This window comes from Larimichthys crocea, chromosome III, assembly GCF_000972845.2.
Source record: "Larimichthys crocea isolate SSNF chromosome III, L_crocea_2.0, whole genome shotgun sequence".
NCBI classification, from domain to species: domain Eukaryota; kingdom Metazoa; phylum Chordata; class Actinopteri; family Sciaenidae; genus Larimichthys; species Larimichthys crocea.
The window spans coordinates 11166042-11295533 of record NC_040013.1 but is presented as its reverse complement, the minus strand read 5'-3'; the positions used below and the strand labels follow the sequence as shown (position 1 = coordinate 11295533).

The 129492-nt window shown below is 40.7% G+C and overlaps 7 protein-coding genes across 13 annotated transcripts; 5 read left to right on the top strand and 2 right to left on the bottom strand.

The window, feature by feature from the left end:
- Nucleotides 1-12725: 12725 nt before the first annotated feature.
- Nucleotides 12726-18553, top strand: opn6a (opsin 6, group member a). The gene is made up of 6 exons (XM_010729875.3): nucleotides 12726-12892; nucleotides 14145-14350; nucleotides 16394-16493; nucleotides 17454-17558; nucleotides 17648-17871; nucleotides 18024-18553. Exons 1-6 carry the CDS (start codon nucleotides 12754-12756, stop codon nucleotides 18486-18488), a joined length of 1239 nt encoding a protein of 412 aa, XP_010728177.2. The 5' UTR covers nucleotides 12726-12753; the 3' UTR covers nucleotides 18489-18553.
- Nucleotides 18554-19835: 1282 nt separating this feature from the next.
- vit (vitrin) lies at nucleotides 19836-40736 on the top strand. Of its 5 annotated transcripts, XM_019266234.2 has the most exons (23): nucleotides 19836-20104; nucleotides 25039-25121; nucleotides 25323-25388; nucleotides 25997-26153; nucleotides 26235-26368; nucleotides 26452-26529; nucleotides 27100-27297; nucleotides 27960-27998; nucleotides 28381-28419; nucleotides 28515-28565; nucleotides 29907-29969; nucleotides 30496-30558; nucleotides 32608-32682; nucleotides 33828-33893; nucleotides 34353-34415; nucleotides 35342-35404; nucleotides 35662-35709; nucleotides 36281-36346; nucleotides 36520-36667; nucleotides 36753-36856; nucleotides 38367-38593; nucleotides 38672-39185; nucleotides 39405-40736. In XM_019266234.2, the coding sequence occupies exons 2-23, from the start codon at nucleotides 25088-25090 to the stop codon at nucleotides 39581-39583; spliced, it is 2475 nt and encodes an 824-aa protein (XP_019121779.1). In that variant the 5' UTR covers nucleotides 19836-20104; nucleotides 25039-25087; the 3' UTR covers nucleotides 39584-40736. The 5 variants fall into 5 exon arrangements, with proteins under 5 accessions (XP_019121779.1, XP_019121780.1, XP_019121781.1 ...); XM_019266235.2 differs by lacking the exon at nucleotides 30496-30558; XM_019266236.2 differs by lacking the exon at nucleotides 34353-34415.
- Nucleotides 40737-41185: 449 nt separating this feature from the next.
- LOC104918207 (striatin) lies at nucleotides 41186-66992 on the bottom strand. 2 transcript variants are annotated; one of them, XM_010729870.3, is made up of 17 exons: nucleotides 66644-66991; nucleotides 55288-55391; nucleotides 52373-52446; nucleotides 50291-50369; nucleotides 49298-49468; nucleotides 48479-48614; nucleotides 48215-48377; nucleotides 47234-47344; nucleotides 45745-45888; nucleotides 45480-45616; nucleotides 44912-45087; nucleotides 44265-44312; nucleotides 44049-44170; nucleotides 43802-43969; nucleotides 43560-43700; nucleotides 42974-43162; nucleotides 41186-42751 (listed from the first exon to the last, which is right to left on the bottom strand). In XM_010729870.3, the coding sequence occupies exons 1-17, from the start codon at nucleotides 66854-66856 to the stop codon at nucleotides 42582-42584; spliced, it is 2346 nt and encodes a 781-aa protein (XP_010728172.1). In that variant the 5' UTR covers nucleotides 66857-66991; the 3' UTR covers nucleotides 41186-42581. The 2 variants fall into 2 exon arrangements, with proteins under 2 accessions (XP_010728172.1, XP_010728173.1); XM_010729871.3 differs by lacking the exon at nucleotides 47234-47344 and having other exon boundaries at nucleotides 66644-66992.
- Nucleotides 66993-67196: 204 nt separating this feature from the next.
- heatr5b (HEAT repeat containing 5B) lies at nucleotides 67197-85001 on the bottom strand. Of its 2 annotated transcripts, none has more exons than XM_010729867.3 (36): nucleotides 84898-85001; nucleotides 84280-84426; nucleotides 83977-84188; nucleotides 83317-83425; nucleotides 82997-83146; nucleotides 82270-82441; nucleotides 82013-82170; nucleotides 81628-81922; nucleotides 79956-80111; nucleotides 79453-79703; nucleotides 79207-79318; nucleotides 78936-79088; nucleotides 78744-78843; nucleotides 78507-78616; nucleotides 78256-78419; nucleotides 77896-78071; nucleotides 77680-77785; nucleotides 77381-77571; nucleotides 77021-77180; nucleotides 76615-76804; nucleotides 76228-76397; nucleotides 75992-76136; nucleotides 75720-75899; nucleotides 75257-75508; nucleotides 74380-74561; nucleotides 74198-74266; nucleotides 73097-73276; nucleotides 72777-73017; nucleotides 72216-72452; nucleotides 71883-72010; nucleotides 70872-71016; nucleotides 70446-70718; nucleotides 69980-70204; nucleotides 69714-69865; nucleotides 68931-69144; nucleotides 67197-68407 (listed from the first exon to the last, which is right to left on the bottom strand). In XM_010729867.3, exons 2-36 carry the CDS (start codon nucleotides 84403-84405, stop codon nucleotides 68100-68102), a joined length of 6192 nt encoding a protein of 2063 aa, XP_010728169.2. In that variant the 5' UTR covers nucleotides 84406-84426; nucleotides 84898-85001; the 3' UTR covers nucleotides 67197-68099. The 2 variants fall into 2 exon arrangements, with proteins under 2 accessions (XP_010728169.2, XP_010728170.2); XM_010729868.3 differs by having other exon boundaries at nucleotides 68100-68407; nucleotides 81673-81922.
- Nucleotides 85002-85139: 138 nt separating this feature from the next.
- On the top strand, nucleotides 85140-87203 carry gpatch11 (G patch domain containing 11). Its single transcript, XM_010729866.3, has 8 exons — nucleotides 85140-85314; nucleotides 85478-85704; nucleotides 85805-85846; nucleotides 85953-86073; nucleotides 86161-86251; nucleotides 86443-86568; nucleotides 86697-86778; nucleotides 86866-87203. Exons 1-8 carry the CDS (start codon nucleotides 85265-85267, stop codon nucleotides 86919-86921), a joined length of 795 nt encoding a protein of 264 aa, XP_010728168.2. The 5' UTR covers nucleotides 85140-85264; the 3' UTR covers nucleotides 86922-87203.
- A 1324-nt stretch (nucleotides 87204-88527) lies between these two features.
- Nucleotides 88528-105216, top strand: LOC104918202 (uncharacterized). Its single transcript, XM_027278481.1, has 36 exons — nucleotides 88528-88797; nucleotides 89216-89342; nucleotides 89432-89592; nucleotides 89692-89815; nucleotides 90463-90533; nucleotides 90618-90767; nucleotides 90882-91014; nucleotides 91669-91733; nucleotides 91827-91917; nucleotides 92077-92108; nucleotides 92202-92253; nucleotides 92336-92415; nucleotides 92548-92667; nucleotides 92759-92887; nucleotides 92974-93190; nucleotides 93281-93424; nucleotides 93555-93656; nucleotides 93935-93997; nucleotides 94169-94304; nucleotides 97212-97362; nucleotides 97593-97731; nucleotides 97881-97912; nucleotides 97995-98156; nucleotides 98317-98449; nucleotides 98777-98841; nucleotides 98934-98991; nucleotides 99181-99236; nucleotides 99325-99412; nucleotides 99662-99723; nucleotides 99852-99971; nucleotides 100061-100192; nucleotides 100273-100474; nucleotides 101448-101591; nucleotides 101925-102023; nucleotides 102317-102379; nucleotides 104373-105216. The coding sequence occupies exons 1-36, from the start codon at nucleotides 88691-88693 to the stop codon at nucleotides 104463-104465; spliced, it is 3903 nt and encodes a 1300-aa protein (XP_027134282.1). The 5' UTR covers nucleotides 88528-88690; the 3' UTR covers nucleotides 104466-105216.
- A 667-nt stretch (nucleotides 105217-105883) lies between these two features.
- Nucleotides 105884-120558, top strand: LOC104918223 (uncharacterized). The gene is given in 28 exon segments (XM_027278480.1): nucleotides 105884-106121; nucleotides 107111-107515; nucleotides 107597-107720; nucleotides 107829-107902; nucleotides 107979-108125; nucleotides 108275-108395; nucleotides 109086-109150; nucleotides 109243-109330; nucleotides 109541-109599; nucleotides 109797-109916; nucleotides 110012-110149; nucleotides 110222-110426; nucleotides 110737-110874; nucleotides 111174-111272; nucleotides 111594-111656; nucleotides 111949-112067; nucleotides 114383-114529; nucleotides 116215-116347; nucleotides 116844-116992; nucleotides 117077-117194; nucleotides 117419-117504; nucleotides 117604-117726; nucleotides 117847-117981; nucleotides 118060-118279; nucleotides 118367-118510; nucleotides 118813-118914; nucleotides 119530-119592; nucleotides 120157-120558. Coding segments are annotated over 28 exon segments (3627 nt in total). The 5' UTR covers nucleotides 105884-106017; the 3' UTR covers nucleotides 120295-120558.
- Nucleotides 120559-129492: the final 8934 nt, after the last annotated feature.

Genomic DNA, 129492 nt, shown 5'->3' with positions numbered 1-129492 from the left:
AAGAGCTGCAACCACACCTAAGACTACTCTCTTTTCCTCCGGGGAGAGATGTTGGATTTTTAAACTTGTCATGACTGAAGAGTTTCTTTCATGAAGCCAGACAGGAATGGAGTTAGGGGTTACAGTTTAGTCATCACCTTTTTTCTGTTTGCCCTTCTTCACTTTATATCCTGCACAGTATACAAATGGTCTGTATGACTGGTTGCTAGAGCATGTAGTCATTTTATTTTTACATTTTTGAAGATAAAATAAATTCACACAGGTTGAAGAATCACCTCATATCAACGTTTTACAAGTAATTACTTTTAAGATAACTTGTAATTACAGTAGAGAGCAATTATAGGTAAATGGTGTGCTTTAAATTTTCAAGCTGACAGCAGACAGAGCATTACTGAGGTGGTTTAAACCTTGTAGATGATTGACAGCTTCCCTTTTTGGTTGCGTGTCAGAGCCCTGCACCTCCACAGTGGCTCATTGATGCTTTAACCACTACATCCACTCAAGGGAAAACAGAATAGGTGATCATTTGATACCTCCAGTCAAATAGCCCACCCTGTAGAGAGTAGAATAATAGTCAACACAGTGAGGACCTCTGACTGACTGAGCAAACAGTCTGTGAGTGTTTCTTCAAGTGGCCCATTATGAAAACAGTATGTGGATGGGAGGGTTTTGTCATAGTGAGTGCAGGCTTTTTATTCTTCGTGTTTGTGGAGGTATTATTTATAAATATGACATATTTAATCCCCTCACCCCGCCTTATAGTCAGTCATTAGATGCTAAAAGACAACAAAACAGTGTATTCACTGAGTGCAGCACCATGTTGGAGAGTGACTGTAAGCTCTGCTATTTTTAAGAAAAGCCTGATTGTAAATTGTTGAGCTGGTGGAAAGGGATTTCCTTCAAAATTTGGGATTTGGCCATTTTATCACCCCTGGTTTAAAGATGTGTTCAGGGCTTACACAGTGGAAAGCCTTCAGGGCTAAGTGTGTCCACTTTCCAGCACTGGCTGCTACTGTTCCACTGGCCTGCACACCCAATACATAACTTAATTTAACATGTTATCTTTCTCTCTCAGGGGAGGCTACAAGCCAAGTCTAATCTTGTATCCAATGGCAACAACTCTCTTTTATGAGCAAATTTATTTTTCTTGGTCAGTTTATTTATGGTGTGTGTATCTGTGGGTGTGTGAGATTGGAAGAAATGGGGTGTTATATATGTACGTATATAAATATGAACATATGTGAACATGAGCTTATTTATGTCAGGCCCACCTTAGCTCGGAGCAATAAGGAAAACTTGACTATCAAGATCATGTTGAGTTTTGACTTTCAAGATGTTTAAAGAAGTATTTTAACATTTTGGGAAACACACTTTTGATGATTTATGATGATTGATATCATTATTATTATAGACAACCAGAAACTAGAGCAGCAACATAAATAGCAACATAAAATTCATTCACTTTTAAGAGTTAGATGAGAACATTGATACTTTCTGTGTAGTAAATATGGAGTTACTTGCAGCCGGTTAGTTTATCTTAGCAAAAAGACAAGGAGAAACTGTTATCCTGATGTTGTCCAAAGGGAATAAAAATGGTAACCAGCACTTCTCAAACTCACAAATTAACGAGCTAGATAATGTTTAATCTCATTTGTTAAGTGTAAAAATGATCTCAAGGGTGGTCAGACACGAATATTATGTTTTTGATTCATTAGAAGGCCAAAGATGTTTCTTTTACTGCCTGATTTGTATTCGAGGAAAGAGTTCACAGTAACAGACTGTATGTCTTAGATTTTCACTCTAGCAGAGCGATAGGTCTACTGTGAGGTCTGTAATAGCTAGTCTTACAATCTCACTATCTAATTTGGGAGGCGAGAACCTTTTTACAAGGCGTAAAAAGCAAACAGCTTGTGGAAAAGCACCGTTTTCATTGAGCAGCAAAAGGAGGGGATTAATTTAAGCCACACTGGATTTTGGATAAGTGTTTTTGAAAAATGCAGCCTGCAGCTACAAAACTATAAAAGACAGAGGTGGACACAGGGGAGCGGACTCTCTGTCATGCCTGCACATGACCTGCAAAACCATTAATCTCAGTAACCTCTGTGAGGTGATCCGGAGCCAAACTCTTCACTCTGACTTTATAGACACTGTGCAGATGTATTAAACTTGACATCAATCAGTGCAGCTTGTCAGCACATCCCTAAAAAGGTCTGTTTACAGTCTGACATCCGGATGAAAACATCAAATAAAAGTGAAATATTTCTCCATACATCTGCTCAATAGAGGATACTAGTGTGGACAAATGATACCCGAATGATGTTATTATCATATCATATTATCAGTGGACTGAGGTGGACATGTTGAGACGTGGATTTAATGCAGGTGAGGGGAGGGAGATGTTGATGAGGGGAACAGTGCACTGTCAAGGTGAGCTGCAGGCTGCCCCGCGGTGCATTCCTTCAGCTCGTGTGAATCCAAAACACTTGATGAAAAGTGAAAGTGCAGCGAGGACTTTCACAGGAATATTGTTTTGTCTCTCACTCTGTTTTTCCCACTCCCCTTGTCCTCCCCTTTTTATCTCTTTGTTGCCCTTCCTCCCGGTCATTCATGTGAAGACACGAATGATGGTTCAGGTCCACCTCTGACCCCGGTCAGGCTCGCTATGCAGCAATTAGACAACCAATCCATTGCCATCCCACTCTACAGTATTTGCTTAGCATGAACCCTATGCTGAGAGTCTGGATTTTAAAATCAAATCGAATCAAATCAATTTTATTTGTATAGCCCAAAGTTACAAAACACATTTAGCCTCAGAGGGCTTTACAATCTGTACAGGGAGTGACACCCTCTGTCCTTAGATCCTCGGTTCGAGTGAGGAAAAACTTGCCCACAAAAAACATTTAACAGGGAAAAAAGGAGGAAGAAACCTCAGAAAGAGCCACAGAGGAGGGATCCCTCTCCCAGGACGGACAGACGTGCAATGGATGTCACGTGTAGAAGAAGAAGAAGAAGATATACTTTATTAATCCCTCAATGGGGAAATTCTTTTTTCACTCTATTTTTTATTTACATACATTTTTTTAACCCAGACACACAGTACAACGGCATAGACATGCAAATGTGGAGAGAGATGGTGGAGTGATGGGCAGCCAGCCAGACCAGCGCCCAGTGAGCAGGTCGGTGCCTTGCTCAAGGGCACCTCGGCAGTGCCCAGGAGGTGAACTGGCACCTCTCCAGCTACCAGTCCACCTTCCATATTTTTTGGTCCATGTGGGACTTGAACCAGCCACCCTCCGGTTCCCAAGCCAAGTCCCTATGGACTGAGCTACTGCCGCCCCAATACACAATACACAATACAGGACACAATGAATGATAAGATGACCACAGTAGCAGATATGGTAGCAATAATGACAGTAATAGTATGAGTAGTGGGCGTCGTGCAGGATCACAGCAGCAGCCACGATCCACGAGAACCTGCTGGACGACTCCGGAGAAGTTTGGTTAGTAACGTGTTTGGTTAGTAACTGTTGATGGTGCTTGTAGTAATATGTTGTAGTCATTTTGGAAATGTTTTTAATTGATAGTGATGGCGATCTTCAGCTTTTCACTTTTAGTGAACTCACACAGGACAGTGCTAAGAGTCCTTAATTATCACCTTTTTACAGCTATGTCCACTATCCACCAGCCACAGCAGAGATCTTCTCTCTGTTGGTGCCAAATCAGCAGTCTGGTTTCACCAGTTAAGTTAATCTATGACAACTTAACAAAAAGTTAAATATATCTGAATAGTAGGAAGCGTATACCATTTCATATTGCTTGCACAATATGCTAGTGCAATGCCAACGTAAGCATTCTAATATGATGATTTATGGTTTAGCAGGTACAGGTGCATGTACTTGTACAGATGCTTACCACACTCACCTTCTTAGTTTGGTTTTTTAGCATGCTAAAATTTGTCAATTGAAGCACAAAGTGCAGCTGAGGCCTATGGATGTCGTTTTCTCATCAAAATACTGGACAAATTTGACTCGAGATGAAAAGTCTATCCATTAATTGTCAATCTTGATTGAAGATTCATCATCTATGGACTTGAGACTACAAAATATAATCAGATATTACCATCTTAGAGCTAAGCTGTTGGCATGAATAGAATCTAAACCCAATCACAGCAGATAGACTATTATAGAGAGTTTCATCAGTGTTGACTCAGAGAAGGACAATCAATCAGCAAATGTTCAATAAAATAATATCTTAAGCGACTTGTGAATGTCTTTCTAAATCTTTAAAACTAGCATCACAAAGCACACACAGCTGCTCTTATCCAAACACTCCTTTGAGTGTGGTGGAGTAGGTATGTGCAAAGATTAAAGCAATTAAATAGAGGCATTTTGAATATGATTTGCTTTGGCAGGCATTGGGAGTGTCAAACAAAGCACACAATCATGCCTTGGCATTAGCAGTAGACCTGAAAAGACTGAAGCAGTTTGCAGAGTCACAGGTTCGCAGATCTGAACACGTTGGCATGCACACTCTAAGCCTCCTTCCACAATTTGTTTTAAAGGGTTATTTATAGATGTCAAGTAAGACATCTAATAGGGCCCCAGTCAAACAAAACAAACAAACAGAAAGCGCAAAAAAACATTATAAGCTCAAAGTTTTTTTTACATTTGGCATTCCCTCATAGTAGAAGCCAATTTTATTGTGATCACCAGTGGATGTTATGTGCGCCTGTTTATCGTGATTCCAGTGACATGCTGCGTTCTCAAGCATTTGATCACCCATTAGTGTCCATTTGTGCAGGACATCAAAATCTATCAAAGACGTCCTGCTGAAACGAGCCTACGGAGAGGTTTAGTTTCATAAGGATGTTTCAAAGCAGACTGTCCTGGCCACATGCCCAGGCACAGGCATGGAGCTCTTTCATCTCTCTGTGTCCTACAGCATCTCACGGTGTGACACAGCACCACTCACAACACAACACAACACAACACACACACACATCACACATGTTGTGGTATTTGGTAGATCTTTACTTGGTGGTACACTGTGTCACTTTGTGGCTATTCCCTCTAAATCCACAACTTTTCCCATGCAAACATATACAGTGTATTTCTGGCAACATTGGTTTGTGGAAATAAGAACTCTGTAGTTTGTATCACGGTTGCCATGATAGAAGATCTCATCGCTGCATCAGGCTCAGCGTCAGCGCCCGGGCCTTGAAACTGGACTTGTTGTTGAGGAGCACTTGGTCGAGGAGCAGATCTTAACCTCTGTCACATGACCTGTAAAACAGACTTTTCCTTATGCACAGCATCAGACCATGAGGAGTCTTCGCTGGGGGAGGGGACGAGAACGGGGTCACTCTAAGATGTTGTTTTGTAAATCCATCACATCATCTTTCACGGTGACTCCCTGAAATACTCAACTTTGGGGCATAGAAAACATAAATTGACAGGGTCAAGAAGCAAAGTCGTCAATGAAGATCATCAATCAGGATGCTGAACTCCCTCCCAGCACTGCCCCCCCTTCATTCTCTGCCCGCTGTCCCCACAAACTCTGGACACTGCTGACCCCACCACTTTTACAGATTCTAAAACTTGCAATACTTGACCTGTACAGCCAACTGTTTACATATTTCATTTTTGATAGACCTCACTGTTTATACTGTAAATTCTGTCCATACTGCCATATTGTCATATTTACTGTTTATACTGTGCCATATTGCCACACGGATGTCTTTTAGCTTGTATATATTTTTAGATTTATTTATGTTTATTTTATATTTTTTACATCTTTTACTTATATTTTATATTTCATGTTTCTTGCTGTTAAGAGGGAAACACAATTTTAATTCTCTGTATGTCCTGTACATATAGCAGCATTGATAATAAAGTTGACTTGACTTGACTTGACTTGACTTGAGATAAATGTATGAGGGCTGAGTCACAGAAAAAGCTGCTATGGGAAACTCCTTTAAAATAAATGACCTCACATGGAACAGGAAGAAATTTGAGCTTGTAAATGACTGCAGTGATTATTAGATGTTATAGATGGTGATTTTGATACATCATAGGGTAGCACAGCATCAAGGGTTATAAAGTTTAATGAGCACCGTTGCGGCATCCTGTGTAAATCACTGTATACTTAACGTGTGAAATAATCTCTGCAATGTGCCTGGCATTATATTGCAGAGCCACCCAAGCCTGGCAGACACATAGCTTGTTACCACAGTAAGAGATGTATTTTAAAAAATTGAAAAAGCATTAATAAGCATAAAGGAGGGAACATTTGTATACATATGTATAGACTGTATGTGACAGTTTTCTGTGATTATGAGGATATTCAGAACATTAAAAACAGCTCCTCTTAGCTTTACAGAGCTTCACAGCGAGTTCACTTGGAGTTGGTAGAGACCAAAAACAGAGCATAGCCTCATCAGGTAGACAGAAACACATGACTCCAAATGAATGATAATATTTATACCAACAAGTTTGCCATATCAACTTAAAGGTGATTGTTACGAGATTTTTTAAGGAAGAACCCTTGAATAAGGAGGACTGGATTCAAAATATCAAAGTTTAAGTTGAATTTATTATTCTTGTACAAGAAGGAGCGTTTAACAGTGCAACACACAAAAGAGGTTACAGAGGAAAGGCTCCCTGAAGAGCTTTATCAGTTTGTTCTTATACAATTTTCTCAGGATGGGCTGTCTCTCTTGTCCTTGGACTAGTTTTTTTTAATTATCTCTCCGTGCCAGCTTCAGTGAATACCTGGCAGATAAGGGGAGCAGACGAGATATGCAAAGAACAAAAAAAACACACACTCCCTATAAGAGTTAAAACATCTGAACCCCATTATACTCCTAATTTTTTATAACAGTGATAATATGTCAATGCTGTGTTCACAATTTGCTTTTGCTGCCCCCACATAGCCAGAATAATCAGTCATTTTGTTGAAGGTAAAAAATTGCTGCAACTACTTGGCTTCTGATTGCTCCTGAGCTCTGAAAGTTAGCATGCTGCACACACACTAAGATGTGTCATACTGGAGAGAGGAAGAGATTAACTGTGATCAGATTAATAACAGGGCCGATGTAATACCAGGGGGCATTATTTATGGGACATATTCCACTGTGATCCTTAATGAATGAGTAAATTTGTTGTATCCTTCCACACTTTCTGTTCATCACTTAGATTTATGAGAGCTCAGATTTACATGTGGTGTTACTTTACTGATTAATGAGACAAGTAGATTTGAACTGGGTTTTAAAACTGATTGCAATGAGCAGACATGGACGGATTTGAACTGAAACTGAGAGGATAAGAGCAGTATCTATTAGATCTGTCGGCTCATCATTTCTATCAGAAAAAGACTATTAATATACACGACAGTGTGGCTGGTATTTTAAGTGGAAGCCCAGATCTTGCCAGGTGTTCTACAGCTGGGTGTTGCACGCCTCGGTGAGTCACAAACCGTCTGGTATGTTGTCCAGGTGTCCAGCGTTTCCTTTTAAGTGACAGCAGGCTCTGGAAGGTTACATAACGCATTTTCAGATACTTTCCAGTTTACTTCCATGTGTGAAATGAACTAGAGAAAGTATCTGAATATTTCTGCATATATATCACTATTACTCAGCTCATATATTTAGCTATAGCTATATTTGGAAATGGAAAGGGATAAGAACGAACAAAGAACTTGTTCACAACACATTTTTCACATTTAATCCTTTTTGTGCACAGCTGCATCCATTCATCACATCTAAAAAATGCATATCCTGTGTATGCTGTGAATTACAAATCATCATTTTAGATTTGGCTCGGTATGTTCTTGGTTGTGATTATTTGTGACTGCTTTATATTTCTCTAGTGTCGGTCACTACAATGACCTGTTTTCTCCAAAGGGATCCGTGAACCTGAAACAGACATCAAAATGTAATGTTTTTTCCATGATCCAACACGATGGCCTCATGGTTTGCATGTTCTGTTTGCACTTGTAAAACATATACAAGCGTTTTACATTGTCCCATCATTTAGAACTGCATCTAAATCCAGTAATTGATAATCAGGGGCTTTAAAGGGGCCATAAAGGGGCCACATACACCCTGTGGTTAGCAGGTCAGTTTACAAGTAATTTTGTTTCTTCTTAATTAGGCTCAAACAGCCGTATGTCATGGGTCATCAGTTGTAGCCAGAGTGTCAACTTTAAAGATGACAAGCTTTTGCTGAGGGAGAGAGTAAGAGTGCAGCCCACTAACCCCCTGTCACACATGGGTCAACTCACCGATTCTGTTGGATGCTTCAGCACAGCAGCTAAACATTTATGTTTTTTAACAGGGTCACGCTTTTTTACAGAGATTTAAGATACTTGTTTGATGTGATTCTGATCCTGACTGACAGTTTCAAGCTTGTTTGCTCCTTACCAACACTGACCCATATGTTACACACATCACATCACAGGCTGGGGGACAGGTGAGCTTCTCTCAAGATGTCCATTGAGATATGCAGCGTGACAGGTTGTCAGACTCCTCCAGTTGTAGCTTTAGAGGAACTGAGTCTCTAATCTTCTAAATCCCCAGAAGGCCAGAGGAGAGTATCCAGGGTCTAATGTCAGAGCACAAACCTTTTACTCAGGTCAAGGAGTTTGAAGCAAAGAGCTAACCATTCTTTCTCCTGTGTGCCAAGCAGGCTACCGAGTGGCCAGCTACTCCAGGTAAGCTTCAGTGGAAGCCAAGGATCCAGTCAGACATCAAACACAAAGATCTTTGGAAGTCTCTGAAGGTGTGAATGAGTGATTTAAGTTCTTTTTGGAAAATATCCATCTGTTCTGCATCTGATTGTCTCCACAGCCCAACAGGATGTAGAATTTTGCAGATTTACATTTCCACATCCACATTTTGGCATAATAATCTCCCCTCATGTCAAAACTGATGTGCAGGCTCCTTCGGGAATGGCATGCAACCATCAATAAGACCTACTTACATAAGTTACCTGCTTAAACAAACTCTGGACTCGGGAGGAGAAATTGCAAACTGGACCCATTGCCCAAATAAATGTTTGCATGCGGTTCAGGGCCAAAGATCTTGAGCCACAAAACCAATCCACATCGCTCGTTAGGCTCGACACAGAGCCTGTGTTCAAATTCACACTGAACAATTCTTCTATTCTTTCCCTATGGGGTTCATTATGGGGTATTATGCAAAAAGAAAACTGTTCAGCCTGTTTTTTTGTGAATATAATAGTTACAGATAAGACCAATAATAATAAGTGTTCTTTTCCTGTGTTGAAATTCAAGAGGACCCCAAAAAAAGGTTCTGTAACATCATGCACTTGTTTTAAAGTAATTACATTTAAAGTAATAACCTCTGCTGCTGCAGCCTTCTCGGGGCAGAGAACTGTTTTGGTGCAGGGGAAGAGGAAAAACAGTCTGGTCTTTGTACCTGTGGTAAAGTCACTGCACAAACTCTGGGCTTCTCTAAGGAATTTCAAAAACCTTTGACTTATGAGGAGAGTTTCACAAATCTTAGAGATGTACCGTGAATCTCTGAAGTGGGGTCCAAGTGGCACCTGGATATATAACTAATATCCATATCTCAAATGATATCAGCTGAACCAATAACTCAAAAGAATCTCGACCTTCCTGTAGCTTTTGTATTTTGAAGCGTACTCTGTAACATGAAAAGTTACAGGTGAAATAACAACAAATGGGCCCACCTCTGCGAACTGATATTGCTCCTAAGAGATTCAAACCCTTTGAGAGGGAGGTGTGAACATGCTGTGGGCAGGCAGAAGTGGTTTATAGGGTTTTGTTACTGGACCTATGCCATCTTCACCTGTGAGCCAGCTGGATGTTGCTTTAAATTTGTCATCCTGTTTCCGAAAAAAAGCAAAAAGTCGCTGTGTTTTTATTGATTTAAAAATGTTTCTCAAATAATCTATCCATGTAGAGTTGATTTGATATGCCTTCTTTGGACAACTGTAGGCCATGTCGTCCAGAATCTCCAAATAGCTGTGAGCTAAAAGGAAGTATAGAAAGATTTACTGCTGTGAATGACATACTTTACCAATATCATGCGCAGATTGACCCAAAAAATGACAGGCAAGCCATTTACCTCCATGCTCTGTGGAGCCTTCATACAAGCAGTCCCTGTGTCTCTCGTGTAGTGACAGGGAGAGAGAAAGTGTGTAGACCTTTTTAAGCAGATCCTGTATTGGTCTCTTGACCTGGTGTATGTCCTCTGTGAAGAGAGGCTTTGTTGCCCTCAGACAGCTCGCAGCCTTTAACACACACCTTCATAATAGTATCTGTGTCTGTGATTTTCCATTTGGAAAATTGTGAGCTTTTAACCTCACATCCCAGGCTTCACTCTACACAGAGAGAGAGAGGGAGTGTAATCATCATAAGGCTAATGATACAGTGGACTACTGTGGCTGCAGTGTGATCGCCAAGCTTCACACACACGTGCCAAAGCATACAGGAGAGAGTTAAGCTAATCTTGATGTCTTCCTGTAACATACTAACACCTGAGCATTGTGCAGTGTGCAGTACTGTCACTGTTAAGCTGTAGGAATGCATAAGGGTGCAGTTTAGTCATAACTGGGTATAAATGATTGGACGCCTGTGGACTGGTTGACAGATCCTGCCTTCACACACTCATGTCTCATGTCTGTTGTTGAGTGTCACAGATTTTTGTTGTTGTCCTTAGCACTTGCTGAATGCAGGGTCTTCCTTTGCCTTTGACTTTTTAGCTTAGCAGCAATGTAATCTCAGTAGCAGCTGTCTTCCTCAGTGAAAACATGCCAAGCGGTGCTTACTTGCTGTCAGACAGTCTAATCTCCTCACTTTCACTTTAAGAGGATGGCATTCCTAACTACTGTAGGTGTGATTCATGAAATGTACATGACTTCACATGAGACACAATAACTCTTGCAACAAAGACTAGCACTGGCACTGTCAGCTATGAGTGGCTACATTGGGATATACGTTTCGGAATGATGTGTCCCACAACTACTATCATGTTATTTACTAGGAGACTCATACCACAGAGGCATCAGAAAACCTCCCTGTCTCCCTTGGCTCCATACACAGGGATCACTGCAGAGCTGGATCTGTGTCGTGTGGCGTCTCTGGCTGAAGGCGGCGGTGAGCGATGACTGGGTTCAGTGTTTGCTGCTGGACGGGTGACAGTTGGGGTCAGAGGTTCACTTTTCCTTCAGCTCCGTCACTCTTTCTGGACTGGCTTTCAGAGGCTCAAAGAAAGGGTTTGATGAGAAGGACTCGGAAGTGCCGAGGCATCTGGCAGCGGTGGCAGCCCTTCCCTCCACATCCTGAGGGCCAGCAGAGCTGCTCTGTGGCAGCCAGAGGAGGGAAACAAGGTGCACACTGTGATCTAAACACAGACTGAGGGGGGCGGTTCAGGTTACCCCTTCGGTAGGTGCTTGCCACAGACGCTCAGTGTGAGGAGGAGAAGGGTGGAGGAGGGGAGATGTGGTGCAGTTGTAACTTTACAGAACAAAGGGATTTTAATCAATAAAATTAGATCAACATGTTAGTGAAACCTCAAACTCTTGTGTAATAAATACGTGTTTCTCACTGTAATACTGTAAATCATATGGGAGGGTTCCACACACTCACAGAGTGCCAGATGTTCGCACACTGACATCAGAGTTCAGTAAATTTGTCAGTGTACACACTAGCTCACACTAACTTAATTATAACTAATAGGATACTTCTGGCCTCACTGTACGTTTGGATGAATGTACACCAAATTGTAGTTAAGTGCAGTCACACTAAAGGACTAAAGTCATCACCTACACAAGCCTTTTCTAAATGGAAGTGATTAGTGAAAAGTAGAACGTGTCTCTGGAGAGGAGGTGCCGGTTCATAGTCATTGGTGCAGGACTTATGTGCAAAGTACAAAGGGATTTTTTTTGAATGGCTAAAGACATAAATTGTTGCCAGACTATATACAGTACAGCTTGTTCACCAACACATAATCAAAGTGAAAGGATGTTTCCTCATGTCACGTTAGTCTGTGTGGCCTGTAACTGAAGTATTGCAGAGAAAAAAATGCTTATTGGCTTCCTTGCTGAGAGTTACATGAGAAGATTGATACCACACTTTGTAAATTGGATATTTAATCTGCCACAAATGATGCATTGTGCTATTAAGAGTGAATGATTTAGTTGTTTACTTTAAGATCAGAATATTAGAATGGTTTTGGCTGAAAGTTGAACATCTTTAATCCTTGATGACTTTGTGGAAAAGTGCTAAACAGGACTGCATTTACATAAAATGTTCTCCAAAAACCACAGCAGGGAAATAAATGATTAACAAATATCAGTAAGTGCAGAGGAGGCAGTTTGTTACTTTACAAATCTTTCAGCATCAGTGTAGGTTTGAGGTCCTTGGGGTGTCTTTGTGTCCTAGTGAGTCCAAAGACTTACTAGATATTTGAGCTAAATGAAACCCATCCAAAAAATGACTTTCATTAGTGGACTGGTCGAGTAGACATTTCCCTGTTGGCTAGGATTTCCACCCAAAATCTCTATCTGCTTAGTTGTTAAGAAATAGATAGGATTACAGGTGCAATCAGATGCACAGTGAGTGGCGAGGCATTAGTGACTGCATCTAAGCTGGATTTAACATGAACTGACCGGTCATCCCTGCTGGTGTAACATACTACTGAAAGCCGAAGAGAACAGAGTTATTACAGAGGACACCAAGGATTCATGCCTTGGCATTGAAACTCAAGACATGGAAATAACACTGAAGACTTTTCCTTTGAGGGTAGCGAATATTCCATGGAGGAATAATAACCTCAGTATTTTGCATACAGACCCTCCTCTCTCTGAACAAGGAGAGACCATCATTGGAATATACCTGCTAGTGCTGGGTAAGTCAACCATCATATCATCATATACCATCATTAACATAATAAAACTTGAAATATAGGGCTGCAGTGTTTCATCTGCTTTGCTGTGCATTCTCTGGAAATAAAATATTGTAGTGGCACTTTTTAGGGGCAATGATTGAATTTAGAATTTTGAAAATGTCCATGTGAAAAACATTATTTATTGTGTAATACAGCTTTTTATAACCATTCTTTCATCACTGTAACATAACTAAACTACCGAATATGGAACCAAACATCCTGAACATTGTTATGATCATATAGTCAATGTTCTGAGTATTCCCATTAATTCCAAGAAAAGTTCTCAGAAATGTGTGTGTCTCTAATGAGTGTGTATGTGTGCATGACTTCTCCATGATCTGGTCAAAGTTACCCAGCAGGGTTATTAATTGTGGTGATCATCCCAGGACACAATATTGTCTCCAAAAGGGGTTTCCCAGATGTGTGTACCTATCTGTGTGATTGTGTATCCACGTGTGTGCCTCTGTTGTATAATGTATAAAAGTATATATGTGTCACTCAGAACGCGACAGTTCTGACTTCAATAACTCTGTAGTGCAAAAAATATCACAGAACCTTTGTCCTTTAAGACTGAACACCAGTGAGAAAGAGTATGACATCATCTAGGGGGGGACAACAAAAACAACTGTTGTTCATCATGTTTCCAAAGGCCAGTCCACCACTGACACAGACAGTTTGTGTTGGTGGCACTGTTTGTCTGAACTATAACCAGACAATGGATTGTCTTGGCTCTTCACCACTGTTAACCTAACTACAGACTAAAATGATTTTACTCTTCTCTACTCTGCTGCACTCTCCTCTGCTATACTATACTACACTATGTGACACTAGTCACTATCCTGTATAGTGTAGTATAATATAGTATTTATACTACACTATAATATAATGTAATATAATAAGCACTTCTGCACTATTCTATAGAATACACAAATCTATTACTTTGCTATACTATACTTTGCACAACTTTATTTTGTTCTACTGTGCTATACTATAAAAGACTCTGGTCCACATTTGTATACTCTACTATACTATTCAGTGCCCTTCACTAATCCTACTACTCTACTCTACTCTACTCTACTCTACTCTACTCTACTATGCTGTACTATACTACAGTACACTACACTTCTGTTCTACACTGCTATACCAAAAAATATGTGGTTCAGTAAATATTGAATAATGTATTGGAATATATTGTATGTTTGTCTCTCTGTAGGATGGCTGTCCTGGTTTGGAAACAGTTTAGTGATGTTTGTCCTGTACAGACAGCGGGCTTCACTTCAGCCAACAGATTTCCTCACTTTAAATCTTGCCATCTCTGATGCTAGCATCTCTGTATTCGGCTACTCCAGAGGGATCCTAGAAATATTCAATATCTTCAAGGATGACGGGTATTTGATCACATGGATCTGGACATGCCAGGTAAAAGCCCCACAGAGTAGTGTGTAGGATTTAGTGACATGTCGTGTAGTTGCTGATGGCTACCCTGCCCTTTCACCTCACCTTTTACTTCCTCACATGAAGGAGAAACTATGGTGGCCACAAAAAACATTGTAAAATGAAGGTAGAAGTAATTTGTTTATTAAATAATAATAGTGTACATATTCTATATCTATATTTTTACAAAATCTTAAATTGTGGTACAACTTGCAACATTAAGAATGGAACATTGGTTTGAAATGGCCTGAAAATGATGACTGATGAAGTTGCAAAAACACATATGTAGGTATCTGCTCTCCCAATCCCAATTAATGAAGTACATTACGGGAATCTGTGGAAGATTTACAGTAACGTGAGTGCGTGTGAGTATCTGTGTATGTGCAAAGGATTATGCTAGTAGCTATGTGGGCTGGAGGTTAAATCTGTAATAAGATTACCACCGTGGAGGCCTTTAAATGGGGGAAACTCTTCAAGCAGCATGGCACTTGTCAACAACCAAATAGGAAACAAATAAGCTGCAGGGAGGACATTTGTTGCATAAATTAACCATATGTTGCCGAATTTTGTCAGTGATTTGCATTCAGTTAAAATGAATGAGTTGTTGTGAGTAAATTTTAAGATGTAATGTTCATTTCTATGTTTTCCTCCCCCTGTAGTACTGTACTTTAACTTGGAATTCATCCAGGGTATTTTTCTTGCTCAAGGCTAGCTGTGCTGGAAACCGTGATATCCATGATGCAGCGACTCAACAAAAACAAGCTGGTGTAACCAGAACACTTTCAGTCTTAGAAGCATAAACCCCGAAATCTGAGCGGGGGAGACACTGTAAACAGACGTCTGCTGCTCTTAGGCTTCAGTGCAGTCCCTGAGATGACCTCATCTCTCAGACATCCAATCTCTGGATTTCAGGTGGAGAAGAAATATTGGGATAACAGTACGCCCCTCTTATTTGACCTTCCCCTGAGAGAGGTGGTCTGACAGAGGGAGTGTCAGAAGTAAACTAAAAGAGAAAAGTAAGAGGTGACAGAAATAGAGGAGGGAAGGAACAGGAAGGTGAAGGAGACAGGCATGTGAGAAGCATTAGCAGATTACTGCATGGAGCATGATGGGACATGAACAGTTGCAAGCTGGGCCAGATCCCTGTGTTTTGAACCCTATGGGACAGGATATCATTGAATATGATAAAGCTTTATGGATTTCTTTGATGTTGCAAAGAGAAATGCAGAGAAAGAACTGTCAAAGCAATGCATAGAAAGTATTTGTTCTATGAACCAAAATTCACAACATGTTTTCATTTGAGACAAAACAAAGGCAGAGGTGAAGCACTTTACTGTGAGATGAGCTGGTGATGAATTTCTAGAAGCCATCGTCTTAAAGCACTTATAATTCTTAGAAAAACAGTAAATGTACAATAGACCAGTGTTGAATTAAAGTCATACTGGTCTAGACGTTGGCAGTACGGTAATCTGCTGAATGTGAGGGTGAAAAAACGTGATGGCTGACAGTAATAGGATTAGGACTAAGGAAGATCAAGAAAGTAATCAGTTAGAGACCTTAATTAATCCATGTCACCCAGAAATGCACAGCAGGGACTTGGGTGTCACACAGTTGGACCCAAACTGAAACTTCCATTTAATAAGAGCTTTGATTACAGCCGAACAATGGACTGAATGCTAAATAGCTTTATGGTTTTATTCATTTGGCATTCATTGAACATTTTCTACAGTCAAAATCTATTAAGATCCATTTTAATTTCCCAATGTTGCAAGTAAGTTAAAAAGCCTGCAGCTCATATCAGAGGAAATGCCCTGCATCTGGAGCATATTGGCAAAAAAGGCATGAAGAGCTCTTCAGCTGCAGCGTCTCTATCTGATAAAGTCCAAAGCAAAACAAACTCACCAGACAAAAGTCTGAAACAATTAAGCAGGCAATAGAATGGTACCCCGAGGCTTCAATGACCACTCAAAGACATCTTAAAGATGCAATGTCATGATTCACCAACCTTCTCTGTCTGTTGTCTTCCAGGTAGATGGTTTCTTCACATTGCTCTTTGGCCTTGCAAGCATCAACACCTTGACCGTCATCAGCGTCACAAGATACATCAAGGGATGCCACCCAAACAAAGGTCAGATCTAACCTTCATGAATTCAAGTGAGGGAACATAAAGAAAGCTTCAAAACCAGCGTCTCTGCCTGCCTCACATTCCAGTAGTTCTTATCTGACAGAAAAGTGTGTTTTCCAGTGCTAATGAAACCTTATTACCGACTTCAGCTGTGGCAATTACTACCACTTTTCTCCAGCAATTTCATTTACATTTCTCCAACATGTCATTAAGTTAATTTGAGGTGACATTTTCTATTTTTGGGTGTAACTGATGCTGAAGAATGTCTTAATTATATGGAAATTAGGCTGAGTCTCTGTTGTCAGCAAGGGATAAGACCTTTTTTACTGTGTTTGTGGTTGTTTATAAAACACAAGCAATAAAAACCTGTGTGCGGGTTTTCTTGACACTTGTGGATAAACTATGAACATTGTTGGGTCATGTGGGGTATCATCAACTTTTCAAGATTTTCAAGAATCAAAATAATGCAACATTAGGTCTAAATTGAATTAATTCAGGTCAGTAAAGCGTATAGGCAAGCAACAATATAAGCATATTCAGCCTAAGACAGCTGAGTAACCCATGGCAACAAAGGCGCTGTACATTGCAAGTCCTCTCTTACAAACTGTTTGTATGATATATTGACACAAGATATGAGAGCGTTGCTCAGAAATAGAACAGAGCAATTGATTTTCTTTCTCCCCCTGAATACAAAGTTATGTGTACTTTGTCAACAGAGGTTCTTTTCAGTTGCAGATGTTTGCAAAGTCTGTTAATATAAGAAAAGACCTCATTGTTCAATAAATGTCACAATCTTAACATTCAGAACAAGTCAAGAATGCTGCATCGTGAAGTGCCTCTCACTTTTTCTGTCCGGTGTTTGCCAAAGTTATAACATTTAACCTTTTCAAACTGCAATCTGTTCCATAACTTTGGAATATTAAGTTTGTTCATGTGATGTTTCCTTGCTGTGTGTTTTTGCAGCTCACTGTATCAGCATGAACACCATCGCCATATCACTCATCTGCATTTGGACTGGAGCAACGTTTTGGTCTGTTGCTCCACTGCTGGGCTGGGGCAGCTACACAGGTCTGTACTCAAACAACAACAAAAGAACAAAAGGAACATAAGACTTTATTTTAAAAGTCTTGATCTCAGCTCTGTTTTATGTTCCTTAGATCGAGGCTACGGCACCTGTGAGGTGGACTGGTCCAAAGCTAATTACTCCACCATCTACAAGTCCTACATCATCTCCATCCTCATCTTCTGCTTTTTCATCCCTGTGATGATCATGCTGTTCTCCTACATCTCCATTATCAACACAGTGAAAAGCACTAACGCCATGTCAGCCGATGGCCTCCTCACCTCCCGTCAAAGGAAGGTTGAGAGAGATGTCACAAGGGTAGGCAAAAAAAACAAAAGTTTATTTCTGGAGTTTTTATTGAAAAGTAAGATGAGATTCTTTGCAGCTCTACTTAAAAGTGCCGTGTCTGTAATAAACCTCTTGTCACGTTATTCTACTCCTGACAATTGTTCCCTCATGTTCCTCTCTAGATTTCCATTGTGATCTGCACAGCTTTCATCATGGCCTGGTCGCCATATGCAGTGGTGTCTATGTGGTCAGCCTGGGGCTTTCATGTGCCAAGCACAACCAGCATCATCACCCGTCTCTTTGCCAAGTCTGCCAGTTTCTACAACCCGCTCATCTACTTTGGCATGAGCTCCAAGTTTCGCAAGGACATCTCTGTGCTGCTACCATGCACACGAGAAGGGAGGGAGCTGGTGCATCTGCAACACTTTAAAAACATGAAACCAAAGGCTGAGGCTCCACCCCAACCTATCAAGAAGCTGGAGGCGAAATACGCCTTGGGAGAGCAGAACAAATCCAATCATGATAGCGACTCAGGGGTCAACAGCCCTCCTCAGACTCCTCCATGTGACACGCAGGAGGTCTTCAACATGAACATGAACCTGCCCTCCCACATTGAAACATCAGAGTACTGGTGTGACAGGCTCTAAAGAACTTGAACTTGAATACTTGAATTACAACGGGAGATTGAGAGTATTTTTGTATTTTTTGGTCTTACCCGTATTAATAAACACAAAAATGTATGTCTAACCAATCTTAATAAATTATTTTCCGAATCTCAAGTGGGATTTCATACCTGTTTTATTTCCAGCTCTGACAAAAGCAACCATTCGATCCAAACTGGAAAAAACAGCGACAAATAGCATGAAGAAATCCATAACTGATTTGCTTGAATGATCTCAGAATATCTCCAGCCAATGAAAGGTGCAGTTGGTAATGTAGCAAGGGAAGAGATGCACAAAAACATCTGGAAACACTGAACTGTCCTAGACTCCGCTGAAATGTGATGGCAAAAAACTCTGCCATTTGCCCCTGCTGCCCCTGAGGCCACTTGTGCCATCAGATCTCCCCGTATACGCCACATTCCCTAAGCCCAACCACACTCTGCAGAGTATCATCTGCCTATAGAAATGCAGCATTTTACACCCCCATTCTTTTAAGCATCATTAACCAGAAACAAGTTTTCATAAAGGAATCCCTTTTTACAGAAAACTGTGAAAGCTATTCAACTGCTCCATGGGTGTAGTGTATTAAGACAATATGTGTCTGTTTAGAAGCTTTCAAACTACATGACGCTGTCAAAAGAGAAATGAGCACCCTAAAATAACACCTGATCCTTTTTCTTTCTAGTAACATCAATGGGCAATTATCTACTTGAGCCATGAAGGTTTAATCTTACAAAAAAACATCCTAAGGTGGTTTCTGTGTTTCTACAAAGACCATAATCACACACACAATGAGTTCTTTTACAGCAGCCCTTAAACCCTCTAAATCAAAATCAGCACCAGAATAACCATACATAGGGCATAATAGCAGCAGCTTGTGTGCCAATCTGTATAAACCAACAGGCTCTCCCTGTTAAGAGTAGCTGAGGTTGACATGTGTGTGTGTTAGGAGGGGCTGTGGGGGTGCACATGTACTGGTGACCAGCAGACACACACACCACCAAGTGACAGTGGATGTGACTTGAAGTGTTTCTCAAACAGGTGCTGTTTGGTTTCTTTTGGGGGAGGAGAAGTGTTTGCTCTGGTGAGAGTTTACACGTTTGGTTGTTTTATTTCTCAGTCAGATGATGGGATGAGTGAGTTGAGCAAATAACCAGACTCATAGCTCAGTTTTCCTTCCTGACAGAAAAGATGCAGCAAGTGCCAGTGTAAAGTAAACTATATCATTATGTGTGTTTCCTTAGCAAAAACATGTCAAACAAACAAAGGGATGCTTGCACTGCTCTGCTGCTGGGTGCCAGATCTCTGCATCCTCTCTTGATGGCCCCGGGTTACTGATCTTCTTCTGCCTGGGTGAAGCGAGCTGGGTGCCTGAAGTGGGATGGGCAAAGAGGGAAAACTCTGGCCCCGTCCCGTTCTCCACTTTTAATGAGCGCTCCGATCATGCAGGAGTAAAAGTCCAGGTGGAAGAGCTCAGCGCTTGCACACACGACCGCTGGTCAAATATTGCGTTTCAATGAAAGAGTAAGGATTCGAGGGGAAAACTGCGCAGGGAATTACTTTTTTTTCCTACGCCTGGAGGACTGTTTTTACCTTTCCAGGTAAGTTCACCTTCACTGCTCTGCGAAGATGAAGATTTTGAACAGAGAGCTACAAAACAGCTTCTTGCATGAACTTTCGTTCGTTTGCCGCTGCGTGACGTGAATGAATTATCCACTTTTAAAATGATGCGTAATTGCGCGTAATTGATGCCCATTCAGTCCAAGCGGGTTTTAATACCTTTGATGATCAGACCTGCGAGGAATTTTAACCAAATATAGTTATATAAGTTTTTCATGACCTCTTTTTCTTTTGCAGTTTATGGCTTTGGTTGATTTCAGCGGAGAGATTTGACAAGCTGCCCAAATAAGCGCACCACTGCTTAAATTCAATGTTTGTTTAACTTTCTGTTTATTTATCTTCATATTTCTTCCTTTTTATCAAGTAAACACTCCCTTCCTCTTCCCTAAAGTGAGGTTTTTAGCTGAATGAATTCAGCCATGTCATGATCATTCATACTGTTTGTGGGAAACGATCCAGCTTTTATTTATGTTTTTTTCTAGCCTAAGGCACGCCTGGGAATGAAGTGACTCATTTTACCAGTGTAATGAGCAGCAAATGTTTTTATTTCTTGTACATTATGTTTGACATTTCTTTGTGTATTCTATCTGACATTTCTGAACAGTTTGAAGGAGCCTGATTAAGCACAGGTGGTCTCTACACAATATGTCCAGCAGCAGACTACAGGCTCTGGCTTGCACTGAGGCTGGTGCCAGGAATTAAAGTAATTCAGCCAGTTCTGTGCTTGATAAACAAATACTGTCCTAGCAGCAGCAGCCCAAATGGCTACAGAAATGACCTTGTAGAGACATGTTGGCTTTCCTGTCTGTCTGATCTCTCCAATGGTTCTTTAGTTGGCTTGTTGCTACAACACTTGGCACATCTAACATGCTTACAGTACATTTCTGACACCTGTGAATGCAGGGATTTAACACTCCCTGGCACTGGGTGTGTGTAAATACTGCCTTGCTTCAGGCATGCCATCACATGGGAACACTGTGAAACCCAAGTTCAAGGCTTACTCAAATAAGTCCCCTCTAGTCCCCTTTAGTGTTTAGTCTTGTTGTCACACTGGCCACCCCAGACCAGGAATGTGGGTGCTGCTGAAACGGAGGAAGATTGAAATACACTCCTTGTGTTTTGGCATCAAGCTGCATGCCACTGAAGTTCACCAGTCATGACAGAAAACTTTTAGAGGTGAACATGTGAAATAATGACATTGCCAGCGTGTTATCAGCAACTTCCTTCAAACATTTCTACATTTCTAGACTATGGTGCACCAGTCAGAGGTGTGTGTGGTCTGCCCATGCCTTCAGAACCCACTGTGTGCTGGCACAGACAGCTACTGTACATCCTGTTTGCATTATACCCCCTGCATACCTGTGACACTCCTGCCAGGTGTGATGCACATCCTGCATTATCAGATTTCTGGTGTTTTGCCTGCAGGAGCTGAAAATGTTAACGTCACTGCAGCAGCAACAGCAGATCAATAGGCTTTGCATGAAAAACAGCTTGTGTAATCCTTGTTTTGGGCTTGTAATTGTAGTAAGAACTTATCCTGAATTTAATTGCGATTTAATTCCTCAAACTATGTGCCCCGTCTGAGCTGCTGTGTTTGGCACAGAACCTTTCATTTCAGTGGCTGTGAAAATCACTTTGCTAATTTTTTTGACACTTTCTTAAAGTTAATTGTCAGCATGTTCTCAGTTTGTTTGATTTGTGTCCCCACCGAGCAGAAATGTTCAGTTTGGTTAAAAATAAAGCATGATGCCATGCCTTATTTAAAGTTTAACACAGGTGTATGCAAGATATACACCTACACAATATGCGTCCCTCCCTGTTGGTGATTTATGGTGATTAGTCTCAAAGCTCTCACATACCGTGGCTTTCTCCAAAGCTATCCAAGCATGCGATACGTTATCGCAAATCTCATTCTCTGTTTGTTTATGTTTGATCATCAGTTGAATGTGCATGGGTGAGTGTGTGTGAGAGATTGTGCCTCTGCAAGTCCTCTCAGGATCTATTATCTACTGTACAGGAAACTCCCCAGTGTTTGTCAAAGGATATCATTTGCCCTGCGTTTCATTGCTTGGAGAAGGAGGCATTTAAAGGCTCACACTGAGAACACAAATTAAGATGTCTCAGATTATTGTCATTTGTTGCACATTTCATTTTTTCCATCCTGCCTCTCCTAAAGGACTCAGCAGTCTTTTGGAGTACTGTATCGTACAGGTCTACTGTACACTGGGGAACACGGTGTTCATGGGTTAGATTTCCTTGCAGGTGTATGACAGATCGGTTTTGTAGTTTGTATTATCCAGTGAAGCGCGCTGACTCACCTCTCACATGCTGCAGGTCTGTCTCTGTACTGTAGATGTACATATCTGTCCCAGCTTGTTCCCAGCCTCTGCTTTCTTCCCCTGCGAGGACAAATTGTAGTCCTGACTGTGCAGCAGTGATCTACCTGCCTGTCAAAGCACAACACTGGAAAAATCATGTCAGCGCTCATGAATGTCAGATAAAAATGTAGAGCTGCATTCGTCCTATCACTGCCTGCCGCAGCTGTATTGATTTTTACCTTAACATGACATATTATGTTTGCGGCGTGTATTCATTCTAAAACCATCGTTAGCGCTTCAGTGCACAAAAAGCCCCTAATGCACTCTTTATGTAGAAGCTGCAATTGAGAACATGTGCAAATTATCAGCTCGTACAGGAAACATTGTTACACGGCACATTTATATTTTCCAGCCTGGCAGGGCTGTGAAGCTTTATAGCAATGTGATGAAGATCCAGCACACAAAGTTATTATTTATGAGAAAAGAGGTTTTTAAAGGAATATTTAGCAATATCTTGGGAAGTTTAATGGTCCAGTGTAAAAAATTTAGGGGGCTCCATTTACAGAAATGGAATAGAAATATCCCATTTCATATGCTTTCAGTGGCATAATCATCTGGAAATAATGATCATTGTGTTTTTGTTACTTTAGAATGAGCCTTTTGTATTTACAGACTCTTCAATGGAGTCTGACATATTTCTACAGTAGCCCAGAACAGACAAACTTAACTTAACACACTATTCTTTTAATTACCATTATTAAATTTGAATATTATATCTGTATGATTATGAAGCTACGACCAGCAGCCAGTTATCTTAGCTCAGCATAAAGACCGGAAAGAGACGCAAACAAGCCTGACTCAGTCCAAAGTTTTAAAAAAATATATGCCGACCATAACCTTTTAAAACTGGTACAATAAAGTTTATTGAATCCATTTGAAAACTAACATGTAAAAAAGCACTGCAGGGGGTTACGTGCAACTGTTTCTTGGCTAGGCACAGTGAATTCCTGTGGTCTTATTGTCACTGTGAGGTTCCCAGCCAACCCAGGGAGACTGCAGTAAGTCACTGTGCCGGGCCAAGTGGTAGTCCTGCTGTACATAACCCCTCTTAAAACCTCAGCTTACTGTTTTACACCTTAATTTTTGTATAAATCACGATTTTAGTCTTTGTGCTAAGTTAACTGGTTACTAGCTTTAACTTCACATATTGCATAAAAACACGTGTCAATGTTCTTATCTGACTTTCACTAAGAAAGCAAATAAGAGCATTTCCCAAATATATATACTCTGCACTGTTACAATCATTGAGGATAAAAATGCAAAAAAGCCGAAGATATTGCCATGTCATGTCATGTTTTCTTGTCCAGGAATTCTCATTTAATCATATTCTGAGAGCTACTCAACCACAAAGCGAGCAGTCAGCATTTAAATGACTTGCTCAAGGGCACCTTAGTAGTGAGGTAGAGACTTTTACAAATCCACTGCTTGGATAAGCCAGGTGTATTTTTACATCATGTTTTTAATAGTACTGCTTCATATTCCTAACATACACATCAGTGCAATGCATCACATCTGACCTTGCCTCAGAAGTTGCTGTATGATCACATGATCAGATTGAACCTGCTGGTGTGTGGCGGCAGTGACAGACGTGACGCCGCACTCGTGGGAGGTACGGCATTCCTCTGTTAACGGGGAGGCCTCAGTCATCACCTCGCCAGTAAGGAGCTCCGTCCTAGTGGCTCGCTCCCCTGGAGTAGCTCTCATATTTAGTTCATCTTTCAGCCCATGTAAGACTTTCTCTGGCCGCCTGACCTATCCCAGACTTTGTTGTTGTAGTCATCGGCAGTGCTATCATTACTACAGCAGACCTGCAGTGTCTGGAATGACGTCTTGGCGACCCACCTCTGTTCTTGTTAACACAGGCTTTAACTTTGATTTATGTCTTTACATGGGTATAACTTTTGAATCTGAATGACAGACACAAAAGAAATGTTCTGTGTCTACTGTAAACAGTCTGTATTTCAAACTGGGACACAGCTTGATGTGGTTATTGGTGTCAAACAAAGTCATCTAATTGAGCGCAGTTCCCCATTCTTTACACATTAAATGATGTCTGAGTGCATACCCTGTAATTGAGTGTGACTCCATAGATAGAGGGAGGACTCGTACATAGAGTTTTGTGATACAGTGCAGATGTTCGCTGTGGAGCTTCTGGCTGGCAAATACTTTCAGCCTTTTGTAAAATAATTGGAACAAGAAACACTGATCTACGCTGAATCTTACAATATGAGTTACAATAAATGTTTTCAAAATGTTTAATTGGCCACACTGACTTTACGGATGCTGGATGAGTCATTCAGCTCTATGTGTACTTACAGCCCACAGTCTGTCTGCTATTTATCCCAAAATCTCTGGAAAGTGTACCTCAGTGACACAAGTTTACTCTGCCTGCTTTCCAGTTGACACTACAACACTAGTCACACTCAGAAATGTTGACCAAAGTGTCCAAAGTTACTTTAAGCAAGAAAGCAGGAAGCAGGAAATGGCTTTCAAAGGATACCACTTAAATTCTGCAGCTTCTCTTCTCTCTCTCTTAGGTTGGGAGGTTATACAAGGACATCTGGCTGACCTGCTAAACCACCCATCATGAACAGAGCATCACTCACTGCCATCTGCCTCGGTGAGCAACTCTCAGTCTCAGTCTCTCTGCAGGAGTACGCTGGTTTTAAATATATCATCTGTGACTCCACTTTTCTTTCCATTCACACCATCAAACAGTAGTATCCTCTCTCATAGAGGTCTTGTGTGTGTACAGTAAACACACTGATGATTATATTACTTTGTCTGCTATTATGTGAAACTCCCTCTGCCTCACCCACAGCGCTCCTCCTGGCCTGCACTTGCTGTGCCAAGCCTGATGGATCAAAGAACAAGAAACCAAAGCAAGGTAGACATCATCATCAAGCAAGCCTGTAATCTCCGTTTGTCCCAGTGTTACAGACTCCACTGACTCTCTCCACTGCAGTCGCTTTTCATTCACTTGTTCAAAAAATGTTGAATTTCTGTATCACTACATGTAAAGGCTTTAAATATCGAGTTATAAGCTGGAACGAAACTTCTTATCTCATGATAAGATATAGTGAGAATTTGGATCATTTTTATATATTATGATATTTAAAAAGTCTAAATGAATCCCTGTATTATTAATTCACAGGCAAAAGGATTTCTAGACATTATAAAGTTGGTTTAAAAGTTGCTTCAACTGCATTACTACAAACTTCAATATAGTCAGTGCAAGGCTGCACCTAACAATTCTGCTGATTATTCTCTCTTAATTAACTAATTATCTGGTCAATAAAATGTAATTGAATATGTAAATTGGGCATAATGATTTCCTAAAGCACAAAATGTCATCAAAATTCTTGAAAAACCTGAACCCAAAGAATAGGTTAAATTTCACGTATTACAAAAAACAAGCAACAATAAACATCACATTGGAGGAGCTGAACCAGGGGAATGGTTGGCATTTGTATATAATATGTTGTCCCTCCACAGTTGTTCCAGACATCGAGTGTGATGTCAGAGCAGGAAAGATCAATCTCCCAGAGTTCATAGTCAAGTGTCCCGCACACTGTAAGGAGACAAAGCAGCAAGTCTATGGGACAGGCGTGTTCGCCTCCATCTCCAGCATCTGCAATGCAGCCATCCACAGGTGAACAGCAGAGTGATGAATCACACGGGACACTTGTTGTTTTTTAACAGTTATATCTAATACAAACTGTCGTGTCCACAGTGGCATCATCACCAACACAGGAGGGAAGGTGATTGTGAGGAAGATGGCCGGACAGAACACTTACAAAGGCACCAATTCCAATGGAGTGCGCTCTCTGTCTTTACCCAAGTGGAGGGAGTCGTTTGTTGTCTCAGGTAAGGTATCAGTGATTAATTGTTAAACACTGAAGTTCTTCAGGATTAGTCCTCCAACCAACAGCTGGATCTGTGTGTTTCAGTGGGAAAGCCCAAGAAAGGAGTGATCTACCCATCTACGCTGGACTACGTCCCTTCAAGGCCAACCTACGTGAAAACAAGTGAGAGGAGCATTTTTTTACATTGGCATCATGCATCTTATGTGAATATGACTTAGGTGACTTAGGTGCATAGTTTGTTGCAGAGTGATTTGACAGTGCCCAGTCTGGATGATGTCCAGACATCTTGGTTCAAACTGAGAAAATTTAGATACTGGGTGGAGAGTTTTGACGTGTCTAGACTACATATAACCAGCACAGCATTTCATTGACTGTATTTTATACTGACTATATAAAAGACTAGTGACTATATATAGTCACTGAAATGCTGCTGACGAAAGTTTATCTAAGCTAGACATGTGAAAATGTTCACCTCTAAAGCTGTTTTAACCCAGACGTCTTTTGGACTACAAATCACCAGATCAGTGCATTCTGGGCACAAAAGGTTAGACAGACATCCCTACACTAGACTCTGGCATGCTGAACTTTACTCAGGTTGAACAAGGAGTCAGGGCGCTGCTGTCTTGTAAAAAATGTCAAGAATGCCTCACTACTCAGCGGTTACTGTAGACGCTCATCCTCCCCATCCATCCATCTTATACACGTCCTCCTTCATCTGTCATCTCCTTTCAGGTCAAAAGGAGGCCAAATCTCCTGTCACCACAGCGCTGCCAATGACAACAACACCTGAACCCCCCACAACTACAACACCTGAACCCACCACCACCACTACCACCACACTGGCTCCCACCACTACTGCCACTACAACTCCTCCACCACCACCCACTACTACCAAGGCTCGAGCTGCCGTCCATAAAGTCAGGGATGCAGGTGATTTAAACACACACACACACACTTCATGTTCATTGTTTTAATACATACATGTAGAAACAGCTAATTCTTCTAAATCAATGGATCCATGTATGTTATGTGGAGGATTGTGTATTTACTTGGATGCAGGATGCTGTTAATGATCCAATAATACCAATCCACACAGAAGATCCACTGCAGCCAGTGTGCCGTCTCGCTAATGTGTGACTAACAACATTAGCGGCTTGTAACTAGAAATGGTGTTTGGCAGAACAAGCTTTCATTTGTGTGAAACTGAGTGATGAAGACGAATGATTGCAGCTGGTAATTACAAGTCCCAACTGCAATTATGACAAACTACGGCTGGTCTGTGATGAAGTTACAGTGCTGTTCAGCCTCTTCACTGACTGAATGACTTAACTGTACACTTGATTGCCAGACTGTTCATCACTGTTATTAAATGAAAACATTATCAGGCGGTAATCACGTTGAGTCATCTGCCCTGTTTTGGATAAAAATCGGGCTACAGCTAGTAGACAATGCTGCAGTATCTTAAGGTATGTGTGTACATGAGATGGGCTGTGTGCCAGGCAACCTCCCAACCGTTTCTTTCTCCTTCATTTTCTGAAACATTATCTCTCCCCTCTCCATATTGGCACCCCATTTGTCTTTCTTCTATCTAGGCAGCAGTCACCCATACCTTGCTTCTGCGGCAGCCGCAAGTAAGTGAAGCAAAGCAAACAGGGGTCAGCACTGTTTTTTTTTGTTGTTTTTTGGTGGCATGAGGGGGTACGGTGGTGTTGCTTTACACGGGGAGCAGCAGGAACATGCGTTTACATTAAGCATGGGGTGTTAACTTCACATCAGGCCAATGGGAATAGTGTATCATCATCTGTACTAAAGGTGTTCTTAAAGCAAGTTTGTCTTTATCAATGGCACAACTTGTGTGTTTAATAAGTGAAACAAGTTCAGTTAACTTGTTTTAAGCCAAAAACACTAAACACTCCATGACCCGGGCTATCGGTTTATACTATTTTATCTAAGTTACATAACAAATCTGTGTCAAATTATGCCCACACTCTGTTATTCTCAACATCGGTATAGGACAGTCACAGAATGGTCAAGGAAAGAGTCTCAGCCCAGGTATGTCAATACTCACTGATTCTGTAGCTCCTGAAAAAACTTTTACACCACATATAACACTTCAAGTTTAACTAAACCATGGCATTTCTTCAAAGTATTCAGAGGAAGTGCCTATCCGAATAGATTCCCACAGCGGGCCAGTGCAGGTAAACCAAGCTATAATCCTCCTGATGTGTCTTTTTTTCATTTCATTCTTTCAAACTAGAGATTGTCTCAACGTTTGCTATTTTCTCTATCTTTCTTTTGTACTCATACATAAACTGTGCATGGCATCACTGCTCTGTTTATGCTCAGCTGCTTTAAATTACTTTAACACAGGGCTGGACCAGACTGTTCTGGAGATGCCCAACTTCTGTTCTGTTGTCTTTCAAGTAAAATACCACTGAATTGCAACTATGTTCACTTTGTATTAGTAAGCATTTATTTATTTATTACCTTAGTACTTAGCAGTACACATGGTCATTATTTATTAAAGTCTGTGTAAAGGCAATTGTGATATTTCTTTCAAAATACATTAAATATGTTGGAAAATAATTGCTGAACATGTTAAAAAGACTTTGAACTATATATTACTGAAATGTGGAGTTAGAGGTTTTTCACCAGTTTTCAGTCCAGGATTTTTTGGGCAGTCCTAAAGAGTGGCTCGATGACCACCCTGAGCATACCCTGCACCACTAGCATAGAGATATAGATTAAATTATCTCGCTTAGAGTGTTTCAAAGTTAGTCATGTCATTTTATGAACTCATCTCGCACGTTTCAGTCGCTTCAAAATGGCTGCTTGACTACTCCCATGAGTCGACATGGCTTCAGCAGACACGCCCCCACAGCCCTGGAACTGGGAATACTGCTCTTTATTTTTCTCAAATTTTTTACCCAATTTTGACACCAAATTTCAAAAACTTGTCAATATTTTTACTCATTCAAATTTGGCTGAGTGGTTAATAACACTTTCTTCTTTGGTCTGACAAACTCAGAACACATACTTATTATTACTTTACATGGACTTTATTATAAGATACATCCTCAGGGCACCATAAATTTCTGAACCAAATCCAGTTGTTGCTAATCCTTGCCATCCCTAGAGCCACACTGCCAGCATGGACAATACAGTGTGATTACTGAAAAAATATTTTCTAATAAACTAAAAACTAAACTATAAAACAATTATCATTTTGTGTGATCACCAAATCTAGATGCAATCAGTGTTAAAGAAGCATCCACAGCCTGTTAATGTCATCACTGATCACATTTGCTGCACAGATATGATTTATACTTTTGTTCATCAGCACTAAATTGAATTGGCCATCTTCCATGACAAGCTGGTACTGTATCAATTTTCTCCATGATGTAATACATTATATCACTGTCAAACGTCATCAAACGATAAATAATAGACTATATTACTTTATCTGCCAGTGCAGATAAACAGGTGAATAATATTTAATGTTGTCAATTAATAAATTTTTCTTCCAAACATGGTCCCAGGTCTGCGCAGACCAGAGGCAGGATCGGCTATCAGGAGACAGCCATCCTCTCCAGTTGGCCCAGGTCAGCCTCATCATTAACACACACATGCATAGTCAGAGTAACAAGCAGGGAGACATGGTGGGACTGACAGGGAATGTGGGTCACGGGCAGAACAGGGGACTTAAGTCTTTGTTGGAACAAGAATCCAGGAGGTGTAGACTGCTGTAAGTCTGACCTTTGTATCCACACCCATAAGCCCCCGTGATCTCCACCCCAGGGTCACCACTAATCCATTTCATCAAGCATCTCAGCTAACATTCCTTTTTACAATATCCTCTACCATCATGCACATCCTCTTATTCATGTTTTCATTCTCCAAGATGAAAAGAGGCAAATGAAGCAGAGTTGAGGCTTGTAAATACGCCCAGCATGTATCCTTTTGTTTTTGATATCATGCTGCGGACAAAATGCTTTCAATTCTACTCAAAGCAAAACAGCTGGGCTGCCTTTGCGGATGGTGCCCCCAACCTGAAGCTCTCTTCTGCCTGCCTTTCTTCCTCTTTTTTCTCTCTTGTTCTATCTGCCTGTTTCTCATTGCTACAAACAGCTTTTAACAGGGTTCAGCCAGCCCCACCCGAGCGGACTTCTACCATGAGCCAGTCCAACCCTGGTAAGTATCTCCAGACCCTGAGTGGGAGTCCTCAAACTGAACTAGTTCACACACACTGGTATAGAGAAGAAGAGAGGTCTGATCTAAAAGGAGGAAATCTGGGGCAATAAACGCTGGTTGAAATGTGTTATAAAGCAGCACTAAGGTTTATCCTCTGCGGGATTCTTTTGTTCAATGCTTGGACTATGACTTTCACTGTGCCATTGAAAAACGAGAATGTTGATATGCTTCAAAGATGAGCGATGATATGATATCATTGTCCTGAATTCATCTTGTGCCATATCTCCATATTTCTGAGACAGCGGCGAACTCTCAACTTTCTCTTTTAGATAAGACCAAGATGAGAAAAACGCTTGTCAGTGCTGTAATAACATCTTATGACAGCTCCCATCTGGTCTGGCCCCTTGCTCTTGTAAATGCTTGCAGAGACGTATAGAGAAAGAGATGAAAGCAGCAGCACCAAGTGGTCTGGAGCTGCTCCCAGAGAGATGTATGACCCGATCCACAGTGCAGCAGGATCTGGGTCCACTCTTTAGTCTGTCGAGAATAGAAGGCTCTCGCCATTCAAACCAGGCTAGGTTTGGCTCACTGAGGAATGTGCTTCTGTTTTTACTCCTGTGGAATGCAAAACCATAGATCCCTAAACTTAGATAGAACTATATCCATTTAAATGATGTTTGATTGTATGATATTATTTCTAAAATGCTGTGTGAGCTCTTTCAAGCTAGTGCATCATTTATCTGGCTGACCTGATTTCACTCAAGTCCGTAAAGTGATCAGTGCAGAGAACAGCTATTCAGATTGGCAGCTTGTGGATAATAATATGATACTTTATTGATCCCCTTAGGGAAATTCTTTATACTTGAGGTCAATGGTCAGGGGGCGAGATCAGCTATACAGCAGCATTCCTGGAGCCGGCAGGGATTCCACGTCTTTCTCAAGGACATCAAGGTGCATGCTTGATGACGTTGGAGTTTTAACCCCTGATTTATGGGCTGAAGGGCTTTCTCCCCAGTTGCTTTGCCAGCCCGCTGCCCTAAACAGATGTTTGAATTTATTGCTCAGTTTTCTGGAAGTGTTACGATCCAGTTTAGCCTTGCATATGTAGTGAGATATTCAAACTTGACAACCACAAAGGTTCTTTAAAAAACTGTAAAACTGTTCGTTGGGTCTCTGTTTTATGACTTTCAGAGGATTGCATGTTACCTGTTACAATCAATGGTCAGGATTAGTATCCCCAATCCTGTTCTGACCCTCTGTCCACAATGATCACGGAATGATCAGGAGAGTTAAACCCAATCCTTTTTAAGCACCTGTTTCATCACAAAAAAACAACACTACTGTCTGCTGTATGGCACTGAGCCTTTGACCAGAACCAGATTAAGCTAGAGATTAGCCTTCTATCTACACTGTCCCTGGTTTGACACCAACTTTAGAATAATACTCCCACGCTTTGCTGTGAGCAGTGGCTAGGCTCTCCCAGCCTGTCCCGGTCAACAAAGGTCCTGCGACACTTGCTGTCACTGGATGGGAACCTCAGAGTCTAGGCTGTGTGTTTGTGTAAGCTGACCATCCACCGCAAGGGAGGGGTAAACCAAAGTGTGTTGTCATGGCTCAGTTAGTTCAGACATGCAATGCACTGTTATGATTTTGCTCAGCTGTTTGTGCTTCTAGTGTTCAATCACATTTCAATTAACTTTGAGCCATTCAAGAGTCTGAGATTCAAGAGAAACTGACAGATGTTTTTTTGCCACGTTATGAGTTAAGACTTTGCTCCTGTGTGATGCCAAGAGCAACTGATAAAAAACTGAAAAATGAGAAACACATTTTCTCCGAGAGTTGGGCTTCCTCTGTCTCTCTAAACTTCAATAAAACAACCTTTAGTCACTCAGTCACTGTCTGTCTGAATGACTACTGTATGTCTGGTGTCTGACTCAAGGTTGAACATCTTGTGCATACCCCACTAATAACGTGGTTTAGTGGAGGTCACAAGTATGCTCCTCCTTGATGCTTGTGCTGAACACAGCTTTTTAATCTTCCCCTGCACAGCTTTTCCCAGAAGGGATTGGGCCCCCCCTTCCTTTCCCCGACCTGACTGGTTCCCTGGAGCTCGACGACCAGCAGGTACAGAATACAAAATAGATCATGCTTCTTTCGCAATTCATGAACACAAGTTTACTGTTTTATTAAATGTTTAAACTGATTAAGGTAAGAATGGCATGAGTTCAATATTTGCGATAAAATGTTTCCTGTTACAGCAGGTGTTGTACGGAGGCCTTCAGTGGTCACTCATTCATACATTTAATTTATTCTGTTTTCTTGTGAGTTAATTTAATTTGTTTTCTCGAGATCTCAAGTTATTAATGTCACTTTATTGAAATGATAAATGTTGTTATCTCGACATAAGGGGATCATTTTCTCGTGATCTCAAGGTAATGAATGATAGTCTAGAATATTATTTTTTACCAAAAACAAAATACGCACATATCACATTACACGTCTCAGCCAATAAGAAGAGTGCAACTTCAATATGGATCTAACAACTATCCTTTTGTTTTCTTCAGATATTGACTTAATTATGGCATTAACCCGTTATCTCGGGATGACAACATTTGTTATTTCGATGTAATGACACAAATAAATCTAGATCTTGAGAAAACAAATGAAAGTAACTCATTATCATGAGAAAGTGCAGGAAAGAAAATGTAGGAATGCATGACCGCTTAGGGCTTCTGTAGTGTCGTATGTCCATGCTCTAAAAGTTTTTTATGTTTCACTAAATTTAAGCTTTTAATTTATAATTCCAGTGCCGACTGTGTGGCCTTAGTACATTTTTTGGAATTTGTACCTATAATCAGAAACAGTTTTGTAAGTGTTTGTTTAATTTTACAGGTTACTCTATGGTGATCGATAAAAGTGAAGTGGATTTTTTACTTTTAAAGTCAGTTTTGCAATGAAGCATTTCATAACATTTTGTATCATGTACAATTACACCGGGTGTCAAGGTAAATGTGGGTGATTTTGTGTCAACTTAAGCTCTACTTTAATGTCTGTCAGAGCAAGTCTATAACCATGCTGGCTCTCTCAGTGCTTCAAGCTAATGCTCACATCAGCTAACATGTTGACAACATGGATGTATTAAGAGAGACTCTTCTTCTGATAATACATTCATAGTTAACAATGCTAAAATGCAGGTACAAGGTTTACCACTATCATAGTGTAACGTGTTGTAGTTGCTGATGCCTCCACCTTCTCTGCTATGTATTCAGATGTTAGTTATGCAGCTCCAGACTCAGGATACACGTGGACTGAGACGGACACACCTGAGATTACAGGTAAGTCAAACTCCATCGGGCAACACAACATGACAGTCTGGTGTGTACCGCTCCCGTTCATGGCGGCAGGTTACTACACCTTGTATCCATTTATGCTGCATGTGCAAACACAGCATGCTTGATACAGTTAGGTATCTGCTGACCATGTATGTGTTGAATTGGCTACATCTGGAAGTACATGCAATGTGTCTCTCAGGACGTTGTGTTTACATGCCAGCTGCCTGCCATATGAGATATTCCTGTGAAGTGTGAAAGAGAAGATCATAGGGCAGGTTTATTGTCTGTGCATGTGAGAGAGAGAGACACTGTGAGGTGATAATTCTGCACAACGCCATTGTTTTCACTGGTCTGGGATTGGTTGGGAAGAACATGCAACCAATCACAACCATGGAAATGTGTGCTTTGCCCTCGGAAGTTCATTGTGGGAATACTAATGGGTTTCACAACATCCTCCTCTAGCTCGGGATCACAGGCCTGATATCTCAGAATTTGAGCGCTGGTTTTATAACTATGGACCGTACCGTAAGTGTTTTTCCATTCTTTTTACTGGGAACTAACAAGACTTGGGGTTCTGGTTTTATAACATGTTTGGATTGTGATTATGTGGAGTACAAACATGTTTGAATGTTTTCTCTCAGTGACACAACACTTCCCAGACATGAACACACTTTCATACTCCCATTAAAGCACTACGTTGATTCCTGTTTCTTGTACAAGTTTTACTTATTAGTGAGGTTTACATGATGTCTACAGTGGCTGAGTAGTGAAAGCAGCACATTATCAGAGCATCTTAACTTATTAAGATAAAAGCGCATTTGTTCTGTCAGATGTGTGACAACACATAAAACGCCTCATGTATAGACAAGCTTTTAGACGTGCTGATTTTGTCTCCGGACAAAACCCTGCTAGCTGTTTCCCTCTACTTCCAGCCTTTATGCTGAGCTAGGTAAATCGCCTCCTGGCTCTAGCTCCCTACTTAACACACAGACATGAGAGAGAGTGGTATCAATCTTCTCATTTAACTCTAAGAAAGAAAGCAAAAAAGTGTATTTCCCAAAATGATGAAGTTGTTTTAGAAGGAACACATGTTCGATTTGTTTTTAGTTACAGCTTTCACACTTAAAAAAATACAAACCACTTACAATATGGCCCACTGACAAAATACAAAAGGGCATACAAACGCCCTCACTTTTAGATTACAGGCCATGGTTGCATCTGTTTGATGACACAGCCGAGCCACCAAATCTAAGTTGAAAGGACATGGTTTGGAAAAGCAAGAAGATGAGCCATTTCCAGTGTGCGCCACAAAAGTACCACCACACATCCAACCAAATGAATCATGGAGCTGGAGGCAGCAGCAGCAGGATGTAATGCCATGGTGTGTTTACAATAATTTCACGTGTTGTGTGTCACAGTTTGTCATTTGTCAATGATGTCTTCACTTTTAGTGCCTCGCTCGCCTGTCTCAGATAGCATCCGTGAACTGCCACTGGACACCACCCATACAAGAGGTTAGTAGTGGTTACTATGGCTACATACACTTGTATCCAGTGAGTTCTCAGTTTGGACACAACATGTTTCATTGCAGACTTCATTCAAACTTTATTTTGTCTTTTGCTTTTTAATTATGAGTAGAATTGAACAATTAGACACATATTAATGAAAAAACAACAACAAGAAACTTCTTCATGTATATGATGTGTAATCAGTTACTTGCTGCTTCTTTGGTATGTGCAAATGCTGAGCATGTATGATATTATCTCTGCAGTGGAGCCAGTGGATGCCTGGAGGCCAAAAGCAAACCTTTATGAATCAGGTGAGATAGCTTGCATTGCTCCTTTATCCGCCCGCCAAACGAGTCACTTTGCCAGTAAGTCCTCGTTTCTGACTGTAAGTACAAACCAAAATGAGGCTATCCAAGAAAAAAGCATCTGGCTTTCTGCTCAGCCTGTAATTGTAGGGATTTAAGTCAAAGTCAAATGGCATGGTTGGTTGGGGATAAAATCAGTTCCTGTTTGCCATAGTTTTGCCACAACAACTACTAAGATTTGGGATCTCTGGAAAGCGGATATTTGTAGTGTGTCGTGTTCAGTGGAAATTTTACCAGACTTTCAAATTGTTTCTGCAAAAAGCTGAGCAAAAATGAGCTTTGTGGTAAAAGAATGGAAAGTACTGAAGGACATGTTTCCATGACAACACATAATCAAATTGGCCTAGATGGTGAAAAGGTATTGTTTTTAGAATGCATACGTCAATGACTTTTAAAGGACACAAAAATAATGAAACTGTCTTCTTTAAGTACAATTTTTAAAGAGTAGATTTTAGCAGGATATCAGAATTCTGCTTTAAAGACTTAATGTGTTTCTTGTTTGTTTCTTGATTGTTAGGCTTCAGTGTGAGAGAGCCAGAACCTGTAGCCCGAGTACCAGAGCCTGTGTCACAGGGAGATCCAAGTATGTCCTTTATACTTCTTTAAAGCCACTGTGTGAAGAATTCATGTTTGATTATTGCATCTTTAAATGGATTAATTATGTTTTTGGGCAATTCTGGTGAAAGTTGGAGTATTTATTTAAATGTATCAATGTGTCAAAACCTGTGCCATGCGTTGACAGTCATGTTTTTGCAGATTGTAAAGTGGACATTGCCTTCCTGATGGATGGGAGCTGGAGCATTGGGAGAAGGCGCTTTAAGATCCAAAAGGACTTCCTGTCTGAGGTGGCTCAGGCCATCAACGTGGGTGTGGCTGGACCCATGATGGGTATCATCCAATACGGGTAACCCCACTGCTCCTGTTGTTCGATTTTGTATCATTTTTGGATGCAAAAGAAAACCTCACAGTGCTTGTTGCTTTGTCTGAAGGGATGACCCTGTGACAGAGTTTAGCCTGAAGTCTTACTCCAACTCCAAAGAGGTGAAGTCAGCCATAGAAAAGGTTGTTCAGAAGGGAGGTCTCTCCAATGTGGGTGAGTGACCTGCTGTCAGCTACCAACTACAGTAAATGCCTACAGACACAAGTGTGAAAGTGAAAGGGGTGCAATTGTCGCATGGTTTACTACCCAGGCACATTTTCACATGCAAGGATGGAATTAAATCTAAATTTGCTGCGAGACACTGTCAGCTAAATTACAGTCCTACTTCTGTAAGCCGTGTTTTTCCTCTGCTCTGACCAAAAAGCATTTGGTTTTACCAGCTCGTGGGGGTCAGCTTTCAGTGGGCAAGTGCTGTTTTTCAGCTTTGGTTGGTGCGTCAGAATGCATCCACTGCCACATGCGTCTTTATGACTTGCTAAATTTTGCATTCACGTACAAATAGTGTTGTGTTTGCCCAAAAGTGCTCTCTAATCATGTAACAGGGTGAATGGCTGAAGCTGTAGTCTCCAACTGAGCCTCCTCCATCTTTTAGACCACTAGCAAGACTATGACAGTTTAAATGATAGACTATCACTATTTCTGTGGTGATATACAGTTAAAACAATGCACAGTACATAATACACAGGGACTATATAAAGTTTTTGTGCAGCATACAGTATTTTTCTAGAAGGTTGCTTCTGTACATATTTGTTAGTTAAGACATACAGCTCCCACAAAATACTTCGGTCCATAATGAGCACTTTTATGAGTAGATTTATTTCAAGTGTCCTTTTGTTTCATTTCATATTGTGCAGACTATGTATTTTTATTCACTCGTTGAGTAAGAACCACAAGAATAACAGACTATCCAAAATGCATTCCTGCATTTCAACCTCAGACTTCTATATAAAGTAGATGTAAAGTTTTAACTATCTCTCTGCTGCCCCCCTGTGCACCGACAAAGCAAGGCAAGACATAATTTACTATCAGGTAAAATACAAAAAGTCCTGCAATAAGCTGGCGACTTGTCCAGGGTGTACTCCAGCCCCACTTTGACGCTGATCAGGATAAAACACAAAAAATGTTCTGTGACAAGGAAGGCGGTTATAAATTTAAAGCAAAGCTTAATTTAAAGAAACTTTGTGTTCGTACAGCATGGAGAGGATGTGAATTTGTATTTTTATTTGGATGTGGAACTCAAACAAAAGCTGAAATATTTGAATATTATAGATTTACAAAAATATTTTCCTGAGGTGTAAGAATAAGGCCATGGGTGATGATGATGATTACGTTTTAGTTTGTTGATCAGAGAATTTGGATTATTGCTTATAAAAACAAATATGCATGGGTACATGTGTACACATGCATGAACATATCCGTATATCTATATATTTTTGTGTGTATGTGTATGTATATATTAATATACAGGAGATATAGTCTATGACTTACTTGATAAGTAAAGGAGAAAGAAGGAACTTCCTCCGTTCAACATGTAAGATTTAATTTGTGTTTGTGTGTTTAAATGAATTTAATCATGCAGTTTGTATGTCGGTTTGTCTACTTCATTGTTTTTCTTTTACATGTTTGAAATAAAATATAAACTAACTAACTAATTAACTAACAGGAAAGGCCCTCACCTACATCAACAAACAGTACTTCAGTGACACCAATGGAAACCGAGGAGGAGCTCCTAACGTGGCCGTGGTGCTGGTGGACGGCTGGCCCACGGACAAGGTGGAGGAGGCTTCTCGGCTCGCTCGGGAGTCTGGCATCAACATATTCTTCGTCACCATTGAGGGTCCTGATGACAACGAGAAGCAAAAACTGGTTGAGGCCAACTTTGTTGACAAGGTGGAGTATTGACACAGGGCTGTGTGAGTGCTTCATAAGAACATGTCAGTTTGAAAAAGTGTGTCTTTTATTTCACAGGCTGTGTGTCGGACAAACGGCTTCTTCTCCCTGCCTGTGACCAGCTGGTTTGCTCTGAGGAAGGCCGTGCAGCCTCTGGTGAAGAGAGTGTGTGACACAGACCGCCTGGTGTGCAGCAAAACCTGCCTCAACGCCAACGACATCGCCTTTGTCATCGATGGCTCCAGCAGCGTGGGAACTGGCAACTTCCGCACGGTGCTTCAGTTTGTTGCCAACGTCACGCGGGAGTTTGAGATCTCTGACACGGACACACGGGTCGGGGCTGTACAGTACACCTACGAGCAGAGGTTGGAGTTTGCCTTCGGCCAGTACAACAACAAGGCCGAGCTGCTGAACGCCATCAAACGCATCAACTACTGGAGCGGCGGGACCAGCACTGGTGCTGCCATCACCTACGCCGCAGAGCAGCTTTTCAGCAAATCCAAACCCAACAAACGCAAGATCATGATTGTCATTACAGATGGGCGCTCCTATGATGACGTCATTGCACCTGCACTGGCTGTCCATCGCCAAGGTCAGAGGTCAACCACAACAAAATCTGAAATATTTGATTTGTTTTAGTTCCTTAACTCTTTAAAGTTTGAAGGAAAAAGGCTTTGACCCAGAATCACAGATATAATTACACATGAAGTATGTGTCAGTCCACAGCGAGGTGTCACACAGTGTGTGTTTGATGTGACAACCACATGTGATGTGCCGTGTGTGTAATCTACTGTCCCTTCCTGTGATCTAGGTGTGATCGCCTACTCCATCGGCATCGCCTGGGCAGCCCAGGATGAGCTGGAGTACATCGCAACAGACCCCGACAAGGAGCACTCTTTCTTCGTGGATGAGTTCGACAACCTTTACAAATTCGTTCCCAAGATCATCCACAACATTTGCCAGGAGTTCAACTCCCAGCCCAGAAACTGAGGACTGACAGGTGGAGGGGGAGGTGTAAAGAGAGACATCTTTGATCCTGGGCTGTCTTTACAGAACACCGATTGTAAATTTACTCACTCTGTTGCCCAGATGGTGGTGCTGGATTGGCTGCGGTGCCCCAATCTAAAAGTGAATCAGCATGTGGCCCCAAATATACAGACGGTGCTAATAGTAAAGGGTGACACTTTACTGTAGGCTGTGGTGCCAGTTATTCTCTGCTGGTGCCATAAAGAGAACAGAGAATCCATCATTTATTTTAATAATTTTGGATTTTTAAGTTGAACTAAGGGTTTTATTAACATTGCTAATGTTACTTATGCTTTATTGATAAGTTATAAGTCATTAATTAGAACAATACTTGGGCTGCCAGGTTGTGAAATATCCCCCTATATGGTTTTAATCTCCAATGAGCGATCTGACAAATTAAACTTGTAACTAACTACAAGCTTGTAAAAGCAACTGACATGCTGGGATCTTTCATAACTTGAGAACCCAAAAGTTGTTCTTCAATAAAGCATTAGTAAATGATTATTAAGATTAATGAAGCCCTTATGTACAACTTATTGAATATTTATATAGGCTGCCTTATTAGGAAGTGATACCAAAATGATTAACAAACAAAAAGCTACCTTACTGGGATATGGTGCTTGCAGAGAAATGTAGATTTAAAGCATGCCTAGCACTTCCTCTTATGGCTTAACATACTTCATAAACTTAATAATATGGTGCTTTTATATAATTCTCTGTACAGAGGATATACTTTCTTAGAATTGGTGCGTTTTGATCTTCTTAACAGGAGAGATTTGATAGTAGGGACATTGTTAAAGTTCCTCTCAAAGACTATGGTGCTGACACCGAGTGGTAATTTGTAATGAGTGCAACCAACAAAGTGGAACAAAGAAGTGAGAAAAGAGGAGCTGATGGCGGGTCGTAAGCAGTAGTTCATCTCATCACTCTTGTTTTCTAATAGTGTGGTTGCTTCTCACATTGCAAGCATTTCTCAATTTTCCTGAAAGAGTATTTATGATTTTCTTCCTGTTATGTCCTATTTGTACATATGCATATTAAAAAGGCCTTTGCTAATAATGTTCAGATAATTGATCAATATTTTTTTTGCAATTTTTAATAAAATAAAGAAAATGAAGAGAACTTAAAGTGGCTGATGTCGTCTGAATCTTTTGTCGATTAGATTGTAGCAATAAGTGTCAAAATTCCTGACACACAGACATGATACAAATAATGTTTGTCACGATTCAATGTGACTTCTACTTTCAGAGGACGTCATCATCTTTGTAATGACATGTCCGCCGTGAATAATCACCAAGAATCTTCTTCTTCTTCTAATCACCAAGAATCCTTGAACACACAAGAAAAAAAAAGGTGATTCTTATACCTGAGAGTCCTCACCTTTTAAGTTTACTTCAGTGTCAAAATAATCCCGTGATAGTTGTCTGTATGTCCAAGGATGCACTACAAACAATAACTGCTAATGGTGAATTCAGCATACCATTAATGCTGCCATAATGTAAACAAATCCAAGGTTTTCTTCCAAGTTGCAAACAGCTCATCAAATGACCAAAATCAAAGCCCAGGTAAGATTTTACAGCAGGTTTTATTTTGAACATACTTTCATATACAAACCAGTGACTGAGAAAATGGCTCATTTGAAGCTGTACTCTATATGTACAACATCTTGATTGATTTGTTGTTTTTATAACTTGCAGGACATTTCTCTTTCCTCAGTGTTGGATGATTAACTCTTCAAGTCCTACAGTACTGCACTAATTTCCTGCTAAACACTGGACTACTGTAAATATCTGGACATGATACATCACATCGTAGTCGAGCATGTCCACACAACTGGGGAAAACTACATACAGTACAAGCTATTCAATTCAAACAAGAGCAAACTGGCCAAAATCAATTAGTTATTCCTAAAAAGGACATCTAGAACCAAGTTTGAATTGCAATTATATAACCAAGATGGTTTACTTTGGACACTTAATGCTTGTAATCTTACTTCTGAAGTGTACAATAACTTGAATCTAACGGACAGGCATTATATTTAATGGTCTGTGTCATTCTACCAACTTTGCCCTGAAATGCACAAAATTGATTCCCCAAACACACTTATCAAAAAGGAGCACTCAAACTCACGCTGCACAGTAAATTTTTAAGACTGAATATATATTTTGTTTATTATAAGCATTTGTAATTTTACATCCAATGTTAAAATCGACAACATTGTGACAACCAGCTCTGTTTCTCCGCCGTCCCCCTCCCTCCCCAAAACAAGCTTGTTAAAATAACATTTTTCAAGACCTTTTAAAGCAAAGGCACATTTTGTCAATACGTGTTTTAAAAAGGAAAATAAAGGCAGGCCAGCAAGCAGAGTCAGTCTGGGAAGCAGAGAAGAAGAAGTGAGAGGCTTCCGTGACAGCTCCATTGAGCCTTCAGTACCCCACATTTCTGGAACAACACAACACAAAACCTGACTTGGAGTAAAGAGCCCGGACCCGGTTCGTCTGAGAGAGAAGGTCGAGGGCCAGAGGGATTCTGGATGAGCGTGAAGTCACAGGGGTAGAAGACCGGCTTGAAACCTCATTTCTCCACTCCACACTCTTTAACACTTGTCCTGAGCCTCCTAGCTACGGAGGTTAAGTTTAAGTCTGTCAGGCGGGGAGGGGTGGGGGGTGGGGGTTTGAGGCGCTGTGGCCCATCACACCCAGGCCTGCCTGGATGGTAGATGGTGGACTAGAGAGCAGTTCTCCTCCTGACTGCGCTCCCTGCTGACCCTTTCTATGGAGAGTCATGGCCCATTTTAGGCTAGCGGCTACATAGTCTACCAGTCCGACATGAAACCAGTGGGCTGTGAGAGTTAGGGCTGGACTCATGTCTGAAGGTCCTTCCCCTCCCGTGTCTCTATTGGTCCCTGATCATGGGAGGCTGAGTCAGAGAGCGGGGCTGCAGGGAGAGACGCAGCTCCGCGTCATACAAACACTTTGGCGAGAGCATCTGCCCCGGCGCTGGCGATGTAGCATTTAGACGGATGAAACGCCACATCATGGATCGACTCCTCAAACTTCTTTCTGTGAGCTGTGAACTCCTGGATGCAGGTTTTACTCTCCAGGTTCCACAGTCGGATGGAGCAGTCATGACCTGCAGAGGAGACGACAAGTTACAATCGTTAAAAGGGAGAACAGCAACAAAAATGTAACTGTGAGCATGAACCAGTTTCTCCTAAATCATTGCATTTGTGGCATATGTGGTGACAATATGATGCCTGGGAACCCTACACTGTGTACACAAACTACCAATGAACTAATATATGAAGGGGAAATGGTTATGTTAGACACAAAGAGAATTTGGAGAGCTACTCACTGCCTGACATCAGATAAAGTCCATTAGGGTCTACAGCTAAGCTTGTGACAGCGTCCAGGTGAGCAACCATGGAGTGAATCAGCTTCCCGCTGTTGTTGTCAAAGAACTTGATGTGTCTGTCCTCTTGCGCAGTGATAGTGATGGGAAGAGTCGGGTGACTGAGGACTTTGTTGATCTGACAGGGAGTACCTGTCAAAAAAAAAACAGACGTACACCGTGAGAAGTCACACAGCAGGAGAGGGAACGTCAAAAATCTGTCAGTTTGTAAGTGATGAGACATGAGTACTTGCTGATATACTACTTAGTTACACTGGACAGATATATATACGAAACATTATTATGCACCATTTTGTGTTATAACTGAAGTACAGAAGACTTTGGTGACTGTGTCTGCTAATAGTTTATTTTCCTCCAACTGCCACTAGATGTTACTCAAGAGTCATATTTTCTGATATCACTGAACTGACTACTTCATTATTATGACTATCACGAGTCTTATACCTGAACGTGTTTTATTATCACCAGCCTAGAAACGACTGGAGATTTTTAATGATCAGAGGTGTAAATGCTGCTTTTCACTCTCTACCTGGCTCCACGCTGGACTCCAGACTGAGGACAAGCTGGCGGGTCTCCATATTGAAGAGGCCAATCTGCCCATTTGTGAATGACGTGACCAGGTGGGCCGGTTCACTGCACACCAGGTCCACAGACGAGGGAACTCCTAGTTCTTGTATGTGAAAAACAGACAAATTCATGTTATGTTAATTATTCAACTGAAGCAAATATTGAGGGGTGAAAAAAGTCGTGATAGAAACTTGTAGTCAGTACTTTTATCTTCGTTGAATACTGCGAGGGCAGGGGAGGTGGTGTTGGCGTCCCACAGTCTCACGGTCCCGTCCGCAGAGCAGGAGAGGAGGCGCTGGTGTGCGCTGCTGTACACCAAACCCCAAACTGAGTCGGTGTGTCCACACAAAGCGCCGCGCAGCATTGACGGGTCTGCCACGGAAAAACAACGCGCGTCAGTCACCACGATTTGATGTGAAAATCCTCAGATTCAAATGAAAAGGCACTGTACCGTAGGAGTCGTAGGGGTCGATGTTGGGATTGGGGGTGTTCCAGCACTGTATGGTGCCGTCAACGCCTCCGCTGAAACACTGCTCCCCTGTGCTGCTCATCACCACACTCAGTACAGCCCCCCTGTGGTTCAAGTAATGATGAATTATCAAAACTTTTTAAAAATTCAAACTAAAAAGGCAATAAAACTGAAAGAAAATGATTCATGTGTTTTTACCTGTGGGCTCTGAAAGTGTAGATCGGTTCCACATCTAAAGAAGTACTCCTGTGGACAAACAATGAGCTCATTAATATAACGTACGAAACTAAACAGCAGTGACTTAATATGTATTGATGATTAGGTTAAAAATGATTGGCATTAAACTGTACAGAGCTATAAATGCTGCCATACCAGAAATCAATTATTTCTAGTCTTATTCACAATAAAATACAAACAAACAATCTCTGAAGTGACTTTAGCCTCTAAAAATAAACACATCACATTACTACAGACTGTGTGTGGGCTGCAGAGTGGTGACGTGTTATAATGAGTCTTCTGGAGCGGAGTGTCGGTTCTTAGTCACATGGGGACGATTTCCTGTAGCTGAATAGTGTGACAGTGACAAGCTATCCTCCTTATGGGACTGTAATCAACAATAGAGCTTTTCTTCCTCATGTTGCTCAGTCTGATGCCTCAAGTACAAAGCTACTGAACTGAACACACTGCTGTCTGAGCATAAGTGTCTCTACGTGAGCGGATAAAGGAGGAATTGGCGCCTAATCAATACAACAGTACAATGAATGCTGTTTATTTTGGTTCTTTTGACTGAGAAATCCGTCTGGGTTGCACTGGAAAAGTGTTTGGAAGTGCGAAGACATTTTTACTTTTTAGCAGGAGCGGTCTTTTGTAGGTTCCACATCTTGAGTGTGTGGTCCTCCGAAGCGGTGACGAGGACGGGCTCCACGGGATGAAAGGCCAGAGCTCGGATCCCATCAAAATGGCTGCGCAGAGTGAATTTGGGGTTCCATGTTTTTCTCATGGCGTCCTTGTTGTTGCCAATCTGAAGAGAAGACATCTAATCAGAACTCAACATCCAATTAACAACGTTCACTCCAAATGAAAAGGAGCTGCAGCTGAAGCAGCTTGGTGGAATTACATAAATGGATAAACAATAGTATGCAAGATGATGTTTTGTATGTCTTATAAATAAACATCCTTTCTTTCTTTAAAAGCCTGAACTAAAACAGCATGCTATATCTTCCTGTACTACACTTTCAAAGCAGCTTCCCTCCTAACGGTTTATAAAAATAGCTGTCAAGACTCAGTTAATTAGTTTTCAGCATGTGATGCCACACATTCTGTAAATTAGAGAAAAAAGGTGGGATGCCTGATGATAGCATGAACATTGACAGTTTTCCCTCGAGAAACCGCTCCATGCCTCTTCCTACTCACATCGTATGCCAGACTGTCTGCCTCGTTGGCCACGGTGAGTCCAGCAAGCTCCCCTAGGCCCAGCTCGCTCTCCATCGCCTCGTCTGTGCCCATAATGAAAGACTTCCCTGAAGTAGGCGGGAAAGTCAGCGCCTCAACTGGGGAAAGAACAAATAAATATAATAAATATACAATAACTGTACACACAGCTAGCCGGGTATGGAAGGGATTTACAGCAGTCTAACAAAAAAAATTGCAAAAGTAAAATGTGATTTTGCTCGAGCACCTTCATCTGTTCGGTTCCCATCATGCTCGTTGAACCGGACCGCGTTAGGCCGGGATTGTGGGGTGGATGGAGGCTGCATGTGGGACAAGTCCTCTACATCTCTCAGGTTAGCCAGCATGTCCTGCAGCTTGGACCGGTTTGGCCCTGTTTAACGAGTCAGGTCAAAGATGTTACCAAACAGACAAAGAGTGACAGAGAGCGGAGACACAATAAATAAATGAATGAAAAACAACAAAATATTTCATTGCAAAACTGTGAGTGCAGGCTGAAAAAGAGAAAACTGAATGAACGAGGAAGGGAAGCGGCACTGAAAGGGAAGAAAATAAATGAATGAATGATGGTATGCAAAGAGAGACAAAATGGAGGGAAGAGTGTAGCACCAGAGTCTTAGAAGAAGTGTTAGAAGAACTGAAGAGGTAGAAAAAGGTACTGAGGCACGTTCATCTTCAAGTGTAGGCTGTGTGGAGAGAGTAATAGCATACGGCAGGATTTTTTTGAGGTCTCAGCCCAAGCAGAATCATTTTGTGAACCAATTATACTTTTGTGGCCCTTAGAATAAAACCTTAACCCCGGTGCAAAGAAATACAGTATACCAAAGGCACTAAAAAAGAGAGAACAGAAAGAAATCCTGAACAGATCTCCAGCTGATCTTCTCCACACATCCACAGAAGTGATAACGTATCGACACAGCATGAACTAAAGAAATTGAAAGCCAAGAGTAAAAAGTGGTGATGCAATCAAAAGGAAAAAGTGAGACGAACTGAGTTTGTGATTTCATAACTCTAATAATAAAAAAAAAACCCTGCAGCAAGGCAGAACTTCATAACCTCATAAAAGTAAAATATAAACGCTCTCAGCCACTGAACGAGGTTACATCTGAAGTGGGCTGTTCTTCGGAGAGCAGTAGTATTCAGCTGAGTCACTTCAGCAAGTCACTGAAAAAGCTTTTAATTGCTAACAATTTACAACAGCAACAAAATTGCTTATTACTGGGGTATCAACATGGCTGACAGATGAGGATGAAGATGGTGATAATTATGTTGTTATGACTGGAGGAGATACTGATGTAGGGAACTATGGAGAGACTTGCAGGCCTAGACGGGACAAAGACGGACGTGTCATTGCAACTATCACGTTAATCTCTGATATTTGATAGGCTGGATGAGATGACGATGTAAATGTAAATGAAAACATTTAAACGGGACAGACAAACATGCATCGAGCATCGCAGTTTGTTTGGAAAACAAAGGTGACAGATTTTGCATGTACATTTAGAAGACAGAGGAGACAGTCGGTATGAAATGACAGACAAAAGGACAGAGCAGTGCCAAGAAGAAGGCATAATAAGGAGGAGCTAAAGACGGAGATGAGAAAAAACAGCGGAGATGTTTTGTTTTTGATTTGAGGCTTTTTGCTGGCTGAACTTAGGAAAGTCAGGCTCTAGAGAGAGAGGAGTAGGAGGGAGGCAGCAATGCCTGACAGGACTTACTCTTCACCCCCTTTTTCCCCTTGCGCTCCTTTTTGTACTGCTCCTTGAGTTTGGTTATCAGGCCCGGGTCCACGTCCCAGGCCTCAGATATGGGACCTTGCTCGTCCTTCTCTACACAGGGGGAACAAAACCAGACCGAGAGGCTGTTGAGGAACTGCCCTGGTCAAAGCCCGAGGGGCCTGGCAGGGTGGGTAAAGTGCAGAGACCTCTCTTGGATTCATATTCTCCTGGAGGTTTCTCAAGCCTTCAGGAGAGTAGTAGGCCTTTAGGACCTGAGATAAGCACCTTTACTTTAAGCAGGCTCTACCACCTCAGTGAAATTAGACTCGCTATACTCGGGAGCAGCATTCACAGCCATCTCGTTTAATCTTTTTAGGATTTCTATTGAAAGAAGCGAGAGTGGTGGGAGGGAAGTTAATGTCATGTGGGGAATTCTTTCATTTGAGTTGTGACGACATCTGATCATAAAATCCACACTGTGAAATCGTTGTGGTAATCAAATTGCTGCATGACTTAAACCCACGTTCAAAACACAAAAGAAAAACCTCAGCATGACATCAAGACCCTTTTTTTTCTGGCTTTGGTCTGCGGACCAATGAAAATCAGCAGGTTGATTTGACGACACACAGGAGTGGAAGAGACATTGTGGTCACAGGCTGGCTATGGGAACACACAGTGGAAGAGATCACAAACTATGGGTTAAACAGAGAAACTCCAAACATCATGATTTATGACCACAGCATGATATATGAATGACGAGTACTCCATGAACAGTCACCAAACTATGAGAAAGTCGAGATTACAGCATAAAATTATTATTATCATATTTTCAGTGTGAATTTTTCAGTCTGAAACTTGTGTGATAAAAATTAAACAAGCTCACCATTGTGCAATAGAAACATTTTGATATAATAGATATGTATCTGTAGTGTCTAGGTGGTACTTTCAATCCAATTCAACACCGCTTTATTCTCGACTTACCCCAGTCTGTGCCGTCCCCGTTGCCTCTGGACTCTGGCGAGGTGTCCATTTCGTCAGGACTGGAGAGAAAGTCAAAGCCCTTCAGAGCCTCCTCTGTGTCAGGGTCCTCACTGGTGTCCATACTGGCGGGCGCTGTGGACGATGCAGGCTTCTTCCTCAAGATCTGGGGGGCAGGCGTGATTGAGGGCCGTTATTAATAGTACAGAGACAACTTCTATTCAACTTTGTGCCAGTGCAGAGAGTGAGGGCAAATTGTTTTCTCACCGTCCTGGATTCCACATTAGTCCTGTCCCTCCCCTCGCTATCATCTTCCTCATCTTCATCGCTGAACTCGGCTGCTGCATTCTCAAAGAACTTGAAGGCTTCCAGTACGGCGCTATTTTCAGAGAGCTCAGTTTTCCTGTTGAGGAACAATGATACAACCATTAGCACACACTCGCAATGTGTAACTGCTGTTACAACACTTTAAAACTGTGTGTAAGCTTTTGGTTTCCACCATGACAGCAGCAAAAAAATAAATAAATAAATAAACAAACCGGCATCTATGTTATCTGATATGAGCCAAGCAAAAAAAGATGTTTCACTGCATTAATGTCGTTTTGGACAATTCATTTATTTGTTAAAATTGTTCATTAACTGCTAAATTGTTAAGTGGTTGCTAACCACTGAGGGATCATTGCAAAAAATAGGGCTCTTCTCTCAAGTCCAACAAAAATGTCGTGTGTGTGTTGCCCTTTAAGACCACTTCACACTGTGCGATTTTGGTCCTGGACAAAAGATCACAATTATGAAAGAAACATGGTCGTCACTTTCTCTTTGCCTTGGCCAAAATCACCAAAGTTTGTTTATTGTTTTGCTACATTTTGAGAACATGACAGCCTGCATGTTGTTTTTTTTAAAATGTGCTTTTATCGTAGCACAACACCTGCACATCGACATTCACTCCACAATCTGCTTTTGATTAGATCCACCCCGCACATGCAATGAATGTGGAATATTCTTGTAATCACACAGTCCACAGATAGCTTCATAACAAAAAAAAAAAACAAACAAAACACACACACACAAAAAAAAAAAACTTACCCTCTGGTGCCCATGCCCTTTGTTGATGTGTCTGTCCCATTGACCAAAGGCTCAGTACTGGTCCGTTCACCTGTCCTCCCGCTTCCGTCCCCAGCTAACCCTAGCAGCGCTCGGACCCGCTGGGACTTTACATCCAAAATGGTGTCTGTGTAGCCCACCTCCTGCAGGTACCTGGAACAAGGTAAATCAACTTAAACCTGGTTGGTCTAACTTTATTTTTAGAAGTGTAATTTGTTGTAAAGTAATACAAACATACGTATATATAGTGTAGCAAGGGGGAAGTTTGGATGATAAGTCAATGTAAGTGAGTCCCTCCTGCTGCGATGGACAATTAAATAAAGTCTTCAGGTGACAATAAGTTCATTTACTCCAAAGGCTTGCCTACAGTCAGAGATGAGGAATAGTTGTTACTGTCAAAAGCGACAGGTCCTCTGGCAGTCGTCTCGTTGATGGCATCAGCTCTGTGAGGCAAGATGAGCCACTCATCAAAATTTACACCCACCCTGAAGGGATGCAGAAGAAGCTCGAGCTGTTTGAGCGGGCCACTGACTGAAAGGGAGGGGTGTCTTAGCACATTATTGATCTGTCCCTTGACAGGGAGTCAAGAATAAATTGGCTGCCTCATGAGCCGGCATGTTGGGGCAGATGATGCGCGAGGCTGCCTGATGGCGTCTGGGATGAAAGGACGGAGCCTGCTGTATTTACACAGACTGACTAGAGAGTAGGATGATACAATAACCGGACTTTCCTGAGCCAGCTGAGTACACTGGAGAAAGCAAAACACAGAGCAGGTAGTGATGCCGTCTGTCCATGTGAGGGAGCTCTTCTCCACAGTTCTTTCTGGGCTGTATTGCACTTCAGGCACAGTGGTGTACTTCATAAAAGCTGTGAGTGACGATAGTACTGCAGGGAAATTCAGCTAGGTGCTGGTCAACATCCTTTAAGTGCAATGATTTGGCTTTCAGGGTTGAAGATTATAGCATGTGCACTCACTGTCTGAGGAGCTGACGGCCTTGTTTCCAGGACAGCTGATTGTTGAGTGATCCAGAGCACTCGTTCTCATTGGTCTCATCTGGAGGAGAAGAGAAGGACACAAATTAGGGCTCCACAATCAGCCCGGCCTCTGACATTATTTCCACTCTGTAAACACGCCCAGAACATTCCTGCATCACAGCATCCTGGCAACTACACACATCCAGAGCTTAGCTGCTTCCAGTAAATCAACAGTGGGATAGAGTTAAATAGAAGAGGGGATTGCTTCTATTTAAATTGTACCATGTTCATTGTAAAAAAATAACCGAACATTCTTGAAACAGTATCAGTATTTACGCCCCAAATCAGTCACCTTTGGACCAAAGGTATGATAATAACTGGTCCCATTTATTATTTTATTTAATCTGTGCAAACATCAGCACCATCAGGAGAAACAGAAAAGAGATGTAAAACTCATTAGCGGCTTGTTCTGTGATGCTGAAACAAGACATTTGATATCCAATGACACATTCCGACCCCTTAAAATGGCTGGTCTCTGCTCCAACAATGTTCCATGACATACTACAAAGAGCAACGACGTGCGTCTGTGCCTGCAGCATCCAGAATGGCACACACTCTTTATGGCTGTCTACAGCTCTGACAAAACAAACAGTGATGAGAGTCGAAGCTCACTTTGATATTAAACAACATCTGCAACACGGTCGCAAGTCAGCTGGGAATTTTATACAGAACAGAGAGACGTGTTAATAAGATTTAGATAGTGTAAGTGTGTGTGTGTGTGTGTGTGTGTGTGTGTGTGTGGAGGGGTTGATTTGGTAGGGCAGACTGACGAGGGTGCATCAAAAAGTGGGTCATGCCTAATTCAGGAGGGTGAGGAGTGGGCAGGTGCGCCACCATACGTGCAACACCTCCCATCCCTCCCTTCCCCTCAACCTAACACCTCTCCCCCTTCACCTCACTCGTCTCCTCCCCTCATTCATCAACACTTCAAGGGCTCGGCTGCTTTGATTGGCCCTCATGAATAGAGATGAGGAGAGAGGAGAGGAAATGTCGCAATCTGACTTAAATTGGCCTCTCAGGTTTAAGTCCTCTGCCATCATTAACTACAATAATATGACGAGGAAGAGGTAGTAGCATGGATACCCATGGAAAAGTACTGTAATGGGAAGGTGTGAGCAACATTTTACTATTATTATTGTTGTTAATATTTACCTTGAGCAGTATAACGCCATGCAGAGAGTTTGTTTTCCTGACTTTTTAGATATCTGATGAAGAACATTGTGCTCAAACCACAACATCCATTTAGCTGACTTTGAGCTTTCAACACAATCTCCATCAGTAGATAGAGTTGAAATATAGAAGCTCAAATTTCCAATATTTCTAAGTGCTTAAGGGATGAAAATAGCATTTGTAGAGTTCACAGCATGAAAACATTTACAGTAGTAGCTGCAGTTCACAGTTATACTCATTACAGAATAAACCTGCAGATTGCGTCTGTAAAACTTCAACAATGCAGAGGCTGAAATGTTGATGTTCTGCATGCTATAAAGAGAAAAATTAACGATTCATTTTCTGTTGATTGGCTAATCAATGACTTGACTGACTGTTCAGACTCTATTTACATAAAATAATAAATACATCAATAATATCTTGCTCTAGAGATGTTGTCCCTGTCCTCTGGATAACTCACATAACTTTTAACACAAGAAATAAAAACACAACTATCTGGAAGTAAGTGAATATTTTTTTCTATGTATAATTTGGGTGAACCAAGCCTTCTCAGTGTGTGTCTGTCAGAAATCAAAGTGAAAGAATTATTCCAAACCTTTCTGTCCAATCTGATTACATTTGTTATTTATCAACTCTTTAAGTAGCTAAAATTTTTATTCAGTACATCCGTAACAACAATGGCGCTCTTTTAGCATTCGGGAAAGGACATTGAGAAGAAAGTCAAACAAGATTCAACATGAATGCTCCCTACACATGCGTACTAGTCCTGTCACTTGAGGTATGCAAACTCAACAATCACAGTGATTTAGTAAGAAGAGGTGGAGTCGGATGAGTGAGCCACCGTAGACTTACCAGAGTCGTAGCTCGGAGGCTTCATGTCACCTTGATTTAACTCTGTCCCATATTTTAACTTGTGGTACTTTGCTCTGGAAGTGAAGAGAGAAAACGGAGACAGACAAATAAGCAAACAGGGCTGATCAAAAGGTCTGAAAGGAGGCTATTAAAAAAACTCATTATGCGTGGCATCTGCATACGCTTTGAAAGTCAGACCAGCAGCAACTTGCTGTACTCTGTACTTCACACAAACATGTTAGCTTGTTGGACAGAGTCACAAGAATGTACGGCTGTAGGTAGTGTGGCTGAAATCGATATTACAACATTACTTTTAGCTTTGTATAACAATATAGAAAAGGGCTGCAGCTGGTGATACTTCCATGACTGATTAATCGCTTTTTGGCAGAAAACAGTGAAAAATGTTTATCATAATTTCACAGGTTCCAGGTTGACATATTCAAATAGCTCGTACTGTTTCATATTCAGATGGGACAACACATTTCCTATCATAGGAGACACATTTGAGCAGTTGAAAGCGGTGAATTTATTGCCCAAAACAAATACTTAAACAATTAATATTTGATTGATGGGCTGACTAGTTGGTTGATTAATCTTTTCAGCTGCTCACATATGATAACAAAGTGATGTTCATGCAATAAACTTTTATCATCAGACTTTTCTCTTATGTAAAAAACAAAAACCTGAATTACAATTTGTTTGGAATCACCAGTTTAGAAAGAAAATGTGTAAAACAATAATACAAAATGTTACAGTGTGATTCCACTGAGAATGATTCATAGACATACACGTTTAGAAAGAGATGGCATACAACATTTATAAAACTGCAACATGCAGGTTTGTCTGTTTCTGCCTTTGCAATACTACGATGTTTCTTCCAGCACACACATCCACGTGAGACGTGAGCAGTCGATACATGGAGGGCTCTCACCCCTTTCATGTCACACAGCCCCCACCGCAGCACTCCTCCACCGATCCAGAGGAAGCAGACCCATCCAAATCAAATTCATTTCAAATTGGGTGCATCCTACATTCAGAAAGCCATTTCTGATTGATCTATTGCTTTCAGATACCCTCAGAGACATGACCTGTTGCCTAGCAACCAGGGAAAAGCGGTAGTAATCCTGGGTTATCACCAGCAATCCTGGGTGTTGCTCCTGAGGTGATGTATAAATATATAAATTACAAACAGCCAGAGGATGACTCCATGCATAACAACCTAAATGATGATGTTCCTCACAGAACGCGGGTAGGTTAAATGTATGTCTACGCTCTGAACCGACTGGAGGAACAACATAACTGAGCTGTTTTCACACCTGTCTAACTCAGGCTAGACATGTCCCAGCTCACATGAAGACACCTGCAGCCAGTCATTGCATTTGTTACCCACGCCAGTTTTTATTTTACTCCTCTTAACCTTCACTAATCCAGGCACGACTCTGCCTCCTTTCAGGAATGCTTTCCTTTGCATTCACAGAATTCCACACATTCCCAGCTTGTAGTTGTCTAACACAACCAGTGTTTTCTCCTGTTGACCACAGAGTGGTCAAGCACTTCCTCTGTGGTTATTGCTGAGGGAGGACACAGTGACTGGATTGTCCAGCTACACAGTGACGGCATTAAATCACACCTGCAAGGGAGTGGTCATCATGTGAGCTACACGTTTACGGCCTGGACTCTATAGTTAATTTCCACATTCATGACAACTGTACTGATTCTGAATTTGTACATATAACTATTAAGACTTAAAGTTTTGCACAACTGTTTTCGCTGACAGGTGGGTGCTGTTACAGATGGCTTGTTTGAGCACTCGGGTCCACCGATGATCAGATTAGCAGAGAGGAAGCAGAGGCAGGACTGCCACTATGACGATAACCAGAGACACCACACTCTTCATGTGTGACGTCACAGATGTCAAGATGTCTATATTTATATTGTAAATGGCCACATAATTGTTGTGTAAAATATGCTTATAATTTTGTGTTCCAAGTACATTTAGATTGTCTGCCCGTATTTCTTACCCAGTTTTCAGCAAGTACTTTGGTGACTGTGTTATTATCTCTGAGAATAATGGCCAAAGCCACAGAACTTATAATAAACTGAAATGATCCTTAAAATTTACTGAGCTGTCCTTGAGCTACGCTGCTAGAAACGCTCTACATAATGCTTTACATGTCGCTAAAGTAAATGAGGACTATTTGTTCAGTTTTTGTCGACGTCTGTTTGAATGATATGCTTGATGGGTCACACATTAACAGAGACGTGTTGAAGTCACAAATATATCTCTGTTCCAGGGTGCAGCCATGCATCAAGGAGGAAGAGAAATGCAAAGTCTATCATCACCGCTACCACAGGAACCTTTTGTGTGACGGTGACGGGATTAATGCACCTGTGAATAACAATGTAATTCGTCTGGTTTACTGAAGAAAGACTGCTGCGGCGGTGAGCTCATCTTAGGCGGAGAGAGAATTCCTATCTCTTCCTTCCTTTCGCAACCCGTCCTTCTACTAAGGACGGTGCAGAGTCATCAGCATCTGACAGCAAACAAAGCCTTCGTGCCAACACATGCTCTTGTCCAGAGACATCACACCCGCTGCTCAGGGGAATTTCTCTGGCACTCTCACTTCGTTACTGCTTCTGCTGACACCAGCTGAGACATCGGAGTGGTACATGTAGAATGTAAACAAGAGGAAGCTGGGAAATGCTACCAACCCTTTTTACACATTATTAAATTCGCAGAAAGCTGCACCCTTGAGTGTGGCAGGTGGAGCAGACACTGATTTGCGACAATCTCACGCCGCCATGTTCTCCTTCTCCGTATCTCTCATGGGAAGCCTGCAGTTGTTGAGGACTAGTTGAGGTATTTGTGTGTGTTGTGGGTGGGCTGAAGCAGCAGTGGGTGGTAAAGCACTGACCTCTCTTGCTTCAGAGCGTACTCCAGCATTTTGATCCTCCTCACTAGGTCTTTCTTCAGGTTCTCCTGGCCTTTCCTCTCCCCCTGCAGGAAGGCGATTTGGGCCTGAAAACACAAAAATACGATTGTCAGGTCACATTTTAAAAGTAGGAAGATATTTTTACAGTAGTTGCTTTTATAAATAGAGTCAACGTTTCCGGCGTTTTGGCATCTTCGATATGAGCTACCTAGCAACAAAGGCTCGACTACAAAGAGAACCTTCATGAGACAACATCTAACAACAACTACTTCTGTCAAGACTGAAATAGGATGATGTCAAATCAATATGCGTGGCATGATAGGAAATAAAAAGCTAATCTGTACTATTCTATTTTAACCTAACCTACTCACTCTCCCACACACAATACCCCCCCTCCTCTAAAATTTATTCCCCCTGCACAGCGCTGTCTCTCTTCAGTAACAGGCAGCAGCTGTTGACGCACTCAGTCTGAGTCAGCACTACATTACATTGCTGGGTACCACACACACACACGCACACGCGCAAGTGCACATGCTAAGCTTGTTAGCTTTCAGCAGGACTACTCTATCAGGCGTTACTGAAAGGGGTGATCTCAAGAGTCGATCCGGATTATCAGCGTCACGATTTGATTTAGAACCATAAATTTAAAATGATTATAGATTCAATAAAAAGAGGAAGCACTATATTTTGACTAACTCTGGTGCACTGTGTGCCAAACCGTTGACTCGCTTTCCCACTGAGCTGCAAATTAAACCAAACTGACAGTTAAGCTAACGGGTCTTGATGAGGGACACAGCAGAGTGTGTGTGTGTGTGTGTGTGTGTGTGTGTGTGTGAGATAGAGAGTGTGCAGTTATTCTGACTTAATTATCTAAGCATTTCATAGTCTTCTTCCTGTACCAACTGTAAAATAATGACATGAAGGTGTATAGTTTACTGACTAACGCCACTGGTTGTAGGTTTGTGTTCTGGAGATAAACAGTACCAGAACATTATACATTGTATTCACAAAATACCTTTGTCCTGCTGCTCTGCAAGATAACTCTGGTACGTGTGTGCCCTCGCCGTTTACTTCCACTTTTTTGGTTCCATTAGCAAATGCTGTTAACTAACATTGTTACAAAAATATATTTTTGGCAGAAGATAAGAATCACACACGTCAATGTTACATCATATAAAGGAAGGCAGTAGCTACATATAATCATGGGTTGGAAAAAATCTCTAAGATGCTGGAGCATTAAAATTGATTTTCAGATAGCAAAAAACATGATGAAGATTCTTTCCACTACAGTATAGACTGAGGAGCAGAGATAATCCAAACACACAATCTGTCCACTGTTTCAGGGTTAAAGCAAGGTGAAGACTCTCCAGTCTGCGTTGTTTACAGAAAGGAGGATAAGCACGCTGTTGTTTCTATTTCAGGGCTTCAAAATGACACTTTAAACTCTCTCTCATCTCAGGTGTTGGATATCACCAGCAAGACAATGAGCATAAGAGGTGAGTTCAAGTGCCACTCTGCAGTAAGGAGAAATTATTATTTTGGATGAACACAAACAAAATCGAACACGGAGAAAACCATCAGCAAAGACGGGTACACCCATTGCGCACAAGGATGGAGAAAAGCATCACGAGCCAAACTGCTCCTGTCTAACTTCAAAAAACCTAATCCAGTTTTCTCTTGAGAATGATTCAAACTCTCGACATCTTAAAAGGGAACGAATATTGACTCGGTTCCCCCTGCATTTCACTCTACATGCAGAGGATGGTGTGAGTTTGAGTGGGCCGGATCACAGTTTCTCATGGATAGCAAGTAGAGCCGCTGCTGCCGCTGCCTGCAACAATGAGTCATGAGTCATGACAGCACTTCAATCTGCCTCATATTAATAACAGCATTTCTTAGCGTTCGCACTTCTCTGTGGAGGAACTCATAACAACCTGCCTGCTATAGCTCCAGCGGATTTAAGATTTAAGCACTGTTTCTCAGTTTGATGGTGTAAACGGCACTAAGTTTACTTGGCAACAGTCACACGCTCAACAACTGATGCTCTTGCACAGCACAGCACATACGTCACGTTATCAATTACATCTACACAGTCTCAGATTCCTTTTTCTCCACATTTTATGTGCATCTGCCCTCAGATGGATCTATACTAATGCATTCAAGATCGACAACGATGTTAGCAATGCAATGACTTTCCATATCCTTGAGCCAGTATCAGTGGGCATTACAAAGAGAACGGCAAAGCAAGACAGAAAGGTAGCGCTAAAAAGAAAAAGGTTACACTTGACAAAAAGGCCTCAGGTGCATTTATAAGCTCGGTGACAGTGACATGGATAAAATGCAGACAATGACTAGACGGGGGAAAAAGTCCCAGTCCCGGTAATGATAAAAGCCATTCATTTTTTACCTGATGAAAAATACTGAAAAGGTTTTTGGATATGACCTGAGCGTCACGTTGTGCTTTAGAAGATGGGAGAGGAGGGGCATAAGAAGGGGCACAAATAAGGCATTAGGAAAATATTGCATATGGAAAATTATTACTGTTTGGATTAGGCCAGACTATCTGACTCCCAAAATAACTTACACTGGCTAAAGTGGCTCCAATCCAAATATTAGCGAGACATTGAAGCTGTATCACATGCGACTGTGCCGCAGAACCCACAAATACCTCATTAGGCTAATTGCAGAACTATTTTCCATTAAATGTCTCTCTGAACGTGGTCGATCTTTCCAGCTCAGATGTTTAAACAATGCTGCGCAAAAAGGCAACAATAACATGGGCCACGATGTCTCACAACATCAGAGTTATTTCAACAATGAGAGTTAAAGCATGGCCACACAAGAAGAGCTTGACAGGTTGTAAATTTGGACGCGCTCGACACGATACCTCAAATGTCACCTCAAGATTGCACGCTCATTTTCCACTGCGGGTGGAACTATACATCTGCGTTAATTGATATAGCGAGCGAGCGTTCGCTTCCTTATCCAAATGAAGCGCTGGCCCAGGGAACCCTGGCGTCCTGCGGTGCCAGAGATAGAGAAGAGTGCAGCTCTGTGAATCTCTGGCTCGCCATCTCTCCCCCATCAAACATTAACCTTGGGAGGAATGCAATGAGTCAACTCGGGCCATAAAGAGACACAGGAAGCATTTAATTCCCGGCCTCACACTGCCTGCATTATTGGGCTGCTGGATAAGGGCTCCTTAGTCTGTCTGAGTAAGAGACATGTAGCATGGGGCATCCATCTAGAGTGCAGGGCTTTTCAGAGACAGGAAAAGGAGGCAGGAGAGAAAGTCTAATAGCTAGGGTGGAAAATAAACACCAGCCACCAGCCAAGTACTGGGAAGCTAAGGTAAGAAAGTTGGACACAAAATACTTAATTTAATTAGTAAAATGAGGACTAATGAAAATAAAAAGATCTAACTCTTTTTAATTGTGGTAAGTCATTAAAAATGAGATACTAAAATCCTTCTTTCTTTTCAGCAGCATTTAATGTTAGTTAAGATTGTCTAATTTGAATGTTGCACTACCAGCTGTCATCACACTGGCATGACACTGACAGGCAGTTACACCGGCAACATGAATTGCTTCCACCAGATTTTAGATCTTCTTCTCAACTTCATTTTCCGTCAGTGAATGTAAGATGACTACAAACAATACCCTCTTAAAAGACCTTCAGACTTCTTAGAAGTCTAAGATTTGTGAATTCCTCCCAGACTTGTTCTGCGTCATCGCTAAAAGACATCTACAACACAAAGAGGCCATTTAATCTAAACAGAGTGAACGCTGCAAAAATCTAGTACGTCTGAGCAGCAAGACTGAGCTCAGTCCATCTGTGAAAGACATTCAGTGGATACTCATTCGACCTCAGGACCTGCTCACAAGCAAAATGGTCACACATGTGGGCCCTTCGGCCGTGGTCAGGGCTGAAGAAGGCTAAGCGGCTGGTGTAATCCCACATTTACAATGCAAACAACCTTTCTTTCAGTGAACACCGGGTTTACTCTCACAGTTACCGCAAACCAATGAGCACCATGATGGCTGACCTGATGACTAGCCAAGTACATTCCTCACATGCCATTACACTAGTAGCAAGAGGGGGAAAAGGCAGCAAAACAACTGAAGCAAGACAGAGGTGCTAAGGACAACTGTAACGTGGCTACAGCACCGATTTCTATTTGCTCATAGAAAACATCAACATAACCTGACTACGGCTAAGATAACTCGACTGTATGGACGCTTTCAAGAACATTCCCCACAACACCAACATTTATTTGTTACTCCTCATAATAGCTGATACATTTATGTACTCGTCACTTTAAAGATGTTACTCCTAAAAATCGTTTCCCATAACTGCCCTATAGTTCATGTGACCTCGTAAAGAGAAAATGCTATTTTTCCTGAGTAGACTGTCCATGTCCGATCTCATCTCTTTTTTATTGATTGGTCTGATTGATGTATCCCTTATATACAATGACATAAATGTAATTAAAAGGTAAGATCAAAGATAGGTTAGCTTCACATACACTCCAGCTTTCTAAGCACAGACAGTGAAAGCAGTCTCAAGAGATATTTGCTTCTCTGCTTTCTATTCTTTTTTAATATCACATAGAATAAAATTTGTTTTTACCAGCCAAGGGATAAAATTATGAATCAAAATGGGATGATGTAGAAATATTTATTATCATAAAATTTTTTCAGTATTTCCCAGGAGTGTACATATAACAGCCATAAATCCATCCACGACTCAGAAGTGTCTTGCTGTGATGTGACAGTGCTAATGACAGCACAACCCCAGTATACTGTATACGAATTATTTGTACTTTACAGAAAGAAATTCATTGATGCGACCTGGTCCAGAATTAATGGCGATAAATGTATGTAGGAAAAAAAATTCATTTCAATGCTCAACGCTAACTTAACTAAAATATGGCATTAGATTTTGGTGGCTCAACCGGAAAATATGGTTGCCATTTGCAACAAACATTAGTCACCTTATATTTTGAATAATTAAGGTACCATGCAGTTACACGTCAGCTTAATCATGAATCCTTAATCCTGCAGCACAATCAACTGTCAAAACAATCCTGCATCAACATAAAAAGGTATGTATTGTCTCCTGACAGCTTTAATAAAAACATTTAATAAATAAGACTACAGCTGGAAAGGAAAAATACTGAAGACATTTTCATAAATTTTCAATTTTACTTTTATCTATATCCTTCCTGAACCTAAATTTCTGAGACCTGCAGACACACTCGATCTAAATTGCTTTTGGCAGAACATAAAATATCTGACAAAGTTCATTGTCACACCAATGTAAAAATCTACAGCTGTCATAAATCAGAGCTGTTCAGTGAACACTGGCTCATCAACATCCAGGCTTATTAAAGGAGACAGCGATCATAGTATATGTATGCATAATATTCTTTATATAATAGTAGGGCAACACTTCAGACAGTAGACAAATTTACTGTCTTTCACGATGAAATGAATCATTCCATCATTGCCGTTCAGGTGGATCATCCTTTCACCCTTCTGAAGTAACTTCAGTACTAACTCCAGCTGTCTCTTCACCTCCTTCTTACAAGTCTTTGCACTAAGACTGTTTTTCTTTCCACAACCATGTCCGTAAGGCGGCTACGCACTGACTGCATGTCCACGTGTCGTGCAATCATCAGACTGTCTGTCTGCTTAGCTTGATCTGCTGCTCCGTGACTTTGCTCCTCCTGTGCCACAGCGGCACTGAGTTACATTGTGAAATACTGAGAGTCTGTGATCACGGCTCACTCCTTCAAATGCAGTCACACTGCACATCGATCCGCCCCGCTAATGTTCGACCAGCACAGAGTCAGGATTGCTCTGAGGGTCAGGGTGAGACAGTGAACTGCTCAAACTGGAATTTAATTAAGATTTCTGCTCATTTATCTGCAATGAGCCAAGCTGTGCCTTCTTGTACAATACTGATAAAACAGACAGTCTCACAGTCAAAAATATGTCTCCTCTGCTCTCCTAAACTTTCACAGAGACACACATTTGTTGTTCTCATCTCATCACGAGTTTCCACTCGAGCCTCATTTTACACTTCGCCGTCACACAACTCACGTCAAGCTGACACTGCAGTGCTACCTTACAGGGGGTGCAAACAAAGGCAGCATGTTGGGCATCTTGTGGACAGGGGGTGATGCATCCCATGTTGCTGCATTAATATTACATAAGGCACGTGGCGCACATGCTCACGCGCTCACATATTTGTATGCAGGCAAAGGGCTCCATTTTTCCAACATCAGCATTTTCTCTGACAAATACGTCGCGCGACTGTGAGGTGTGGCAGGACCATGATGAAAACAACATTTAGATGCAGTGCAAAGTGAAGAAGAAATGGGAGAAAATGGTGTTGTAAAAAATACTTCAAATTTTAGGTGAAACTACATTTCTGGCAAGATGTGTTCATCTGCCCTGCTTCTAGCAACAAAGGTAACACCAAAAAATTTAAAATATCCCACAAAAAAACAAGTTATATATAAAGATACATGTAGATGAAGATGTATACGTGGTATACAAACATGCATGATAAAAAGCAAGAACAAAAAACAACAGTATCATTCACCATTTGATCTGTGGCATACACCAATTTACAACTCTGACAGACTTGACGACCTCAGATTCACTGTAAAACTGGGGGAGGCCGGCAACTCTGAGGGACACGCAGGCAGCTGTCCCGCACTCCCACACAGACAGATGAAGGCTCGAAGTGTGAATGGAGGAAGGAGATGGGAATTAGCAGGCCGACAAGGCAGCTTTACAGCGCAGAGAAAGGCTCTGGTGTGAGTCCAACAGGGACAGTAGAGTAAAGCTCAGAGGACCAGGCTTTAGTTCATAAACAAGGGTCCCTTCAGGCTCTCACAACACTAAACTCTTTAAACTACTCACTATTATCTGCACGGTGAATATTTCACATGCACTGCAATGGCAGTCTTTGTGGTGTGCTTGATGAATATTACCACAATCTGTCTTGTACACTGTGAGTGAGTGCAGCGTCGTTTCTCTGTGGTCTACGCTCTGGTTACTTGAGCAAGGATGTGAGCAGTCGTGTAGCATTAGCTTCTACATGAGCTGGTATTTTTTTTAAACATTTGTACAGCCTAAAGTTTCTTTGTTAATCTCATAGTAACACTGAGAACAAAAATGGTACATATATTCTTAGTGAGGAAGCTTGCACTCTGTTTTTTTTTTGTGCTTTCCCACTCTGAGGCACACACTGAGAGAGCAAACAAAAATAACTGCAGCTTGGGGGTGGACGTAGTTTCGACAGAGGAATGACGGTGACACCCATTTCTGAATGCCACAGTACTGTATATGCATGTGTATGTTAGCTCCTTGTTATTGCCGCACCATTGAGCTAAAAATGCCTCGGGCTTTGCCATTAGTTAAAGTAAACATGAAATCACAGTAAGAAGTCATCTAACTGAGGCAGACTAATTCTAGGCTGCTCCACAGATTGCTGTGGTCTTCTCCTACATGGAGTAAGTAATCGAATAACATGAGCCACGTAATAATTTAGCTCGCATTCAAACGTTTTCCTTTAAAAAAATACAAGAGGCGCCTCTGTTCAGTGAAGATAAGTGGGTCCACATTTCAGTTTGCACCCACACAGAGCCACCTTACACCCTGAGTCACCTTCAACCTTCTCCTGGTGTCAAATTATGACTGCTGACAGATACTTCTGGCAAGGAGATATCCTATGGAGCAGGGATTTCCCCATAACTGGAGGGCTGATGAAGCACAGTGGAGCACTGATCGGCCTGTTCAGGCCGTAACTCGATTCAACCTCGGCCATCAGGCCGAGAAAAGATGTGTGCTGATCAGTACGGCAGCGTGATGTCAATTAAGAAGATTTCTGATAGATGCACATTTAGGCGTGCAAGAATACTGGAACAAACAAGTCTTCCACTAAAAAAAGCGTTCATCTTGTTCCATGGTTACATTTTGCTTGAAATCTGGACAACATAATATAAACACAATGCAACTCCAATGATAACTGCTCCATGATTGCAATGTCTTCGCCCTGCCCAAGTAAACAATGTTTTTAAGTCAACGGCATCCTGCTGCGTATACAGTGCTGATAAATAATAAATACACTTGACTGGTGTCCACCGCTAATCCAACTTGAAGTCCAATTAAACCTGGGCCAACCCATCATCCTGCCTCAGTGCCAAAGTCCTCGGATTATGAGCCAAGAAACTGTTCAGATATTCAATGGAAAATGAGTCAAACAACATTTTGATAATCGATTACTTAAAGCTGAATCAAAAGTGATCAACAACTATTTTAATCAACCAGTAATTGTTTAGCTTAAGTCTTTGTTTAAATGACAACTTGAACATGAAATTCACCTTCAAGAGCCCGACACAGCATAGTTTGAGACAACACGGATTGCTCATGCATGCATTTGACCGTCACACACCCGTCTCCGAGGCAGGTGGCGCGTGAAATGATCACCCGCCTGCAGGAGACACACGCAGACAGCGGAATGTAGTCGACAAAAATAATTTTAAAAAAGATCAAAATAATGTTTTGTATAAGACATTTAGATTGGTAGACAAAACACAGATGTTCAAACACTTTGGCCATTGTCCATTGACATAGATGTTTTCTTAAAAGGCCTTGACTTCACCACCTGGACCCATGTAAATCATGAAAATGTGAATATTTACTTGTTTTTTTCACTGTGAACTGACAAATCAAGACATTTGGAGATGGGATCTTGGAAACTGATCGACATTTTCAACATTTTCATAAATTAAATCTGGGGTCTCCAATGTTTTTCAAGCCAAGGACCCCATAGAGACAGCAGGGATCCTCTTCCACCTGTATAAAAATGTGTCTGATATTAAACTGTATTTAAAAAAGCTACAATAAAATGTGTAAACTGATTTAGCTAATAAAATGTTGGAGTCATGTTAATATCTAAGGCTATAAACTATAAATCAATAGTTATCGCTTTCATTACCAAGATAACACACTACAGACCGACTGTAACTGTAACCTATTGATGACTGAGTCAATCAATGGATCATCAATGACCGTTCAACTGGGGTCTAATCGAGGATGACAGCAGCCTGTGCACTACACAGAAACAGCACTGCAGCAGGACAAGTCAGGCATGTACAGTACAGTTTCTGTGCTGCTCCAGAAGAGAGGAGTGGCTCTGAGCATGACCTAACAGGCTGGCTGGACGACATTCCTACAAGCCCTGGGGTTCGCCTTCCTCCCAGACAGCGACATAAGACACAGCCTCAACTGTCTTCCATTCAATGTAACCACCAAGAAGAAAAAATCCTGGGAGGAGAGTATTCACTGGGTTGTGAAACTGCTTTATGTACACAATGGGCTTTTATCTGAAACCCTGTATGTAACCTTCTGAAAACATGCAAGATAACACGTCAGAACGTCCGTGCGTGTACTATGTTGTAGAGGAATGAACATATAGATGCTGCACAGGCTCCATCAAGGCTCCATGCCCTCTTAAACCTTTCATAATTCATACGTCTATTTACGTTAAGCGACTTCTTCCTCACTGTGGTCCCTTCACTCAAAGTTAATCCGCCAGTACATCTCTAGGTAAAAGTACACTGCATGTTCCAATATGTAGAAATGCCTCAAGGACACAACAAGGTTACATCCCTTGAGGATTTTCAAAGCATTTCAATGCTTGAGTCATCATTGCTCCAGTGTAGTGCAGCACAGGCGCAGAACGAGAGTGTAGTCACAGATGACAAAACAGAGAATGCATTCTTAAAACATCCATTCAGACAATGATACAGTGTTAAGAGTGTAATTATAAGTGATTTATTTTAAATTTGCTCTCAAATGATGTTCAAAACATCAGCCAGCCTCACATTTGGGGTTAGGTGCAACGAAAACAAGAACTCAAAATTGAGCGCGCAATGTTTTGCCGCCACAAACAAACCAACCAACCAACCACCCAGTAAGCCATTTAGCAACCTCACTGTGCAGTTGCTGCTGCTTCGCCGATAAGCTTGCTTCACGAACAGCAGACAGGAAGTTTAATGCACGGGCCAGATGACTCAAAACCCTACTACACTGAGCAGGGTATACGTCACCGATCTAAAAACAATGCAGTGTTTCCCTCTCGCCTCGCTCTGTTCTGTTAGCTGAAGTCAGTCTGTTGATGGAGCTGCCCTAAAAGTTACTGTTGCCTGTGATAAAATAACTGGGTTAAAATGACGGAAAGAAAAGAAAATTTACTTCTAATCAAATGAACACAGAGACTCAAAACAGTAATAAGCTGCAACAATGCCAAATTCAAATCCTGGAGACAAGAATAGTTTGGTACATTGTGTCTGCTGTAGATAATTAAAGTAAGAAGAGTTGATCAAATAGGCTGGTGATGATAGTTTATTTATCTATCCTGCCAGGCAAAATAAAAAAAAAGTCAACTAATTCACCTGTAGGATGACTCTTCATTTCATTTCAAACATGGAACAAGAATAAAAGTGGACAGGAAATACAACTTTATGGACAGAAAGTTAACATCACAGTGGGACTGGAAACCACAACAAAACAAGGCGTCCTGAGTGAAACATGAGGTCAGGACTCACAGCAGCAGGAAAACCCACTGTCTTTACAATTAGCTGCACATTTGACCACCAGGTAAGAGTCAGATACACTATCAAAAGAATTAGTGAGACCAATTAAAAAGTGCTGTGACCTTTTCCCAAAGCCTGGCAGCTTTAGTTTTCTCTCAGGAGCGGCAGTGACATGGCAGCTAGCTACATAAAGATTCATAATGAACACATCCACACTGTGCTGTGAGTCTGTCAGCACTGACAGCTTTCAGAAATCACTTCAGAAAACTACCAGCTCCCCTCCACGTCATTTTTATGGGTTGAGATGTAAAATGTAATAAAATAAAAATCAAGGCGGGGTGCTATACAATTAGCTATAAGTAGGCAGGTGGCCGCTGTGTGTTTCTACACTACACATACTTTGGTAGTAAATGTGGCTATCGGCTGCTCGTTTAACTACACCCAGTTTCATGGAAACCTGCTCTACAGCTTCTCCTCCAACTCCTGAAGGCAAACAGTAAAGTTGAGTGGTTTTAAGGCAGAGTAAAGAGGTCGCCGACAGTCGTCGTGCAAGTCAGAGTCAGGGGGGCGCTGCAGCTGCTTCTAGCTGCTGTGCTAAAGCTAACGAGCTAGCAGAACAATCAAACACAGCAGCTCGACGCGAGCTCCCGGAGAGGAGCAGCGCTACGTCCCGACGGTGCCACCGATATGTGGTCGTGTGTCCGTGTAATGTGGTGGGGTTTTCACCTGTAATTCGGCCCGCTCCACCTCCCATTGTGCTCTCTCCACTTCGAAACGGGCCCATTCGTGCTGCAGGAAGTGCAAGATCCCCGGGATACTGTAGTGCGCCCTAGCCGCCTCCCCAGCGTCGCCATCAGGCAGCGGTCCTTTCCCACCGCCGGGTAAAACAGAGTTGTTATTATTGTTGAAGAACACGCCGGGCCCCGCCTGTTCGTCCATGGCCGGGCTCGGTGGAAAGCTCTGTCCTGTTGTATCGCTGATTCGAGGTGCTAGATACCGACGGAAGGGCAAAAACCTATCGACTGCGCTCCGTCTGCTCGGCTCCGGGGAATGAACTCACTTTCTGACAGCTAGCTGTCATTGGATGACGTCAGCGGCATCGGCCACGCCCACAGCATGTTGGTTGGGGGGCGCTCGATTGGATTACCCGGACTCCCCGTCGGATCACACGCCTCTTCATTATTCACCACAGAGGTTGTACATTTTGTTACAGATCCTGCATTAGTGTATACCCCCCAAACTGGGTGAAATATGTAACCAAATACAGGCAACAGCACAGTGAGGTCATAGCAACTTTATTCACATTTCAAAGAAAACAGTGGAACCATTTCAACAAACCTGCCACCCCGGGGCAGATGATGCTCTCCTATTCATGGAGCCATTACACTCACAAATGTGGATCAGAAAGCAGCTCAAAGGAACATAAAAATCTGTATGATGTGCAGCACCTGCATATCATGCAGATCATATGATAGCAGACCAATTAACCGTCTTTGTGATAATTACATGTGTTTAATTAAAATGGGTTCAAAATAATCATCCATTTTTTAGAACATGTAGAAGGAATGTTTACGACCTAATTTAAGAACAAAAAAATAATAATCAAAAAGTAAGTAAACACCCATCAGTAACCATCAGCAGACCCTAAGGCTATATTCTAACCCAGCTCCGTTCAACAAACACGCATGATTGGAATATAAAGGAATAAAATAACTGCCATGTTCAAGATGATGCAAAATCACAGAGAAAGATGGCACGGTATAAATGTCGATTTTTGAATAGTGGGGGTGGATGACCAGAGACAGGACGAGAGCAGAAAAAAAAGACCCTACTGAAAAAAATAGAAATGTAAAATGTATCCCTTTATAAATGTGCATCAAGTCCAGTAATGATACCTTCATACAATCAATCAAAATGTCCTAGAGATTTTTTAAGTGAGCTATTTTTGAAGTGAACATTCAAAGGCTTAATAATGATATTTACACGACTGCCTTCTTAACTTCATAGAGGGTTCACATTCATCAAAAACAGAGATGAGATGTAGAATAAATAAATACACTTTCAGAAACAGTAGCTGATGCAGACGTGACATGTGGTACTACTCCACTGACAGAAAACAAGACTGACCAAAAATACAACATTAAATTAGGCTGCGAGAGTGAATAGTGCATTTTTGCAGAGATTAGAAGAAACTCGTCTTGAGTTTGATGGTTGGTGCAGCTTGCACAGTCGGCTGAGCTTGCCTGGCTGCAGCTTTGGCTCTGCTGCTGGCCTGGTTGGCCCGTATAGCAGATTCCAGACGGATTTTAAGCTCAGGTGCTGCACCAATTACTATCTTGAAGGCAGCTGGATAGAGGGGGCCAATCCGCATTAAGTTCTGAAGAGCAAAATCATGCAGGGCTTTGGAGACCTGGGGTGCAGACGAGATGGCATTTTCATCCAAAAGGTAGGAGACGAGAGTTGGTACGAGAAGAGCCAGCAACTGGACCCCTGTTAAAACACAGAAAAACAACAAGACAATTAGAAAACAGTAAAACTACCTAGAACAGTTCAACAGCATAGAAAATACAATTAGAGCAGCAGCAGCAGCAGCAGCTCATTGAGTGTTTGATCAACATAAAATTGTTTGGCTATTTGGAGCATCAAAGTGACTGCTCACCACCACTGCTATATACATTTATGAAAGTATGCAGAGCAGTTTGCTTTATGAGGGCAATAAAAACAAGAAGAAGCAGAATTGGGGCTAACCCAATACAAAATTTATAAATATGAATAAATAATACGGAATATATAATACTGCATAGCATAATGTTGAAATCAATACAAAAATCTGACAGTAAACTAGTGCAGGGATTCTAAATTTAGCACCTAATGCTCGATTGCTCTGGTCTTTGACAACATAAATCCAAAGGCGCTGAGCTAAATACTTTAAGAGACCTACTTTAATGGAGCTAAACACTTTAATGGAGCAAATACGCTATTTCAGTGGTCCATTAGGTAGAGGCATACTTACTGTTCTGCTCTTCACCCATGCCAACCAGATTCTCCAGGACCCGGATGCCCTCCTGCACAGCCTGCAACTCAGCGGCAGTCCCTGGTCGACTGCGCTCCACTGCCTTCAGCTTCTCCACCATGAGTGGAGCCAGAGCGTGGATGTATGGAGTAGACAGGGCACGGCTGGAGTGCTGAAACACTGACAGCAGCAGCTGGTAACACCGTGCCTGAACCTGTGGAAAAGAGAACTCACTTAACTTAGACACAGACATCTGGAAAGTCTTCCAGCTTTGATTTCAACTGTATTTTCTCATACTGTATATATATTAACATACAGTACAGTATCACTAAGAGTAATGGACTTTATGAATAACCAAATCTACAGGTACGTTCTCCAAATTAGACGCCGACCAAAAACAACACAGTAGGTTGGTAAATTAGCTACGTTTACTTCATATGCTTGTTGTAGTCCCATAACTTAGCAACTACATTGCCTAAATTAGTTCTGAATAAAATTATTAATAGCCTGTAACATTAGCAAACAATCTGACGTGCCCTCTCCATCACTACAAACTGTGTCTAGAGGTTCTGAGGCACATCACAGGCTCAGAGAGAAATCTTTCTTGTGGATTGGGGATTGAGAAAATGCATCATAGACAAATGTCTTAATTTTTTTAACAGCATTAGAAGAACTGATAACGTTAAAGCTCATCAATACTAAGGTCTTTAATAATTGAGCCCTGGGGTCCAGTTCATACCAGGTTTCAATACCCACCCCTAGTTTGTATACTTAGGTGCTTACCCAAGGATCACTTGAGTTGAGGGCATTTCGGAAGCGGTCCATGCATCCCTTCTGCAGGGCGGTTACTCCAACAAGTTCATTGCTGGCTGACAGCAGAAAGAGTGTAATCGCTGTCAACATACTGACCTCATCCATGTCAGGCCTGGACTCATCTACAGGAATACACAAACAAGCATGCATCCTGTCAGTAAATAAAGATGTTTTCCCCTCCACAGAGAAGTCAGAGGTCATGGTCAAACCTCTCTCTGTGTGTGTTTATTTATTACCTGGCTGTGAGTTCTCCAGTACAGATGCCAGGCTGCTCCTCACGAGGCCGGTCCACTGTGTCTGCATGCTCTCCACCCGGGCCAGTGGGGAGGTGATGATGGTCTTGATGCCCTGCAGGGCAGCTGACACGGGCACAGGCACCGAGTTGTCAGCGGTCTTAACTGCAGTTTCTCTCAACACCCCCGTGATCAGGAAGAGTACCGTAGGTAGAATGGTCATGCCTCCTGCACGGGCGAAAAGAAACTGTGAGACCTCATTTCTTCGTGAACACAGCTATGCTAATAATATCAGGCTTACACTTAATGTCACACAAATGCATATAGCATTGGCATAACCTGAACAATGCAGGACAAACAGGCTAATAAAACATCAATGTTTGAATATCAATGATGTACAGCTCTGCTTTTGTATTCATCCTTTTTCATATTCTGCGTGGTGTGTGTGGCACTTTGCCTCGGGCCTCACCAGCAGGAGAACAGAGCGAAGGCAGCCCTGCCAGGATGGAAACTGTGTTTGCCACGAGGCGTGCGCTTTCTTCAGGCAATCGCTGAGGCCTGAGTGCCACATGGCTGGGTGACTCCTTCACACGTGTATTAAGCTGTGGTAAGTGGCGGACCAGGATGAACACGAGCAGCTCCATGGCTGCAAACACCAGAGACTTGCCAGGGACGAGCTCCCCTGTTTCTCCTCCTTCCCCTAGGCTGGGCTGGGAGTCTTTCTCGCCTTCTTCCTCTTTGCCTGAACAAAATAACACAGTGATCTAGATCGCTCAAACAGCCAACGACTTTACTATGAATATAAAACATGATATGAACAGCACAGCCAGTTTTCTGTTGAATTCTAATATAATGTAGATAAAAACGTGCTTGTAGGATGTGGTTGGTTCCTGACCCTTGCTGGTCCTTTGTCGCTGCAGATGGTCCTGTGCAGCCCTGATGGTCTCCTGTACAACAGCAGTGACCTGGAGCTGTACAGCAGGGGGATCCCGGGTCAGCAGCAGTCTGTGGAGCACGTTCAGCAGCTCCACAGCCAACAGCTATAACAGAAACAACAGGCTACTGTCAAACAACAGGAACATATGTTTGTCAAATAATGCTCACATTCACTGTATGTTAAAAGGGATTTTACATTTTTATTGTTATTTTCAGAAAAGTAAATATTTATCAACACAATGAATAGGCTAAAAGTGAGAACACCCCTCCCTCACACATACAAACACGCACACACACAGCATGTGGTTCTAGACTGTGACAGGAGACTGTAATGACTGTGTGGCAGCAGCAGGAAGACACATGCTGTGTCCCAATTTAAGGGACTGGATCCACACTTGTGTCACAGGGCTGGCAAAGACATGTCCTATTTCAAATGTTCCTCCATATGCAGCTGAGACACACAACCTTCTTTTGTGTGAATTTGTATGTATCCTTTGAAGCCTTCTGAAACCCATTATCCATTGTGCAGCGGCCAGTTGTTTCTCTTACCGCCACATAAAGTCAGTAAATATCGCGTGAGAGTGTCGTATTTACCACATATTTGCACCAAGGTGGTGATCAGTCACTGGTAAATATATCACTTGAACTAGACCAATGAAATCACTGTTGCAGGGTGTAAATAACAGGCGGTGAAAAACTGCCTCTGGTGTCTTATATGACACTTAAGTATAAGGTCAAAGTCACCCACAGGAACTTGTACCATGTCTGCTGAATTTGTAGTTTTTCTTCATAAAGTGCCGATTTTAAAAAAACTACTTCCAAAATCCAAATAAGCAAATACTATTTTTTTAGCAGCACAGTGTTTTAATTTTGTTTATACATTATACACATACTGTACATTATACTGGATGTGATATTCAGATTCTAGGATCGTCATACAAATCTTCCTGTCAATCCTGCACTGATTTACCTGGTCCTCTGCGATATGGGTCTTAGCCCACGGAGATTCTAGCAGAGTGAACAGAGCCTGCAGGCAGGACATCACATGTTCAATGGGCTCCTCAGGTCGGGGGAAGCAAAGAAACTCTATACTGACACCTGAGAGAGAGAACACAGAAATGCACTTAGGGTGTTCATGCAATTCCCTTTTTCTAGCTGCCACCACCCTTTCACAGTCAACAGAAGTGAGACTGATCCATAAGGTCTGGTGTCTGGGGACCCACAGCACATTAAAAAAACAAACTGCATCTGTATATATTTTACAAAGAATATTAAATACCACAAATGATGTGTGTCTCTTTACCCAACAATAGATGCATTCTGTCTTCCACTGATTCCTCAGCTGTCTTTGTGGTGAAGGAGGCTCCTTGAGAGAGAGCAGGAGCCTTGGAGGGAGCTGAGGGGACTTCTTCTTTCTCTTCACCAGCTCCAAATCCGGTGCTGCTCAGCCACAGGGCCACAGCATGCAGGACGGGAGCCCATGAACTGCGATAGTGGAGCCTTGCTGTGTCTATAGTCTCCGGAGTATAAAATGCTCCACCTGTACACAAACACACAATAATGGGACGTTAATGCAGTTTGAATTTACATTAAAAACCTGTCCAAATCCCACTGAAGGTTCTTTTTTTCTGATAATAATCTCTGGAAAATAAAATCACATCTTTTATTGGAACAAAACTAGAGCAAAGAACTCAAAAACTAGTGCTGGAAGTGGGCTAAATATCTCATGCATGATTAAAAACACTGCAGGTCTATACTGTTATATACACGTGCATGCAGATGAAGAGTTCTGATCTGAAGACTTGACTCCAGATGTCCAATAAAACAGGCAGAAAAGAAAGTAAAACTAGAATCTGTGTGGTACCATCAGGGGGCAGCTGACTGGAAAACTCAGCAGGCAGAGTGAGCAGAGCGTAGTCTCGCAGCATGGCCAGCCACAGGCGGCTCAGTGAGGGCAGCTCTGGCTGCACCAGAGTGATGAGGCTGTCAGGTGGAAGCACATCTGCGCCCAGATCGTCCTCATCCTCGTCATCATCTGCATTTCGGACCGGCTTTGCAGGCTTAGACTCAGCCTCTTTCTTGATCTTCATCGACACCACATACACCTGAGACAGAAAGACAGTGTTTGGTCAGATTTATAACGTACATTATTTGGTTTATAGCTAATGCAGTCTGCAGTCTCACCTCGGCCCACGCCTTTAGCACGGCCAGTTTCTCCATCGTGGTAGCACTCTCACTGTACAGCTGACTGGATGAGCCCTTCCCAGCCTGCACCTTGTCCAGCGACGACACAAGCAGGTTGTGGACACGCCGCAGGTCGTTGAGATCACTGACTACGCCACTACCGATCCACGTACTACACACCTGTGGTCACGTAGAGGGTTTGAGGTAATGTTACCATAAATTCTAAAATGAATTGAACATTTACAGCCCCTGACGGCCTTTCAGCTGTAACTTCTCTTACAACTCTTGAGAAAATTAAAAGCCTACATTACATAACAGAATGCTCAAGGTTGATTAGCTAATATGCCATTAAAAAAGGGTGGTGGCGTCAAAGAACAGTTATTAATAAAATGGACTGATGTGTTAGGGCTGATGTGTTAGGGCTGTACAGGTGGAGTAGACATTTATAAGACTGCGTCCTTTAGTGTCAGGCAGCCAAGGGCAGGTGTCTGTACAGGCTTTCTATGAGGACACTTACAAATGTGTTAGAATGCAAATCTATTTAGCCAGAGACCTTGCTAGGTCTTTGCTTATTTAACATTGAAATTTCTCTGTAGAGCCTGCCATGTCACCTTTCAGTTCTTTTAAATAGTTGTTTTCATTAACTTGATGACAAAAGATATTATCATTCCACCTAGAGAGAAGAAACCATCAGTGGGCAACAATAGTAGTAGTCTCAGGGGGCAAAAGGGCTAAGCCAGAGACACAGAGGAGGGAAATGTCAGAGAGAAAAGGTTTTTTAAAAATACCCTTGACAGGTAAGTTTGTTATTTTTCACTGTCACTCATTCTTGACGTCAGTCATATAAGTCAAAGAGAATTAAAGAAGAAAAACTGACACTGCTGGGTTTTAAGGGGATGGTGACTCACTCTGCAGCGGCTATTAACTGCTATTGCAGTTGTATTGCTACAAAAAGGTTTATCATCATCGAAATGTATAAATATCAGTAAGGCTCTTCAGGAGAATGAATGTTACAGTGCAAACAGAGCTGGCTGATGTGCTCACCTCAAACAAGGTTAAACATTTCTTCCTAATGTTCGTAAACAAAGCAGAGTGTCTCACCTGGCATGCCTTAGCTGTTATGTCTGACGGTGTATCAGGCGAAAATGCAGGTCTGAGAGCAGCTCCCACCTAAGTGCATACATAATCGGTACAAAGTTCACTTCCTCCATTTCTTTCACATTTGTTGTGTCGCTGATAATTTTGGATGTTGGCAGCATTCTGTGTTTGTGTTTTTGACTCACATTGGCCTGGTATTGTTCCAGGATAACGTGGCCTGGGAACTCAGGCTCTGGTACGGAGGCAAACTTTTTAATGATGTCCTCCAGGGCCTGCAAGCCGGCCATCCTCAGCTGGTTACTGTGGTCTGTGGCCGCCATGAAGGCCATGCGGATCAGGTCAGACAAATGCAACACCAGTTGATCTCCTGGATAAACACAGATGGGAGGAAAAACAAAACAAAACAATAAGGACTGTGTGAGGAATGAAAATCAGAAAGCAGAATTTATGTTCATCTCAACATTTGCAAGTCATTGTTTAATATATGCTTCAGTAATCCTTTTATCATGGCTTGTATGTGAGCAGGAAGGCTCACATACCTCTCCAAGGTCTCTGTGTTTGCTTGTTATCACCTTCCTCTTAGTGAGAATAAAATAAATGAAATATTAAATACAGATAAACATGAATTAGTTTTTAGAGTTTCTGTGCTTGCAGTGACTTAAACGAAACTGAATATTGACCTTGAGACTGAGATTTAATTCAGTTTTAGTTGCAGTGGTCGCACAACATGCAGACCAAACTAAATTTGGCTTAACTGCTTCCAGAACAGCAAAACCACCACACTGTGCCCTTGTAGGATGCTTCCTTTTTTAGAGGCATGTATATAAATAGTGACTCTTCTATCTGTTACAGTGAAAAAAATCCCTCCGACTTTTGCTTACTCATCTCTAGTTGTATTCCATCTTGACATAAAAGCACATGAATGAGTTTCTTTTTCAGGAACTGATACCAGAAATTGCAGGAGGTCAAAAAAGGATATATAAATGCATCTACACCAGTCTGTGCTAAGCTAACAGCTGCACTGTTGTTTGAACTCTGTTCCAGCAGCATGGCGAATGATACCTTTGGGGTTCTTGGCTTGTGCAGACCGGGCAGCTGCCAGGTCAAAGTGCGCTTTGTCATTCTCACACAGCAGGATGATACGGCACAAGCAGTCCGCGGCAAATACCCGTGTCACCCAGCGCGGCGCCACAGAAGGCTTGGACTTGTCATCTTCGCCCAGGCCTGTGAACATGGTGTCATCGTCCATCTCGTCTTTTTTCTCCGAGTCCTCCTCGTCTTTTTCCACCTCGAATACAACAGCTCCTCCTACATCTAAAAGAGGTGACAGTCAAACTCATGATGCAAGAATTTAAAAGAGCAGATTAAGTCCACCACAACAAGAATTGTACACTTGTACAACACCTGTTCTATCTCATATCAGTTTGCTTTACTGAAACTGATATGAGATAAACTTCACTTGATTGCTGTGTGAAACGTAATTTCTGCTCCCACCATGAACTATGTTTTGTAGTTTTGTATTTACCTGTAGTTGCAGCCAGGACATCCTTGCAGAGTTTCAGCCAGTGAGAAAGCTTTTCCACAGCAAGAGACGACAGCATGTGGCCCAGCGTGTCATGGATATCAGAACACAGCTTCCTGTCTGTCTCCCGATCCAGCATGCCAAACAGAACGCCCTCCAGACCGGTCTCTGTGATGTTCAGCTCTAAACCAAGGACAAAGTAAACACAGTAAAAATCTCAGTGTCTCATCAGTATATTGACTTAACATCGCAGAACAGCTCTCGTCAGTACTCACTGATTGTAGTGTCTTTGCTGTCTCCTGCTCTCTTTGCCAGGCTCATGGCGTACTCACAGACCTCTGCAGCCTCTCTCTGAGCGAGCTGTCTCAGGCAGGCCACGGCAGCACGGCGCAGCAACAGGTGAGAGCTACACAGGTGCACCTGCATCCCATAGTAGAGTAGGAAATTAAAATTAAGATTAAGACAAAAGTTTGACTATTGTACTTGTAGTCTGAAACTCATTATATCTTACACAAAGACAGGGCACCAGACTGGACAGGTTGACATGGCGTGGAGCGAACATGTGCAGCTGCTGCAAACATGAGATGGCAGCAGCTTGCACGAGAGAGTCAGAGTGGTCCTGCATTATGGCACAACCAACCAGGCAGGATGATCGGATGGTGGAGATAGTGGCTCCATTTCCTAGCAAACCCAATGACAATAAATTAGAAAGAGAGACAAAGGCATTTTAAACAGCTTGAGGATGCTCAGTGAGTAGTGGGTTCAAAATGGGTTACATTGCCCCCTGCTGGTTCAGAAAGGGTGCATTATAGTTACACAGCTTATAAAGACATAACAGTCAAAGGAGTATGTCACAGTCATACAAGGAGGTTTGTGATTTTGTTTCTGCTACAGTTACCCTGTAATTCTGGTCCCACAGTGGTGATGAGAGCTCCCAAACAGCGGCCCAAACATTGGTGCACCTCTGTGTGAGACGGGGGCACAGTGAGGAGCAGAGTGAGCACCAGGGACAGCGTAGGCTCCACGTAGCCTCTGTACATTGGACCGCTAGAATCCACAATCAGAGCCAGAGAGTGCAGAGCCCATGTCTGATAATAAAAATAGATGGAGAATATCTGAATTAGTAATGTGTCATAAGTGCAAATGACGTAATAAATGAAATACAATTGAAAAAAACATGTTCATCCAAATAAACCAAACTCCAAATGATCCAGTTTGGATGAAATGTTCTGACTCACACTCTCCTATTCTCATTGAACTATGAGTGAATTTAAAATCCATTCCTCCTGAGTAAATCACTGTACCTGGACCTCATGAGAGGACCCATCCTGGGCCAGAGCCAATAGGATGCTGACACTTGTCTTTAAATGCTGGCCTGAGCCAATTCCTCCGACATATCGATGCAGGCAGCCAAGAGCCAAAGAATGGCCCGTCCTTGATACTACATCACGGGCTGACTTCAGTCTGGAAATAGAGGAGAAAGAGACATATAGATCACATGATTAAAGCCAAAGATAGACATTTCAAGATAGATTTAGTTCAAGGTAGATGAGGACAATCGAAGACTCACACTTACAACAAAATGTTAAATCTAATTATAATGGTGGTGTGTGGACCCACCAACTAAACAAAAGACACACATGATAAAAATATCAAATGCTTACTTGTCAAAGCTGGTCTGAGCCATTCTGGCGATGAATGTGGCTTCTCCCACCACCTGAGCCATCCTGCCCAGGGCCTCCCCAGCAGCACAGCGCAGGATGGGGTTGGGATTGTCCAACGCTCCCATCACCAGGGCCAAGGCCGACTTACGCACCTCCTCAGGACCCAGAGTACTTTTGTTCTCAGCCAAACCCTTCAATCGGAGAGGAAGAAAAAATACATTATCTCTCATTGTATATATTAGTTTAATTATGAAACATGATATTTCTGTCTTGAGAGGATATAAAGCAAGTTTATTCACCTTGAGGGCACTAAGCACTGCAGTAAAGATGTTCAGTTGGACTGCCTGCTGTCGAACTCCTTTAGCCTGCTTTATACACTCTGCAAAGTGGTCTAGCATCTGCAGCCTGAATTATATACAAAGTCAGATAGAATATATTACAAAGGAGCATGCTACAAAGAGCTTTGCGGCATTTTTCAAAATTCCTAAAGCAACCACAGAAACTTCAAAACTCACCTGTGTTTGAAGGACACATGGGGGAAAACAACACCGAACAGAGCCACTGAAGCATCGATGACCGACACACCCAAAGGGAGGGGCCCTGGGATGGCCTCGCCTACAGGGACACGCAGGTAGATGGAGGAAGGATCATGTTCCAGAGCTCCGCTGCCAGACGCGCTGTTGGGCTGCAGCTGTTTAGGGACAATCACACAGTTGCATTCACATTGAGCGACATCAGATGATAATGGATAATGTTAGTCGTTGTTAGCCAAGTCTCAAAAGATGATGGGAATCCAAACCAACGACACACATCTTTCTTAATCATATGTTAGTATTATATTTTTGATGTGTCATACCAGTGATGATTTTACTCACCTGATCCTCTATGGACTTGTGGTCAGTCTCCTGTAGCCAGGAACCCATGAGCACACTGTCGTCATAGTGACAAAGAGAGCGCAGCAAGGAGGTGGTAGTGTTGGCCGAGTTGTCAGTCAAGGTGAACTCGGCCACCAGCTCCCTCAGGAGGGCGTTGAAGCTGCCTAAACAAGAAGATTACAGCTTTTATCCTTTACATAAAAGGTTCTTAACTTCAGTAGCAAAAACATGCACAAGTGTAACTGTGTTACCTTCGTAGGTCTTGGGAGGCAATAGAGCCAGGATGTCGTACAACCTCAGCCTCACCATCGCTGCACTTGCTTTCAGGTGAGCACCATGGACCTTAATGATGGCAGGGACACTGACGAAAGGAGAAATCACAAGTCATATATTCAAAAAATAATGAAAGAAATACAGAAAACAGTTATCATACAGGACAAAACTAATGAACTGACAAGAGACAATCATACTTAAAGCGTTACACTCACTGTGACATCATGGTCATGGCACATTCAATGGGAGTCATCAGTCTACGGATCACATCTTCTGTAAGCAGCTCGGGACAGTGGGCCACAAAACTGCGCATGGCTACAGAAGAAAGAAACAGGAGCGTTTGTCAGAATTGTGTCTGCTTACATCACATGACATGTGCAGCTACACAGGGAGGTGTGTTTCGTTACCACAAAGTGCTCCAGCTCGGCCCTCCAGGGTGACCTGCCAGGTGAAGGAGTCCCCTCTGGCCTTCTCTGCCTCCAGCTCCTTCTGAGAGCGAGGAAACACGTTCCTCCACAGCAGCAGCATCTTGGGAAGGTGATAGCGCACGAGGGAGGGACCTGGGCACAAACGCAATGTGGTGGCAGTGTTGTCAGTGAGTGAGAGGGAGACAGTGTTGTTGACGGATTGTTCCAAAGAGATAAGAAAGAGAGAGAGAGAGATGTCTGGGAGACTCACCCAGAGTCATGAGAGCACCCAGCAGCAGCCATCCAGCTTGTGTGCGCTGCAGGGACAGTCGGCTATTCTGAGCAGCTGTCCGCAGGAGGTCTTCAGCTATACTCACCACCAACTACAAGAAAAGAACAGACAATTTAATCTTTAAATCCCTACAGGGAAATCGGTGATGCTGGTACACAAGGCCAAGACCTGACCAACAGATAAACAAGAGAAGAAACATTGAGACGTCATTCTGAGGCTACACACCTTGCCCTTGGAGTGGGGGATACCCAGTGGACACTGGTGTACGCCTCCCAGCAGAGCAGCCATGGCAAAGCTGTAGCCGCTCACAGCCTCAGGTGAACTCTTCAGGTTGTTAATTCTTTCTGCACAGCGGTCCAGCAGAGGGGTCAACTGATAGGGCAGCGCCACGGCAACACAGCGTAAGCACCACGCCGCCGCTAATCGAGCTGCCATGCTTGGGTGCAGCAGCACAGAGGTCACAGTTTCAAGGAGTCCTGGGGGGAGAGGACATGGGATATAGGTGGTGAGTGAATCCAGGCCTTCTGCCTGGGGACATTAATATATGCACAATTATATATACAGTCAGTATTTCAGTCAGTAAAAGAAGGAGATATAAGATTTACATAGCTCACAGCAGATAACATATACTATATGTTTAGCAGGAGTATTGCTGTCAATGTAAATCCAGCTTGTGTTCATAACTGAAACTGAAACGAATGTCTCATTTAATATTCTGTTGGTCTCACCAATAGATGGCTCCTGGATGAGTGGGGAAGCCGTGGCACTCAAGCTCTGAACTAGGCTGCCCAGCTCTTTTAGGGCACACACCATAACATGCTGACTGGCTGAGACATCAGCTGCCCCTGCCTTGTTCTCTCCACTGATGTCATTAACAACTGCCTCTGTAAAATAAAACATATGTCGCAGAGACAGAGAAATGAACAAGAAGCTTTGTCAGAGTAAAATGCAGCTATACGCAAGTTCAAGCAAGATCAGAAATCCTTAATAATATGTCTAGAACGTGTGCAGCATTGATGGATAAGGTGACCCGCACTGAACTGCATCTTAGATTGAGATTTTGTTGAATAAAAAACAAAGCACTTCTTGTCAGATTTACCCTCAGACACGTAATAAAAACACACTGTAATAACTGTAATAACTGGCAGGCCACATTAGTCCATGTAAATACTGTCACACATCTTCAACCTGCAACTACAGAGCTAGAGTCCTTCAAAATACAGAGAAACACTGCACCGCTATATGCCACAAACACAGAGCTCTGAGGATTTTTAAATATAAAATTCAATACAGGAAACAGTGGTTATAATTTATCAAAGGATAAATGTGACAAATGAGAAAAACACTAAAGCTTCATCTCAATTTAAGTAACTTGCTGATAAGCTTGTTTGATGGTTGTTTATCAAGAACTTAAATCCACAGAGCTCTAAATAGGCAAAAGTCAAAAGACTGATCATATGAAAGGAAAAAATCATTTAAATGACTTTACGGAGTGATTTAAAGCTGCGTCTTGAACTATGGCAGTCTGTCTGTTCCATACAACTTAGGGTGCGGGGAACCGACTATAGAATACACACAAGGAGTTAATTTTATTTACAAAGTCTAATTTTAAGAGGACTCACAGATCCAACTACAGATCCAAGCTACAAGCAGCAAGTACAGTGAAGAGCTCAGGACCGCGTCTTAAAAAGACATCGACATTCAACACCTTTTTCAAATTCTATTTTAACATCGAGATGAACGAAAAAACTGTACTATGTTTGACATTGTTTACATCGGTTTAAAGGTTGCAAAGCAAATCAGAGTAAGAATCATCCTTTGTGAATGAGATGATGGTGATTAGAAACATGATTGATGTGATGTGATGTTGTAAAGCAGGAAAAAAATGGAAATCAATAAAACTAAATGATGGACAAATGTGTTTTTGTCTTGTTGCTGGGGAGGGGAGGGGGCAGCGTGTTTCTTCTGTGTGTCAATTAATTTAATGGCACATGCAGTTTTTTTTTTCTGCTTAAGTAAGCCAGATGTCAACAGTCAGAAAGAGTGCTCCATAGATATTATAATGCAATAACAGAATGTGAATTCACAGGCAAACAGCCATTAAGGCTTTGCAATAACGTAAGCATGAGTAGCCTGGATGCTGAGCCAGCTATGGATGATGTTACTGACATATGATGCTGCTTGTGGCAAAAAAAAAATGTAAAGAAAGGGGAAAGTGATTCAAAGGAAGTGACAGAAGAAAGCAAGGAGGAGCAGAGAAATAGGAAAAGCCATCTATGCACACGACAAAGGACAGAAAAGAAAAACCATCTGCCTGCAAACACAAGCCCAAACCATGCAAGACACTCAGAAGCTGAATGAAGGGTGAATTAAAAGTGATAATAATGGATGAGTACTTACTCTGTAATGCTCTGAACCGTGATATTTCCCCCCCATCCTCCTTACCCACAGCCCTCATTTGTTTGCTGATGGCTTGGCAGATTTCTTTGCCGGCTGCAATTTGTGCTTTCTCTCCAAGTAAGCCCCCCAGGGTGGCACGAAGCATGAAGGAGACGCAACGGCGCGAGTACACAGCCTCAACGTGTGTTTGCGTGGCCCGTGGGTGAGACACTAGGTCCAAAACGTGGGACAGGAATGTGGCAAAGTTGCGTTCCAGCCACTGGCCGCCAAGCGTAGTCACAAACACAACATAGGCCTGAAGAGGATGGAAGAAATAGTATGTGTGAAGTGGATGACCAGACTGCGTGGGTTTAAGATTCTAACACTGGAGAACTTTTCACCTCACCTGTGTGACGCCCACCCGCACCTCCCTGCTGACAGAACCACCGCCCTTCAACATCTCTCCTCCACTCTTCAGGAAGCCAGATCCACCACGTAGAAAACCTGTGGCCATTAGCTCCAGCACCTCCTCCAGAGTGGCCCGCTTCACGTTCTGACGCATCACTGAGGAAAAACGTATTAAGACCATGAAAAAAGAAGAAGAGGTGAACTATTCTACTTAACATGAGGCTGAACATAAACTCTTCAACTCTTATATCCTACCGGCTGCTTGTTTGGGCATCAGGGCAGTGGCCATGACTGTCCCCAGCAGTTTGGCCACTGCCACGCGAACACCATAGTTAGATCCTTCCAAGGCTTTAAAACATAACGTGGCCACGTTCTCCAGTTCTGTGGTCCACATGAAAACTGCCTCATTCTGCAGCTCCAACAGGCACTGATAAAGCAAGAAGGATAAAATGGAGTCTTGTTAGCAACATCTACATTGTGTATGTGCAGGAAACATCATTTATTATAAACGTACAGATTATGAATGCAAACAATATAAATGTTTAGTTTATACATACTGTATTTTTGCAATACAGTGTTCACACAACAAACATTTATATCACAACTGTCATGTTCTCTGAACAGAACAATCATTGTCATTATAAGGAGATTTGTACAGCACATTTGAGTTTGGTCATAAATGACATAGCTCCTACTGACATGGCTGAGCTTTATTAATCTCCAAAAGAGAAAAATCTGATTGTTTTACAAATAATGATGAAAATAAATCATGTGGTTCCTTTATTTTTATGACAAGAGCAAGAATGCAGTCTTGGATGTTGCTGGAGGTTCCCCAAACAAGGCCTCGGCAAATTAAGAACATAAAGGAAACCTTCAGTGGAACACAATAATAATGTTTCCTTTTGTTTGACCACATATATTAAATCTAATAAACTTTTGTATACTCTTTCACAGCTCTTTTAGACATTTTTCTGAGACCAACCTTTGCTACTGCACAGCGTACAGCCATGGACCTGTCTGTGAGTAGAGAGCGAGCATTCTTGTAGATATCTCTGTGACACGAAGCTGCAGCTCCACCCAGTCCACTGAGCACCTTCTGCAGGCTGAGAAGGATCTCTCCTCTGCCTTGGGACTAGATCAGCAAAGTAAAGGTGAAAGCAAAGAGATTAAAACTTAATGTCACACCTGACTTCTCTTTACTGTTTCTATACTCCAGTCTACAATTTGACCTCATATATTCCTGCTATAAAAAGATGGAAAACCGCACTCCATTTCTCAATGTTGTGTTCTTAAATGTCATACCTCTGCACTCTTTAACGCCTTCAAAAGATTATTAATGGTGTCTGGAAATGAGCTTCCCAGCATCCTGCCCATCTTCTCATAAAAGGCTCCAACACAGGCCACAGCAGCACTGCAAGAAAATGTGGTGCAATAATCAGATAAGAACGCATAATCATTGAAATTAACATATAAAATGGATTATACGCTAACTGTGTGGGTGGGTTTTCTATTTATTCCAGATATCCTCACAATCATTACAACAATCAATAACCTGCCTCATGAGTTAGATTTAACTCAACAAAGCACAACAAACACACCAATATTTATACGACAGGAGTAACACAGGTCTTGCCCCTCTGGGTTCACAAGAACCTGAACAGAGACAAGCAGGTATAAAATGACAAAAACCCTGATGCAGCTTCAACTACTGTTAGATTCCAATAATACGAGCAAGAAAGGCAGCAAAATATCTGCTGATGTACACTTAATCTCCCGTTTTAAATGTGAAATGTCATTCTGCAGATTAATATTTGGCTTAACTGCTAATGCTCTTTGGACATACAGTATATGCCTGATACACTGAAAAGCTTCTTATATCTTAATGTAAATGTATGTCTGTAGTGACTGCATTAAAAAAATAGCCAATGATATACACAACACTGCAATTAAATGGGATCTTACAGTTTTGTCGGCAGGTACGCAGGCGTGTCATCTTTGCTTTTAATGATCTCGTTGCATTTATCTAGAGTCTGGAAAACAGTGAAGGTGTCGCCGATGCTGTAGAGGGTAGCAAGGTTTTTGGCCAGCAGTTTTCTCGTTGGTGGTCCGGGGGCACTGCTGATCAGTCCCGTCAGCTGCTCCACCAGCTTCTTCTGCTTCTCCTTCACGTCCACCTGCCATTCAAACACACAGCAAAAGTCACAAAATGTTGTCTAATGAACTCCGGTCGAGGAAAAAAACAACACCAAAAATCTAAATAGTCACCCTGTTCGCTGCCACTAGGACTTTATCCAAGAAGCGGAGCCATTCGAAGATGAAGACAGGCCTCTTTGCTTCAGTGATCTGGGCCAGGGCATCTTCATTGAGCAGCAGACTGTGGGCCAGCTCCATGACGAGGACCTTTTAACACCTCTGCAATGACACATTAAAGGCGAGCCGTGTTAGCAGGAGTCTCTTTCATCCAATCAGATCATCACAGAGAGAGCATTATAACAGCTGTGGACGTGTACCGTCCTTGCAATGACTTTTATCAGGTTTGTGCAAAAGACACAAGTAATTATAAACTTATAGCAGCTGCCACTGCTTGAAACCTTTTTAAATCTGTGCTTATTTGTTGTATAAAACCTATCAGACTGCAATGGCAGAGCTGGGCAGCTCTCACACTTTGCTCTCCTGTGTTGACAGCTCGCTTCCAGCTGTTGATAGGCGAGCTGGTTAGCAACCCAAGCTAACTACTTCCTACGAGGAGCAGGCTGAGCAGCGGCTACACTCTCGGTCAAACCGTCTGTCGTCAGCTCACAAAACACTCAGCTGTTCAGAAACACCTCAGCGACAACACCTTCACGAAATACGGGATGTATTTATCCAAATTATTCACCCTACCTGCGCGTCGACAGCCCAGGATGAATGACGACGAGTATCGGCGGTGTCGCATTAAAGCTTGTCCGATGTGAAACCAAGGAAGTAATGTGCAGACAACACTGCTTTAACATAAACAATAACAATAAAATGCGTCACATTACGTGTTTAATTGTTTCCAGTTGTCTATGTGTACTCACAGGTAAATGCCTTCTTCTGAATTATTTGTCAAAATAACCGGAACTGTATAACTACTTGGTAGCATGTAGCTACTCGGAATGTATATGTGAACCAACCAAACATCAGAAAAACATACACACGTACAGCCGGAAAATAAATTAAGAGTTTTAGCTGTTGTAGTTTTGACTTTTTCTCTCTTTGTGCGGCCATAATGTCTGACGAGGAAGAGGACTACATGTCTGACGCGTTTCTCAGTAAATTGTAAGTTTCGTGTCTCTGCTGTTTGTGTTTAAAATCTGATGGTGACACATTGGGAACCACGACGTAGCTTCTCTGGCGTCAGTCCTGTTAAATTATTCATTCATTGATTATAGTCTATCATGATAGCTATCACTGTTGTCTTCTATGTCTCCCTGCCTGTCAGACAAGATGTGAAACCAGGTATCAGCATGGTGAGGCGGGTAAAAGAAGCAATGAAGAAGGAGACACAGCAAAAGGAGACCAACGTCAAGAACCGTCAGAAGACCTTCAAGGAGCAGGAGAAGGAGAGCAGAGAGACAGCTTTACAAAACTCCATTTGCAATCAAAACAAAGGGTTTGCACTTCTGCAGAAAATGGGTTACAAAGCGGGTCAAGGCCTCGGGAAAGAGGGTACATTGCATGTTCTTTAGTGAATTATCCTTTTTTTTTTTTTTTAAACCTGCTTTGCATTTGTTGCATGTATTAATGTTAATCTCTGTTACTTCTCCAGGAGCAGGGAGGGTTGATCCAATTCCTCTAAATATCAAAACTGGTATGCAGTGCAGTTTTTTTCCCCACTTGCAGTGTATTTGACAACATGTGTGATCCAGCTGATGTCTCACTGTGTTTGTGTGCGTTTTCTCTGTATTCTAAATCAGACAGGGGCGGCATTGGGATGGAAGAGGTCAAGAAAAGAAAAGCAGAGGAGGAACTTGAAAATTATCGTCAGAAAGCGCGAGCCAAACAACAGAATGAGACCAAGTCTCTGGAAGATTTTAGGTGAAGTTTGCGGCTGTTGTCCTCTTGTGTATTACAAATGTTTCATAGTCAGTGTGTGTAATCTTTTTTTTATTTTTTTTATTCCAGGTCAAGAGTAAGGACAGAGAGAGAGGAGCGCAAGATTGAAGGAGATCTCAGAAGGAGTCAGCGAGCCTGTGAGCAGCTCGACAGTCAGAAGGTTGGAGGAATTATAACTCAGCACATCACAACACTATTTCTGTTTTTGCAGATCTCTATTCAGTATCTCTACACTGAGAATAAATACAAACAACATAATAAAAATTAACCTATTTTGACAATTCACGCCACAACAATCATTGTAGTAACAGCACTTGGGAGTTTCTGTGTGTGACTGAATTGTCTTTTCAGGGCATCACTGTTCCCAGGGAAGACTGGTACTGGCCTAAAGCAGAGACTGATGATGAGGAAGATGATCTTAAAGAGGAGGAGGAGGAGGAGGAAGAGGAGAAGGAAGAGGAGATAGTGGAATTAACTGTTAGTATTTAGTTTACTTTATTTATTTAGTGATGCTAAAATTTGGTGGTGCAATAAATGCCTCTCATGGATTCTGAGGTGATTAATCCAGAGTAAAATTAAAGTATGTTTTTATGTCTCTGTTACAGTCCTTTGACAAACTGCAAATTTTGACATCCTATTTGAGAGGAGTCCATTTTTACTGCATATGGTGTGGGACCACTTATAATGGTAAGACTGATGACATCATGAATGTAGCTTTATTGTTGTTTCCAGTGCCTTAACTGAAATATATGCATATATTTTTCTTTTTCACAGATGAAGAGGACTTGTGCTCTAACTGTCCCGGAGATACAGCAGCAGACCATGAATAAACTTGATTATGTGCAGTAGTTTTCCAGTGGAAAAGCTGAAAAAAACAGAAAAATGTTTGACTCTGGGAACTGCAGACCAGAATTAGAGGAATATCTATTCATTTTCAGATTTGAATCTGCTGTTTGTGCGTCTTGAATTATTCTTTACATTTAGAAATTATGGGAAATTTAAGATACCTTTTTAATATTTATATTTTGAAAAGATGTACTATGTACTGTTTTGTGACATGTTTCAAGAGCAATTGCATACCTGTGTTTTCATTAAATGTTTTAAGAAATATACCATCTTATCTATATTATTATTATTATTATTATTATTATTATTATTAGTAGTAGTAGTAGTAGTAGTAGTAGTAGTAGTAGTATGTCCAGGGTAGGGTACCCACCTCTCGTCCTAGGTCAGCTGGGTTAGGCTCCAGCCCCACTGTGACCCTGATGAGAATAAGCAGTTACAGATAATCGATGTATTATTAATAGTAGTAGTATCAATATTAATATTAGTATTAATAATATGATATTCAGTATCCTCTGGTGTCCCCACTGGATTTCAATACCATTTTTTCTCTTTTCTTTCTATGTAATAAGTAACCATGGCCAAAGTTGCCTTTTTGCTTGTTTGAAAGGTCCTGTCGTTGCTTATTGTTACTTAAAACTGTATTTCTTTCATATGTGTCTGATGGGCTGAAATATGACAAAGTCCTTCTAATTAGTTAAAGAGACGTCTACTGCTTGTTGGACAGGAACCTTCCACACTCAAACAAATACAAATGTTTAGGCCAAAATGCAGGACTTGCTTAGAAAATTTCCATCCATTTGAATTACATAGTTTACATAGATTTATGTAATAATGTGTTTATTAGTACTATTATCTTCTTATATGGATATTTTCTATGCAATTGAAATACACAAGTGGCCTAAATATTCTTAGGTGCACAATGTTTTTTTGTTTGTTTTTAATGGTTGGCATTAACAACTCCAGCTCCCATGAGCCTTAGCAGTAGGCACGGGTGTTAAAGCTACTTGGGATCTGGAGTTGTTGAACACTGTCAATTAAAAAGTGTCGGTAAGGTACAGAACAGGTAAAGTATATAGTATAACATATATATGCAACATTTGAGTCTCTACTGCGGCCATCTTGCAGCGGGGTTCTGGATGGTTCACATAAAAAATGATTTTGTGTTTTTAAGGTGTCTTAATGAAAGAAAAGTAACAAAAAACAAGCAATAGAAAATAATTATAATTAATTTACAATATTTTACTTTTAAACTAGTACAATGTGTAATCATATTATAGTTTAAGCAAACATCCTCGACAGGTCGAAAGCCTAAATGAGCTCGGGGCAAATGAAGTTAATCTGTGTGAAGACTGGTGGTAGGTTTAAAGGTCATTTTATTAAAAATACTTTGCGGTCCCGACTGGCCATCTGGAGCAAGCACCACCCCCCGTCCGTCCTCATAACATCCTCTCACTTGATGTCCCGGCACCGCTACATTACTTTTAGCGTTTATATACAATTTCTCCAGAGCATAGAGTAATGTTTGTTTAAGCAGTTTAGATATTTCCGACGGCATTGAAGGCAACACGGTGGGTCCTTTACGGTGTGACGTTTACCGAGAAAACGAAACTTAGTGCGGGTGAGGCTGAGGTGGCCAGACGTGCGAAAACATGGAAGCGGAGTTCACATGAAAACTGAGTGTTCTTAAATGTGCATTTTGTTGTTTTATTTTAATGTAAGCTGAGCTGACAATCTGATCGGTGGCTGATTTATCATGGAAACGGAAAACTACGTCGTTAAACTGAACGAGTACGCACAGAAGATAGGCTCGGTGGTGAAATACGAAGACGTCGACTGTGTTGGCCCTGATCACCTTAAAACGTGAGTGGAATAAATTATCTATTGAAGGATTCACGATCTGCAAAGTCATGCATGAAAGTAGTTTTTGAAGAGATCTTGGACATAAGCAGGACGGGGCCATCTTAAATGGGTGGATCTTATTTCATCACTGATTTTGTTTGTAGAAAAAATAGAAGAGCTGTATATTCTATATATTTATTAGTACTAAGTGTTTTGTTTCCACTAGTCGGAGTACTGTCAGCTATTAGACATTTAACCCACACACACACTTCATGAACTGTCTGTAGCATCAAGTCTAATGTTGACAAAGAAAGAGAGTTTCCCCAACTCAGGTATGTCAAGTTAATAACGTCACCTTTTAGGATGTTTGTAATGCAATCTCCATCACACCACATTCTTGCATTATCTTGCTTAACAAAGCTTAATAACTTCTTCTCAGATTTACTTTAAGAGCGGTCCTAAATGGTAAGGCGTACCCTGATGGTGTGGGCAAAAACAAGAAGGAAGCCAGACAGAGAGCGGCTGAAAACGTCCTGAAGACCTTGTTGGAGGAATCAGTTGACTCTGTAAGATTGTCATGTTTCTACTTAAAGTATTGCATGTGTAAATCTTCCCGAGCATACGTCTCCTTGACATATGTGTTGTCTTCTTACAGACATCAACAAAAAATGGAGTAGAAGCTCCGACCACACCAGTTCGTCAGACAGCTATAACTCAAACCAACTTTGTGTGTTGGCTCAATGAATATGGTCATAAGAACAGGGTGAATATAAGACCTGTGGAGTCAACGAAACTGGGACCAAATAATGCTGCTCAGTAAGTCTCCACCCTGCATCTGAATACCTTCATAGTTGTTTATCCGGCATTAAAAAATGCATTAAATAAATGCATTAAATAAATGTTGTGTGATATTAGATGCTGTAGCTTTGTGGTTGGTGATAAAGAGTATCCAGCTGCCAGTGGGAGAACAAAAAAGGAGGCCAAGGAGGAAGCAGCCAAGCTTGTATTTCAAGAGATATATGGGAGTAGAACTACAGAGGTAAGTAGTAATACCAGGGCTCAATGTTAACTTTTGTAAGTGACTGTCAGACTGGCAAACAGCAACAGCTTTTGGTTGCTGAAACCTCTGTAGGATGTGCTATCTTGAACCATTGAACTTGATGTGTCACTTCTAGGGCTGCATGTTGTGCATGTTTTGCAATATAATTTTCCATCCGGCTAAAAGATGCTTTATCTCCCAAGACTTCACAAATGTTCACAGAGGTTCATCTAGTTCTTTGTCAGGTGGTTTTGACAGGTTAGTTGAACCCCAAAGTCAAAGAACTAAAGTTGCTTCACCATCATCTCTAAAACTGTGCACACGCAAGTAAACACACTGTGAGCATTGTCACCAGGTTGACAGGCAGGTTTAGTCATTGTCGCTATTTTTAAATGTTAAAATGTGGTTGCCACTGATGATGCAACCAAAGACCAAGAATCAGTTGCTGATTTTTCAAAATGTTTGCCAATACACACTAGTTTCTCATAGCTTAATTAGTCCTAGAAAAACACAGAGGGAAGGAAGGAATTGACGTGCTTGTCACTGACTGTGATATTATCATGAATGTTTGAGTTGGTTTTTCAAATTTACACAAGCTGCACTCCAATCATTAAATCATAGTAAAATCTAACTTTTTTGTCTTCAAGACTGGAGAGGAGAAACACATCTCATCAAGTCAACCAGGGACGGAATTGATTAAAAATGTGTCTGACATCTGGTGAGCAAAAACCTTTTTGATTCTATGTGGTTTGTGTCTGGATATTAAATGTTTTAATTTAAATCAAATTTTTTGCTGTTACAGTGATAAGACAAAGAACTTAAGCACTATAGCAGCAGACGAAGGTTTTTCAGAGATAAATTTCATTGGCATGGTCAACAACTACTGTCAGAAAACAAAACGCACTCATGATTACGTCGTTGAGAAAAGATGCGGTCCAGCTCACAACCCTCAGTGAGTATGCCTGTAACCTGAACAGACACTACAGACACTGTATGAGAACTCTTGATAAATATGAGAGAGATGTCTTAACACAATCGTCTAAATATTTCATCCCTTCCTTCACAGGTTTTTCTACAAATTAGTCATCAATGATAAGCCATACCCTGTGGGTGAGGGTAGAAACATCAAGGAGGCCAAACAAAATGCAGCTCAGCTGGCCTGGTCTGCTCTTCAAGAACAGTCAGATTGGGACAGCAAGGTAATTCATATTTTCTGTTGTTTTGATATCATACATTACATTTTTTAAATATGGAATGTGTTGCCTAAGCATCCACAAAACCTTAGTCACCACAGCTTGCCTTCCTTTAAAACTCCTGCAGTGTATTTCTTTGTAACCACCACCAGATATTTTTACAATTTGTGTCACATTATCAGCATAATTGTTGAAATTTGGTACAGGGGCAGCACTTTAACAGTGATGCTGATAGGTTCTCAGTGTAGGGAGTGTCTCGGACTCAATCAAATGTCCACCTGTGGGACCCAGGATCTCTATCCTGAATGACATTATATGACCCTAATGGTTGCGTTCAACGTATTCTGAGATGCAGTCTGTGAGATTTATCTTGACCTTGGTTTCTTTAACAAAGTGGAATTGTGAGCCTGGTAGATGGCCAAAGAGACAGAGTTTAACTTACTGCTTTGGAAGAGGCACAGGCCTCTTTTAGGTTTGCCAGTGAACTTGGACTGACATGGAGAGCCCTTTACTATGAATTGTACTGCACAGCAGGGAAATTCATCATTTTAAACAGCAGTAGCTGACAAGGTTCTTTATAAAATATCACATGCCAGAGAGTATAGATTACTACAAAACAAGCTACTATGTAACAGCCGAACACTTCTTTTGTGCTTTCAGATCTCAGGGTCAGCTTTGCTTGATGATAGTTCACCAGCCAGGCGGTCCACACCACCAAGCACACTGTGAGACACTGACTGAGGAGCACAACAGATGGTTTGATGGTTTGGTTTGGTGCTGAGAATATTCTACTAATGTGTCTCATTGAATTCTCCAAGGGAATCCCATGACACCAAAGCAAAAGATGTGCCAACAACTTCGAGTGACTCAATTGTTTTCACCAATTCATCAATCCCTTCCAAGGACCAGGTCTGTTATTTTCAAAGTTATCCACTGATATGGTTTTGTTTCATCAGTTTTACTTAACTGGCCTTCATTACTGAAATGCCAGAACTATATAATAGATTTTGTACTTTGTATGTATACTTAAATATAATAGGCTGTATTTTCCTACCTCCCATTACAAAGATTCAAAGTCCTGACGTGAAGCCCAAAATAAGGTGAGCTTATCTTTTAAGACCCACGGTGAAACTTCAGTATATAAATATCTCACCTTATGTTATTGCTGATTATAATTTTTCTTGTCGCGCCAGAATTGCAGCAAATTTCCTAAATGCCCACAAAAACAGCAAAGACAACAGCAAAGTAAGAAAATATTAATCATGCTGGTCAGCCTTGTTTTTTTGGTTAACATTTTGATCTCTGTATCATGACTTTATTATTTAAGGAGGTAATCATCAATTTCAATCACAAGAATAAAAGAACTAGTCCGAGTAAGAAAACAACAACTACATCAGTAACCTCAAGGTATGGATTATCAAATTGTGTAATTTTTTAGCACTGAAAGACGTTTTAGTATTCATAAATATTCTCTTATCTTTTGCCAGTCACTCTTTTCCACAGTCACATTTTTGTCTCTTCAATACTCAATCTCAACAGGTTCACAGCAGAATTTGACTCCATAGTGTTCCTCGGCAGCGGAGGCTTTGGTCATGTTTTCAAGGCAAAACAAATACTGCTGAAAAAGTATTTTGCTATAAAGATTGTCCGTTGCAAAGAGTAAGTCAAGTATTGTGCTTTGTTTTCCGTTTTAAATGAGCACTGTGAAGTTTCATTAACCAAGCCATGATCTTGTTCTGCTTTGGATCAGAAAATCTCTACGAGAGGTGGGGGCTTTATCAGACCTCAATCACATCAATATTGTTCGATACTTCACATGTTGGTTGGAGGATTCACAATACCAATGTGACAGTTCAGCTGGTAGTTGCAGCAGTTCACAGTAAGTCGCATTCAGTTGTGAAAATCCTTATTAAACTGCACATAAAGGTATGCCATGTCAGAGTTTTTCTATTCCTACTTTTCTAGGTCAACCGGCGATTCATCAATGAAGTACCTTTACATTCAGATGGAGCTGTGTGACACCAAAACACTTAGAGTGTGGATAGATGAGAAGAATGTTCAGAATGTGAAGAAATCTCTGCGAGACTCCAAGAGAAGAGAAGAAAGTCTAACTATTGCTCAGCAAATAGTCAGTGGAGTCGAGTACATTCACTCCAAAATGCTCATCCACAGAGACCTGAAGGTGAGACAAAGTGAATCACATCATTTATTATATTACATCAGTCATGAAGCTACATGTTTTCATGTTTGTTTATGTCTTTCCCACGGTTAGCCTGCCAATATCATGTTTGGGCAAGATGGAGATGTGAAGATTGGAGACTTTGGTCTGGTCACTGCTGAAAATGATGACGATGCTGAGAACTTGATTGAGAGATCGGTGTACAAAGGAACCCCTTCTTACATGGCTCCGGAGCAAGTGAGATGCTTTATTCTGATGTTAACTTTAGATTCTTCTGTATTATTAAATATTGATTGGCAAAAAGAGACATAAAAGTACCCCGTGGAGATTTCAACCACTTTTAAACCACACTTTTATTTTGTTACAGAAAAGCAGGAAGATATATGATCGGAAAGTGGACATATTTGCTCTGGGTTTGATATATTTTGAACTTCTTTGGAACCTCTCCACTGGCCATGAACGGAAAGCGGTGAGTTGTTTAGAGATATGTTAAAAAATCATGGTATATATGTCAGTATTAACTGCTTTCAGTTTGTTTCAAGGCTCAGATACAATCAATTACAGTCAATTGATTAAGCTGCAAATTTCAACAAAACACAATCAGACGTGATGACTTGTTATAAAAGGAAAAGCATAGCTGATACTAAACAACATTTCTGTTTTGTTTAAGTTTAAGTGTCATGATTTATGATTATTATTATTACAATTATGTGTCCTTGCCCTCTTTTATCATGGCATAAATTTCAGATTTGGGAAGATGTCAGAAACCAGAAACCTCCACAAGGATTTTCACACAATTTCCCTCTCGAGGTACACCACCGTTCTTTCTTTTATTTGACACATGGCACATTATTTTACTCCATGAAAAGATTTACTTTGTCAAGTTGTCCAAGTAAAGTCAGCTTCAGGGAGATGAGTTGAGCCACTACCAGGATTTTTTGATATCATGGAGACCACAAAAGCTGTTGCTTTTTCTTGCAGAACCACATTATAAGGTCAATGCTGTGTGTGAAGCCAGAAGACCGGCCTGAAGCAAGTAATCTAAAGTTGGAATTGGAAGATTGCAGTTGCAAACTCATGATGCTTAAAGATCTGCGTCGCGAGAGTAAGACGGTCTGATAATACAAGGGAATAGACAAACTATGATCAAATACTAGTCATCACTAGGCCTGTTATTACATGGTCGCCATTATTTAAGCTGACTGCTCATTTCGCACAATGGTTAGATTCCACAATGAATGGATTTTGAAGTACATGAAACATAAATGCCATATTTCCATCACATTTTCCACATAGCTTTACGCTGTTTAAGGTTTGACTGGCCCACTTTTGATTGCATCATCTCATTGCGCCCTCTTCTGCAATAGATTAATGGTACTGGACTGGAGAATTAACACTCAACTTCTTATATTCACATAATGTCAGGACAAAAAAGACGTGGCTATCTCAGACCTTACTTCTGCTGTGCTGGATCTTTTGTTTTAACCACATTTCTTCCTAAAGGAAATCGATACAGACGTAATAATAACAGATGGCTCCCTCACAGGTTTAGCAGTGTGATTGACAGCTCTGGAGAAAGTACTGCTGATTATAATTAATAAGAAGGTCCCTTTTTGCTGCATTTCAGTATGTTTAAAGCCATTTTAAAATTGTAGTGCCATGTTATCCAATCAAATTGATAATCTGTCTTGCAGTATTCACTATATCATTATTTATTTGACAGATGTGTTTCAATCACCCCTTTCTCACCTAGGTTCTTAATGGACAAAAGGAAAAACAACTCAAGGGAGGATAAAACATTTTTAGCAATGTTGAAGTTTTGTCAAATTTTATCGTTGATAATCTTCTATATTTATTAACCATCTTGAACCACTTTTTCATTACATTAGGTTAGTGTAAAAACAATACAGTATGCACATAAACAAACTGTTTTAAAATTCATTGAAGTACTTTTGCCAATTTGATGAGCAGCCATTGATTGACAATATTCATTTAAGCCCGGTTGCAGAGCCAAATACAACAGGACCATTTTGTGACATAAAATGAACAGAACAGTCAGAATATTTGCAATTATTTGTATGACAATGAACCACCAACTAAAATTTCGTAATTTTAACAGCCTATTGATCAGCACCATCTGTCTTATTTTCACTGCAACTCGGCATTGAGATTTAGGAAATTCTAATGTAAAGTGGTAGTAAAACTGTATATGACACGATGATGGTTAACGGTGGTGGTTTTACAATTAGTTAACGGTTTATTTGCATCTGGGAAGATGTCCGTATGGATCACGTATCAAGTACGTTCCGTTACATGCGCACACACATTCACATGTACCAACTCACCCTCTGTTTAACATGATATAGGATGATGATTGGTGCTCCTAGTCTCCAAAAAACGGTAGCAGTCTGGAGACAACATACTTTGTGTTTGGCAAAAGCCAGTCTCTCTAAAGATCTATTTCCAGCCAAGCCGGAATAAATTTGCACTTCTAATTTGCACTTCCAATTAGCATATACTATTAAGTTTTTGGCAAATGGCTCATAAAGGCGAGGAAGAAAGGAATGGGACAGCATGCTGCAGAGTGAGAGACAAGATAGTGATGCATCGGAATAAAAAAAAAAAAAGAAAAAGATAAAGTTAATTGAGATCTAATTATAATAACTTTATGAGCAAAACTTTGGTGCAAATATAGGACAGTTTTATGTCTTTTTTTAAAGCACTTTGTTTAAAAAGCAGGGTTATTTTCAAGGCGTTACACTTCAAGCACCTTGTCAAACCCTGTAACAGTTTTCATGAACTGATGTGACAAAATCCTAATTATGTAGTAATGACTATTCACTGAATCATATCCTGGATAATTGTCTGGTACTGGCATTCAGATAAATGTATGGTTAAATCTTAAAGGATGTAATGTGATGTGGTGCTTTGTAATATATAGAATGTGCTGAATTGACTTGAATAAAACCTTGCCAACTAGAGTGTAATGGCTGTTCAAGTTTCTTTATGTACTGTTGTATTTTGAACAATTTCTGACTTTAATTGGGTGCTGCATGAAGTAAAGTTGTGTGCTGATGATCTGAACTGTATGGGACGTTTGTCACCTCTGAGTGTGGAAGTCTACCCTAGTTCTAGGAAATCAGCATGTGCAAAGTTTTTACTATTACAGATTTAAGCGTGGTCTGTTTGTATATTCAAGCTGTAAATGTCTGTGGAAATGAAGTTTATGACACAGCTTCAAAAACTTTAACAGAAAGGTTAAGAAGATTAAAGGCGAAGCTCTTGGACTGAAGGAGAAGCAGTGATTTCTACAGCCTTGTAAGCCGGTTAGAGGTAAGAAGCAAACCGTTTATGACCAGCTACTGGGTGACTATTCACAAAAATGAAGAGAATCACCCTACAAATGCAGTAGAGGATGTGAAAAATCTAATCTTTCGTGGATTGGCGACAGCTCTTTTGGGATGATGTCAACAGAAACAATCTCACGTGCCTCAGCTCCTACTATCTCTCCATAGATTATAGAGCCTTAAAAGCTAAGAAGTAAAGTGGACTTGGTTGCAGCTTTTAATGAACACTACTTTCAGTTAATAAGTGTATATAGCAGTTGATTTGCAGTATATAAGTACCTTACCTTATGTGCTGCCCCTTATATTAAACTGTGCATCACATGTTGTGGCTTTGCTCTCTGTGGAAGTGATGTGGCAACATTTTATTCAAGGTGTTGAAGAATTATTTCAGAAAGATTTTTCAGTGTGTTCTGATACATCAGTCTGAGACGAAAATGTAAAAAATGTACAAGGTTTGATTGGAGCTGACTTCTTAAGGAAACAAATAGGCGGGAGTTAATTTGAAGGATCCGTGTTCATCCCTGCTGCAGGCCCAGCTAGTGACGTTACGTCCATGACGTTAAAACGAGGAAATCGAAAGTTAAGAGCTGTAGGAAGCTGCTTGAACAGAGCACGGATAGCTGAGCGACCACAGACTGACATTAAAGTGAGAAGGCGACATGGAGGACTGCTGTGAGCGGTGTACTTTTTTCGCACAGCTTTCTGCAGTTTGAGACAGTTGTCGTTTATGATGGATACGACAAACTGTCTAGTTGAACTAAGAGATTATGCCATGAGAACCCGCTCTGAGCTGGACTATGACGACCTCGGCCTTGGCCATAATCAAACGTAGGTTGAATACATTTCTATTACCTGTACATTTATACATACATTTGTACATGTCTCTGTCACATAAGTGCAGTGTTTAAATAAATGAGCGTTGTTGCAGTTTCATCCTATGAATATGAAGTTTTAGTGTGTGAATATCTGGGTGGAGTCCCACTGCAGTCACAGCATGGATCACTGCTTCACACTAACATCATTTACTGTATAACAAAGATGTGATAATTGCTCTGCAGATTCACCCAGAGGGTTGTCCTCAATGGTAAAGTCTATCCTGATGGTGTGGGGAAGACCAAGAAAGAGGCCAAACGTAATGCTGCTAAAAATGCCATCAAATGCTTGTTGGAGAATGAACATGGGGACGCAGTTGATTTGGTGAGACTATAATTCCTCTTTGTTTAACCATATTGGGTTTTAGGTATTTCAAGGTAGACCAAATATAGGCCTAAAAACGTATTGTGTTTGTGTTGTCACATACTTAGGAGGTCACAGCCCACTGTAATTGTATTTGTTTTATTATTAAGACTGCAGGTGAGAATGAAGAACTGGATCTCTGGTGAGTAAATCACAACGGCAATGCATTGTTTTAAATTTTGTGTCTTCATTAGTGTAAAATTAGTGTCATTTGTTTATTACAGTACTAGGATAAGACGCCTCGGTGTGAACTCAATGCTTCACAGATCCAAACAGAAACAATCAGAGACAAATTACATAGGACTTGTCGCCCACTACTGTCACAGAACAAACCGCTGCCATTCGTACATTGAAGAGAGGAGATGCGGTCCACCTCACAACCCTCGGTGATTATGAACCTGAACCTCTGAACCCTGAATAGATGCTGTACACACTAACTCTTAATGATGATAACTTCTGAATGATATTCAGTTTTACAGTATAAACAATGTTAAAATGTTAACATAATGATCTAAACTGTTTCCTCCTTTTCAAAACACAATACAGATTTTTCTACAAGTTAATGATTGACAAAAAGGAATACCCTGAAGGTGAGGGTAAGACTGCCAAGGAGGCCAAACAAAATGCAGCTCGGTTGGCCTGGTCTGCTCTTCAAGAACAGTCAGATTGGAACAGCAAGGTATTTCATAATTTCTACTCGCTTTAAATCATCAAGTATACACTTACACACTGACACAGTCTAAATCAACAGTCCTGCCACAAATCATTGTAGCGAAACTGAGTTTGAGGGATGTTTCTATAATTTAGCCTGCCCTCATTGATATAAATTAGATAATATTAGAAATATCTGCCAGTGTAACACAACACAATACAACTGCATAGCACCACAGATAAAGATAAAGATTCAGTCGGCCTCTCAAACTTTTGAATGAAATGGTTCCACTGATTTGAAATTTTACCAAAAATTTCCTAACATTATGTTAAATACCTTTTCTGTGCATTTTAGGTGTCCGTCAGATCAACAGTATCCGAAGATGGTACAGCAGCCACGTCAGTAGAATCACCTACACAGTGAGTCAGTTATAGTCATTAGTAGACAATAGCAGACCATGCAGTTAAATACTGAGAAAGCTGTACTCATGTATCTCATTGTATTCCCTCAGGGAGTCCCTTGTACCATCATCACAAATTGCTGTTTCATCAGTCCCTCCCAAGGTTCAGGTCTGTTCACTCATAATTAAAAAAAATCTTTATTAGGGGAAGCAAGAATCTACACGTATGATATTTAAATGTGGCAGCAGGCTGGTAGCAGCATTGTGAGAGCAAGAAAGTTAGATTAAAGTATGTATTTGTGGTGTAACGTAAAATGAAAATTTTTACTACATTATAACACTTTTTTGTGAATTGTAGATGTCTGTCATGCCTGAAGATGATGCATCAACCAAGTTGTCAGCACCAAATTCACTGTAAGGCACTTTTGAGTCTATTATTAAACAGACTGTAGAATTCAATACTGAAAACACTTTTCTCATGCCTCTTGTTATGTTCTCCTAGGGAGTCTCTAGCATCATCACAGAGCATGTCAGCGGGTACAAGTGGATCAGAATTATTCACTGAATCATCGAACTCTTCCAACAATCAGGTCTGCACTTACTTTCACACTTTTAAAAACTGTCATAAAATAATCCGTTCTCCTATATTCTATTTATATTCTGCTCACTCTGTGAGTGGAGAGAGCAACTGAATAGTTGGAGTGTCATAAGAGCAAATTTATGTGAATTTAGCACCAGTGAGTACCCGTGATCTCACCCAGCTATGAAGGGAGACATGGCGAATGGCTTTGTGTATATAATCATGCAAAATTTGAAAAGTAGTTTTCGTTCTTTTTTAGGACGATATTGTCAAACACAAGAATATGGGAAACAGTGAGAATGAAATATGCTCCCCGTCAAGGTATGAAAAAACTAAAAATCAATTGCAATAATGCACTTCAATTTCTTTCCCAACAATTCATGTATAATCTAGAAGACATTTCTATATATTTTTTCCATTTTTGCCTAAACAATCGTTAATCTCAACAGGTTTACCTCAGATTTTGACATCATGGAGTGTCTTGGCAGTGGAGCATTTGGTTGTGTTTACAAAGTAAAACATAAACTCCTGCCGAAGCATTATGCTGTTAAGATTGTCCGCTGTGGAAAGTAAGTATGGATTGAGGTTCTGTTGTGCACTGTATCGTGTGCAGTATTTGTGTAAGTACTGACTATTTTCTTGATCTCCTTTGGATCAGGAATTCTCTTCGAGAGGTGGGGACACTATCAGACCTTCTCCATCATAACATCATTAGATACTACACGTTTTGGATGGAGGATACAGGACACCAATGGAACATTTCTGCTGACAGTTGCAGCTCTTCTTCTAAGTAAGTCCATATATGTTAAATCTTAACCTTTTATTTCAAAGGAGAGTAGTTAAATCATTTTGCTTTTCTTACTTTTCTAGGTCGAACAATTCATCTGCAAAGTACCTCTATATTCAGATGGAGTTATGTGACACCAAAACACTTAAAGTGTGGATTGATGAGAAGAACACTCAGTCTCTGCAAGACTCCAAGAGAAGAGAAGAAAGTCTAAAAATTGCTCAACAAATAGTTGGTGGAGTCGAATATATTCATTCACAGAAACACGTCCACAGGGACCTTAAGGTGAGCATTTCATTTGTCCTCTGGTTTACCTGGATGAGCCTCTGCGAGCACTTTGAGACACATCCTTGCACAAACCAGTAGTGAAACCTGTCAGAAGCGAGTTGATAAATTTAACAGCCTTTCCCTTACCCTTGGTGAAACATTTTCAAATGACTCTGCACTGATCTTATACAATCAACAGACCATATAACAAAGCATTACGAAATTAAGTCTGAATGTAACAAAGATGTGAATTAAGATCTCTGCATCAGGTCTGACTCCTATTCCACAGGAGAGAATCCTTCTCAGGGGTTTATAGATTAGCACAACACCTCCACCACCAGGTGGAGCACCAGGTTCTCCAGGGTCAGGACCAGCTCCAGAAGAATCTCCATGCCCTGAGACAGGCTCCCATTCTTGGGGGTGACCTCCATCAGGGTCTCCCCTGGTTCTTCAAGAACCTTGGACCTGCTCTTGAGCACCCCTACATGGAGTGCACAAAATAGCTGCTGATTTATGAACCCAGAATTTTTGTACATTCAAGTCAGTAAAACTGCTGTGGCAGTGGCTGGAGATGTAACATTGTTTTTCTGCCTTGTCTGTGAACATAAATTTGTGGTGTGTAAAGTCTTTTATTCTTCTTCCTACATCCTGCTACATTTGTGGAAACTTCCAACAGTATTTAGACTATCAGGTTATAAAACGTTGAACCTCCTGTTACTTGTAAATGGATGCCATTTACATTAAATTGAACAAAATGATGATAAAAGGACCAAATGCATTGGAATAATGTCACATAATTGGATTGTTTGTACCCAGGAATGATCAACTAGATAAACACATTTCTATTAGTTGATCAACAGACCAGTTAATTGACCCAGTAAAAGCCACATGCCATCTACTATTGATGCTTTTTTAAATCAATGTTGACCAGTTTATGTGTTACTGCCCATTGTATGAGCTGGATGTTAATTTGTTTTCATTTCTGTTTTAGCCTGAAAATATCCTGTTTGGACTGGATGGACAAGTGAAGATTGGAGACTTTGGTCTGGTCACCAGTGATTATGATAATGATGACTCTGCCCTGATGGAGAGAACAGGGGACAGAGGAACCACAACTTACATGGCTCCTGAACAAGTGAGATGCTCTATACTGACAATAACTTTTAAGTCTTTCATTGTTAACAAGTATGATCCTGTGGGCTTAATAAGGTACACTTAACAATACTCTCAGATTTTCTGTAACCCAGCCTCGCCTGTCTTAATTGTAAAATCAAAAAGTACACCTCAATTGTGTTACAACTTCTATGCCACCAAAATTATATTTTAAACTTAATTTTCAGCATTAGCACCAAAAACTGTGCTGAAAGCTGAAGCCTTATTAGTCAGTAATTAATCTATCATGATGACAATGAATGTAAGTATAACATTGGGCAGTTTCTGTGAGTTCTGTGTTTCTTCTCTGTCACAGAAGACAGAGTCTTATGACCGAAAAGTGGACATATTTGCTCTGGGGTTGATATACTTTGAACTCCTTTGGAAACTCTCAACTGGCCACGAAAGAGGAGTGGTGAGTATTTCAACTGAGTCTAACATTGTATTTATGATTAAAGTTTGACAAATGACTTGCCACAACAATGTCACAGCCCTAGTCCTAGTCTATTAGAAACCAGCTAGATATAAAGTAGCATTGCAATGCACTGCAGAGTGCAGAAAAAATGATTTTAAAAAATGGTTGATCTTTTAATCTGTCTTTTTAAATTTGTCTTGTATTCATTTGTAACATTCAACAGCCCATGATTTGATTTATTAGAACACCAGGATAACATGTTCTTTCCTCTTTTTGTCACGCATGAATACCAGGTTTGGGATGATGCCAGAAGTCAGAAGTTCCCCGAAGAGTTTTCCCTAACTTTTCCCCAAGAGGTAGATTGCCATATTCTTTTATCCTTTACATTATCCTTACTGATACAATTTTCACCTGTAACAGTATTTCCGTCGAGGTACCATTCATGATGGTCAGCAACTGAGTTGCAGGGAGGCTGACATACAAGGACTTACACTGTCCATCCCTAAACCCTGTAAATGTACAGGTAGCTGGTTAACATATTGGGCATTACTGCCAGGTGGCCCTCCACTAGTGCCCATATTTGTCAGCATCAGAGTGTGAACACCCCACCTCGTACCTTCCCAGCAGTTGATTTACTAGGCCTTCTGAGTACTGTCTCAGCACAGTTCTTTGTTTTTATGGGAGAGTTCTGCTGTCCAGTCACCCCAGAGTTTTGATCGGTTTCTCAGAGTAGTTGGATTTTCTCACCCCCTATGACAAAGATGATACTGTCATTTCTCACTCCTCTTCTAAGAGACAGGCTATGTGACTTGGAGGGCTTGATCTTTATTCTTGCCCAGGACTTTTTAGCAGTCTGGGTGTACATGCTACTGTTTGGAGAAGGCTGGTGATACCATCCATGTGCCTCCACTAAGGAGCCACATGATGATATCACCAGGCAGTCTCTGTCCAGGTGGTAGTTTGAGCCCTCCCACTGTCTACTGTGCTCTGATGAGGATTATCTAGGGGGGGTAAAGCAAGTCAGTAAAGTAGCTTGCTACCAAGCTCTTGATACAGAACGACATGTGGAATTCATTCGCAAGGTCAAACCAGATCATATGCAGGTCTTTATTCTCGTGCCTGACCGTCTTGATCTGTTTCCAAATCATTTCTGTGCTTCACACACCCTGAGAAGTCTGAGACACTCTTGTTCTGGTAGTTGGTGTCAGTGTCGTCATTCTCTGTTAGATTATGCCTCGGGCTAGTACAGAGAAGTTCTTTCCTTCTACAGTTAGCAGTGTGATGCCTTGAATTGGCTAATGTCTTTGGTGTTCACTTTCTTGGGGATGAATCGCTGTTGCTCTTTGCCACTCAGATGAAATGCATTGCTTTTCTCATGCAGTTCTCATGGGGTACTATAGCGGTCCTAGCACCTTAGAGCAGCTATTCTAGAGCTTGTAGGGTACTCCATTGGGGCCTGTTGATGAGGACCTTGCCTTCTCTATGACATGCATTGACTTCACTGAGCTTGGGGAGCATAATGTTGAATGTCTGAGTGGTAGGACAAGGCATATACTGGTATTCCTGGTGGGATATTTCTTGTATCAGCCTGGTGCTGGAATAGTGTTGCATAGCCAGACAGATCTCAACAGCACTATCTGTGTCAATGCCATGGAGATACTAGTCACTAGATTACTATAAATTCTATGACTGTACACGAAGCTGGTATAACCTGTTGGGCATTGTTACACCTACTTCCGTGCCCATGGGTCAGCAGCAAGGTCATTATCGGGGAGTGACCATTCCTCATGTTTTGCTCCCTGAAAGTGTAACTAAATCCTCAAACCACTTTTTTTTAGATAGAAAACAAGTTATACAGGTTGATTAATTGATTTGGATCCAAATCTTGACATTTAAGTGTAAACCTTCCTCTACAGTTAGAAACTTGTCTTTTGCATTTGAATTTTGGTATTGGCTGATTTTGGGGGCATGTTGGCAGCCAGTGTTACCAACCAAGGGTTAGGATTAGGGTTAACGGTACAACATCGGTACCACACTGGAACTCACAAACAGCTGTGAATTTACTTTGAGTGACTGTGAAAGCTCCAGTGGACTCTCTGTGTGTCCAGTGTGGGCATGGAGAGCCTGACAGCAGTTGCTCATCACTGATAAGTTCAGTTAGCTCTGACTTCCAGCAGAATTAAATGCTGCTACACTGAGCAGTGATCAGTCTGTGACTCTGACCGGTGTTACCTACTACATCACATACCATGTAGCCATGAGGCCACACCCCCTATAGTGATTGTCCTCTGCTGCATTAATGTTGGTACTAAGATCTCAATAGCATGTTTTTTTGTGTGTGTTTTACAGGACCAGATCATTAAGTCGATGCTGTGTGAGAAGCCAGAATACCGACCTGAAGCAAATACACTCAAGGCAGAGCTGGAAAAGTGGAAATTTTAAACACACCAAAAATATCTAATAAGTAACTGTTATAAGTCATATGAGCATATAGAAAGATGTCTCTTCTGATGTCTGTGATTTAATGAAACATACAGTCACACCTATGGATGGCAATTTGAGGTTCTGTGTTTTGTACACTTCAAACTACAGACAGTAAGTCATATCATTAACCATGCAATTAATGAACAACCTGTTTTTATAATAGGTTTTATAAACAGGGAATGACACATGAAATCAAACTAAAGCATGATTTTGCCGTAATTCACATCTATGCTGGGAATTGTTGTGTTTCAGATGGTGTCATATTACAGTTAAAATAGTTATCTTTGGGAAAATGGCTATTCATCTACACACTAAATGTACATACACACATACTATACTGCACATGTAGACAGTGTTGTTGCAAGAATTAGTTCATTTAAATTGTTACATCAGAATCCTTGAGCACAATTTACAATATTATTATAATGTAAATATCTTGCCAAGCCAATTCATGCATACAATACACTTGTAAGTTGTGAACGATGTTATACAATATGAATCAGATAGCTGCGTATGTAACTACGGTTGTCAGAAGGAATAGACCAGGAATATTGCACTCACTGTAAATAAATAGATAGAAAATAGACAAAAGAGGGCTAGAGTCATTGATTATAATGTTAAAAAACTTTTTTATATCAAGTTTATATCAAGGCTACAGCACTATCATGTTTTATGAGTTTAATGTTTACATTAAAAGGCTTGACTACAACTTATGTGAACAATTTTTGTGAATGTTTTAATCACATGAATGGTAGCATAAGTGGATTGTTGCTATTTATGCTTATTAGTTGATGTCAAGAAAACTAGAGGAATGTCAGGCGCCAGGAAGAGGACAAAATCGTCCATAATTGACCATAAAACAGGACATGTTTTGAATATGAATATGACTCTGACTGTCTCAATTGATTAGAGTAGTCAATAGATTTTATTCAAAGTGTTGAAGGTTCATTTCACAACAGTACATCAAGGTATAGTACATTTCAGTGGGTTCTGTCTGAAAGGAAATTTAGAAAAAAATGTAATCTTTTTTTTTTCTTCATAACTGACATCTAAAAAAAACAAATCAGAGGGGATAGCTTGAAGGACATGTGCCCACAGGTGCAGTGTGCATCACTGTGGTCAAGTTGGAGATCGTCACTGCTTTTGACCAAAAATAGACTTTGATCTATAACATGTAGTAGGTGGCACTGTTTAAAATGTCACCCGCGTCCTGAATCACAATGTACACACCACTGGACAGATATATTTCATTCTGCACAAACTAATTAATAGTAATTATAATTAATGACACATTTATGTTGTTTATATTGTGCCAGTCGTTCACATTGAGGTAGGTTCATTAGTGCCCACTCTCAGTTTCGTTTCTTCGGATAAAATAAAGTCACATGACCCTCTGTGAATGACGTTTACACGAGGAAATTGAAACTTATGCGTACATGCGAAATCAGCTGGATCCAACGGAGCATCTATGCGGACTTGAAGGGAAAAGAGCGAAGTACAGAGTCGTCATATGATGGAAAACTACGTAGCTAAACTAAACGAGTTAACACAGAAAACAGGCTCTGCGCTACGCTATGAAGACCTCGGCTCTGTTGGCCCTGCACACGATAAAGTGTAAGTTCAATTCATTTCTATTACCTGTGCATTGGACATACCTCTGTACATTGTTTTTCTGCATGTTGATAAGTGTGGAGGTGTAGATGGTTCACACAAACAAAGTGGGTAATCAATACATTAGGAAGAGGCCTGGTATATCAGAAATCTCCTCTGGTGGTTAGAGACAACAAGCTAAATATGAGCACAAGCTGAACAAGACTATACTGCTTTTATTGTCTTGTTGTTTTTAATGAAGTGGCTTGATGAAGTCCTTTAATGGACTGGTTGCACAGCAGAAAAACACAGACTTTGGACTTTGTAACCAGTCTAATAAGTGTCCCAGTGACAGTGAACCAACATGTACAATAGCAACACCTCCCCTATGTGGAATGCTTTGATACACCTTCAGTTTTGTCATGATGTCAGATATATGCTGTGTCACCAGTCCATCCAGTGCAGCAGACAACATGTATGGGATGGCCTGCCTGCTGCCACTGGATCAGTTATTGCACAAAAGATGCAGTGTTTGAATAAATGTATCGCTTTACAGTTTCAGCCTATGAAGGTAATCACTAGTGAACACAGCTGTGTGAATATCTGGGTGGAGTCCTGCAGTGTGGATGATTATTACCTCCTACAGGCTGAGTTTGGTAGTGTGCAGATTGTTATGGGATTTTTTAGAGAAAAACCCTTGAATAAGGAAGACTGGATTCAAAGTATCAAAGTTTAAGTTGAATTTATTCTTGTACAAGAAGGAGTGTTTAACAGTGCAACACACAAAGGCTCTAACAGTTGGTTCTTATACATTTTTTAAAAATGGGCTGTCTAATACAGATAATATCATAACATGGAGACATGCAAAAGACAGGAAACACACACATTATATGAGTTAAAACATCTGAACCCCAGTATAAATCCTAATTTTTATAACACAGATTCATGTAATTTGATGCACCCCAACTAAACCAACATTACTGTATAACAAAGATGTGACAATTACTCTACAGATTCACCCAGAGGGTTATTCTCAATGGTAAAGTCTATCCTGATGGTGTGGGGAAGAACAAGAAAGACGCCAAGCGTAATGCAGCTAAAAATGCCCTGGAATGCTTTTTGAACTCGATTGACACAGTAAGAATACTTTACTCGAATATTTGCATTGCAGGTATTTAAAAGACCAATATCTGACTTGTTTTATGTCTCCTTAATGTATATTTGTTATTGTCTTGACAGACAGAAAACGCAGCAGAAGTTTCTACTGCACCAATTCATCAGAATGTCACATGTCACATTCATCAGACAAGTATCACTCAAACCAACTATGTAAGTTGGCTCAATGAATATGGTCAGAGGAATGGAATGAGTATAAGAGCTGTGGAGTCAACAAGACCAGGACCGAATAGTACTATTCAGTAAGTCTTCTGACTACATCCAAATTCTTAGCTATTTTGTCAAATTTAAAAATACATTAAATAAAAGTTTTTATGATTTAGATGCTGTAGCTTTGTGGTTGGTGATACGGAGTACCCAATAGTCACTGGGAAAACAAAGAAGGAAGCTAAGGAGGAAGCAGCCAAGCTTGTTTATGATATGATAGTTGGCAGTAAGTCCACAGAGGTAAGTAATATCCACCAGTTTTCCCTGTGAACAAAAAACTATTGTGTTTGTACTGTAACATACTCAGAAGGGCACTGTCCACTATGTGAAAATGTACTTTTTTCACAGACTGCAGGAGAGACTTACAACCAAACATTCCCTCAACAAAATGAGGAATTAAATCAAAGTGTTTCTAATATCTGGTGAGTAAATCACAATGACACTCCAGTGTTCATTTTAATATCTTCATCACTGTGAATTTTTACTTGTTTATTACAGTAATACGACAAGAGGTCTCAGTGCCAACTCTGACAGCAGCTTTACAGGGGTGAATTACGTAGGATTTATCAACAACTACTGTCAGGAAAGAAATCTCCGCCCTACGTACATTGAAGAGAGGAGATGTGGTCCACCTCATCTCCCTCAGTGAGTATGAACCTGAACCTCTGTAACCTGAATAGACACAACAGACACTTTATGATAACTCTTGATTGATGTTCAGTTATGTAAACAATATTAAAATGACACAAACATAATGATCTAAACTGTTTCCTCCTATTCAAAACACAACCCAGATTTTTCTACAAGTTAAAGATCAACAAAAAGGAATACCCTGAAGGTGAGGGTAAGAATGCCAAGGAGGCCAAACAAGATGCAGCTCGGTTGGCCTGGGTTATTCTTCAAATGGACAACGAGGTATTTCATATTTTCTACTCCCTTTAAATCATCAAATATACACTCAGTTTCCAGTAACGTACACCTATTGACGGGTGACACATTAAAGCAAAGTTTGGGGCATCGATGCTTGAGATCTACAGCAAGGGGATCCAGTGGCTGTGTTATGCTGTGGAGGGCATTTTGCTGGCATGGTTTGGGTCCACATGTCCCCTCAGAGGAAAGGAGAACTGCAAATCAATACAAAACAGTTCTAAGTGTTTACCTATGATGAAACATTGCTATCCTGAAGGAAGAAGGGAAAGAAGGAAGGAACCTGAAACTTTTTCAGGTAGAGAAAACTATGTGAATCAGACATTATGGCCTTTACAGTCACCATATCTCAATCCAGTTTAACACTTAGAAGAGATCACCAAACATCATCAAACACCATAAGTAAAGTTCAAAGACCTGTAGAATGAAGGCCAAGACTAACTAAGGATTAGTAGGATTCATGGCAGGACTGTTATATAAGACTGCATTCACTTGAACTAGGTGTAATCAGTAATGTTTGGTAGAAAGGTTCAAAGGTTTCATCTCTCACAGGGAATTTTCCTAATGCTAATAGGTGACAGAAGATCCCAACCCCACCTACTTCTGAATGAAATGGTCCATTTTACCTTAAATAATTATGTCTAAGATTGTGTCAAATATCTTTTCTGTGCATTTTAGGTGTTCATGAGATCAGCAGAGTCCGAAGATAGTACAACACCGATGTCAGTAGAATCATCTACACCGTGAGTCACTCACTGTCAATAGTAAACGATAGCAGAACACAGAGTTAAATACTGAGAAAGCTGTACTCATATTTCTCATTGTATTCTTCTAGGGAGTCCCATGAATCATTATCACAAAACATGCCAATGAGTATAAGTTACCCAGAAATTGCTGATTCATCAAACCCTTCTCTGGCTCAGGTCTGTTTTCTATAATAAAAAACATAATGGTAAAACATCTTTATTAGGGGATGCAAGAATCTAATCTAATATTTAAAGATGGCGCATAGTACATGGCTATTTCGATATAGCAGATGGCATGTTGTATGTCTTAGTTCTTCAAGATAATCCAACTTAATAATCAGAGCATGGTTCAAAATTTGAAGTCTATTTAATTCTTTTTTCCCTAAGGATGCTGTCAAACGCAAGACTATGGGAAACAGTAAAAATGAGACACGCGCCCTGTCAAGGTATGAAAAACAAACAAACAAAAAATATTTGCAATGTAGCACTTATACCATATATATATTGATATGGTCTTCAATTTCTTTCCCAACAATTCTATCTAATATCTATCTATTCCAATCTAGAAGAGATTTCAACGTCAGTTTTGTTCGTTTTTTTTTTTTTTTCATTTTTCCATAAACAATCATGTTCATCTCAACAGGTTTACCTTAGACTTTGACATCATAGAGTGTCTTGGCAGTGGATCATTTGGTTGTGTTCACAAAGTAAAAGATAAACTGCTGGAGAAGCATTTTGCTGTTAAGATCATCTGCTGTGATGAGTAAGTATACTGTTGTAAGGTTCTGTTGTGCACTGCAGCATGTGCAGTATTTGTGTAAGTATTTTATTTACTTACTATTTTCTTGTTCTTCTTAGGATCAAGAAATCTCTTCGTGAGGCGAAGACATTATCAGACCTCCTCCACCGTAACATCATTCGATACTACACATCTTGGATGGAGGATACAGGGTGTCAGTGTGACATTTCTGCTGACAGTTGCAGCTCTTCTTTCCAGTAAGTCCATATATGTTAAGTCTTAAGGTTTTATTTCAAGTTAAAGAAAAGTAATTAAATATTCTTTTCCAGGCCTGCATATAATCCATCTGCAAAGTACCTCTATATTCAGATGGAGTTATGTGACACCAAAACACTTCAAGTGTGGATTGATGAGAAGAACACTCAGCCTCTGGAAGACTCAGAGAGAGGAGAAGAAAGTCTAAAAATTGCTCGACAAATAGTTAGTGGAGTAGAATATATTCACTCCAAGAAGCAAATCCACAGGGACCTTAAGGTGAGACCAGAATCTGCATTGTGTTTCTGAGACAAAGAGCATATAGAGGCATTTCATATGTCCTCTGGTTTACCCTGAGGAGTACCCTTCTGAAACCTGAGAAAGATCCTTTGTGAACCCTTAATGAAGCCTTTCAGAGGTTATTAGCTGATCAGTGAACAAAACTGCAGGTTTCAGGTACACAGATACCTTAAAAATAATTTTCAAGCTCTAGTCTCTTTCTCTCTCTAGTTCATGTGTTTTTGCCAATCAGATGAGGAACTAGATGTTTTATTTGTTTCCTTTTCTGTTTTTTCTTTTCACTGATAAGCCTGCCAACATCCTGTTTGGACTGGATGAGGATGAAGTAGTGAAGATTGGGGACTTTGGTCTGGTCACCAGAGATGATGATGCTTTCATGGACAGAACAGCGTCCACAGGAACTCCAACCTACATGGCTCCTGAACAAGTGAGATGCTCTATACCAACAAAAACCTTACTGTTATTATATGCTCACCACACCTAACAATGTTCCCGGATTTCTTGAAGCTCAGCCTCAGCTCTCTTTACTGTTGGCAGACCCGTAACATCAAAAGGTCAACATTAAATGTGTTATAACTTTAGTAGTATTTAAAAAAAAATCAAAACTGAGCTGAAAGCTGAGTCTTCATATACCTAACTTGCTAATCTATCATGATAATCAATGAGAGGATAACATCAGGCAGCTGAAGTGCCTTTTGTCAGTGCTGTGTTCTTTCCTTATTACAGAGGACAAAGACCTATGACCGGAAAGTGGACATATTTGCTCTGGGGTTGATATACTTGGAACTCCTGTGGAAAGTCTCTTCCGGCCATGAAAGAGCAAGGGTTAGTCTTTCTATAAAATGTAACATTGTGTATTATAAAATCTAGACAAATTATGACAACCATATTGTGTATGCCTATCTGTTATATACAAATAATAAACCAGCTAAGGGTATTGATTTCTTTTCTGTATGGTATTTGGCAAAAGCAGTGGACTGTAAACAGCAGATATGATGCACCTTTATCATATGCATTGTTTAATCTGTCTTGTTTAATATGTCTTGTATTTATTTGTAATGTTCAGCAGAGCACAATTTCAATTCTTAGTAAATTTCAGGCTAACTAACATGTTCTTTCAAACTTTTATCATTGCATGAATAACAGGTTTTGCTTGATGCCAGATATCAGAAGTTTCCCACTGAGTTTTCACTGAAGTTTCCCCAAGAGGTAGATTAACTTATTCTTATTATCTTAACTGATTTTCTGTTCTACAACTGCCTTGTAGAACAGTATTATGCACTGAGTGCCAGTTAGTTATGATGGTCACTAACAGAGTAGCAGTGAGACTGGCATGGGATACAGCATATCACAATGTTTTGAGCAGATATCAATTTCAGCTTACTAAGATTTCCAAGTACATATGTTGGAAACACTGTGAAGTGGAACCTTTGCAATATTTAGCATGACAGTATTTATTATTGTCAATGAGTGTCATTGTCATTTTTGTTCTTCTTTGCAGAAGCGAATCATTGAGTCAATGCTCTGTCAGCAGCCAGAAGGCCGTCCTGAAGCAAGTACACTGGAAGCAGAGTTGGAAGAGATATTCAAGATGCAAAGAATGCCTCAGGGAAATGTAACTATCTGATTATCACAAGGTACATCACAGATATATATGCACATCTGTGATTTAATGAAATGATGTATTAGACTGTAGTTAATATGAATTTAAAAATGGTCAAATACAGCACTTATAGCGCTTTAGCCTGAGGTTTTATACCAAGCACTTTGCAAGGCCTCACACACTTATGGCAATGGATGGTAGTTTGAGCTTCTGTGTTTTGCTTGAGGACACTTCAAAACTTAAATAGGAGGTGAGATCATAATCTGAATTAATCATCGAATCTAATTGTCTAGTTAAGTAATCATGTGCCATTCCATTTCTGTCAACAGATGATATGTTATTCTGTTAAAAGTATTTTAAATGGTATTACATTACAGCTTTTGTATTGAGGGTGTGTATGGTGCTGCAGGCAGATGTTGGTTTGCAGAAGTGTTGGTTTGAAAGGTTTATGATAAATTGGAATGTCTGGCTCAGTGAGGATAATCGGTAATCGATCTTAAACTAATGAGGTGAATGAATGAAGTTTGGTAAGAAAAATGTTAGCTTATTAGCATGTCACCCAGTTTGCATTTATATATTTGTGTAAAAGCTTTTTTGTTTAGAATAAAGTTACATGGTGGGAGCTTGTCATATGATGTCTTTTAATGTTTGTATCCGATACATCAGATGATTCTCTCTAACAAAAAATCTGTTTCTATGAATATTTTGTTATACATTTGTTTAAATTACACTGAGATGTGCTCCATGAAACTGGATTTTGTCCAACTATGTGATGGCCTGTGAGACCAGACTGGATTCTCCAAGGTGCTTGTGTGGATATGAAGAATATTAAGCACAGAAATAAAACAGCAGATCTAGTTCAGGAGTATTACAGTTAGGACAGGAAATATAGTGAGTACATTCAGCTTTACACGGACGGGTTAAAGAATCCACTAACAGATACAACATGGGCAATTAGTGGTGATTCCCAGTCACCAGACTATGGTCTGTAGGAGAACATCTTATATCACAGATCATCACAGACTTTGTAAGTGCATATGCTGTTGAATGACGTGCAGTACTGTTAGCTTAAGAGTGGATGGAAGAGAAAACCAGAACACATCAAGAAATACTGTATGACTTACCTTTTAATATTTAAAATTTAGCTCATCAGGGAAAAGATATAGTATTTATGTGGGTACCAACACATTGAGGAATCCAAAGAAATTAAAAAGTGGACAAGTTGGTGAAGGAGATGGTGAGGAGAAAATCTAAATCAGATGGGTTGGAGGGAAATAATCAAACAGGCAATGGCATTGGGAGAATGAGATCAAAAGTGACAAAGTACAAAATAGGGGTAGAAATAGTGGATTTAACAGAAAGGAACAGGTAATTAAGAGTATATTAAGAATAAGTCACAGAAACCGTACACTTTTTATTAGAGCAGAAAAAATATCTCAGGTCTACACAGGCTATGGGGGGGCAAACTCAGAGCTTGTTGGATAAACCGAACATCTCAATTAAAGCTCAATTTCAGTAGCCTATTTGCACATTAGAACCCTGAATGAGACATCGCTCGAGTTGAAAAACTTTGGGAAAGCTATACAAAAGGTATGTAAATTGTGCTGTGGACTTAAAAAAATAATGAAACAGACTAACTACTAGCCTACAATATCTGAGTAATATTCCAAGTTGTCAGGAATGCGTTCCCCCTGTTTTAAACGGTCACATTTAATGATATCAGCCTGAAAATCACAGGACTATGTTGTGGGGAAAGAAGTCAGGAGTATGAATTTGAAAGATGTGAAAGCGTCCTTTCATATTGAACAGAGGGGGAACAGTATCTGACAGTAATCTTCCAAGCTGTGCTTTACCTGCTATAATAGTGCTGGATTAAAGACAAATATGATAAAATAGCTATTTATATTTAGCCTATAAATGAATGAGCATACTTTCTTCCAAAAGTCCATAATATTCAAAATGAAAAGTCTCTCACAAATATAATATTTTTTTTATTGATAGAAATAACAGTACTTGGTTGTGTTAATAAAGACATGCGTGCTGTTGTCCCGGTTTAAAAATATAAGTAGACAGTCATGAAATGTTCACTTCTACAATACAACATGCTCAGATAAAGCTCTCTTTAAAAAGTCAGTCATTAACCTGAGCTCTGTCCACAGTGCTTCTGTGGTACGCGCACAACCGCTCGGGGGCGAGCTTTTTGTGAACGCGCGCTTCTTTTAATTCTGGAAATTTCGGAGCTCGACTCCACACCGGAAGTGGAAGAAGACATGAAATGACGGCGTAGTGGAGGGGGAAATTTAAAGCTACGCGAGCTGCTGCAGTGAGACAGTATCAACTCACGGCTGCTTCGCTCGCTCGCTTGTAGTATATTTTTCGAGATGGACTACGTGGCCGAGCTGAAGCAGCTTGCAGCCAGAATGAACTCGACACTAAAGTTTGAGCGAGTTCGCTCTGATGAACATGACTGCAGGAAAAGGTGAGTGAGTGAGTGCGGATAGCTGGGGTACACGGTGTGCTTAAATGGAGGCCACTCCAAAGCTGCAGCTTGTGTGTGTAACATTGCACGTAACGCTGCTGAAGAAAGTGAACGGGGTTAACCACGAAGTTGACGTGAATTTCGGCACCATCTTCATCTCCCACCAAGGTTAACAATCATGGTCGTAATGATGGCTGGCTCAATGCGTTTGCTTAGTTTTTTTCAACACGAGAAAACGTGTGTGTGTGTGTGTGTGTGTGCCCCCCCCCCCCCCCAAAAAAAAAAAAAGTTAAACACCAATATAAAATTATCAAACCAAGTTTTGTCAAATTCCTTCCTGTGTGTGTGTCCTGTTGTTTGCTACATGTGTGAACGACTCTTGTCGTGTGTGTGTCCTGTTGTTTGCTACATGTGTGAACGACTCTTGTCTATGGCGGTCTGAGTATATTAATATAAACAGCTTCATTCAGCGCCTCCCTCCCCCAAGAGATGCTGGCTGCAGACCTCCACTGTCAGGCCCGGAAATGAACGGGATACATTTCAAAATAAAACTGCAGAACTCCACTGTCAGGCCCGGAAATGCAAGGGATACATTTCAAAATAAAATCGTGAATTCACTTCCGGTTGAATCGTTTTCCTAGCAAATGAATTAATTGGTAAACAATGACATAAAATCTTTCAATTCCCGGTCTATTGTATATATTGTTTTTATAGTAAACTTTTGTTTGGTCAGTGTCATTTCACATAACAAACAAAAGTTATGTTCATCAATGATTAATCATTAATCAAAATCAGTTAAATGTAAACGCTAGTGCTCTTTATTCAGAAAACCCTCATGTCACATCTACATTTCAGGATCTGGTTATTATAGACACAGATTACATGTTAAATATAAATATTTCAATATTTATCATCACATTAGTAGCTGTAAACACTCAGCATTAGAAAAATACATACGTTGGTTTGGTGCTTACATAAGGAGTAAACATTTATAATCATCACTTTAAAAGTTACATACGTTGTTTCTGGTGCCTGTTTGTTTCCCACCCCCCAAAAAACGTCATCACTTCCGGGCCTGACAGTGGAGGTGCGTGACAGTGGAGGTCTGCAGCCAGGTGCCTCTCCCCTCCCCTCTCCCACTGTGAGTTACTATGCTAATGGGGATGCTCTGAAACTTTATGATGAATCTCAATATTAGGTTTTTGGTTTGTATCGCAGTAAAAAAAAAAAAAAAAAAAAAAAAAATCATGAATGTAGCCTGACTGTAAATCATATAACATAATTGAACATGACACATGTCAAGCTTCAGAGCTTCTCCCTTCATTATTAACAGCATGGTAGTCATGGCGGAAAGGTGACAGCAAGCCATCAGACATGTTGCTTAATCTTGGTACTGATTGATTGATTGATTGATTGATTGATTGATTGATTGATGTGTTTTTCTGTTAAATAATTTAGGCTAAACGAGGCTCACTGGAACACTAAGAAGAATAAAAATAAAACATGTAGTGAAAAGTTATATAGATGGTTGATTATTTGAAAGATTAAAATGTGAGAGGCTTTGCAAAAAAGATATATTGAAAAGTCAAAAAAAGTCAATACAACTAAATATATAATTTTCTAGTATCTGAAATGAAGCATATCTATAAAGATTTTTTTGTTTGTTTTTGTTTTTTCCCCATTAGATTCTGCATGAGGGCTGTGGTCGATGGCCAAGGCTTTCCCAATGGTGTGGGGAAAAGCAAAAATAAGGCGAAGCAGAAAGCAGCTAAATGGGCCCTGAGATGTTTGAATGTGAAGGAGAATGAGAGCCCGGTGGTAAGATTGTTCTTTATGAAATGGTATATGTTGAATTTTGTGTTTTTGTATTTGTGTTTTACAAGCAAACACAAACCATTTCTCATTGATTAATAATAATATTTATTATGGTGTGACAGCTTTCACATGTGCTTTACAAGAGAAAATGTTAACAATAAAACTGAACTGTAAAAAGAAGCCAACTCTAAAACATAAGCAACGACACTAGACAGCACAAGGTGAGAGATAGGCCAGCTTGAGTAAAGCAGTAAAGAATAAATGGGTCTTCAGTGCTTTTTAAAAGCTTCAACAGAGGTGGCAGAACGTTAGTGTGTTCGGAGCACAGATCTTTTTTTTTTTTTTTGTCACAGGGGACAATCAGTAAGTGACCTACTAGTGATTTGAAGATGGAGCAGATCAGAGATGTATGCTGGTGTCTGACCCTGTAAAATGTTTGTTCATCCAAACATTGGCAGTAGTTACTAAAAAAATATATATATTTGCTTTTTTCTTTCAGACTGAAAATGCTACAGAAATTCCTGCTGCAAAAGCTCATAAACGTGTTCAAATCAAACACGAGAGCTTGCTCAATGAATCTGGCCTGTTGAACAAGATGCCGATAAAGGCTGTGGAGTCACCAAGACCGGAACCAAATAATGCTACTCAGTAAGTCTGCACACTATTCAGGTTAATTTGTAGTTGATTTGTCACCATTTAAAAATGCTTTACCTAATGTTTGTGTGATATTAGATGCTGTAGCTTCGTGGTTGGTGATAAAGAGTACTCTGCTGCCACTGGAAAAACAAAGATGGAGGACAAGAAGGAAGCACCCACGCTTGCATTTCAAAACAAAGCTGGCAGTGCAAAGGTAAGTATTAATACATACTGGTTTCTCCTGGCTTAACTGAAGTACCAGAGAACAGCACAGCATATTAGATTGTTAGACTTGCTGTACTTTGGGCAGATCCAGTTGAAAGCAGCAGTAAGGTGTATTACCCATTTGAGGTTTGAATAAGTTTAATGATTTTACTCATTTACAGTAAATACATTCAGTACTCGTTATGATGATTTTTTTTTTTTTTGGTCATTAAGGATGTACTGAATCCTGAAGGAGTGAACACAGGAAGCGGTCCCAGTGATAAGACCCAACCAGGATCAACCCAATCAGGAATCTCCAGGTATGGAAAATGAAAAAAAGTTTAAGCATGTATTTTCTGTGGTTTTGTGTTTATTAATTTTAACAACTGATCTAAAGTAAGAGACATTTCTTGTTTCAGCAGGTTTACACAAGATTTTGACTCCATAGAGTGCCTCGGCAAAGGCGGCTTTGGTTGTGTTTTCAAAGCAAAACAAAAATTGACTGGGAAGGATTTTGCTGTCAAGATTGTGCTCTGTAAAGAGTAAGTCAAATATACTGTATAGTGATGCTTTATGTTGTAATGAGTATGTTTTAAGTAAGTAATCCATCAGTGTTCTGTTTTCTGTTGAGTTCAGTTCAGTAAGTTAATTTGTATCCGCAGGAACGGAAAAGCACTACGGGAGGTGGAGGCATTATCAGACCTCCATCACAGTAACATAGTTCGATGCTTCTCTTGTTGGATGGAGGACTCAGGATACCAATGGGACAGTGCATCTGACAGTTCCAGCCCTACACAGTAGGTCACATCGTCTTACTAAAGTTCGTACTTATCTGAGACAAAAATTTCTTCATCTGTCTTTTCATATCTTTCTAGGTGTTCTGTGGGAGATACTTCCATAAAGTACCTCTACATTCAGATGGAGCTGTGTGACACCAAAACACTTGGAGTGTGGATAGACGAGAAGAATGTTCAGAATGTGAAAAAATCTCTGCAAGACTCCAAGAGAAGAGAAGAAAGTCTAACTATTGCTCAACAAATAGTCAATGGAGTCGAGTACATTCACTCCAAAATGCTCATCCACAGAGACCTGAAGGTGAGACAAAGTGAATCACATCATTTATTATATTACATCAGTCATGAAGCATGTTTACATGTTTGTTTATGTCTTTCCCACGGTTAGCCTGCCAATATCATGTTTGGGCAAGATGGAGAAGTAAGGATCGGAGACTTTGGTCTGGTCACTGCTGAGAATGATGACGATGGCGAGAACCTGATTGAGAGAACGGTGTACAAAGGAACCCCTTCTTACATGGCTCCGGAGCAAGTGAGATGCTTTATACTGACATCCTTAAAGTCTTCTCTATTAACATTGACAACATAAAGAAAACTGTTTTCATTTGTGGTCCGGACAACTTTAGAAAGTTTGACACCTTGTTTCTTGCGATGTTATAGACTGTTTTAGGTTAATGTAATAAAATGTGTGTGTTTCTACAAACAGAAAACATAATTAACTATTGGATTAGTTACATTCAGTGACTTGATGAGTTTAACTGCTTTAATATCTAGTGATTAGGACTGAACAAATACGCTGCATTTTGTTAATATTGTGTCCTTGTTCTACAACAGAGGAGCCAGAATACTTATGATCGAAAAGTTGATATATTTGCTGTGGGGCTGATATACATCGAACTTCTTTGGAAATTTCCCACTTGGCATGAAAAACAAATGGTGAGTTGGTCAGTTACAATCCAAAATTGAACTAAGTGTTTCATTAGCAGTTGATAACCTGCTCTGTTTGATTGTTTTTGAAGTTTGAACAGTATCAGACACAGCTGCATACTGAGCTAAGACAGGTATCCAGGATGTTGCAGTCATCTCAGTAATTACATTGTCATTTCTTGCACGTTTTGTGCTTTGCTTAACCTCTGCAGCACACCGTATGATTGATCTATTTCAAGAGAATGACTTGTAATTAGCAAAGTGTGTACATTTACTGTAAATGTGTAGAATTACCTTGATCATATGCACGGCACCAGGTGTTATTGTAGTCACAGGAGCAGCTCGACAGCCTAATGTACAGCTGATAAGCTACGTCTTGATTTTATGGTTCAAAACCTTTATTAGCAGGCTTATGAAATAAAATCACTGTTGCCCCTTTCATGCCCCTTGCTCTCTCTGCTCCCTGCAAACACATTGCCTCATTATTAGGCATTTGTGCAAACCAGGCAACTTTTTTATTTATTTATTTTTTATGTTGTGACACCAAACTGCCATAAGTTTAACATACCAGGCGTGTCCTGCCAGTTACTGTTTGCTTTTTTTTGTCACTGCATGACTTTTCAGGTGTGGAACGACATCAGAAAGCAGAAATTACCAAAGGGCTTTTGGGACAACTTTACCCAAGAGGTACATCATTTGTACATTTTGTCAATATACTTCCGATATGAATCAGTCAGTATGGTTTATATGCCCATAAGTACCCAGGTCACTCAGAGAAACTGGGTTACCCAGGCAGAACATGTTTATGTGCACTGTAGTTTACCTGCTCACTGGAAACTACTCCACTTATACTTGACCTTACTTACCCTAAAGTTTTCATATGCACATGCATATTTGGAAAAGTCCATTACAGTACATGTTGGAGAAATTTGCGTTTTCCAGGAGAAATCTACCTGTCTAAAGCAGGTTTTTTTCTAATCCCCTGCCCCATTTATGAAAACCAGATTTGTCATTTACATAATCTTTAAGAAATCCACTTAGTGTTTCCTACAGGGTGCCAGTTTACTGGTGATGGAAACACTAGTGTTTGAACTATTACTGTTGAGCCTCTAAAGGAGCCAAAGCAGAGCCAAGACTGTTGTTTTTAAATAACAAAACCTCTTCAGCACAGCAGGCAGAAGTATTTAGGGAATATAGCAATCTTTCTCAATGCATTATAGATCTCAGTAGTTGTTCTTTTTTATGTTGCAGTACTTCATCATAAGACCAATGCTGAGTGCGAAACCAGAAGACCGACCCGAAGCAAGTCAGCTGAAGACAGACTTGCAAAAGTGCATTCGTAAACTTACCCCTCAGGAAATCCACCGCGGTGGCATCCGCTCTGTCTGATTATTACCACTGTAATAATAATCAGACAGTTATTATTACAAGGGTAATAATTATGACCAGTTAGTCAGTATTAAAGCACTTTATGATGCTGGATGGTCACTGACAGGTGGTCTGATATTTATTAAGCACTGTATAGAATTTTCACTCAGGTGATTGATTTGATCAGTGCAGAATATTACACTTGTTTTGAATCACTGTCTGTCTGTAAAGTGAAGCACCGTCCAGTCAACTTTGCTGAATTTTGCATACCATGCCACTCACTGCCTGGTGATTTCTGGGGGTGGGAGGGATTTGTCATTTTAGACTGCCTGGTGATTTCTGGGGGTGGGAGGGATTTGTCATTTTAGTGTTAGCGAAAATTAATGTAAGAATGTTTCTGATATGCAAGTACTATAAGATGTTTGCTTTGTTATACCTTTTTATAAAATGATGTGATAATTTCACATTTTACTGAATTATGTTAATCATGTTTATGTCAAGTTACAGTACTTAACTCATTTATTTGACCACCAGCCAATGTAATGTTTATGCCACAGCTGCCCTAAATTAGCATTGGTAATTACCAAAATCATTTTTTATGTTTCTGTAATGGTTAATACACCATTACTGTATGTAGATGCTCTTTAACCAAAATTATATTTTTAATGCTAAAATATAATTATTATTGATCATCATCATTGATATCAAATCAAATTTACGGTTTTACAAAGAAAAGTGAAAAAATAAGTCTTGAAATTAAGATTCTTAAGATGTCAAATTATAGTTATTTACTCGCATTCCCAAACAGAAGATTTAGTTTTAGTGGTTGAATGTTATGCTTTATTAATTTCTAACTTCTCAGAGGAGCCCAGTGAGCCGGCTTAAATTTGTTATGAAAAGGTGAATTCAGTTTGAAATTCCTCATTCCTGTTCAAAATTGTAAAACGTTGAGAGCTCACTGAAAATTAAGCAGTCCGCAATTAAAACACGTCATGATGCTGGATGGTCTCTGACAGGTGGTCTAATATATTTGTTAAGCACTGTATATCATTCTGATGTTTTTTGATGCTGAGAGGTGAAGAACCTCTCAGATGAGCAGTCAACAACAATCACAGTGGTGACTTGAATTTTTAATAAAAATTAAAAAAAAGCTTTTTCAAATGTTCTTCTTTGTTTGTTGAACCGATGTTGAGCCTACATGATGGAAACCATTCTAAAGCCACTTAGATTGATTATCTTGTATTTACAGTAAGGTGTTTTTTTTTATTGTTTTTATTTTAAAGAGCTTTTACGCAAATCCTCATCAGGAAAAGCCTATCTCAGCTGACTTAAGGCAAGAGGTAGGGTACAAGTCTTCAGTTCATCACAGGGCATAGAGACAAGCATTCACACTCATGCCTACTATTAAGGTTATGTCTTTGGACTGTGGAGGAGAGAACACGTGCAGATACAAGAACATCCAAACTCCACGCTGCTAAGATTTGAACTTGCTGAGGCGACAGTGCTAACCACTGCCCTCATGCAAATGTCTAATTTCTTTAATGGATTTTAATTCACATGGCATTTAAATACAAGTATAATAAATTATATATAATAATACAGCTTTCACAGTATTTGCATGCTTTATGTTAAAGTATGACACATTTAGACTACTGCAGTGCTTTTGCAGCATGTGTGTTCAATTTAATATGTAAAGATACATTTTTATACTGACAGATAATTACAATACAGCAGTAATATACTATTTCAAGCTCACCAAATTCATATCAAAGGTGGTTTGTTTTGTTAAAAAAAAAAGCAGTTGTGCCGTAAAATGTACAAACATCTGCTTGATAACTGCACATATGTAAAACTCTAAGAAACTCCTGAGACTGCTTTATTGGCTATTGTTTCCCATGATCAAGATATCCATACATTATACAGTTAAATACACCACATGAGGGCAGTCTTGCCCTTCATCATGTACTTTATATCCCAGGATTTCTTTTGATGACAAGAGCAAAGAACAAGAGCAACAAAGACAACACTATAATAAGTAGGATTACACATACAGTGTGTTTTGGGATGAGTGAAGCAACAAATCATTTACCAACGTCCAAAATGTGCATAATGGTTCAGCAGTCTGGGGTAATGTAAAACTACAGTGTGCACGCAGACCTCATTGTTGTTGTCTTTTGTAATGTGACCTGTAGGGGGAGCTGTGGCTCTGTGTAGCTCAGGCTGTTCAGAGTGTGTCTGCAGACTCCAGGCTCCCTACAGCCTGTGGGCGAGAGGTTTATTCACAGTGAGAGGGCCAAACCGAGGGAGCTGTGTGACATTTAATCATGCCTCTAGCGCATGGTTGATGATTAGCATCTCCGTGGAAAACAACAGTAACAAGTGCCAAATGCAGGATCCCACACAGTCACCTGGCCGTGGTGCACAGAGTCACTTAGGCCCCTGGTAATCAGCACAAATCAGCTCCTGCAGCTCAGCGTGTTAACTCAACAATCTCAACTGTAAAGCTCAAATTTAGCTCAGTGCCTGTGGATAGAAGCCATACTGTTGGATTGACTGCTGGCAGATTGAATTACTTGGTGGTAGCTTCTGTCACGGCCCTATCCAATAGACCCACTGTACAAATGTGGTGGTGACAGAAGCTGTAAGGAGGGTTAAAAGCTACTGAAATAAGGTAGTTCTATCCAGGATCACCTTATCCTCCCTCTAGAGAGCACAGGATATTTTGAACCTTGCACACTAACAGTCGCCTCAGATCTCTGGAGGTTTATGAGAGTCTCCACTCCAGAGGGTCCCTCTGAACTCACTATTTAATTTGAGTTTCTTTGTTGACGCAAAAGTTGCATTAATTAATTTCTTGGCCATTTAGGGGCAGAACAACCAACTGAAAACAGGACACTGATGGATTATCAGTCATTAAGATGATTTAATCAAGCCATTTTTGAGTCTATATGATGAATGTCGATCCAGTATTTTCAATATTTTTGGTCTCTTCCGCTGATAAATGCTCTACTATGTTCACTAGCTACTGTTGTTTCTAGCTGTTTTGCAGGTAGCACCAAATAGCTACCTGCCATTTGGTGCTGTGCTGCTACAGTAGTTGGTTTATCACAGCTGATGAGAGCGGTGAGAATAAATTTAAACAGTTGCATGCTGTAGAACAGCTGCAACACTCTTCACAGCACATGTAATCATTTTGATCTGTTTTTAATATTAAAATATTGATTAATGCAGCTGTAAACCAGTGGGATGAGAACAATAAAATCATAAAACTTTTTGTCAGTTTCAGCCATTTTTTCCCAAGATAAATAAAGTGCGTCCGGTTTTGTTGCTATATTTATGTGATAGTGTAAATTTATTGTGATTAAATATTTCTTCACTTCCCCAATGACACCAACAACAGATAGCTGAACTTTCCTTTTTTTTTTATTTGAAGATGTCATTTAGATATGAACTCCATGAGAAAACTTTGAATTATTCTTCCCCTGACATTTACACCGCAAAACAATGTACTTTCTCTCATTTTAGAAGATAAGAAACCTGGTATGCTTCCAATCTTCCACAGCTGTTGCGCTTGTGTGAGCAGGGTTATTGGATGTATTGAGGTCACTTCCTCTGAGAGCAGTATGGGCACTGAAGCAGTGCTCCAGTCAGTGGCTTGGACCATGTAGTCAGGGGTAAAATGGACTCACCAGTCAGGAGCACAGCAGCAGATTGTCTCCCTAAAGTCCCAGGGGTTGGAGCAAACGATTACTCTGTGCGCAGCCTCATTGCAGAAACAGAAACCAGAGTTTGTTCTGCTCTGTGTGTTTTAGGAATCAGACTTGCTGCAAAGACAAAACTATCGCCCACCAGCCGACATCAAAATGACACTTGAGGATCCACGTAAGTTGTCAGATTGTGTTGCCATCTTCCCTGCCTGTACATATATTATAGAAGTTTCTTTTGTTTCGCTTAACCTCTGGTGAACTCCAGTTAACTGGAGCATGAACACATGCTGTGCCTCGCCACAGGCCCCACTTGGCTTTTTTACTGTGGACTTTCCACCTCTCCAGAACCACATCCTGCCACTGTCCACTCCACTTAAGAAACACTGCCAGTGTTGTTTAAAGGGCCATACCAGTGCATTTTAACTTACTTGACTACAATTCATGGAAACTTTACCAACCATTTCACAGTTTCAGATCTAAAAAATAAAGCTTTTCCAGGAGGGCCTCACAGGACCTCACAAAGATAACTGTCTATGCTGCTTTTAATTAGTAGTTTTAAATTAACAGTGGATCGTATTGACTTGAAAGGGGTGGCACAACTTTGCATTTTTTGGTTTTGTAGCCTGCGACATAACTGCTTCAGTTCATGAGTCGTAGTGAGTGGGTTAAAAAATACAAAACTTTAAACACTACAACTCTTAGAGCACTGTAAGCACTGTGGTAATGAGGCTTCAGAGTGTTTGTGAGTTCTACGAAAGGAAAATCCAAGACATTATGAGTAACTAAATGAGCACTTTTAGACTCAAATGCTACTAAAAAGGAATTATGTTTAAAAAGGCAATTAGGGGAACTGTACACCCAGTTCAAAGTCCCATCCCTTTATGGTGCTTGATAGATCAGATTCAGTGAATTTTCAGACATCCTTGTCTGTCTAGACCTGCCAAAATAGTATTCCTTGTTGTGCAGAGAATGTTTTGATACAGGCTTTGGGAAATGAAATAGCTGAATAAATAAAATATGACACATTCAAATAAATTCTTAAGACTCTATATATATGGATTTTTGTTCAAAATTTGAATGAGGATGGTGTGTTGTGGGACTTAGCCTCCTGACCTTAGTATTGCTAAAATCCTGGCTGATTAAATTTACATTTACAACAGATATTTTCAATTCTTTCTGCTTAAATCCTGTGAATTAACTGAGTGATTATTTCTATACGTGTTGAATACCATTATAATGCGAAACTTACTGGTCTCCCAACATGAGAGAGATTATTATTTAGTCCATGCTTACTCAACTGCTGCTCACTCTGGGCCGACACCAGGATGTTAACCAGCTGTGGATTTGATGTCTGAAGTATTATGACAACAGTCTTCAGATAGTATTAGGAAGAATAAAATGCTAAGTGGATGTCAGGTACAAATTCAGAGAATTAAAAAAAAGCTTGTGTCATGACCTGGCTCTGAGAGTCATGGCAGAAAGGGAGTCCACACCATGTACATTTGTTTAAACAATTCTTTATTAAATCAAATTAAACCAGATTAGACCAAATTAAACAATCATAAAGGATTTGTTATGGAGTGTGTAAAAGCAGTGGTATCAGTGGTGTAGGGTGTGCATGAGTAAGAAGTGTGAGTGTGCAAGTGTTGATAGTGTGAAACAAAAGCAAAGGACAACCTAAAGCATCAAACTAAACCAAACCAAAGCCGGAGAGAGATCAGAGAAGTGAGTGAGTACCTGGCTGCAGTGGCATAAATACTACTACTAATCCAAAGTAATGTAATAGAAAACACCTGCAAACAGAGAAACCACACCCAGAGAAGAGGAGGAGGAAGGGAAACACTCCGAGGATGCCACATAGGGCATCACACTTGGATTTATTTCACATTGTGCACTTCACAGACTACACCAGGTTAAAGTACAAGAGGATGTTTCACCAGATATAGTTTGCAGTGTTTTTCTTCCCCCTGGAGATTATACTGAATATAGGACAAAAAGTTCTGCTGTCATTTTTCCTTCCAAGCCGTTATAATAAAGCTTGACCTGAGTATACGTGAGCTCCTTTGTGTTCACTCACATCCACCTGATTCAGCTTCAGTCAGCAGAGGAGATCACATCCTCTTCACAACACCTACAGTACATCCATCCTCCCCCGAGCTCTTGTACTCTGGTTACATAAAACTCATTTCATGTGAGAACTCCCAATTGGTCGACAATAAATGCACTGTAAATCAGAGACAACAGACTTGGCAAACTTTGCTTCACACCAGCCAAATATTCCCTCATATATTACAATATTCATTCTTATTTCGTGCGTTTACTCCTCAAAAGTACCACCCCACTGTCTCCTGAGAGTAGGCCTCTCAGATAGAAGAAATAACATTTTCACATCACAGGATTTCTCTGCTAAGCTGTTGTTGTTTATCACCACTGGGTAGACTGTGGCAGCTGTTGCATCTCTGCCTTTTTCTTTTCACACTCCTGTCCTGGTATGTTTTGTCAATCTAATTTATGTGAACAAACTCAAACACATCTTCTCTAATGTAATCTTCATGAAACCATGGAAGATGCAGTATTTGATGCAGAAATCTAGATATAAAATGAAGCACTCCCACAGAAGAATAGATGTTTTAGAGAGTTTATGTAAACACATCACTGAGTGTTCATTGACTTTTCTTGGCTTGCTCTGTGTGGCAGCTGAAAGAGCTGTCAGAACAACTTGACTTAGGCTGCCTTGTGTCACTTTGTGTGGGTTAGTAATTTACTACAAATGATATTGCGTTCCCTTTGTTGTTTTTCAACTTCTTGCTCCCCTTAAATCCCTGACTGCCACACCGCGCAGCTTTAAAGGTCAAGGGCACAAGGCAGACTCACCTGGTTAAATCTTTAATAAGTCAAAGAGTCAGCCCCATCTGGAGTTTAGATGTTCATAGCACAGCAGCAGGGGAGGCAGCAGTGTGTCAGGAGGATCCTCTGAAAGCTTCTGCAGCCAGTTATTCCTGTTTTCTTTTGCAGAAATGACACCTTCTGACAGCCCAGCTGTTGTGCCGATTTCATGCCCACAGGAAAGAAGTGTGTGAGGTGATGCAATCATGATGTAAGTGTGGATTTCTCAGAAGGAATGCGGAAAGAAAAAAAGAAAGCGACAAAAAAAACATTGCACTTAAACAGGTACCACGGTGCTCTGTGGGGAAAAAAATCTAAACGGCGCACTCGGTGTCAGAGTTTGTGTCTTTATCTGTGACAGGTGTGAGAGTTGAAGGTTACAATATGTACCCACTGCAGCCGCCCACACTAATGTTGTTTACTGCGAGACGGATCCTTCCGAATCAAGGACAGAGACATCTGAGCATCCTTAATGCTGTCATAAATATATCACAACCATGGTAAATACAAGGCAACAGACAGTTCTCTAAAAGTAACAATTTTATTTGCTTTGAAATGATTCAGAAAGGTGGTGTCTACTTCTACATCTGCACCTGCAGACTGAAGCCACGAGATAGGATTCATGCTCCATGCCTGTTAAGTGTTTATAGTCTAGAAATTAGAATATTCAACGCTGGCATGTTCACACAAGGTGACTTCATTGCATAATTGAAATGATAAGTGAGAGTAAATTCAGGTAGTGTGATGGCAGTGGTGATTACCTGAGCACAAAGCACTCTGGTTGCAGAAAAATAAGACAGAAAAAGGCGAGCTCATCAAACTGGCAGATGAATTGAAAGATAGAGTGAATGGACAGGAATGAATTACTTTTGTAATGTTTGCGGATTCATGGTTGCCTCTTCCTCTTTGTGTCAGTAGTAATTACACAGACACCTATGGGAGAGGCAGGGAGGGAGATGAAAGAGGCTGTGAAACCAGGACATGAACAAAGCCAGAAACAGAAACAGGGGGCCAACGCTTGAACACCAAGCCATGACAGACAGCCTTTGGGGCTGTTTTATTCAGCTGCCAGGAGCTTTTTAGGATTCGTTTTATCTGCTCAGCCTTCCCACCCACCCACACACCCACCCCTCTGGATGGTGCCCCAGATGATTTGTGTCCAGTTTGGCTTCACTCGAGCCAACACAGCCTGGAAAAGCAGACGCACTCTGCCTCCTTCTCTGCAATCAGCCCGCCTGTCTTGTGTTTGAGAGCTGTTAAACCTCTTTTCTGCCTGAGTGGGTTTGTTTGCATTTAAGCGAAAGGTCACTTCAGGTTGTATGTTTCAAAGATGAATTTAGAGCATATTTTACTAATAACACTTTGATCTTTTTATCTGGATTTTGCTTTTCCTGGAGGGTGACTCACAACAACATGATTGGTGAGAGCAGCAAATCAAGTCTTGCTTAAACATGTTAAGCATATCATAGTGTATGAATGAAAGAGCCCACCACATTATATGGAGGATGTGAAACCACCAGTAAATTTCATCATTCAGTCACATACTTTTCTTCTTTTGCCATTTCAGTCTTTTTGATCCATAACTTCTAAATTTATTCCTTCTATCTTTTGAATCTTTCTTAGAAATTTCACGGAAAACCAACTGTAATTTCACTTAAATGTCCAATTTGTAGGATTTAGTTACATCTAGCGGTGAGGTTGCAGATCGCAACTGTCCGGCTCCCTCTGGATATATAAATGGCTTCTAAGTTAATAAAAACACAACATAAATTGCATATTATTAAATTTAATTTCATCCCTCATACTGCTGGATGGAAAGTCAGGGGATCACTGAAGTCATTGGGATTCATCCTCTGGTAACCACAAATGTGTGTATAAAATTTCAAGGCAATTCATATCTTCTTTTTTTGGCCTTTTCAATTTATATTTTAATAGAGACAGCTGAAGAGTGACAGGAAATGCAGGGAGAGAGAGATTGGGAATGACACAGGTCAGATTCGAACCCTGGGCTTCCGCAGCAAGGACTGAGCCTTCGTACATGGGGCGGCTGCTCTACTAACTGAGCTAAACACTACCCCAAGGCAATACATTTCATATTTGTGTTGGTCCAGTCTAGTCTTGCATGAGCATAAGCACAACATACATGTAATGTAATTCATTACAAGGGTTGGGGAGTTGAGATTGATTGCGGCTCCTTTTATAGAAGAAGCTGCTCTACATACATGTATTGATCCTTACTGGAGAGAAGCCTGTTATGTCTGGTGCCTTTAAAAAAAAAATCAATACCAGTCAAAGCCAGTGAATCTTTTGTAAGGAAAGATTCAGTGTGTCAGCAGGTAACAAAGGAGCAGGCAGAGCCTGATTAGAAACTGGATTGCTTGTTTTCATCACTTAGTCAGTGATGGGAGAAGTATTCAAATCTTTAGAGCAGCAATACTACAGTGTAGAAACACTTTGTGACAAGTCATACATTAAAATACAGTACCAAAAGTACTAGTGCAAAATGTCCCATTTGAAATTACTGTATAAAATATTGCTGTATGTACTGATTATAATTATGAATACATCAATGTGTGTAAAACTTTAATTTTACTGCTAGGTAGCATGTCTTATCTTAACCTATAAT

Bases quoted from the DNA above. Each gene is read 5' to 3' on its own strand.
- opn6a (XM_010729875.3), top strand. From the start codon at position 12,754: ATGGAAATAACACTGAAGACTTTTCCTTTGAGGGTAGCGAATATTCCA. The intron at 16,494-17,453 runs GTCAGATCTAAC...GTGTTTTTGCAG, and splicing joins GGGATGCCACCCAAACAAAG to CTCACTGTATCAGCATGAAC. The intron at 17,559-17,647 runs GTCTGTACTCAA...TATGTTCCTTAG, and splicing joins GGGCTGGGGCAGCTACACAG to ATCGAGGCTACGGCACCTGT.
- vit (XM_019266234.2), top strand. From the start codon at position 25,088: ATGAACAGAGCATCACTCACTGCCATCTGCCTCG. The intron at 27,999-28,380 runs GTAAGTGAAGCA...ACATCGGTATAG, and splicing joins TGCTTCTGCGGCAGCCGCAA to GACAGTCACAGAATGGTCAA. The intron at 39,186-39,404 runs GTCAGAGGTCAA...CCTGTGATCTAG, and splicing joins ACTGGCTGTCCATCGCCAAG to GTGTGATCGCCTACTCCATC.
- LOC104918207 (XM_010729870.3), bottom strand. From the start codon at position 66,856: ATGGACGAACAGGCGGGGCCCGGCGTGTTCTTCAACAATAATAACAAC. The intron at 48,378-48,478 runs GTGAGAAAACAA...CCTGCCCCCCAG, and splicing joins CTAATGTGGAATCCAGGACG to ATCTTGAGGAAGAAGCCTGC. The intron at 45,889-47,233 runs GTAAGTCCTGTC...CTCGTTAAACAG, and splicing joins GGGGAAAAAGGGGGTGAAGA to GGCCAAACCGGTCCAAGCTG.
- heatr5b (XM_010729867.3), bottom strand. From the start codon at position 84,405: ATGGAGCTGGCCCACAGTCTGCTGCTCAATGAAGATGCCCTGGCCCAG. The intron at 78,420-78,506 runs GTAACACAGTTA...CTTCTTGTTTAG, and splicing joins GCCTCCCAAGACCTACGAAG to GCAGCTTCAACGCCCTCCTG. The intron at 76,805-77,020 runs GTACAGTGATTT...TTTTATTATCAG, and splicing joins GGTCCTCTCATGAGGTCCAG to ACATGGGCTCTGCACTCTCT.
- gpatch11 (XM_010729866.3), top strand. From the start codon at position 85,265: ATGTCTGACGAGGAAGAGGACTACATGTCTGACGCGTTTCTCAGTAAA. The intron at 85,705-85,804 runs GTACATTGCATG...TTACTTCTCCAG, and splicing joins TCAAGGCCTCGGGAAAGAGG to GAGCAGGGAGGGTTGATCCA. The intron at 86,074-86,160 runs GTGAAGTTTGCG...TTTTTATTCCAG, and splicing joins AAGTCTCTGGAAGATTTTAG to GTCAAGAGTAAGGACAGAGA.
- LOC104918202 (XM_027278481.1), top strand. From the start codon at position 88,691: ATGGAAACGGAAAACTACGTCGTTAAACTGAACGAGTACGCACAGAAG. The intron at 92,888-92,973 runs GTAAGTCGCATT...CTACTTTTCTAG, and splicing joins GGTAGTTGCAGCAGTTCACA to GTCAACCGGCGATTCATCAA. The intron at 99,237-99,324 runs GTAAGGCACTTT...ATGTTCTCCTAG, and splicing joins TTGTCAGCACCAAATTCACT to GGAGTCTCTAGCATCATCAC.